The sequence below is a fragment of the Podarcis melisellensis genome (genome assembly GCF_964234715.1).
Source record: "Podarcis melisellensis genome assembly, chromosome: 7".
Lineage (NCBI taxonomy): Eukaryota > Metazoa > Chordata > Lepidosauria > Squamata > Lacertidae > Podarcis > Podarcis melisellensis.
This window is the reverse complement of record NC_138539.1, coordinates 77,690,935-77,835,113: the sequence shown is the minus strand read 5'-3', so window position 1 is coordinate 77,835,113 and position 144,179 is coordinate 77,690,935. Positions and strand designations below refer to the sequence as shown.

Sequence of the window (144,179 nt, the reverse complement as noted above, 5' to 3'; positions counted from 1 at the left end):
TGAAAGAAAATCTGTGTGTAAGGGAAGCGTATTGCATTCTGCTGAAAGTCTCCCTGTGTGCACTAACAAATCTTTTTCAGGCAAATCCCAAATCTCTTCAAGACGACAAAACCGGGACTTGAGAACAGTTGGAGGATATAAGATCTGAGTGCTACATGGTGCTAATTTCATTAAGGGGCCTGACCATTAAAAAACAAGATACCGTACATTTACTGTCTGGAGCACAGAGTGGCCCCCGTGAATCTGGAAACTGACCATAGTGAGGCTATATGATGTGTATATAGGCTTAACGCATTGTAGATTCACATAGCAGTTCAAATGACATTAGTAGACTTTATTCTAAGTTTGACATTCAAGTAACTTGTTTTATTCTCCCACAGGTTCACAGAATTGTAACACAGTAAATTAAGTATTAATTTATTAATTCATGACACCTGTTCATAAAAATGTGGAAGGCTATTTAAATTCCACTCATCTAGCACCATAAATGGACCAGAAAAGCAAATAGGATAATGTGTCTAATGGACACAAGTGTGTATGTAAGAGTTATTTCAATGCTTTTATGATTTGGCAGGAGGAAGTCAAATGATTTCTTTTAAAATTCTCACCCATTCTGTCTTATCAGAATTCAGTTTATTGCCCCTCAACCAGCCCAGCACTGCTTCCAGTCCAACACCTTCACGGAGCTATGTGTCACCAGCATACTGATGACACAATGCTTCAAATCGCCAGAATTGAAAAGTCATAGGCTGAAACAACACTCTCCAGGTGCTTTTTTTCTGTCAACAATCCTGCAGGTAGGAGTGGAACAGCTGCAATACAGTGCCTCCAACTCCCTGAGTTGTTTAGAAGGACACACAGGAAAATGACTTTAGAAACCATTGAGCAATCAGTAAAAATGGACAGGGCCACAGTTCTGCCTCCCTTCTGACAAAGGACATCAGAGTGACCAAGGCTGTTTTGCTGCAAAAACAGGCCTGAAACCAGACTGAAAAGGGTCTAGAAAATCCAGACCTTCCAAGCGTCCCTATTTTCCAAGGACATCCCAGATTTACAGACATCTTAGTTTTGGATTTGATCCCAGGATGTCTTGCTTTTCCTTTGGATGTCCCTATTTTCATCGGAGAAATGTGGGAGGCTTTGGAGTTATGTGATGCCAAGCCAAGGATATCATCCTGTACAACTTTTAGACGACATCCAAAGGCAGCCCTGTATAATTTTATAATGTTTTTGTATGTGATGGAAGCCACCGAGAGTGGCTGGGGCAACCCAGGCAGAGGGGCAAGGTAATAATAATAATAATAATAATAATAATAATAATAATAATAATAATAATAATAATAATAGAATAGGATGTTTCTATTTTCATCAGAGAAATTTTGGAGGGTATGCAGCTGGCTGACCTCTGCCAGAATATGATTCACTATATATTTGCCCCCACCACCCCCAAGATACCATTCAGAACTCAGAATTTCAACTGGTCCATGAATGCACAACCAGGGAGGTAAATCTTGAATTTCAGAGTTGTATTTGGTACACTAGTATACTGGAGAAAGAATATGAAGACAATGGACTGTGTGTGGTGTTCTCTCTTCAAGGCAACAGCAGCTGATGAATTCTACCAATGCGGTGAGTACTGGGATGGGCCATAACTGATCGAGCCTATAGAAAACTCACTGTAGGTTAAACCACAGAGCCTAGGACTTGCTGATCAGAAGGTTGGCGGTTCGAATCCCCGCGACGGGGTGAGCTCCCATTGCTCAGTCCCTGCTCCTGCCACCTAGCAGTTTGAAAGCATGTCAAAGTGCAAGTAGCTAAATAGGTACTGCTCCGGCGGGAAGGTAAACGGCATTTCCGTGTGCTGCTCTGGTTCGCCAGAAGCGGCTTAGTCATGCTGGCCACATGACCCAGAAGCTGTACGCTGGCTCCCTTGGCCAGTAAAGCGAGATGAGCGCCGCAACCCCAGAGTCGGCCACGACTGGACCTAATGGTCAGGGGTCCCTTTACCTTTACCTATAGAAAACTCTAAATAAAGACATCGCAGAAATGGTTCACAGTGACCTTGACTTTCTTCCCTTATTTCTTCATGGTGATCTACTAAAATTCTTCCTAAGCCTCTGTCTAGAATCTCCCTGTTTCAGGTGTGGTAGAACTGGCCAATATTTTGGCTGACGTGTTTTTCTGTAGATGCCTCCTGTTGGTATTTTGAAACCAATTTAACTCTATTAGTGCCACTAGCTGATTCAATCAGTCCACTGACATTTGAAATAACACTGTACTGTGCCCAATTAAAGGAACCCTGTTGGTTTCACAGCATTTAAAAGTTTATAGCCTGCCAAAGGTAAGAGAAATAATGAAGGCATTTTCTCCATTTATTCTACTGAGTGGCACACGCTTGTTCACCTATTCTCCATCTGTTTGCGGTACACATTAAATGATAGGGTAAATCCCCTGTATAGGCAGGGACATAATCTTGTGCAATGCAGTTGATGTTGTTGTTATTGTTGATGATTCTAGAACAGTGTGTCCCTAATTTGGGTCTCCAGCAATTTTTGGACTACAATTCCCTTCATTCCTGACCACTGGTTCTGCTACCCAAGGATGATGGGAGTTGTAGTCCTAAAAACTGCTGGAGACCCAAGTCGGGGACATACTGTTCTAGAAGATGGCTATGAGAGTTAAGCAGCAGAAACAGCAGCCCCATGTGATGTACTTACTGGTTGATGGGTTGCAGGGGATAAAATGTGTGAATATACCCCCCTTCACATGTTGAACTCGCTTGTCTGAGACAAGGGAAGCCTAGATCTAAACATCGCCCTGATATATTAATGTTCTTTGTTAAGGAAAGATTGTTCAAACAGAGCTGAGTTCAAATAGCTCCCATATCATTTGCAGGATCTCCCTTTTGCATAGCTGTCAACCTTCCCTTATTTGGCCGGAAACTCCCTTATTCCCGTGCTGTTTACCGCTGCTATCCCGGATTGTTGATATCCCGTAAATTTCCCGGATTTCAAAGGAAGCAGCTCCTCTCCCTGCCAGCCAGGGAGGCTCCTCAACTGCGTTGCTTGGCTGCCCATTAAGGAGTCTGAGAACGACTGGGGGGTGGAGCTTGCATGCCTTGTGCTGATCAAATCGGCCACGTTGCCTGGGGACTTGCCTTTGCTCAGCGCTTCTCAGCGGAGAGGTGACGGTGGTTTTCCTTGCTGCTGTATCCCTTTGCTGGGTTGCTGCGCTGTGGGAACCACCACTTGAGGCTTCGTTTGGCTGCTGGCTGGGCTTTCTGCCTTTGGGCCTTTGGCTCGGAGGGGCTCTACTCTCTCTCTCTCTGTGTGTGTGTGTGTGTGTGTGTGTGTGAGAGAGAGAGAGAGAGAGCGAGAGCGAGAGAGAGAATGTGTCACTTAAGCTGATAGTAAGAATGCTGTAGCTTCACACACTTACCTTCACGCAACGTGTAATTAACTTGGGGAATTTTTTTACCGCAGGATGTGGTGAGGTCTATACTTTAGATTTACAAGGGGATCTGAGAGATGAATGGGAGATACGGTTTGCCAGTATTAATGGACAGCTAAATAGAAACTTAACCCCAAAGGTTAGGACCAAGATTCAAATCCTGACTGGGTAACTTTGCTCACTAGTAACATTGAACCATGAGGACGAGATGGTTGGACAGTGTTCTTGAAGCTACCAGCATGAGTTTGCCTGTACATGTAACTATATACCTTACCCAAAAGAAACTATGGAAATCTTGAAGATTTATTCCAGTTTCTGGGAACGTGAACTGTTGGTCTGTTTTACTGAGGCAAATATGGTTGTTGTAGTTGTTATTTATTATTTACCATGTTACTCATGTACTACCATAAAACTGGAATTGTAATTAACCCCCACCTCAGTTTTTTTTTTTAAAAAACCAGTTTTAACTTTAGAGTTGCTGGAAAATAACCAAGTCAATAAAGAAACAGGTATCTTTTTATATTTTATTGATTTTGCTCTGCATGGTAGTAAATGGTGTCAGCAGTCGGAAAGCAGATCAATAGGTCAGAATGTGCTGATGATTTAAAAATTCCGGTAGTCTTAAGATAAGCGCATCAAGTCTCTCAGTGATATCTATCTATCTATCTATCTATCTATCTATCTATCTATCTATCTATCTATCTATATCTATCTATCTATCTATCTATATCTATCTATCTATCTATCTATCTATCTATCTATCTATCTATCTATCTATCTATCTATCTATCTATCTATCTATCTATCTATCTATCTCTATCTATCTATCTATCTATCTATCTATCTATCTATCATCTATCTATCTATCTATCTATCTATCTATCTATCTATCTATCTATCTATCTATCTATTTATCATCTATCTATCATCTATCTATCTATCTATCATCTATCTATATATCTATCTATCTATCTATCTATCTATCTATCTATCTATCTATCTATCTATCATCTATCTATATCTATCTATCTATCTATCTATCTATCTATCTATCTATCTATCTCAGTGTTTCCCAACCTTGTGCCTCCAGATGTTTTTGGCCTACAACTCCCATCATCCCTAGCTAGCAAGACCAGTGGTCAGGGATGATGGGAATTGTAGTTCAAAAACAGCTGGAGGCCCAAGGTTGGGAAACACTGATCTATCTATCTATCTATCTATCTATCTATCTATCTATCATCTATATATCTATCTATCATCTATCTATCTATCATCTATCTATCTATCTATCTATCTATCTATCTATCTATCTATCTATCTATCTATCATCTATCTATCTATCATCTATCTATCTATCATCTATCTATCATCTATCTATCTATCTATCTATCTATCTATCTATCTATCTATCTATCTATCATCATCATCATCATCTAAACTAACTAATGAACACAGCCCATTTTCTTTTTATGGGTTGTCCTAATACACTAAAAAAATCATTTAGCTATTTTGGAGCCCTATCAGTTAAGACACTTTTATTGTCTTCCGCTTTTTATAGTGGCATGGATTTATATTTGGGGGTAGACTGTTTGGAGGTATATAAAACCAACTGAATATCTACAATCATACAACCAAATCCTTTGTCAACAAAGTCAGTAGGAGTGTTCACACGTTGCATTAAATGAGTGAACACTCTGGCAACCTGTGTACACAAGGGGTTGAATTGTACAAGGGCATGCTCTTTCATGTAAACACTTGTACATGTGTTGGGGGCCTGTGTAATCTCAACTGGAATGGAGTTCTGTTGAATGGAACTCACCACACTGAATGTGCAGCCATTCATTTGGGCCATGGGGGACCACCAACAGAGACTCCTGTGAAGATCTCAGCATGGACCCTCATTGTTAAGAGCCCTCTAAATGAATGCAAGAACCTTAAATCTGGCCTGGTAGCATATGGACAGCCAGTGCAAGCTTTTAAGCATGGATGTTATTCGCTGGTGGCAATCTGCCTCCACCAACAGTCTAGCTATAGCATTGTTCACCAGCTGGCACTTCTGGACCAAGCCCAAGAGTAGCCCCTCAGAGAGCACGTCGCAATGTTGTTGCTAATGTGTTGATTTATCTGCTCTGCTTTTATTTGTTTCACAATTTACTGTGGAATTTAGAATGACGTTACTTTTAAAAAAAAATGTTGTTAGGTGGCTTGGTAATCTTTGAGTGAGCGGTGGGGTATGAACATTTTAATCAGTGAATTTAAAATAAACACAACTTCATTTCTGCATCATTCCTGTATTATTATCTCCACTTGCTATATAAAGAATGATACTGTTATGGGGGTGGTTTTTTTTGGGGGGGGAGTAGGCTGTATGCCAAGACCCTTCTAATGTCTGCCTGCCTCTCATTCTTGGATTAGCCAAGCTAGCTTCCTCCTGAGGTGATGGGCCATTAATGGAACAAAACAAAATGGCTTTTTTCAGCCGGAACTCTCCGGAACTCAGTTCCAGCGCCTCTCAGGTGGGCACCACTGTCATTATAAGAGAACAAGGGAGCTGATCGTGGTGAGTTCTGGCACCTATTTTTCTAGAAAAATAGCACTAGAACAAATGAAAGAGCTTTGCATGGGAAGTCAAATGGCTGAGGCTTCTTCGCTCAACTTGGAATAGTTAGAAGAACAAAGGCAGAGAGTTGAGAGCAGAGAGCTGGAGAGATGTGAGCCAGAAGCCAGGAGCAAGCTAGAAGCGAGAGAGTGGGAGCAATGTTTGAATCCAAGGCTGTGAATATGGGGGAAGCAAGGCCTTCTTGGGGTGTTAATGCTGTGAACCCATCCATCATAGGCTCAGGTTGATTATATGTGTAAATAAGCCATATATCATAAAGACACCACAGTCTCTGCTGTGCCTCATTCCAAAAGGAAGCATGAACCCCGAGTAAGTGCCTGGAGCCTTGCATTGCTTGAAGACTGGGGTGGTGTGCAACAGTACTTTTAAACCTCCTCCTCCTCTCTCTCTCTCTCTGCTTTAAGGGCAAGCCTTGTGCTTTAAGAGAATGGGCTGCATACCCACTTGCTAATACAGTGCTTTTAAGTCTACTGGTCTATGGAGCCAGTGTAGTCTTAGAATGTTGGAAGGGCCTAATCACAATGGATGATGGGTGATTTCAGTGAAGTCACAGATGGGGAAGGGAAAAGGACCTTCTTCCTCCCTAGTTGCGGGATAAGTTGAACTCTTCAAGTATAGATAAAAGATTATTGTTCTTGATTAAATGTCTGTATAAAAACACTGTGCTGAAAGTGTGTTGCTCTACAAATGGGCAGCTCAAAAGGGAGTTGAGCAAGGTTGTATCCTAGCTCCCGCATTGCTTAATTTATATATAAATGATATTGTACAGAGTTTAACATCTCCAGAGTATCATGCCCCTAAACTTGCCACAAAAGCCCTCTCTATATTATTTTACGCAGATGATGTGGTACTTCTGTCTCAAACAAGAGTAGGCCTAAAAAGACTGATGAGGGCATTCTCAGGATACTGCCAAAGACAACTGTGAATTACAAGAAAACCGAAGTCATGCTTGTGACCACCCACATTGAAGATGGTTCCCACTGTCCCAGCCAGACTTGAGAAAAGCCTTTTGGTTGCAATAAAAAAACTCTAATTGAGATGGTGGAGGGGTGTGTTTGAGGGTTGCAACTGGGGCTGTAAGGGTTAACCCTTCTACTCCTCAGCTGAGACCATTTGGCAACTGCCTCTTCCTCACTCAAATTAGGTTGGTGTGTGTGTGTGTGTGTGTGGTGGTGGTGGTACCCTTCTATTCATTCCAAAAGAATTGTTACATAGTGTTTGTGGTGATCTTCCTGAAGATGGCAGCTGATTAACTTCAAGCCCTTTCCAATTAGTCTAGAAAAAAGCAAAACAAAATATTTTATTTGAACCTCATTAAGGAGTGTGAGGAGCATGAGTATGCATGTATGTGGGGTGTGTAGTATGAGCATGTATGCAAATGGCTGCCATATGTGTGCAGCATGTGTTTGTACAGGGAACCAAGCAGAGGGCCTTCTCGGTAGTAGCACCCGCCCTGTGGAACACTGTCCCATCAGATGTCAAAGAGATAAACAACTACCTGACATTCAGAAGGCATCTGAAGGCAGCCCTGTTTAGGGAAGTTTTTAATGTGTGACATTTTAATGTATTTTTAATCTTTGTTGGAAGCCGCCCAGAGTGGCTGGGGAAACCCAACCAGATGGGCAGGGTACAAATAAATTGTTGTTGTTTTTGTTGTTGTTGTTGTTGTTGTTGTTGTTGTACTGTGCTGCCCAGGACTGTTTTTCAGGCTTGGGAATATACATATGAGCCCCACAAGACTGCTGAACCCCCTGCTTTAGAAACATACAACATTACCATATTTGCTTTAGCATATTTTTCTGAATGCTAGAAGGATTTGTTTGCTTTCTTTCCAGTTCTTACTACCATACACTTCATGTGACTGTTCCAGAGTAAACAGTTTCAGGGCTTTGGCAATAAAATTGACAGAGCAGTCCTCAGCACATTTACTTGAACGTAAACCCCATTGGCTGTGATAGCATTTACTTCCTCGGATGGAGGAACGAACTGTTCATGCTGCATTGTATACGGAGGCGATAATTGTAAAGTGCAAAAATACGGGAAAACAGACACTGTCTAATTACAGACAACATGTCACGCGAGAGACAGTAGGTTCCATGGAAAAGTTCACCCTTTTAAAGAAAGTAATATAATTCTATGGCTTGCAAGGGCTGAATTGCTTCCATGGAGATGAACAGACATTTTGCTATAATCTTCAAGGAGGTTTTCCAAGAAATCTCAACAACTATTTTCTTTCAAAAAGGTCAACTGGAAGGTTGCATTCAATAGTAATTAAGTGTCAGTCATCCATCTGGAAATAGTAATGGCCTACAACATTTTTACAGGTAGCTGGGAAAGCAGAATGTTCAAACACGTAGAAGAATTTAGTCAGAAGTGGAAACTTTCTCAAGGTGAATTTTAGTATGAGATTGAGTGCCCTTTTCTTCACACCACTCTTTTCATTTCGCATATCCTGTTCATTTCATCCTCTAGTTTCTTCTTGGAATCCATTCATTTTCAGGGGGAGACTTAGAGCATGTTCATTACAGTGGAAGCAAAGTTGGGTCCTTGGTTTTTATGATTTTGGGAGATAGAAGATCATTTCTGTAGCCTTAAAATAAATGCGTGGCTGGTCTGGGATTAAAATCAGGGTTTCCATGGTGGGATAATTCCCAGACTAAATCAGATTATCAAACAGTTGAAGTCAAACAAGTAGGGTTGGATGCAGACATGTCTAAGAAGAATTCTGCTCACTCAGTGAGTGGTATAAACCACTTAGCTTCTTGGGCTTGCCGATCCGAAGGTTGGCGGTTCGAATCCCCACAACAGGGTGAGCTCCTGTTGCTCTGTCCCAGCTCCTGCCAAACTAGCAGTTCGAAAGCACACCAGTGCAAGTAGATAAATAGGTACCACTGCTTCTGTGAGCTCTGGCTTCCGTCACGGTTTCCCGTTGCACCAGAAGCTGTTTAGTCATGCTGGCCACATGACCAGGAAAGCTGTCTGTGGACAAACTGAAAGCGAGATGAGCACCACACCCCATAGTTGCCTTTGACTGGACTTAACCGTCCAGGGGCCCTTTACCTTTACCTTACCTTTTATTTTCTGCCCAGTTCTTCCCACTGCAGATCCTGAGAAATCCTGAAAGGCATGCTTAATAGTTGGGGGACTTTCTTGAATGACTTTGGAGGGGGCATCAGTGGAAGGGGAAAATTAGTGGAAATGGGAGGGTACTTTGCATTTTCAATCCCACTTCTTTAAACAGCCTTATAAGGAAAGGCTATTACTTTTATGCCCAGATTATGATTTATCAGAGACAAATAGTTGGCTGCTGTTGGGATTGAATCCCTTTGGTCTGATTCACACGGGCAGTTCTTCAGATACAGTGGTACCTTGGTTCTCAAACACCTTGGTTCTCAAATGCCGGAAACCTGGAAGTAACTGTTCCAGTTTTTTAACATTTTTCAGAAGCCGAATGTCCAATGCAGCTGTCGGCTATTGTTTCCAGGACACCTGCACCAATCAGAAGCTGTGCCTTGGTTTTCGAACATTTCGGAAGTAAAACAGACTTCCAGAATGGATTAAGTTTGGCAATTTTGTTTTTGCTATTTATTTTGAGGCTTTTTTGGTTAATTTGTTTTTGTGACTATGTGGAACCCAGTTCAGCTACAATACTGTCTTTTATAGTACAGTGCATTAATTATTGCCTTCATTTTATGGGTCAATGATCTCGCTAGATAGTAAAATTCACGTTAAATTGCTGTTTTAGGGGTTGTTTTTAAAAGTCTGGAATGGATTAATCCATTTTACATTACTGTCTATAGGAAAGCATGCCTTGGTTTTGGAACGCTTTGGTTTTGGAACGGACTTGTGGAACGCATTAAGTTTGAGAACCAAGGTACCACTGTACTTTTTAAGGAATTGAGAGTCCCGCAAGCCCGACTTAATTGAATTGGTGTTTGCAATGCAGCTGTACTTGTTTTCCCCTCTTTCAGCATAACTGGCCAATAGTTCAACCCCAAATGTTGAGCAGATTGTCTTCCTTTTTTCTTTCTTTCAGAACTTGGCAATATAGAAAGGGACATTTTCCCCATTATCTCAGCTATGGCGGATGAGTAGAAAATAAGCATGGTGTGATAATCCTGATTGAAAGTCAGGGTCAACTCGGTTATTGCCTTGCCTTTTTTTTTTTAATCAAGAGAAATAATAGAGTTTGGTATCCGTCATTCTGAGATTACATCATGAAGTCATAAAAAAAAAAATTCAAGGAGGAAGCAAAAATAATTAAAAAGGATCAAAATAGGTCATCTCGCAGGACAAATTAAAGAAATTAATACTGTATGTGCAGGTTTCAGAAAGTGGACTGGCAAAGCTCCTTCAATTTCCCACAGTCGTCTGAAATACGGAGATGTAAAAGATTTATTTACGGTGGTTGAAATTAGAATGGGAATATCAGACCAAAATTTCTTGGAGGAGGAAAAAAAAGAGAGGGACAGAAATAGCTTCTGTATTGAGGAACAGGGTAAACATGGGTGGCCTCCTTCTGTGTGTGCACACTGAGCAGGCCAGCAAATATCCTCTTGGTCTGCATTTTGGATTGGAAATTTCTGTTCGCTGTGAAAAACATTTCACGGAAGAAATGAGGGAGCATAATTGCATGGCTAGAGGGTAGGATGAATATAACTTCTTTACTGTAACGATGGAGAGTGGAAGCGTATACTTTGAAATGGAAATTAAATCCTTTGACTGACAAGTTCTCATGCATACTGTTTGTGCTATGTGACTCCCAGTCACGTGATTCCACCTCCTCTCACATGTGGCTGATGTGAAAAAAATGTGTGCTGTGTGTCAGATTTCTGGTCGATCTTCCTGGTCTTCTGGAAGGGGCCTTGGTGATCATGCTACAATTGACAAATGCTGCCTTAAATGTAAAGGTAAAAGGACCCCTGACCATTAGGTCCAGTCGTGACCGACTCTGGGGTTGCGGCGCTCATCTCGCTTTATTGGCTGAGGGAGCCGGTGTACAGCTTCTGGGTCATGTAGCCAGCATGACTAACCCGCTTCTGGCGAACCAGAGCAGCGCACGGAAACGCTGTTTACCTTCCCGCCGGAGTGGTACCTATTTATCTACTTGCATTTTGATGTGCTTTCGAACTGCTAGGTTGGCAGGAGCAGGGACCAAGCAATGGGAGCTCACCCCGTCGCCGACCTTCTGATCGGCAAGCCCTAGGTTCTGTGGTTTAACCCACAGCGCCACCTGCGTCCACCTTATGCCATCCCAAAAGAGAGCCTTCTCAGTATCTGCACACCACTCTCTGGAATGTCCTCCCAAGTGCTGTTTATGAGGAAGAAACTGTCATTGAAATTCTACTCAGTAGTGATCCAGAGCAGAACTCCAATGTATAGTTAGCAGAGTAAAAACTTAAACACGTTGCAGGATTCCCAAGAAACAGACCAGAGGCAATTAATATTTCAACTAGCAGAGCTTTAATGCTGGTGAAGGCAGATGAGCAATACATTCAGGATTGGCACTGTCCATAAGAAATCCAGTTGCAGCAGACTTAACTTAAACTTACAATAACTTATAATAAGTCTAAAACCTTAACACTAAGCATACTATGTACAGAACACCACGCCAGAAGGAAAAGAGACAGAAACAGTGAAATCCAGGTTCCTTCTGGCCTTACTTTTATAGTCAGTATGACCTTGACAGAAAGATATAAGAGAACCCTCAGCTTCTCGGAAGGAATAACCCAAACATCATGAACCTGCTTCCTTGCTTCTTTCACACAGAGAAGCTTCCAGAACCCACTTGAATTAAGTAGAATAGGAAATATCTCTACACAGCAGATGAATACTTTCTGCACCAAGAAATGCAAACTGACAGAAAACTGCAAACTTTTCACCCCTTCCTATTTATTTTATTAATTTATTTATTGTTGAACACTGACACACAGACATAACCCCCCCCCCTTTCAGCAATGCTTCCAGAGTGGTTGACAAGAGGAAGAGAACATACAAAAAGTCAGAATAAAATATTTATTTCAAAACCTTTTATAATTTTTAAAACCCTGGTAAACAGAAACGTTTTTGTGTGGCACCAAAAGGATAACTAAGTTCATACCAGGAAGGCCTCCTTGGGGAAGGAAGTTGTAGACCTACGGCAGCAACACCAATTGATGTTTCTACAATTATACATTTTAAAAATAAATGTATATCTGAAGGAGTATCTTCACCTCCATCATCCAGACACTGAGATCCAGCTCCAAGGGCCTTCTGGTGGTTCCCTCGCTCCCTTCAGTGCAGATCCTTCAGAACTGGTGTTGTATGACTCTGACCCAAAGCAACTGCCATCACTCCTACCTCTGCATTCTGTGCTAGTTGAAATATCTGAACTGTTTTCAAGGGCAGCACCACATTGAGCGCATTATAAAACTTCTGCTGGTGGTTTTAGATCTATCAAGGCTCACTCACATGGATGTTATTTAGATGTTGCAGCGAGGAACTAAGTGATCTGCGTACATGTATGTGTGAATTAGCTTTCTGAGCAGAAGCAGAAGTTGCCTTGAAAGATTTTAGGCAATGTATAAATATGTCAAATAACTATATAGAAGGGCCAGCACGGCTGAAGCAACAGGAAAATTGTGTCTCCTGGAAGTGAGAACTTAATTCGTCAAAAAGCTACTGAAATTTCAGCTCAAAGTAATCTTAAAGATCCCAAGTTCCAATCCTATAAATCAGCTCTTGACAACTTTAGTTGCTTTGGCACAAGTAGTTACTCAGCAATTAGAACTGGCCGTCCTTGCCAAAAAGAATCTTGGTCTGCAAAACACAATAGGCATAAAAGTTGTCCTGTTGTAAATCTAACATCCAGCTCTGCCAAGTATCCCACAGATATTCTCTAAGCTTTCCTTTGACTTTCCTTTCAGTCTTTTTACCTTCCTCTGTTAAACCCAGGCATGTACAAAATCACTTCCCACTATTTAATCCTCATTCACCAGAACACCTTCAATTCATAGTGTTTTCTGCCTTCTCTCCATGCATCTGATACTCCATTGCCAGACTCTCTTCTTCACATACCCAGTGGGGCAGGTCTTCCTTCCACTTCTGGCACAGGAGCTTGCGAGTCCATCAACTTCTCTGTAAGCTCAGTCCAATTTATTCTGCAATGGACAATGCACAATAACTCACTGGCACCAGGAAACTTTAAGTCAAAGTGCACTGTAGGGAGTTACAGTTCAAGAGCTGTGATACCACATCTTCAAAACATAAATCATAGTTGTCCCCATGGAGACTGGAACCTCGGCATTGTGATGTAAGATGCAGGGAGCAGGAAGAGACATTACCTGGGAGCAGGTAGGCAAGTGATATGCTGCTCCTTGCATGCTGAGGGGGTCGGTTGCTGGATTTACAGCTTTAGTTTTCAGTTTGTTTTCCAAAACACAAATTCGTGGAACAATGAGTCATCGTCCTAGAGCTCTTACAATAGCGCTGCCACTTCACTCGGTTGGCGTCTTGCTCTGCCACTGGTGCTCTTCCTATGTTGAATTACAACAGGCAAATGAACCAAGACATCAATGAGCCAATGCTGGTTTTATCTCAAATGTAAGTAAGTAGCCTCATTTATGCTGACTTTTGGAAAGGGTTCATTTCTTCCTTCAGTAACCTCAGGTTGAAATAAACAGAATAATATGTCTTCTGTAATTGTTTCTAATAATAAGCAGAGAAAGAAAACAAACCCTTTGATTGGTTTAGCATGCTCTTTGTGGAACCTTGTAATATCCCAGACTAACAAGAGTCTGCATTTACCTGTGCATTAATGGATGCGAGAACAACAAATTCACTCACAGTGATGAGTTCCCATTGCCTTTAATGATGCCTCTGCTTCTTACAAGTGCAGCTAGGAAAAGTGCAGAGCAGTGTCATTTGTTGCTTCCAAATACTTTTTATTTTTTATCTTTATGCAAAGAAAATAAGAGGCTGGGCTGACAGAAAAGCACAGCAAAGAGTCAGTCCAATGGTCAATTTCACAAGTGTCACAGTTGCCACCTCATTGCAAAGCAATACAATTGAAATGCAATGGATTATCATAATCTTAACGGGAGTTGCAGTACCATCAACAGAAACTTAGCAAAATGGTTGCCTTTCACGATGCTTTCTGGCAGTCAGAACAGTCCTCTGAGAAATGGAGCCATCTTCTTCTTCTTCTTTGGCGATCACTCATAGCCAAGGATGATTGTCTTCCGTAAACACGGTTTTAACAATGAGTCCGTAAGTGACTGTGGAGGCCAATTCTGGATCCACACGTCCTTCCACAGTGGGGACATTTGTTTCTGGACGGGAGTTGATCACGGTGTGGATTTGCCAAATGTGCCTTCCTCTTAGCACGTTTTTCCCTTGCGTTCTGAGTTCAAATGTCTTCAAAGTCCATGGCAGCTTTGGTAAAGGCTGTTCTCCAACTGGAGCTCTCAAAGGCCAGTGTTTCCCAGTTGTCAGTGTTTATACTACATTTTTAAAGATTTACCTTGAGACAGTCTTTAAAGCTCTTTTTTTTTTACCATCAAAATTAAATTTTCCATTTTTAAGTTGGGAATAGAGTAGTTGCTTTGGAAGACGATAATCAGGCATCCACACATGACCAGTCCAACGAAGTTGATGTTGAAGAATCATTGCTTCAACATTGGTGATCTTTCCTTCATCCAGTACACTGATATTAGTTCTCCTATCTTCCCAAGTGATGTGTAAGATTTTTTGGAGACAGTGTTGATGGAATCTTTTGAGAAGTTGGAGATGGCATTTGTAAGTGGCCCATGTTTCACAAGCATACAGTAAGGTTGGAAGTACAATATCTTTGTGGTGCTGCAGAGGGGTTATTTTGTACTTGTTGGTGCAGCACTTTGCTTTTTGGATGTTGTGCGACAGGCCAAGCTTTTCATAAGTTTCTGTGAAGATATTTAGGATGGTTTGGAGGTCATCCTCTGAGCGTGCACACACTACGTTGTCATCAGCATACTGAAGCTCTATGATGGAAGTTACGATAACCTTACTCTTTGCTTTCAGCCTGCTCAGATTGAAGAGCTTTCCATCTGTTTGATATATGATTTCTGTCACCAGGTTGGCCACATGAGGAAGTTAGCCGGTGTTATTCCCAGCCCTTGCTAAATTCAAGAATGTATGAATTTACTCAGATTCTTGCTGCCCACCGAAACCTATAACAAGATCTATAGACATACCCCTTTCCCTATAGTAGTTACCAATGATCCTACTGCCATAGCTCTAAATGTTTCTCGGCTTTGTGGGATTGAAAAGAAGAAGTGTGGACATTCAGTAGAGGACTGCTGGAGGGGAAACAGTTGAGAGAGACTGTACACATGTTCTGTCTCTTATATGCATGACATTATTCCAAAGCATCACCAACATTTGTGTTTGCTTATGAGGTCACTATGGTCAATTTAAATAAAACCGTTTGGAATCCTATACTTACAGTGAGCTCAGTGGAAGTCTTTCTTCTTCTTCTTTGGTGATCACTCGAAGCTGAGTAAGATTGTCTTCTGTAAACACAGTTTGAACCGTGAGTCCATAAGTGACTGTGGGGGCCAATTCTGGATCCACACGTCCTTCCACAGTGGGGACGTAGGTTTCCGGGTGGGAGTTGATCACAGTGAAGGTTTGCCAAATGGGCCTTCCTCTTAGCACGTTTCTCCCTTTCATCCTGAGTTTGAGCATCTTCAAAGCCCATGGCATCTTTGGTAAAGGCTGTTCTCCAGTTGGAGCGCTTGCAGGCCAGTGTTTCCCAGTTGTTGGTGTTTATACTATGTTTTTAAAGATTTGCCTTGAGAGAGTCTTTAAACCTCTTTTGTTGACCACTGGAATTACATTTTCCATTTTTAAGTTCGGAATAGAGTAGTTGCTTTGGAAGATGATAATTAAGCATCTCCACAACATGACCAGTTCAAGAAAGTTGATGTTGAAGAATCATCGCTTCAACACTGTCAATCTTTGCTTTTTCCAGTACACTGGCATTAGCTCGCCTGTCTTCCCAAGTGATGTGTAAATTTTTTCAGAGACACTGTTGATGGAATCTTTAGAGGAGTTGGAGATGGTGTTTATAAGTGGTCCATGTTTCACAAGCATACAGTAAGTTTGGTAGTACAATAGCTTTGTAAACAAGCATTTTGGTGTCCTGGTCCTCAAACACTCTGCACTTCAATTGGGAGAAAGCTGCACTCGCAGAGCTCAGGCAATGCTGGATTTTGGCATCAATGTCGGCCCTTGTCGATAGACAACTGACTAGGTAGGAGAAGTGATTGACATTTTCCAGCATTACACCATGGAGTTGGTGTTTGCAGACTTCTACAGAATAGTAATGTTATTCTCAGCATTAAGCCTGATCCCCTCATTCTTCTTTATCAAGAGAATCATAGACCTACAGGAACAGAAATGTTCCAGCCTCAGTAAGGGTCTGCCTATTTACCTACTTACCTACCTAAAAACCTAATGCAAATAAACCTAATTGCTAGGTGTAGAGCTACGTGCAGTTGTGGATGTTGCATGTGAAGGTTGTGCGTATGTAGCAACTGGAACTTTGTGTACATAGCCCTGGTTAGAGCAACTGTGATATTGTGGGGAGGAAGAGCAGTGGGCTCCCCCCTCTCTGAATGCCAATGATCTGATAAGAGCTCTGGGCACAAGTGCAGTTGAGTCAAGGCACAGGGTTTTTTTGTTTTTCTTTCTTAAGTTGCAAGCTTGATCATTTCCATTATGTCCTGTGAAAAAATATTGGTGAAGAATGGCAAAATATCATGGATCCCCACTCTACAGTCCTATGATATGAAACATGCGACAAACACATGTGTTTGGAAGTAGTATACAGTGGTACCTTGGTTCTCAAACGCCGAAAACCCAAAAGTGAGTGTTCCCGTTTTTGAACATTTTTCGGAAGCCAAACGTCCGATGTGGCTGTCAGCTATTGTTTCCGGGGCACCTGCACCAATCAGAAGCTGCACCTAGGTTTTCAAACATTCCGGAAGTCAAACGGATTTCCAGAATGGATTAAGTTTGGTGCTTTTGTTTTTGCTATTTATTTTGCGTTTTTGTTTTTTAGGCTTTTCCAGTTAATTTGTTTTTGTGACTGTGTGGAGCCCGGTTCAGCTACTGATTGATTGGTTGGTTGGTTGATTGATTGATTATGTGACTGCAGAAATGTATAAAAGCCCCTTATCCAAACAATGACTATCATCAGTGCAGGTAAGAAAATAATAATAATTTTTATCATCTACAATACTATCTTATTTATTTTATAGTATAGTACATTGATTATTGCTTTCATTTTATGGATCAATGGTCTCGTTAGATAGTAAAATTTATGTTAAATTGCTATTTTAGGTTTTGGGTTTTTTTAAAGTCTGGAACGGATTCATCCGCTTTGCATTACTTTCTATGGGAAAGCGCACCTTGGTTTTGGAACACTTTGGTTTTGGAACGGACTTCCAGAATGGATGAAGTTTAAGAACCAAGGCAAAATAAAAATAGACCACTGCATAGATTAATTTGCAGCATTTAAAATGCCCCCGCCTTCACATCAATGGGTATCATCTGCTGAATATCCTTAGCTGGATATATATTTTGCAGCACAAATGTTATTTGCATACACTAAAGTGAAAAACAGCATATACAAAATACAAACTGAATATTTTACAGTGTGGTCCTCCACTCTTGGGGAATATATTGCCAACTAATTAACGGTTTGGGTATTGTCCATATGCCTCTGATTGCTCATTCTTTGCCAGTCTTTATCTGCCTGGCAATAAGCACAAATCTTCACGCTGCTGCCCCCCCCCGCCCCGATTCAGATAGGAGCCACTTGTTAATTTAGTTTAGGAATCTGGCAAATAGAGTTAGACTCATATCAATTCTCATTATGGCGGGGCAATGCATTGGAAAAGAGCTCATTTTGAGTTGGTCCAGTACCCATTGACAGGAGCTCAGATCCTGCGCCCACCAATACCCAGACCTTCCTGCCAGACCCTTTCCCCAAGTCCTATGGTTCCTCAAGGGAAATAACACTTCACATTGAAGACCAGAATATTGGACTTGAAATGAACTGACCTCGGTTGAATGCTCTGCTTCACCATGTAATTCACTGGGTAAGTTTAGGGAGGTCCCTATCTCCCAACCTCTCAGGATGATTACAAGGTTAAAGTTACATATAGCTCCATGTATGACACCTGGAAGGAATAGTGGGATAGCAGTGAGCAACCCACCCATCGAGAATCCTTGCCAGTCTAATCCACATTCAATTTAACTTGCTTTGACATTCCTACTGAAAGTGTGTATATGTGTATATTAACTTGTCATATGCCGTCAGATCGTGTAGCTCAGCGCTGTCTACGGTGATTGGCAGAAGGTTCCCAAGGACTCTAGTAAAGGTCCTTCCTAGCCATGCTACCTGAGCGTTTCAAGCTAGTCTTTGAACTTGACAAGGTCTACATGCAAATCATGTATTCTTGCTCCGAGTTTTGACCCCTCCCAGTGTTCCCACGGAGCAGGATCCTTCAATTTCACCTTAGAACTCATTTTAGACAAAACTTGCTGGCAACTTCAATTAATCTTGGCTTGCTATACTGGTGAAACGTAACAGAAAATATACTATTGATATGGTGTTTTATTCCTGGCCGGGCAACAACAATTTCGCATGCAGAATATGTTTTAAACTAGAAGTATCATGTTTATGTGTTCTTGCTAATGGTTTGCTGGAATAATTTTTGACTTCATCTCTTGAAGATTTTCAGGCTCATCCTGTTAACTCTGACACCTCCCTTGCCATGCCTCATTGTGATGAGAAGGATGGATGCAGTGCATCCCCTTAACAATCCGATCCTTAATGATTTGCGTAATGAAGAAAGTGATTAATTTTGACGGATGGCCCAGATCCATCATATGCATGACTAGGCGGTGCAATAGCCTATGGAGTACGTAGTAATATAAGTTGGAGCAAGGTCCAGAATGACCTTGACAAATTAGCAGCAGTGCATTTCATGCAGTACTTCTGCAGACCTGCCTGTATGTAGAGAAAAGGCATAGTTAGGGTAGATTGAGCCGGAATACGGACAAAGAAAACAACAACAACAAGGTCCTTGTGAAATGGGATGTGTAAGGATATCAGGGGGTTACTCGAGAGCAATCAGGCAAATGCCTCCCTGGTCGGCTGTAAAGCCTCGTCATTGGTGCCAAAAACCCTTCACCATGCAGAGTGCCACTATTCCATGGCTCGCTCATTCACTGGCAGAATCTATGAGTGGGCGGTCCTTAAGCCTTCCCCAGCAGAGTAGTTTCCTGACGCCCAATCTGCACCTCCCCTCTCGGCGTGGAACCCTACTGCGCAGGGAGGGTGTGGGCATCAGAGGACCTCTCTCCTCCCTGCTTTGCCCAGGCAAGGTGTCCTGGCACCGCCTCGCCTCCTCCAAGCCCTGAAGCTCCTCTCCACTGGAGGTGTGGTTACTCTCCTCCACTGAGGAGGTGCTGCTTCCCACGATCTTTGGGGGCTCTCTGTAATCCATCCGGCTTTTCCCCTCTCGCCCCTGAGATGATGGCAGTTCCCTGACAGGATGTGTCAAAGGTGTTAGTAAGAACTAAACAGCACTTCTGTTGTGGGATCCACTTGTATATGCATTATATGATTGTTGTTAGCCGCCCTGAGCCCAGCTTCGGCTGGGGAGGGCGGGATATAAATAAAAGTAGTTATTATTATTATTATTATTATTATTATTATTATTATTATTATTATATGGGTGCCCAAGATACCGGAAAAGCTTAAAACAAGATGATCCTTGAGTGAACACATTTGGAAGTTAAATAGTCTAAAGAGCAATAAGGAAGGCTTCAAAATCAGCTTTTAATGTAGCTTTTAATGACTTGTCACTCTCCAGATGTTTAAGAGGACAGCTGCCATCAGCTCTGGCTGGCATGAACATGGTCAAAGATGAAGAGAGTTGTAATCCAAAATACCCAGAGAGCAACAGGTCCTGGGGAAGGCTGTTTTACAGCATAATTCTATAGGTGTCTACTCAGAAGTAAGTCCACTGCAGCTTCCTCCTGGGTCATAGGATTGCAGCCTTAATGTATGTTGCAGACAAACATGTAACTGATCTTGAGGAGGGGGACTTTCAGAATTAGGTATAAATAAAGGAATGCCCCAGAATGATTTGTATATGTGTATGTGTGCACATTCAGTTTGTATTCTGTATTAAGCACAGATGCACACACCTGACTGCTACTGAAAATACCCGCAACCAATTTAAGTGCATTGAACCAAGGGCAGTGAGCAGCAGAGTTCTACAAGGGTCTCTCTGTATTGGGACTGCTGCTACTTAATGTCTGAAAATTATCTGGGGTCAGAGGTGAACAGTGAGGTAATCAGCTTCGCAGATTATGCCAAATTATTCAGGACGGTGAACTCCTAAATTGTCTGTGAAGGATTCAAGGTGGATCTCTGTAGACAGGGTGAACAAGTAACAAAACGACAAACCAGTCAATGCAAATATTTGCAAATTTGCACACTTCATAAATGGCTTCTGTTTTAAAGCTTTCTGTACATAAATTACAGTATGAATCTGAACTCAAGGACCATAATCAAAGGAATTTTTAGGCTTGATGCATAAAGACGCACGATGGGCAGGGAAACTGAAATTAACTGTATCAAACCACCCTTTTATATTGTGTTAGGCCGTATGTAATGACAAATGATGATTTTTGTGATATCTACATTTTTGTGATATGTTAAGCCTCCAGTTTATCTGAAGTTGCACATTTTACTCCTTTCATGCTAAAGCATCTCCTATAATCTAGTTTTAAACAGAATTTTTCAAGAGAGTTTTAAACAGGATTTGAAGAAGACAAAACACATGCTGCACTGCGATCACAATCATGGAAATATCCAGTGTGGCATCCAGGTAAAGTATTAGAGGAATGCAAACAGAACTAGCTGCAATTTTAATCCGTGAGAGGTTTTTCTACAGGAAAAATGTAGGCTTCCTTCCCTCAGTGGGGAGCCTTGGCTGGATCCCAATTCTCCACAATCAGAAGGAGTCTTTCTACCAGAAGGAGCGTCTCCACCCCCATCGTTCTGCCCGGACGCTGAGGTCCAGCACTGAGGGCCTTCTGCCGGTTCCCTTATTGCGAGAAGCAAAGCTACAGGGAACCAGGCAGAGGGCCTTCTTGGTGGTGGCACCCGCCCATCAGATGTCAAAGCGATAAACAACTATTTGACATTCAGAAGACATCTTAAGGCAGCCCTGTTCAGGGAAGTTTTAATGTGTGACGTTTTAGTGTATTTTTGGTCTCTGTGGAAGCCGCCCAGAGTGGTTGGGGAAACCCAGCCAGATGGGCGGGGTACAAATAATAAATTATTATTATTATTCATGGAGGGAAAGTCTAGCTTCAACTTATTTGCTTATCTGCAGTCTTACACTCGGGTAAAACACAGCACACAAGGAAAAGAAATCAGAAGGACAAGGGCTAATGTACTAAATGTGAATTGGGTGTTTGTGACCTTCGAAGAAAAATCAGAAAGGGAAAGCAATACTGAATAGATCCAATAACGTCTTAAATAAAATGATGGGAAAAGCCAGTCTTGTTGGTGGTGGACCAGCAGATTATGCCGCAAGATACGAAGAACAAATCCAAGGAATGATGTATGAGAGATGAGGTTTGAAACAAAACTGAATCACAGAGAGACGGAGAAGGTGTGTGAAGAGAAAGCAGAGTTGTGGGGCACAGAGACACAGATCACGAAGACACTGAAAAACAAATAAAAGAAGCTTAAACTTAATCTAGTGAAGAAGAAGCAATATAAAGCAAAAGGAACAGGTGATCAAAATGAGAGGAAAGAAAACTGAAGTGAGCAGCAGAAGGACCAGCCTGTTATTCATGGTTGTGGTGGGGAAATGAAGGCCTCAGACCATGTAAAATAACATTACATCAATTCTCAAGACAATATGAGAATGAATAAGTATTTTAATAGAAATGGATGGTTAAAAACTAAAAGTGAAAAGGAAAACCTGTCAAGTTTTAGCAGGAGCAGGGATCTCAAAGATGAGAGATGGAGAAACCTGTCAGAAAGAACTCAAAGACGGCACGCTTGCTGTGCAGAATGAATTACAGAATCACCCAGAGACAGCGAGAGACAAGATGGAGAAGATTTGGGAGGAAAAACAATTAATTTGGTTTCTTGCTTTATTGATTTTCAATTTATGGTTAGAGATCTATGAGGAACTAGCCAGCAGGCATATGTTAATAACAAACATTGTTTCACACAATTAACTTCTGATATTGTTTATGGGTACCATTTAAGCAGGCCAATTGTATCAGGTGAAATGTATTTATGCTAAAAGAGACTGCCAAGAGGTGAGTTCCTCCAAACTCTGATTGCTAGAAACTGTGTGTGAATGATAGGAATCATGTCACAGGTTTTTCTGGGTTTGTGTGTGTGCTGTTCTTATTCACACCGGTTAAAAGTAACGGCACCAGAAATAAGCCAAAATGCAGGATCGTGCCCTTCATAAGCATTTCCCTGAAAATACCCAGTGTGGCAACATATTTGTAGCACTCTGTAACACCCATTTAGAGTGTTGTCCATATACAGAGTCAACTGATACCATCATGTAGTCTATTCTGATTTAGGCTTTGTGAAGTCACTGCACACCCTAACCTAAACGTGCTGTTGAGCTGGAGTTTTACTGGCTATGTGATCCCTCATTGAATGGACTGTATCTCTAGCAAGCTGATGGCAATGATAAAAGCAATGATGGAGCTTATAAGGGGACATGGGGAGGTGACAGCAGCAATCTGGAAGGGCTGTGAATATCATCAAGCAGGCACAATAAAAGAAAGACTGGAGGGGCTTGAGGGGAATATTTCAGTCCCTCCTTTCATGCTGGAATGCTTCAATTTTTAACATTTAGTGTAACTGACTCAGCAAGGCCACACATATGTTCAGCATCTCCTCTAGAATTTAGTTCAGGCAAGGAGTTATTTGCACCTCAATTGTAGGAGCCTATCAATTACCAGGAAATGGACGAGACACTTGAGCCATTCCTTCCCAAACACTGCATTAGCAGAGCTCACTTTTTCAGCATCAAGGAAGCTATCGTTATTAGCTGTGAGAATATTGTTCTCAGATGCATCAAATCAGTTTTCTTCTTTTTTTAAAAAAGGCAGCTTGTAAATGCAGAGTGATCAATACGAAGAGAAGCACTCCGTCCAAGAAAAATATAAACCTCTGAGACGAAACAAGTATTGTACTAAGTTTACTTTGTGCTTGTATTACATTAGCATAGACTGGGCCGGAGCTGGAGTGTGCAAGAAAGGGGATTATTTTAACACCCTTTATGAAATCTTTTGGATTTTGTTCGCCTTATTAAAAAATGTGTTTGTTCAATATAAAAATATTTTGTGACTTAGAAGGGGAGGGAGGATTGGAATGTGATGCTTCAGCCCCTCTTAGAACTCTCCCCAAGCCACACCTGCTCTCCTAGGGGTTGGCCCCCATCAAGCATTCAGGCCCAGGGAAGCACAAAAATTGTGGCTCTCCACTCTGGCCTGTGCACCGATCCGCGTGCTCCCCGGGCAGCTCCTCCTGTGCTCTTGGTGGCCAATATCTCCTTGCCAAAAGCTCAACGGAGCCTAGGTATGCCTTTGTTGCCAACCCTGGTCTCCGTCTTCCTTCAGTGTATTTCTTGGCTGGAATGGTCCCTTGTACTGCAATGAGGCCTTTTTCTTGTCTAGACCCACAGCTCCATGTTTGTGTGTGTCCCAGCGCTGCCAGGCAAGGAATGTCCAGAGGGAGGAATTGACCATTGTATAAAGTTAGGAAAGGCATGTCCCTCAGTCCTACATCTCTCTCGGCTACTCCTAGGTGTGCACCTGATGAGGCAGTTGCCGGAACAGAGGGATCCTGCCCCCAGCCTCATGTATCTCCCTCCCCCTGAGCTGTGCTCAAGCAGGCAAAGAACCCCTCTTCAATTCTCTTTTGGTCCTGGAAGATAGTGGAAGAGGACGTGTGGGAGCTATTGATTCTACACTAGCCTGATCTATCATTCCTGCCCCTCTTCTTCACTCTCCAATCCTGCAGTGTCTCTTGACTCTCACTATCATCTCCTGGCTGTTACAGGCTCCCCCAGGTGACTGCTCCCTTCTTCCAAGTCAGTCTCCAACCAGTGGCGGAGGAAGGAGGCGGGGGGGGGCAGTTGCCCTGGGTGCCAGCTGGGGAGTGACATTGCCATGGGCGGGTGCCTCCTCCATGGGATGCTTGCTCGGGCAGGTGCCTTCCCCCCTGGGATGCTCACACAGGCGGGTGCCTACGCAACAGGGATGACGCTCGCATGGGCGGGCACCTTCCCCTTGGGACACTCATGCGTGCGATGTGCCATGCTCCCACGCTATGTGCCATGCCGCCACATGCGGTGTGCCATGCCCCCGCCGCCCCGGGTACCAAAGCCTCTTCCTCCGTGACTGTCTCCAACCCCACTTCTCCTGGTGCACACTGAGCCAGGATACGAACGGGATCCGTTCTGGAGCCCCATTCGCATCCTGAGTAGAATGCAACCAACGACTGCGCATCTGCGGGTCACGATCTGCCACTTCTGAGCATGCGTGTGAAGTAATTTTCAGCATCTGCGCACGCGCAAGTGGCGAAACCCGGAAGTAACGCGTTCCATTACTTCCATGTCGCCGCAGAGCGTAAGCTGAAAATGCTCAACCTAAAGCATATTTAACCTGAGGTATGACTGTATAAGATTCTGTACAAAAGTAAGAGCCACATTGCTCCAACCACTTTTTGTCTCTGGTGCCACACACTTTTCTATCTCTGCTCCTGCCTGCCACTGGCATGCAGCCCCTGGTTTGGAGAAGCAGCCAGTTCCCCCTCTGATCTGTGTATCTCAGTATGATTTCTATGAGCAGAAGAGTGGCATCTGTACAGTAAAAGCTTAAAAAGGTAAAGGACCCCTGAACAGTTAAATCCAGTCAAAGGCGACTGTGGGGTTGCAGCGCTCATCTTGCTTTCAGGCCGAGGGAGCCAGTGTTTGTCCACAGACAGCTTTCCGGGTCATGTGGCCAGCATGACTAAACCGTTTCTGGAGCAACGCAACGCTGTTATGGAAACCAGAGCGCATGGAAACGCCATTTACCTTCCTGCTGCAGGCGTACCTATTTATCTACTTGCACTGGCGTGCTTTCAAACTGCTAAGTTGGCAGGAGCTGGGACAGAGCTCGCCCCGTCACATGGATTCGAACCACCGACCTTCTGATCAGCAGGTCCAAGAGGCTCAGTGGTTTATACCACAGTGCCACCCGCTCCCTACGCTATCTGTACACGTCACACTCATTCTACAATCCAACCTACTGAATCCATTCTACAATCCAACCTACTGACCTACTGAATCAAATGGGCTGATACCTAGAGGATATGAAATAGTTGAATTCTACCTCATGACTTTTCTGAAGGGCAGATCTCAATACTGTTTTCATGCTCTTGCCAGATGAAACACCCCCTCCTTCCCACACAAACTGGTTTTTTTTTTTGGGGGGGTTCTCCTGTCCCTTCCAGATAATTTAAGGGGGTTAAGGGGGGGAACCCCTATTGTACAGGTGGAAGTCCTAGTTCAGAGCTTTAGCTGATGGGGTTGGCTTGGTGAGTTCTGCCACTATTCATAAATAAGTTGGAGCAGAGCAGGAGCGCAAAATGTATTTTCAATACAAAAAAAATAAAAAATAAAAATTGGAAATGAGTTGCTTTCTTAGTAATGAAGACATTATGCCATTTAATTATCAAGGGTGTTTTTTATATATAGGAAAAAAGATCATCGCTTTCCCCCATCTGCTTGTTTGGCTTTAAGGTGGATAGATTTAAATGCAGAAAACAGCTCAGGCCAATATTAGAAGGAAAATCCACAGTCACATAATTAATGCAATTAACTGTTTTAATCTCATTTGTTGAAGTAATAAGAAAATTTTGTTTCAGACTCTTTCATGATTCAGATATATCAATCCTTTTGAAATGGGAGACATTGTTGTACTTAATGGATCCTTTTGAATCGCTCTGTCGTTTAATGTTTTATTAGTTGTACATCAAATGTGGGGGAGTTTCCCCTCATATCTTGATAATACATAAAGAAAATGTGTCATTGGGAGATAATGCACTCTTGTCCTAGGGTATACATTCTCTATCTCCTTTAAGTAGCGGGCGGCAATATATTTTGAATACTAATTATTTGAATTATTAAAATAAGAGTATTGAGACTCTGGTTCCTGGTGGGTAATTTTAGCTACATCTTATTTAAAAGCAAATTAAACTATCACTCTTGAAAATACTAATCTGAAAGATGGGGAATTAATCTTTCCATCACAATACTATTTTAAGAAGAACTGGAATGTTATTGCCATTTCTGAACCATCTGAGAGGCTTTGCAGTCATGTGCTCTGTGAACACCACAACTTTTTCTGTGGCTGAATTTTTCCTGGCATAGCACCCTCATGTGAGCTGCTCAAATCCACTCACTGTTGATCCAGCAAGGGCAATTTGTTTATAGAAAGAGACCTATGTGAATGAATTGCGCTGTTGGATGATCCTATAGTCGTGGAAAAGTGAGGTGTGTGCCACTCTGGAATGCAGACCTCTGAATTAGGCCCAGCAAAAATAAATAAAAAGCCCAGCAAAAGCAATTTGCAAACTGAAATCAATGGCACTTAGATCACTCAGTCCTATGCACCATTCCTTTGTCTTTTCCAATGGGACTAACATGTGCCTAGATAAGTCATGGTAGAATTTCAACCTAAGAGTTGTATCCAAAGAAAACATCCCATTTGCTAAAGGACTTTCGCTTGCTCATTGGAACTTCCTGTCCTTCACCTTCCCCCATGTAGTCCGCAAAATCTGTTCTATGTATTCCCTCAATCAGGGTTGAATTTAGATGGAGCGAGACCCTAGGCTACTCCCCCATCCCCCACCCTCACCACTAGAAGAAAATGGAAGAGTGTGATCAACAAAACTGAGTGAAGCCAAGGATGATGATGGGTATTTAAAATTCTACAATTCACAATTTTCCCTCTAAAGGACATAAGATATTGTTAAATACCATGGTGATTTAAAAAAAAATGCATAAAATTAACACTGAAAAACTTTTGAGATGGTTGGATAGTATTCTTGAAGCTACCAGCATGAGTTTGACCAAACTGCGGGAGGCAGTGGAAGACAGGAGTGCCTGGTGTGCTCTGGTCCATGGGGTCACGAAGAGTCGGACACGACTAAACGACTAAACAACAACAACAAACAGTAATCCTCCTAGCTGGTTAATTGCTTCGGCAACTTTCATGCACATGACGTTTGATGCTAATTATTTCCCCCAAGAGTTAAATGCTAACTAATCAGAGGCAGCTACAGGAGAGCTATGAGATTCAGGTGAGGGTCAGATGCCTTGTCAATCCCAGCAGGTATATAAGAGGACGACCCAGGCCTCCACCCTGCGCACCATTCTACTAAAGAGAAGAAGCCTAGCATGGAAGACTTGTGTATAGTACACAGATCTGAAAGGGCCACAAAGGGTAAACCACCCAAAAGGTAAGCTGAAGAGAATGCTAAAACTGTCATAGCAGATACAGCTGTAACTCAGATACAGCAGTAACTCAGCAGTGGATTAAAGGGTTATATAATGCCTCAAAAATATGGTTTCTCATTTGAAATTACTGTTGAAATGTTGAGAAATTTGGAGAAATCTAAACCTAAGTATATTTATATTAGAATTTAAACAACCTTTAGATTCATCACTGCAAATGATATTTTTCGGTCATAAGAAGAAGCAGACTACAGTATGAGCCAGCTGACAAATTCTTAGTAGACGAGTATTTCAATTCCATTAAATTGTTGTTATACAAAACTAAAATGAACTGTTGTAAGCGTGTATGTATTTATGAATTATAATTTCCAGCTGAGATTGGCCTTCTAAGTGGCTTGCAATTAAAATGCACACAGAGATACATTTATGACAGAGGTATATGGAGGCAATATATAGCAGAGTCTTCTGGCCCCTGACAGTTGAGGTCAAAGTACAGATTCCAGGCTCTTCCCTATGGATTTTCAGATGGACTTGTGGGGCTTGTTGATGGTCAAGATGCTGACCTACAGAAGCAACTCTCCAATTATTTAGTAAAGACAATCTATTTTACATTCAACAAAGCTATTCACTTTTTTGCTGTTTGTATTCATAAATGTTCAGTAATTAATAAAAAATACCAGGATGCAACAGTGATTCCCATCCTTGAGTCTTTATCTTATTCTTGGGGGAGATATAGATGCATGGAGTGTGTGTCTCTGCCTTCATGCATAGAGCAGCGAGACACCCACAATATCCTCCATGTTTCCCCTACAGTTCACTTGCCCCTTTGGCCAATGTAAAAAGGGGAAACTGGCATAGCTGGTGGGTGCCTGAGCTATGGGATGTAGCTGTGGTGGGCCTAAGAACCGTCTCCCTTGGATCTGCTCATGAACAATATAGAAACAGAAAGATGGGTTCCTCACATGGGACAAAAGGATGGGAGACAATGGGAGACAAATGAGTGGTCAAGAATCAAGCAAACACCACCAGGACAAAAAAAAAAAAGGACTTGAGGCATGTACTTGAGCCATGTTTTGAGTTGACATATCTTTTGGAAGTTTTTACCCTTGTTAACAAAAAAAGACTTGTTCACAAAGGTAAACTTCAAGTACATGCCTCAAGTCCTTTTTGCAGATAAAATCGCTCAGATTCAGAAGGAGGTAGACTCCACCGTAGGAGCAGGGCCAGGGCGGGAGAGTGCTAGAGTTCTGTCTGGTCCTGTTATATGGGATCAATTCCAATCTGTTACCTCCGAGGATGTGGACAGGCTGCTTGGACGAGTGAAACCGACCACCTGTCTCCTTGATCCTTGCCCATCCTGGCTGATAAAAGCGAGCCGGGAAGCACTGGGCGATGGGCTCTGCGGGGTGGTGAATGCTTCCCTCTGTGAGGGAGCCTTCCCAGACCCGCTGAAAGAGGCGGTCATTAAACCGCTTCTTAAAAAAACATCTTTAGACCCGGCCAATTTGGCCAACTATCGCCCAGTCTCAAATCTGCCATTCTTGGGCAAGGTGATCGAGCGGGTGGTTGCTGAACAACTCCAAGCACGCCTGGAGGAAACGGACCATTTGGATCCCTTCCAATCGGGATTCAGGCCTCACCATGGGACTGAAACTGCCTTGGTCACGCTGGTTGATGATCTCCGGCGGGCTAGGGACAAAGGTGAGAGCTGTTTCCTAGTTCTGCTGGATCTCTCAGCGGCCTTTGACACCATCGACCATAACATCCTTCTGGACCGTCTAGAGGGGCTGGGAGCTGGGGGCACTGTCATACAGTGGTTCCGCTCCTTCCTCCTGGGCCGTGTCCAGAAAGTGGTGGTGGGGGGTGAGTGTTCAGACCCCTGGGCTCTCACTTGTGGGGTGCCTCAGGGTTCTGTCCTCTCCCCCATGCTTTTTAATATCTATATGAAGCCGCTGGGAGAGATCATCAGGGGGTTTGGACTGGGTGTTCATCAATATGCAGATGACACCCAGCTCTACCTCTCCTTTAAATCAGAACCAGTGAAGGCGGTGAAGGTCCTATGTGAGTGCCTGGAGGCGGTTGGAGGTTGGATGGCGGCTAACAGATTGAGGTTGAATCCTGACAAGACAGAAGTACTGTTTTTGGGGGACAGGAGGCGGGCAGGTGTGGAGGATTCCCTGGTCCTGAATGGGGTAACTGTGCCCCTGAAGGACCAGGTGCGCAGCCTGGGAGTCATTTTGGACTCACAGCTGTCCATGGAGGCGCAGGTTAACTCTGTGTCCAGGGCAGCTGTCTACCAGCTCCACCTGGTACGCAGGCTAAGACCCTACCTCCCCGCGGACTGTCTCGCCAGAGTGGTGCATGCTCTAGTTATCTCACGCTTGGACTACTGCAACGCGCTCTACGTGGGGCTACCTTTGAAGGTGACCCGGAAACTGCAATTAATCCAGAATGCGGCAGCTAGACTGGGAGTGGCCGCCGGGACCACATAACACTGGTTCTGAGAGATCTGCACTGGCTCCCAGTACGTTTCCGAGCACGATTCAAAGTGTTGGTGCTGACCTTTAAAGCCCTAAACGGCCTCGGTCCTGTATACCTGAAGGAGCGTCTCCACCCCCATCGTTCAGCCCGGACACTGAGATCCAGTGCCGAGGGCCTTCTGGCGGTTCCGTCATTGCGAGAAGTGAGGCTACAGGGAACCAGACAGAGGGCCTTCTCGGTAGTGGCGCCCGCCCTGTGGAACGCCCTCCCATCAGATGTCAAAGAGATAAAGAATTACCTGACATTCAGAAAACATCTTAAGGCAGCCCTGTTCAGGGAAGTTTTTAATATGTAATGCTGTACTGTTTTTAACACTGATTGGGAGCCGCCCAGAGTGGCTGGGGAAACTCAGCCAGATGGGCGGGGTATAAATAATAAATTATTATTATTATTATTATTATTATTATTATTATTATTTATTTAATGTAAAAGTGTTGTCTAAAATGTATAAAATATTGTTGGAATAGGAAACAAAGGATGAGCAAATAAAATCTTCAATGATACATTGGGCAATAGATATTGGTCATAATATAGACATAGAAGCATGGGAACGATTGTGAAATATGGATCCAAAACTTAGCTCAAGTAGGTACATGAAACAATCTAACATTACATGGTTCGAAAGCCGTGAGGGGGAGGATAAAGCAAGCCAAAACCCTACATGTGTAACCCTATTGTCCAGTTACGAAGATAATTCAATTCTAGAAATGCATCTGTTGATTCTATTGGTCTGCAGTTGCAACTTGTATTGGTCTCTCTCATTTCCATGTCTATATACAGTGGTATCTCAGGTTAAGAACTTAATTCATTCCGGAGGTCCATTCTTAACCTAAAACTGTTCTTAACCTGAGGTACCACTTTAGCTAATGGGGCCTCCTGCTGCTGCCATGCCGCCACCACACAATTTCTGTTCTCATCCTGAAGCAAAGTTCTTAACCTGAGGTATTATTTCTGGGTTGCGCCCTGAGGCCTCCAAGCCTTCCCCAGTAAATAAATTCAAATGCATAATTTTAGTTTAAGTTTTTGGGCAAAATTTTGGCCACAACTTTATTGATTACAAAACAAATTGAGCGGTATTGGCCTAGGCATTGGTCAGAGACTATAACTGATTCCAGCCTCTCTGGCTGGCAGTCTGAAAGGGTAAACACCAAATGAGGGAGGAACATCAGTGAAGACTGATGGAAGCTCAACCCGGGGTTCCTGTGGTCCTGGCATGGCTATAGCCCCTCTAGCAGACTTTGGATGAAATCCAGGACTCCCAGATTCCTTTACTGGAATAGCCTAATTCTGGAGGGGCAGGTGATGGCCACACCTCCCCTCCCGCACATTTCTATAAACCAATGCCTAAGCACCAAACCTTACAAAGTTGTGGCGATGGCTAAGGAGGTAGGTGAAAATCAAGTGGCCAAAGCCAATCTGCCAAATGGAAAAATTCCTACCAAGCCCCGGCTCCAAAGCTGGTAACCCAATCCAAATCAAGGCTAAAGCAGCAGCACCAAATTGGGGGAGGGCGGGCAGGTGTTCGGCAGTGCAAAGCAAGTGCCCCACCCACGTCACACTGCCGCATTTACAGGACCCCGGGATCACGCCACCTGCCCCAATTGGCGCAAACAGGCAAGCACGCTCACGGGGCCCAACACACAAGGCTTGGGCCACGCCTAGCAACAACACACCCCATGGGGGGGGGGGCTTAAGGGGCCAGAGTGCAACCAGGACCTTCAATTTAGGAGGATCCCATTTAGCGGAGTCTGTAACCTGAAGCTCAACATCAAAAAACGAAGATCATGGCCACTGGTTCCATCACCTCCTGGCAAATAGAAGGGAAAGAAATGGAGGCAGTGAGAGATTTTACTTTCTTGGGTTCTATGATCACTGCAGATTGTGACAGCAGCCACGGAATTAAAAGACGCCTGCTTCTTGGGAGAAAAGCAATGACAAACCTAGACAGCATCTTAAAAAGCAGAGACATCACCTTGCCAACAAAGGTCCGTATAGTGAAAGCCATGGTTTTCCCAGTAGTGATGTATGGAAGTGAGAGCTGGACCATAAAGAAGGCTGATCGCCGAAGAATTGATGCTTTTGAATTATGGTGCTGGAGGAGACTCTTGAGAGTCCCATGGACTGCAAGAAGATCAAACCTATCCATTCTGAAAGAAATCAGCCCTGGGTGCTCACTGGAAGGACAGATCCTGAAGCTGAGGCTCCAATACTTTGGCCACCTCATGAGAAGAGAAGACTCCGTGGAAAAGACCCTGATGTTGGGAAAGATGGAGGGCACAAGGAGAAGGGGACGACAGAGGACGAGATGGTTGGACAGTGTTCTTGAAGCTACCAGCATGAGTTTGACCAAACTGCGGGAGGCAGTGGAAGACAGGAGTGCCTGGCGTGCTCTGGTCCATGGGGTCACGAAGAGTCAGACACGACTAAACAACAACAACAATGTAACCTTAAGCATCTGTAACCTGAAGTGTCTGTAACCTAAGGTACCACTGTATGGAGCCCACAGCAAGATACTGTGGGGGGGAAAGAGGAAGCTGATCTAAGAGGGAGAAGCTACCCCTGCTGTTTTGAAGAATGAGCAAACAATATACTGTAGAAAAATTGCTAATAACTGCAGCATCCTCAGGAAATGCAAATATTAATGATCAGTCAGAGCTAACAGAGTCAATAAAAGTAATGCAGTCCTAAGAACATTTATTAGGGTGCAAGTATCATTGGTACTTACTACCAGGTAAACAAACTTGGGTCTTGGCTGCCCTGATGTAAAAGATTTTACCTTTAAAATGAAAAAAAATATTTCCTTCCCACGCTGCCTGGTGTTTTTTGGCAGGTGTCTCTCTCAATGCAACTAGTGTAATAATAGTGGATTTATACAGAAATGCACATACATCATTTGGCTTCTGAAATGTGCCCAATCCTATTGCATCATGGACATTTGGAGAGGCACCCTTGCCCTATATATCACAACAAAAGTGGGACAAAAAAGAGGAACATTTGTGGTATGAAAAGTGAAAGGACTTTTGCAAGAAATGATAGGGCCGGCACCTGTCGCAAATGAAGTCGTTAGGCTGCCTCAAAACCTATACAGGCACAAATGGTACTGAAAGTGTGATTGCATAGATCTTCCTTAATACCATCAAGAGCCCAAATCATGATGAATGCTCAATGAAGTGGATGTCTGGCGGGTCGGTACTTTGATCCACACTTGCCAACTGTGGATTGTAGATGGGGCTTAACAGAACTGTGTGGAAAATGCTTACATGCATTTTCATTAGTACATTAAAAAGGTAAAGGGACCTGTGACCATTAGGTCCAGTCGTGACCGACTCTGGGGTTGCGGCGCTCATCTCGCTTTATTGGCCGAAGGAGCCGGCGTGTAGCTTCCGGGTCATGTGGTCAGCATGACTAAGCCACTTCTAGCAAACCAGAGCAGCGCAAGGAAACGCCGTTTACATTCCCGCCGGAGCGGTACCTATTTATCTACTTGCAGTTTGATGTGCTTTCGAACTGCTAGGTTGGCAGGAGCAGGGACTGAGCAATGGGAGCTCACCCCGTTGCGGGGATTCGAACTGCCGACCTTCTGATTGGCAAGTCCTAGGCTCTGTGGTTTAATCCACAGTGCCACCCGCATCCCGTTAGTACATTAGTTCAGTCCTAAAAAGCTTCCCTTTTTACTGGTTGGTGCAGTTTACATAATAATAGCAGATAAAGGTGCTTTAATACTCTACCTTCTCTTCCTTAAGTCCAAAGGAATTTCAAAGTAAGGGAAGGTGGGAAAGAGGCCAAGAGCCCAAGGAAAGGAGTTTCTCTTCTGGTGAAGAATCTATGGTGTAGAAAGGCCATTTCAAGGTTACTCTTTGACAGAAGAGAAGCAGGAATAGAAACAGAGGCTGTGTATGTAAGAGAGAAAGGATATTTAGAAACCAAGAAGGATCACAAGAAAATGATGAGAGGCACAGCTGTAGCTTAGTAGCAGTTTTAGCTGGCAAAATTTTGCTTAACATAACAATAAAGTGCTTTACACACACACACACAAACACACACACACACACACACAGAGAGAGAGAGAGAGAGAGAGAGAGAGAGAGAGAGAGAGAGAGAGAGAGCGCGCGCCCTGGCAAAATGGTATTTTCTGGAAATGAATACTTTGTTATGATACAAATAGAGCAGAAAAATGATATTTCTTCTTTTTGCTTTTATGACATTTAAAAGGTTTATTTTTAAACCATGTGCTTACAATATTTATTTTACATTGTTTTGTGACTCCCCTCAGAAAGCAGAAATAGATGTATACTGTACACATATGTACACTCTAAAACAGACGGTTTGCATTTTCTGAAGAAGAATCACTCTGTCAACTGGCAAGGGGTCATTTCCCCCCATGTGTGCAGAAGCTGCAAAGAAGAAGAGTCAGAAGAGGAAACAGCAGCCATTTCTAGGATTGCGTTGTCGTCATCATGAGGATGGATTTGTCCTTATATACCTCTTTTTAAGGCTTCGCCTTCTGTGCCTATGAACACAAGGCAGGAGGCGAGATCTGAATCACTAACACTGCTGTAAGCCTTTCCTCAAAGACATTTTAGAGAATCTAAAGTTCACTTTCTTTTAAAATACAGTGGTACCTCGGGTTACATACGCTTCAGGTTACATACACTTCAGGTTACAGACTCCGCTAACCCAGAAATAGTACCTCGGGTTAAGGGTTAAGAACTTTGCTTCAGGATGAGAACAGAAATTGTGCTCCGGTGGCACGGCGGCAGCAGGAGGCCCCATTAGCTAAAGTGGTGCTTCAGGTTAAGAACAGTTTCAGCTTAATTCGTTCCGGAGGTCCGTTCTTAAGTACTTAATCTGAGGTACCACTGTACTTAAATAATAATAATGAGGCACAGTCTCTGATACTTTAGTCACATCCTAGGCACTATGTACCAGTTCCCTATTCTGAATCTTGCAGTTCCTCTTTCAAGTCAATATTCTTCAGACTTCCTAATGATTTTATGTTGTATGAAGACGGATAGAGCTGCCTCAGTTCATCTGGTCCCACTTACACCAACATATTCTGGGGTCCACTCACTGGCCATCACTCTTCTTTCAAATCTCCCAGTAAACTCTCATGCACCTCTCAAATCGGCTTACTTGCTGGCCTTCCCTTCCTCATTGACTTGCTTCTCTATAATATCTGGTCCTCTGATTTTTCATCACCTTTGCTGTTCCTGAGCAGCAGCAGAAGAGGAGCCAATATAGGATCAAACTAAGAAAGGGGGGGGGGGGAATCAAACCCCTTTTGCTAGTGCAGTACATATACTGCACACTGTACAAGTTTTATTGCATAGGACCTGAGATTTGGGGAGCTCTCCTTTGTACTGAATTAAACCCGTTTCCTTTTACAGTAGGATTTGCATGAATATCAAGAAAATCAACTACTTGAGCAGGGAAATTCCTATACAGTGGTACCTCATGTTGCGTAACCTCTAGGTTACAGAATCTTTGGGTTATGGCCGCAGCAAATCCGGAAGTGTATACTTCCAGGTTTCGCCGCTTGCGCATGCGCAGAAGTGTTCTATCGCACGTGTGTGTGCAGAAGCGGCGCCTCTGGTTGCGGATTTTTCGGGATGTGCACGGTGCCCCAAAACGAATTAAATCCGTAACCAGAGGTACCACTGTATCCTATGCCAATTCTAATGTAAAGCTTATGTATCTCCATCTCTAAGAGTAGTTACTCATTCAAGGAGTGAGAGGCAAATAACCCCGTCTCTCTCAAACGCCTCTCACTCTTTGAAAGAGTAACTAAGATAGGTTGCCCAATGACCTCCTTCTTCCTCCAAAAAAAACTCTGTGTATGGAACACTCTGCTGAAGAAAGAAAGGAAATACACAGTTGACCATACCACCAGGCCCTGCAGACATCAATCCACACTAGGTCACATATACAGCTCAACATAAATATGTCAATCCCCCAGCTGAGAAATAGAACAAAACTATTGGGGGGCAGGCATTCCACCCCATCTCTCATCTGGGGCATTCACAGTACCTTCCCTGCCCCACCTCATACCCAAGGTTGAGAAATTCTCTGGCACACCACAGTCTCTAACACTGGACACCCTAGAAACATTAAACAAATATGTCCCAAACTTGGGTCTCCAGCTGCTTTTGGACTACAGTTCCCATCATCCCTGACCACTGGTCTTGCTAGCTTGGGATGATGGGAGTTGTAGTCCAAGAGCAGCTGAAGACCCAAGTTTGGGAAACACTGCATTAAACCTATGTCTGCCATACCTGCATACACACATGCAAATACATGCTACATACAATAAACACACTCATGTAATGCCCACAGGTAGGGGGAGGAAACCATGGTAGAATGGTATTCTTTCCCCAACCCTGAAGTGACAATCCCAAAAGGATGATACCTTTCAGGGCTGTTCTCACCAAATGGTAGTCTGCCACATTGCACCTGCTTCTGCTTTTATGGTTCTTGAGCCAGGAGATGTAAATTGGCTGCAGGTGAAGACATCTCTAGGGCTGCTTCTCTCAACTGCTGGGCTGGCTTGATTGATGGTGAGAAGCTTGCCTGTTGGTATGGGCAACTAGAAGCCTAGCAGGAGGGAGGCGTTAGATGTAGATGCTTAGAGATGTTGAGGGCTCTCCACCTTACTTCCCCCCTCTCTCCTGTTCACCTCTCTGCCCTAAGCCGTAGAATGACTGGAATCAATTTATTGGCTATCAGGAGAGTTCTTTTACTTACATTGCAGTCCTTGAGAATGAGCAATATTTGATTTTTTTTTAATATTACAGTATAAGTAATGATTTCCTGCTGGGATCATTGCTTTTTGGGATTTCAATACTGTTATCTTTTTTATTAAGACAATACAGAAAGAAGTCTCTGTCATTTTAAGGAGCTTCAACTGCCCATTTCCCCCTTAATAACCCAAGTATTAAGAATCAGCAGTTTTGCTTAGTGCAATGAACAGGAAGAGATTAGGAATGTCTCTACAGAGAACATAGCAACAGACCAGTTATTGAAGCCTGAAATAGAAAGGGCATGTTAACTATGCTGAATCCAAAAGCAGTTTCATGTTTTGTTTTTATTTATAAAAATATTTGTTTCCCCAAAGTGGAAGCTGTTAGTATTTGCAGGGTTGTGCAGAAATAACGCAGGCTCTCCATAGGTTGAGTGTGTGTGTGTGTGTTTGTGTGTGTGTGTACACCAGGACTGATTTTACAAAACAAATACTGATTGAATGGTGACAACATAGATAGATAGATAGATAGATAGATAGATAGATAGATAGATAGATAGATAGATAGAGATACCTTTATTGTCATTGTCCCATACAGAACAATGAAATTGAAAAACTACATAAAACATTCAAAAACCTCTAAAAACTCTGAAACCCCATTTTAAAATACACTGTACTATACTATAAAATACACTATACTATAAAATACACTATACTATAGAGACCCCTTATGCTGAGTGTAATGGTTCTAGGGGTTGCTCGTGTGTAAATCGACGCCACACCTGGCTGGGTTACCTGGGTGAACCCTTTCTGTCCGGACAGCCACTCACCCGTGGCTGTCTCAATCGCTGGCAGAATCCGTCAGTGGGCGTTTCTTGAACGTCTTCCAGCAAAGAAGCTCTTTGACGCCTAGTCGCCGCCTACTCTCCCTGCGCGGAAGCCTTCTGCGCAGGGAGGGTGTGGGCAGCAAAGGACCTGTGCTCTCCCAGCTGGTCTCTGGCGAGGAGTCATGGAGCCACCTCGCCGATTCCCCCATCTGCCCCCCTTCTCCACTGGTGCTACGGTGAATTCCTTCCCCAGAAGATGGGCTGCTTCTCTCCCTCCCGGGACGCTCTCTGGAACCCTTCTGGAGCCCTCCCTCTCCCTCTGGCTCCGATGCCAGTTCCCTGACACTGCGTTTAGAAGCAGAATTGCATTTGCGTAGAAACTGTTTCTCACGCAGCTAGTCCTGGCCTTTATGTCCTATACCTTCTTCCAGAAGGCAGAAGCTGAAAGAGATCATTTCCGGGGTGCGTACTATCCTGCGCTATCTCTGCCGCTTTCTTATGGCACCTGGCAGCATAGATTTGATCTAAGGTGGGAAGTGTGCACCCAATTATTCTCTCTGCAGTCTTTACAACCCTGGACAGCATTGTTTTTTCCCTGGCCGTGCAGCTCCCAAACCATACACACACCTAGGTATATTCTACTCCCCACTCACTCTTTGCCTCAAGTTCAGTTCTCCATTCATTTACCAACTTCTCAGGTCTACTGGCTTTACACAACTAAATTGATCCTATAGCCTATGGCATAATTATGCTACAGGAGAAAGCTTCTAGGTAACTATAATCCAAATGCTGAATGAAAGAAAAGTGACTGCCTCACTCATGGCTTATATTAGAGTTCATGACTGCCTAGGAGAACGAAGAGAGATGGTTGCTGGAAGACATCAGAAGTTGGCTTGATGGACCACTGTTAAGAACTACGGAAGCTTGTTGCTATGTTCTTGATTTCAAAGGCAATGTTTGTAATTCCAGGGAGCGAACAGCAGAGAACTATCCTTGCAGGAAAGAGATAAACTATAAAATGTTTATAATAAATACAGAAAGGTGATCAAATTCTCAGATGGGGTGGCCGTGATAAGTTAAAGATAATATTTAATTAATGAATGAAAAATATTTTTATTGTGGTCTTGCTGAAGCTTGAGACATTTAGACATCCATACACTGTAGCATTCCTCAGCTGCACAAAGTCTGCTTTGCAGAGCTGCATGTGTGCAAATTTCTTACCTTTGCTTCTCCCTTGCAGACAAGTTTCTTCATGTGCAAGAGGGATTTTTGTCTGGATCGCAATAGGGGAGGGGTTTAATTCCGTCTTCACACCTGCTGCACGTGCAATTGAACAGCCCATTTAAATTCATGTGTAGTTTGGCCCAAAGTACATACTTTGCTGGAACTGAATTATCTGGTCCTTCAACCATCCTTGAATATTTCAGATATATAAATTTCTAACTGAAGATACTTCACTTTTTGAAAGCAATCAGGCTAACTAAATGCATGAATAGAAAAGAAAACCAGATAATTCTAGTACACAAAAAATAAAGGAGGCGGATAAAAAGCCCAGACTTCTAAGCTATCTTGTGAACGCTACTAATAATGCATTTTTAATACACAGAGAAATGAGTAGAGAAGTCAAAATAGCCCCTCGGGCTATTAAAAACAAATCTCAGTGCCTTTTTATCATACATACTGTAGGATTATTGAATGCTTGTAATTAAAGCTGTCTTCATGTTTTCAGTTTTATCACCTAAAAGCCAAACAAACAAAAGGAGTCTGCATTACCATCAACTTAACCGAAGAGCAAATGTTAAATCCCATTTGAGCCTTTCTGATAATAGATATTTTTGTAACCCATATTTAAGCAGGCATGCAGTTGAGCTTTTATGGATGATGTTTAAAGTTTAATGCACAAAACACACAGCTTCTCGTTGCTACAATAATTTAGACATTAGCAAGATCTACACTTGTCAGATTGCTTGGGTAATTTTATGCTGGTGGAATTGTTTCGGAAATGTCAGTGGAGAAAATGGGAGCGTGGCATTGTGTCCAAAATGTATTTTGGGATGTGAAGAATTAGGTGATAAAAGCTGTTGGACTTATAATGCCCTGTTCTGTATACCACAGGAACAATTGGGCATGTGATGTGTGTGAAGTCATCATTATAAAGTATCACATTTTTTGGGGGGCGGGAACAAACTTTTATAATTGTTTGGCATTCTGCAGAAATGCATTATTCTCAGTAATAATGTTGAAAAGACTAAACACATAATTGAACTGCAATGAATTGGCAACTCTCATGGCAACTCAACTGGTTTTCCCAGTAGTGATGTATGAAAGTGAGAGCTGGACCATAAAGAAGGCTGATCACCGAAGAATTGATGCTTTTGAATGATGGTGCTGGAGGAGACTCTTGAGAGTCCCTCTCCATTCTTAAGGAAATCAGCCCTGAGTGCTCACTGGAAGGACATATCCAGAAGCTGAGGCTCCAATACTTTGGCCACCTCATGAGAAGAGAAGACTCCCTGGAAAAGACCCTGATGTTGGGAAATATTGAGGGCACAAGGAGAAGAGGACTAGATGGTTGGACAGTGTTCTCGAAGCTACCAGCATGAGTTTGATCAAACTGCGGGAGGCAGTGGAAGACAGGAGTGCCTGGCGTGCTCTGGTCCATGGGGTCGGACACGACTAAACGACTAAACGACTAAACAACATGTGGGTTACACGAGGGACAATCCTATAGCAAGTTCCACTGCAATGAGCAGCTTTGAATGCAGTGGATGTTTGGCTCAGCTGGTATTAAGCCCCCAGCCAAATATATGCTTATTGGTGGCAAGGAGAAATGTAGGTACAAAAAGAAGAACTCCTGGATGCCAAAATAGAAGTTTGGGGCAAGTACTCTTTGGTGGGAGAACCACAACTGAGATATAAAATCACAAAATATTCAGCAAAGCAAACCATGGAAATAGAGGCTGTTAAACCTTTAAAATATGTCCTTGTGAGTTCTAAAACGTCCCTCTTCAGTTAGCATAGGAAAAAAATACATCACATATTTGGTAAGTTAAAAAATGGTTTACTTATAAACTCTCCAAAGGTCAGTTTCAGGTGCTTTCCTATAAAGCATTCAGAAAATGTTGCACAGGCAGTAAAACTTGGCTTAGTTCCAAACTTCCTAAATAAGACTGGCTTATTAGAGTCATGCAGTCTGAACTTGGAGCAACCAGCTCAGACCTCTTGACTCGCTGAGCTTCTCTGATAGACTGAGATACAACAATAGGCTTGATTACCTTCCTCCTAAGGTGAGGGGGAGTGACCTAGCTAAGCCTAGCAGGACGGCTTACTCTATGGCATTAACCCCTTCCTGAATTAATTAGACTTAAGCATGTTGGTTATGTGAGGCTAATTATCCCCCAACACTAACATAACTTGTTCACTCTGGTTCAGCCAGGGCTCAGTTGCCGAACTAAAGCTGGTTTAAGTCAAAATGGAAGTTATACTCAGAACAGAGCACGTTCGGCTTCCAAAAAAGTCCCAAAACCAGAACACTCATTTCCGGGTTTGAAGTGCTCAGGTTCCAAGTAGTTCGAGAACTAAGCTGTTCGAAAACTGAGGTACCACTGTATTTATTTTTCCCAGTTTGAACTGTATTTATTTCCCCCCCCCCGGTGGTGATTTTCTTGAGTTAAAATGAGAGTACCCCAAACATTTTTTTAGAAAAAAAGCACTGAGTTATACCATAAAATTATATATCAGTTGAAACATAATGAAGAATGTAATGAAGGATTATTTATTATGACAGCAGTCATAAAGAAGAAATGTGAAACACACAGAAAAAATGTGATATATAGGTTAAATTGCCGTGTTGGCACTTTGTGATAAATAAGTGGGTTTTGGGTTGCAGTTTGGGCACCTGGTCTCTAAAAGGTTTGCCATCACTGCCCTAAATCCACCTCTGGAGCATTCTCCAGTGAATATTGTAGAATTAAATTTTGTGTCGATATGCAAAGAATCACACTGGTATTTATTGTTTTAAACTGCTCTTGGCTCCCTTTTTTATGCCATGTGATACAACCTCCTTTGAAGTGCGAGAGACTGCATATTTGTAAGTTTGCCTCGTGTCAAAAATCTCCATGCCCATGTTTTCAGTATCTAGAATATGAGGCCGAGGGGACACCCACACACTTTTCAATAATGTGGCCCTGCATTTATAATCTAAAATTGCACAATCACAATATCTAAGTGTCATGCAGGGGTGGGCAAACACGCCAAGTTCAACTTCTCTCTGTTCCTCCATCTTAAATCTAGTTCTTCACATTTTTCACATTTAAAAAGACCTCATGATAAACATATTTTGGGGTGCAACTTCCTCTAATGTACACATTGCTGCAAGGCATTTGCCTCTAGTATAAGACATTGCTTTTATTTTCACAAATGTATTCATTTACATGCACACTTTACCATAGTATATGCGTTTTTTTACTTGGCTGGAAAACTGCACTGCAAACAATTGGAGAACTGTGGATTTTTGAAGGGTGGATGTGTTTGGCCTTGCATATTGTGAACTGAATCAAACTGCTCCACCCCTAGGACTTATATCTGCATTTTAAATTTGCTCTCAGAATGGGTCTTTACCATGAATATCTTTGTTCTTAGGGTTTCGGTTTTGTTTCGAACGTATTTGATCCCTTTGTGCTCTGTTTTAAATAATCCTATGTGTAATTTGCCTTGATATGGTTGTTTGGAAGGCAATTAATAAACCAATAATCATAATAATACATCTGGGATGAGGCTGGCTTGAAGTCCAGTTTGTCTTTGTTTATAAATCAAGCACTGGGTTCAAGTGTACATATTTGAGCTTAACTGTTTTTCCTTTTATATTCCAGACATGAAAACAGTTTCTGGAATCTGAAATGGATTTTCCTGTGTGCTACAATTAGTTCCGGCACATGTATTATGACTTCAGGAGATGGATTTTTCTTGCTGCCTTTTGATGAACAGCACATTATTGAGAAACTAAACAAAGTAATAAATTACATTTAGCTGGTACAGTTTTTTCTCCAGCAAAAATACATTATTTATCTCCATTTAAGAATGTTTTAAAATACAAATGAGTTTCTAAATCTTGTTTAATTACTTCTGTTTTGCAAAGGGGCCCTTCTAAAGAGAACAGCTTATTGCAAAATAGAAGTTTAAAAAACACACTTTTAAGTTCATTGATTTTTTCAATACTTGCTGCATTTAGTGTTATCTGTACATGCTAAATTAATAAATGCCTGTCCATTCATGTTCCCTAAAGAAAAATGGTTATGATGGTCAGCAGGTGACATTTATATGAACATAATAAATGCATTATTAAGTTCAATATTAAATGCAATATTATTAATTAATATTATTTAATATTTTTATTAATATTAAATATTAATATTAAATGCAATATTATTAATATTATTAATTATTATCATTATTATTATTATTACTTGCACTCTTCATTGCAAGTAGATAAATAGGTACCGCTTTATAGCGGAAAGGTAAACTGCGTTTCCGTGCACTGTTCTGGTGCTGGCTCGCCAGAGCAGCTTCGTCACGCTGGCCACGAGACCTGGAAGTGTCTCCGGACAGCGCTGGCCCCCGGCCTCTTAAGTGAGATGGGCGCGCAACCCTAGAGTCGGACACGACTGGCCTGTACGGGCAGGGGTACCTTTACCTTTAAGAAATGCATTAATTTTGTAATCATGGAGGCCTTGCATATTGTTAAAAGGTTTTGCTTTCCAGAATATGCTGTCCCTAACCATACATTGAAAAGATTCATACCTATTCCCTGGCTACGCTTTGAACACAGTCTGTGGAAGTATTAGTACCACTCTGCTCTGCCTTGGTCAGACCACACCTGGAATACTGTGTCCAGTTCCGGGCACCACAAGTTAAGAAGGACATTGACAAGTTGGAATGTGTGTAGAGGAGTGCAACCAAGATGATCAAGGGCCTGGAAACCAAGCCTTATGAGGAATGGTTGAAGGAGTTGGGCAAATTTAGCCTGGGGAAAAAGAGACTGAGAAGAGATATAATAGTCTTTTATATATTTGAAGAAGACTATCTCATGGATGGGGACGCAGGTCGTGTTGGGGGTTAAACCACAGAGCCTAGGACTTGTCGATCAGAAGGTTGGCTCCCGTTGCTCGGTCCCAGCTCCTGCCAACCTAGCAGTTCAAAAGCACGTCAAAGTGCAAGTAGATAAATAGGTACCGCTCCGGTGGGAAGGTAAACGGCGTTTCCGTGTGCTGCTCTGGTTTGCCAGAAGCAGCTTAGTCATGCTGGCCACATGACCCGGAAGCTGTACGCTGGCTCCCTCGGCCAATAAAGTGAGATGAGCGCTGCAACCCCAGAGTCGGTCACGACTGGACCTAATGGTCAGGAGTCCCTTTACCTTTATCTCATGGATGATGGAGCAAGCTTGCTTTCTCCTGCTCTGGAGGGTAGGACTCGGACCCATGGCTTCAAGCTACAAGAAAGGAGATTCCGATACTTACCTGGGGGGGGGGGGTGTCACCTTGATCATGAAGGAGGTTTCCCCAGAGTGAAGCTCATCCATTGCACTGCGGGTGTGGTAACCCCTGCAATTTCCCCAAATGCGGGAACTGCATTTGCGATTTTCCTCTGATAACTGGTATGCAAAAATAAAAACAGAAATAAAAGTACTAGAAAAAATATAGCTTGTTATGTTTTTTGCGATTATAAAATAAAATAAAGGAGATTGCGACTAAATGTCAGGAAGAACTTTCTGACAGTAAGAGCTGTTTTAAGTGGAGCAGTCTCCCTTGGGAGGTTGTGGTCTCTCCTTCCTTGGAGGTTTTCAAGCAGAGGTTGCATGGCCATCGGTCATGGATGCTTCAGCTGAGATCCCATCATTGCAGAGGACTGATCCTCGAAGTCCCTTCCAGCTCTACTGTTATGTACTGAAGTTATCACCCTGGGCCAGCAGGGGGATACTGTAGATAGTTATGCAAATAAGGGATCGAAAGTGACGTTCAGTGATTGGATAGTTTTAGAAAATTGTTACAGTTACGTTGTACTGGACCTCTATATAAGCAGGCTGACTGAACCCTTCAGTTCATTTCTATTCTGGCCTGTGAATAAACAAGAGCTGTTTGAAGAATCGCTGTGTCGTCTGATATGTTCACCCACATTTACAATTCTATGATTCTAGAAGCAGGCCCTTGCGAGCAAACTGGCCTGCATTATCCCTGCAATGTATATAGCAATCTTGGTAAAGAGCAGGAATGGGGAACTTCATACCCAGGGCCAAATGCACCCCCACAATCCTCTCTGGCTGGCCCCTAGGACTCTCCGCAAGCCTCTCTTACCGGCCCTTCTTTGCTCTCCCCTTGAGTGTTCTTTGCTCTCCCCTTGGGTCAGCTTGCAACGTATCCATGAACCGCGACAATACTTCTTGGCTTCCTGGATGGAGAGTTATTGGTGAGTGTGCGGTGAAACTAGCCTACTGTACAAAAGCCAAGTTTTACTTTATCTGTTCCCTTTTGCCTCTGGCCCTGACACCTCTGGCCTGTGGCTTCTGGAAAGCTGCCCAGAAAAAATAAATGTGGACTTCCGGTTGGAAGAACTTCCCCGCTATTGGTGCAGAAGGACCAGTAATGAAGGCAAGTGACATTGCGTTTCTTTTTTGCTTGCTCGCTTCTCCTCCCGGTGAATTGTAACAATTAATAATTAAGGGTTTCCTGGGGCAGAAGTCTGGCATGAGCTGTTGTGTTTATATATGCCGTGATGCCTTGTGCTTGCTGTGGTGCTAGGAAGGCTGGCAGAATCAGCCTGTACAGTGGTACCTCAGGTTAAGTACTTAATTCGTTCCGGAGGTCCATACTTAACCTGAAACTGTTCTTAACCTGAAGCACCACTTTAGCTAATGGGGCCTCCTGCTGCCACCGCGCCGCCAGAGCCCAATTTCTGTTCTCATCCTGAAGCAAAGTTCTTAACCTGAAGCACTATTTCTGGGTTAGCGGAGTCTGTAACCTGAAGCGTATGTAACCTGAAGCGTATGTAACCTGAGGTACCACTGTATTGCAGATTCTGTATGATTTTTCACATCACATCACATAAATTCCAAATTACAAAACCGAATTTTAAATTTTGTTGAGGGGACCCATATTTCATAATCCGAAGGGGGATTCTGATCATCTTCTTGCCACTGCGTTAATGTCCAATCAGTCCAAACAAAGTTCATAATTCTATCCAGTCTTATCTTGCTGTTTTCACATCACATCTTGTTCATATATTTTCTCTTTATGATCTCTTCTGATAGTCTCCTTAAGCCGATAAACCAATAATAATCTTGTGTGAATTTTTCCGTTCTTCCAATCCTCAAATCGAGATGGTTTCCATGTATCATCACCTTCATAGATAACAGCGCTCTTTCCATCATTAATTACAGAACTGTCGTTCTTAAGTCCCACTGAGGAGTTTCACCCACAATATAAAAACATCTCTATTTCTCTATTTCTCCTCTCAGAATTAAGTCCTCCGACAGAACTTCCCAATATGGCGATGGAATTTTTAACTGCGTCATTCCAAAGCCCTTATACATTCCACGCTCTTCTTAAAACATGCTTTGGTTCGAAAGTTTATCTCCACACAGCCTTAAATCCACAGCTTAAGGCCTTAAAATGACATTTCTGACTTGTGAGGGGGGGGGGTCTTGTTTAATCACATAAGGGAAAGAAAGGAAAGTTTTTCCCCCTCCCCCATCAGTCCCTTTGCCATACCGAGTCTTGGCGTATCTTCTCATGATTTATATTTGTTCCTCCAACTCGTCTTGTTTTATCAGGAGATTCTGTATGAGTGAGGTGCACATATGAGAGTGGAGATGTAGCAACTTCAAATAAGGTCATTTGAGCCGGGGGGGGGGGTTTGCAACACCTTGAAATCATACCCTCCAACATGCCTCAGATGAAAATAGGGACATGCCTCATGCCCCCTGCCAACTGACCCTCCTTGCCCCCCCATTTTTTGTCCCGTCCCCCCACAGAGTATTTCCACCGTTACAGCACCAATGGGACAGAGCACCCACTCCCTCCGCAATTCTGAGAAAATCCCTGGTGGCGATCACACAGGGTCCCTGGACGTTTCACCGTCTATTGATCCCTGTGCCACCACTTTATTTCTCACTGCCACCACCCAGGCCCTACCTGGTACAATACTGAGTCCAGTCAGGGTTAAATTGGAACATAAACTTCTGTTTATTTATTGCAGTTTAACAAGCGTGTGGTTTCATAAACAGTATTGGTCAATTACATTCATGGAGTGCCTATCCAGACTATAACTTCCGCTACCTGCTCTCACTCACTAAACCATCTCCCAGATATTTACTTGTCTTCCTAGCTCCTAGCTGTTCCTGACTCAGCTTATTTCGCTACACTGACTCAACCTCCCCACAGAGTTTATCCCAAATTCACTCCCACTCCAACCAACCACCCAACTCCCAAAGAACACCTCCATGAACTGCTTTCTTTGCCCCTCCCAGAGCTGGTTTTATAGTCACTCTGACTCCACCCCCTGGGTCCTGATTGGGTAACCTGTTTAACTATTTAACCTCCAGCACTCTCATATGTTAATGTCACACCCCTTATTCTTGATCTTATTTTATTCTTTGGTAGATCTACAAATTTAGAAACCTACCTACAAATAAATTTTAGAAAGGGGCAAGATTAGACACAGATGCACAAACCATTTTTTAAAAAAAATCAAGACTCCTTGAGCTCTTCTCCTTCTTTCTTCCCACCCAGGGTGGCCCTGCCCTCTGCCTGCACCTCAGAGCTGCCGCATCATGTGGGGCTGGGCATCTGGCCACAGCCTCTCTCCAGCAGCAGCTACAAGCTGCCCAAGGGAGTAGGCCAGTGGCAGTGGGCATGGAGAGGCAATGGAGAAGCAACGGGATGCCTCAGCTCAGGACATGCAGTGGCTCCTCATCCTCCCTGAGTTTGGCAAAGCTGGCAGGGGAAATAGGGACATTCCAAGATCAAATCAGAAGCCAGGATGGCCTTGGTCCTGTATACCTGAAGGAGCGTCTCCACCCCCATCGTTCAGCCCGGACACTGAAGTCCAGCTCTGAGGGCCTTCTGGCAGTTTCCTCACTGTGAGAAGTGAGGTTACAGGGAACCAGGCAGAGGGCCTTCTAGGTGGTGGCGCCTGCCCTGTGGAACGCCCTCCCAGCAGATATCAAGGCAATCCTTTTAAAAGACAACTGAAGGCGGCCTTGTTTAGGGAAGTTTTTAATGTCTGACGCTGTATTGTTTTTAATATTTTGTTGGAAGCTGCCCAGAGCGGCTGGGGAAACCCAGCCAGATGGGTGGGGTGTAAATAATAAATTATTATTATTATTATTATTATTATTATTATTATTATTATTATTATTCATTCTAGGACTGTCCTGGGAAAATAGAGGGTATTTAATTGGAGGGTTTGTGTTATGTGCAGAAACCCAAGGCAGTTTCAGTGAAAGCAAGGGGCTAACACTGAATAACTTTTCATCACATATCTAGAAAGCAGCCTGGCCAGTCGTCATGCTTCCTGGATATCTGCAGATACTTGTTTTACATTCTGAGCAAGAAAACTACTTCCCGGCGACACTGTGCTCAGTTTGTTTTATAGACGGGCATTACCAGCTGAACAAATTCAAATTCCAAACTCGACGGCTACAAACTTTGACAATGTCTCTATCCTGAAATCACTGCTGCTGAAATGTGCACATTCATGCTTAATTGGTTTCATCATTGCTTTTCTTTTTCTGTTGGATCTTAGCAGAGGAGGCCGAAGCCAACCGCAGTCTGCTTTGCTGAAGATCAGATACGAGCCACTTCTCCAGTGGATGGGGAATTGCAGATGGGTTTTTCACAAACATCTCAGGAAAAGGAAAGCAAACATGTCACATTATATTTATGAAACTCTGATATCCCAAAGTGAAAGCTGCCGTTTCTTGCTATTGTCACACAGCAAGCGCTGCCTCTTATGAGGCCTGTTTGAGATTTCAAAGATGCTTTGTATCATTAATAAGCTATGCATCGTTCCCAGATGGAAAAGCTACTGCTTTGATGGCCAGACTCACAGGTGAATACATTGTCAATAACCAAATATGCTGAGGAACTCAAACTCTTCCAAGGAGTCAGCCATAGTTTACATAGTGAGAGCTGAGTGCAGTGCGAGGACCAAAGGTTGCCAAACTACCCCAGAAGGAGCACAATGTATCTCCCACCAGACGTACTACCCTTCTCCTAATACCCCAGACACTCTCAGCTCTCACCTGTGGCTCCTAGAAGCTTTCAGCGTGTGACGGCAGCAACACCTTGGGAATGGCTTCAACTGGCCGGCTAAACCAGGTGAGGGTAGCTGATGGGTCTCAGTGAGTTAGGGCCTTCTCCTGCAAGAGAAGACAGGCTCTGGAAAATTGATCGGATGAGACCAATACTGTGGTACCTGGGCTTAAGAACTTAATTCGTTCCAGACGTCCATTCTTAACCTGAAACTTCTCTTTACCTGAGAACCACTTTAGCTAATGGGGCCTCCCACTGCTGCTGTGCCACCGCTGCACAATTTCTGTTCTCATCCTGAAGCAAAGTTCTTAACCCAAGGTACTATTTCTGGGTTAGCGGAGTCTGTAACCTGAAGGGTCTGTAACCTGAGGTACCACTGTAGTGGGTCTAATGGACAAGAACGTGGTTTCTGCACATGCTGTAGAGGGGGCAGATGGGGCTCATCCACCTGGGAAGGCAACCCATCTAGGAGAAGGATCCTAAACGTCCACTGCCTTGTAAGATACCTTTGGGAGAAGAAAAGGTTAAGGAGTAAACCCTCAAGAAATCTGGAGTGGAGTCCCAAAGATGGCTGGATGGCACCTTGCATGGCTCCTTCTGGCAAGTCTTGCAGCCAAGCACATGCCAGATGTATTGCTCTGCTTTCCTTTGGACCACATCAGTGAGGCTGAGAGGGGGGTCTTTCTGCAGGGCAGCCCAGGACCTCCATACACAATGTCCAGGCTTGGACCCTGGGGAGGTCATGGGTGCTGCTAACACAGCAGTTTAACTTCACCCCCGGAGGTGCAATCCATTGTCTGAGACAGTGCTGGATTTACATATAAGCTAAACAAGCTATAGTTTAGGGCCACAATCTCTTGGGGACCCCCCAAAATTTAAAGGAAACCCCCCCGGATGTAGATTTCCAAAATATAAGATAATAAATAAATAAAATAAAACCTACATACAGCAACAGTGTTTTGTGTTGTGTAGGCTCCTATGATGAGAGTAACGGGCCCCACTTGCTAACCTGCTCCCTAAAATATCACTGGTTTGCTCATTTCTGTATATAGGGTGCCTACATTCTGCATGTGCAAATGGCTTTAGATACCTATTAGATCCATAAATTACCATATAGCATATATTCAACACCAAAACCAGCGACAATTTGTTGTTGACAAAGGACAGCTGGACATATAAAGGACCCCATTACCTTCAGTAGCTTAGGGCCTCATCAAACCTAAATCCGACCCTGATTGTCTCTCAAGGTTGACGGATGCCTACAAGTTTACATAGTCTACTCTACAAGAGAGTATGGGTGGTATCCAACTGATGTATCTCAACAGTGCAAGGATTTCCACTTGTGACACATGACTTTCCTCCCTCCTTCACCAATGCACATCCCATACCCTCCCCAAATCTGCTCCAGAGGATTGGAGGAATGCCTAAATCTGTTCTAGGGGATGCATGATGGGGAAGAAGTGGGGAGAAGTCCCATTGTGGATGCAGAAATCCTTGCATTGATGGAAGGCATTACAGTGGTACCTCGGGTTAAGTACTTAATTCGTTCTGGAGGTCTGTTCTGAACCTGAAACTGTTCTTAACCTGAGACACCACTTTAGCTAATGGGACCTCCCACTGCCGCTGTGCCCCAACGCACGATTTCTGTTCTCATCCTGAAGCAAAGTTCTTAACCTGAGGTACTATTTCTGGGTTAGCGGAGTCTGTAACCTGAAGTGTCTGTAAACTGAGGTACCACTGTACTTAGTAGTACTTTGCACTGTTTTAGATACTAGAGCAAGGCCTCATGGTGGAAGAAGACATACATTGCATACCAAAGGCTCAACATTTAGTCCCTGATCCTTCCAGTTAAATAAACCTTAGGTAGCAGGGTGATATAGATCAGTTTATATGATACAATTATTCAGTGCATTTGTTTATTTTGTGGTATATATTGGAGAGAAGGACAAATACTTGCTGAAGGCTTAGTCCTGCATGAGAACAGATCACTGAAGAAAGAGTCAGTTACAAAGGAGGTTGACACATTCATAGACACTCAATTCTTGCAATATGGCACTTTGCATAGCAATGCCTTCACCTTCATTTCAAGGAAGCTCATGCAGGAAAACTTCCCCGTGAATCCTTTGTCATAATATCCATTGCAAAATACGTAATAATTCACTGGTCAACAACAAATTTGTTGTCTGCGTTTTTTCAGTTGATTTAGGACGAATCTGATGCACTGAATCCAAAAATCACATTGGTTTTGTTCAATCAGGTCAAATTTTTGAGCTATGGCCACATGTCGTTTTTTTACGTTTTTTTTCACATGTACGCTTGTGTGGAGCATTTTAGAAAAAGTTAGTGGTGATAAAATGCCGTGTCGAATAATTGTTTTGATTGGGAATGATTATTTTAATGACAAGAAGTATTCAGGTCCGATAGCTCTGGGTGATTATGTCGAAAAGGAATCAGTTTGAAGTCATAAAACCTCGAAATCTTCCATAAATTGGTGCGGCAAAGCATAAAGTTGCTTACCATGCTTATTTTGGTATTAAACGTGGTGACCAGGATAAAGCTTGGGCGCCACACATGGTGTGCAAGGCATGCACCGAGGCTCTACGTGGGTGGACCAATGGCAATGTGCTGGTAGTTGAAGCGCTAAAGGTTTGGTTCCCCACCCCCCGCAAAAAAGTTCAAACTTCTCTTTTCTTCCTGCATCCAGATAAAGACTAATTACTTCAGCTCCACTGAATTAAGGTGAGACAGCTGAATTATTGAATCACATTGTTATTGACTTAGCAGGTCAAAGAATTAAAAAAAAAAACTTTGCACCTTATTCTGTTTATGCGTTAGCTAACCTTGCTAGCTTTCTCATTTTTCAAATGTGGAATGAACATTGCCAAGTGCAATTAATTTGAAACAGAGCTGGAAACATCCTCCAACACTCATCCACTTGTATCGTCTGGGGTATTTCAAAGACATTGCTGTTATTCAGTTGAGAAATGGGTTGGTTAGATGGATTTTTAAAACAGCAAGCTGCTATTAAGTAGGCAACGTGTGAAACTTGCAAGAGCCTTTTTTGAATGTCTTCTACTTAGGTTTCGTGAAACGAATGTTTAGATAATTAACTTGATGCTGATAATCAACTTACTGTTTTCTGGAGAGGGAAAAAAACACCCCAAACCCAACTCTATTTTGTAAACTGGGCAAAAATTAAAGAATGTGAAACACAATTAATTTTTTGGCCACTTATTGGTTATGTGCTCACAGGGTGCTTTAGAAAGTTTATGAAGATCATCTTTATGGAACAAAGAAATCCTTCACTCAGTTAAATGTCTGATCTGAAGTAGTTTGCCACCAAATGGAGGAGAGGACTTTCTCTCCTGCTTATCCTAATTTGACTGACGATTTGGATCTTAGTTTTGCTAATACATTTGGATAGGAACAATGTGTTGAGATTCCTGCATTGCAGAGGTTTTGATCTTCGGGTTCCCTTCCAATCAACAATTCTGATTCTATGAAAGAGTCAGCTACTCACCAGGGCACTCTGGGCAACCCAGGGAGAGCAGGTAGACGCCTGATATCTGAACTGTGAAAAGGGTCTACATTTTTTAAAAATTTAATTATAACCTTACAGTTTTGACTTATTAGATCAGTGGTTGCAGAGAGTTTGGCAAGTCGCCCTTTTGGAAAAGCTGACACAGAATATGTGGGCAAAAGAAAAAAGACTCTTTTGAAACCAAATGGCTTATATTATGTTCGCTAATAGTATAGAATGTGGATGTTCTTTACTATCCTCATATGATCTACTGTGGTCTTGCAAACCTGGAACACCTCTAAAAGCCCAGGAACATCAGCTTCTCTGCAGACATGTGGCATCTAGAAAAAGGAATGAACACTATCAAACTTTACTTTTGTAGTCTATACCCCATACCTGCATCTCCAGCTGTTTTATGCAATAGACCAGGCACCCCGACCTTTGGCCCTCCAGATATTTTGGACTACAATTCCCATCATCCCTGGCCACTGGTCCTTTAGTGAGGGATCATGGGAGTTGTAGGCCAAAACATCTGGAGGGCCAAAGGTTGGGGGTGCCTGCAATAGACAATTTTATCTAACCATTTCCTTTAGGTCTCCTTTCCAAACGAGAGAATGGGTGGCTGGGGTTATTAGGACGGGCTTCAGATTTTTGATTTTGAAGTTATCATATTGGGGTTTGTGTACTAAAACACAGTATAGAATAATAAAACAAAACAAAAAAGAACTAGGAAAATGGCATAGCTCAATGGTAGAAGAATTCATTTTCCACCAGACAGTCCCAGAGTCAGTTGTTGGCCTCTCCAGTTGAGCTTTGGTAGCAGGTGGTGTGAAAGACCTCTGCCTAGGAACCTGGCAGTCAGAAAAGGCAATGCTAAGTCAAATAGACAAAGAGTTACCAGAGAGTAACTTGGTATAAAGCAGCTTACTGTAAACTTATGAACACAATCTGTCTTCTAGTGTTGAGAACCTGGCAGATTTGAGATAAGGTCAGATTTAATACCAAACCATGGTTTAGTGAAATGTGAATGAGCCCGGTGCTGCTGCTTCCCTCAGATTTCCTTTTGCACATCCAGTTGAGCAACAGACCATAGCTCTCCATTACATCTGAACCGGGAAACAAAGGTTTGCACAAATCCCAAAGCTCAATTGCAAACCCAGTTGAAACTGGCTTGAGCAAACCATGGTTTGTGTGGTTTGGATGAAACAGTAAACTATGGTTTTCTGCAACACTGGAAGAGACAGGGGAAATGAAAGGACATGAGCATAGGTCTGATCTCTCATTAAAAGGACAGTCTGAGTCCTCTGTAAGGCAAGCCCACAATGAAGAGAGTGATCCCTGTTTATATTTTTGAAATATCCAGTGGTTGGTGGGACAGAGCAGAATATATAGTGGATCATCTTTTTAAAAAGTAGCAAATATGCATTTTGCTATGGTGGCTGTTCCTGGCTTTAGCTGAGTTTCTTTCTTTCATTATCAATACACATGCCCACTGCCACACTCTGAACCAAGATCAAATGCTAGTTTAATAACATTCATTGCAATCAGCTCTGGTGTGTTTCTCTCTCTTTTAATAGCAAGTGGCAATTTTATTTATAAAGACTTGGAGCACAGGAAATTAAAACTAACAAAAGATAGCAAAAAAAGGGGGAGCTTGTTACTTTGGCAGGATGGCCTACTTTAATACAGAGGTTTCCTTTATTTGTGAATAATTCAGATGTAGAGTCATTCTGCTAGAATAGCTTCCAGTAAATTGCTACCATTCCTCTCTTTTTCTTATATGTATTGGGCCTCATACTTCAGTACATTGCTTTGACTTTGTAGCACTGCAGAATAACTACAGAATGATGCCAAATCTTGCAGGATTTTTGGGCTATTAATCAATGTTAACTAGCAAGAGAGCTATAATAGTCCCTTTTACATCAGAAGTCAGAAGTGGAGGCAGGAGGGCTGTAAAACAAATGCCTTCCTTATATGGGGAAATGTTGGGGGGGAAAGGTGGTGTATAATAATAATAATAATAATAATAATAATAATAATAATAATGGCTAACAACACACTCCAGCCAGGCTCAGGAAGCATGGAGGAAGCTCTCTCTGAGTTTCTTGTTATGTATTTTAACTTCTTTTTTTGTGTGACTCCCATGAAGCTGGTCTGTGAGGCACTGGCTACTTCTTGAACCAGTCAGAGAGTTTCCTACCGCTGGTCTTTGGACAGCCACTCTCACATACCCTCCAACATTTCTCCGATGAAAATAGGGACGCGCTGTGGGTTAAATCACAGAGCCTAGGGCTTGCCGATCAGAAGGTGGGCGGTTCAAATCCCCGTGACTTGGTGAGCTCCCATTGCTCGGTCCCTGCTCCTGCCAACCTAGCAGTTCAAAAGTACATCAAAGTGCAAGTAGATAAATAGGTACCCCTCTGGTGGGAAGGTAAATGGCATTTCCATGTGCTGCTCTGGTTCACTAGACTCCAGTTCACTAGAAATGGCTTAGTCATGCTGGCCACATGACCCGGAAGCTGTACGCTGGCTCCCTCGGCCAATAAAGCGAGATGAGCGCCGCAACCCCAGCGTCGTCGGCCACTGGACCTAATGGTCAGGGGGCCCTTTACCTTTACCTAGGGATGCCAGGGATGCAAACTGGGGCCCTCTGGATGCAAGACATGTGCCCTGCCATAGAGCTATGTGCCTTTCTCAAAGGAAAATCCCACCCTATCATCGCACCAACACCAGAAAGCAGCTGCACTGTGATTCCTTTTCCTTCTTTGCAAGTGCCACTTAAAAGGGCACAGCAGTTGGCTCATTTTCTTTCCTCTCAACTCAGTTACAAGTGCACTGTGCATCATTAGCAAGGAAAAGGCAGCGGTGCCGTTTGCGATGCATTTCATTTTTCATTTAAACCAGAATGCAGATTAGTGCTCAGTGAGAAATTTTCTCCTTTACATTTAGCAGGTAACTTGTATGCTTAGAGCTTGTAAGTGACCCCCAATTCTCCTTTCCCTTGATGTGGAAGCAGTTCCAGGTTATCCTAAGCCTCTTGTTAGCCAATTAAATCCACTTGTTTTATTTATTAAAGTGTTTAAAAAGAAGGGCTGAAGCAAAGATAAGGCAACTGGGTCAAAATGTCTTCTTTTAATTGCACCAAACTTGCCCCAGAGGGATAGTGGTAGCTTTATGCTGGAGCTGGTATTTGCAGAGGTTATTTGGAGAACACCAGGGGTTATATTTTATTTCTTTCAAAATTAGTTCACTGGGGAAATCTCATTACATCAGGAAATGGCAGCTGCATTCCCAGCAGGTTTGTTTTGCATGGTGTTGTTGCAGTCAGTGGAAGTAAACCAGGCTTTTGCCAGGTGAACATCTGGCTTCTGGTTTTCCTTGCAGATCCCTGGAGGATGGTTGTGAATGCAGGTTTTTTCCTTGAATTCCACAGCTAAAGCTGAAAGCACACATTGCTTTTGCCTGACACTCATTTTGGGGTTGGGCTTGAGACAATGATTTAGTAAGAGTGACCCTGGTCTTGTTGTTCCATTGTCATACACACACGACTAAAACAATGTGTAAGACATATCATGAATTTTTAGCAAGAGATGAAAGCAAAGTTGCACTTCACTGAAATGGGGGCACATTTACAGCATTCAAATGAAGAACATGATCACCATCTCTGATACTGAATGGTAGAGTTTATATGAAGCCTGCAAGGAAGGAACTCTCCTCTCTTCTGGGGCCTCAGACTCTATGTATTGCTTAAGAAGCCTAGTTCAAAAATGTATGTTTATGGTTAGTGTCAGGCAGAAGGTAAGACTGTGGCCCCCGATGCTCAGTTTCTTGTGAACCATGTAATGCTGTTTAGTGCTGTGTTTTTGCAAAGAGACACAGGTGGAATCTACACACATATAAAAAACGTGCACATGCTTTTTTAAAAAAAAAACGTTTTGAAAAATATATTGAATTTGCCATTGCTCACCATCGCCATCTAGCATCACATTTGTATAATGCACTTTAAAGGTAAAGGTAAAGGTACCCCTGCCCGTACGGGCCAGTCTTGACAGACTCTGGGTTTGTGCGCCCATCTCACTTAAGAGGCCAGGGGCCAGCGCTGTCCAGAGACACTTCCGGGTCACATGGCCAGTGTGACATCGCTGCTCTGGCGAGCCAGAGCTGCACACGGAAACGCCGTTTACCTTCCCGCTGGTAAGCGGTCCCTATTTATCTACTTGCACCCGGGGGTGCTTTCAAACTGCTAGGTTGGCAGGCGCTGGGACCGAGCAGCGGGAGCGCACCCCGCAGCAGGGATTCGAACCGCCGACCTTTCGATCAGCAAGTCCTAGGCGCTGAGGCTTTAACCCACAGCGCCACCTGTGTCCCATATAATGCACTTTACAACACACTTAAAACATTTCCTTTGCAGCTGTATGGCTGAGTTTACAGTCCTCTGTCTTGTACCTGTGCATGGTAATTCCCAACCATTCGTCGCAAAAAGGCAAGTAACCCACATTTTCTTAAGTGGGAGGAAGTTTCAAGAGTCTGTTTTCTTTTGCAGGTGTTATTTTAATTTTTATTTTTTAATTTAGTTCCATTTATGAACCACTTTCTATGAAGCACCCCAACGTGACTAACAATATCAATGTCAAAAATAAAAACATACAAAACCGTTTTGTCTATAAAAACAATTTCATGTAAAACATAAAGGAAAATACTGGATATTTGCAGTGCTTTTGTAATATCTCTCTATAAATGCACAAACAGAGTATGTTGGAAGTAATCAGACTCCAAAAGGAGGTAACATAACTTGTAATCCTGTTTCAGATTCCCATGAGACAACAGCACCCCTGCTACAGACCTCCTAGACTCATTTCAGTACAACTAAAGTTACAGCTCTACCCATTTTCAAAATTATAAATCAAAACTGTTTTCAACCGCTCCCACCGCCAGGTGAAGGGTGCAATGCAGAGAAAGGTTGGAGACAGATTGAAAGCCATTAAGGAACAGTAAAGGTAAAAAAGGTCAAGGACCCCTGGATGGTCAAGTCCAGTCAAAGGCCACTATGGGGTTGCACCACTCATCTCGCTCTCAGGATGAGGGAGCCAGTGTGTGTCCATAGACAGCTTTCCGAGTCATGTGGCCAGCACAACTAAACCGCTTCTGGTGCAACGGAGCACTGTGATGGAAACGCCGTTTACCTTCCCGCTGCAGTGGTGCCTATTTATCTGCTTGTGCTCGTGTGCTTTCAAACTGCTTAGGTTGGCAGAAGCTGGGACAGAGCAATGGGAGCTCACCCCATCGCAGGGATTCAAACCGCCAACCTTCCAATCAGCATGCCCAAGAGGCTCAGTGGTTTAGACCACAGCGCCACCCACAACCCTTGTTAACCCATTTTGTTAAGTCCGCTTGTTAACTCCTTGTCATCCGTCACATGACAGGCAAGTCAAAACCATAGTGATATGTCCATTTACAATACTGAACAGTCTTCTAAACATTATATTTCACCCCCTGTGTGTCTATTTGCATTTATTTGCCTGTGCACAGTCTGCTTCCTTGCTCCATTGTCCTTATTTGAAGGATCCGTTCCTATGCCTTAGTGAGGAACTCCATCAGTCCCCCTGTGCACATAAAGACACAGTCTGAATGGATGGGTCAGGAAAGTTGACAATAATAAGCATATATTTAAATTAACAATATACCGTAAATGTGTGATAAGGGATGCAAAGCACATCAAGTGAGAGAACAGCTGCCCACCTTAAGATAACAGCTTTGGGAGAGAGGAAAAACCCAGGTACTGGATGACAGACCACTCAGGATACTGTATATAGTTGTGGCTGCAGTCCTATACCTACTTACTTGGCTGAAAGCAAAATGGGACTTGCACCTGAGTAGACATTAGAGAATTGCACTGTTCTCGTCACAAAATCTTTAAAAAGCACTACAAACCTCCAAGACCCAAGCCTAGGCCAACTAGTAATAATATGATGCTCCTGTTTATTTATTCAAGTAGAGAAAAGCTTCTTCAGCTACATTCTTTAATCGTAATTGTTTCCTCTGCCCTTATATGCAATAGAAAAGTGATCTGCATCAGCAAAGGGCTATTTGAACAATATGCGATCTGCTATGACCAGTCCACACATTAATTAATAGGGATAGAAATCTGCCTTTTCATTAATTTATGCTGCTCTTTAGCAAAATCAGAAGCAGCTACTAATGTGCAGTGCAGATGGAGCCTAATGGAAAAAGAGGGAACTCAGATCTAATCCCTGGGGCAGGGGCTGCGTATAAACTACACAGCTTTACCTCTCAAATAACTTCTAATAGCAATCAGGATTAAAACTTAATTACAATCCTATGAAGCTGCATGAACTGGAATAATATCAGATTGTAGAAGTGTGTAGGTACATTTATTTATGTAAATTCATGCACATATCCACTCTGGGGGCCAGGCTGGGACTGTCCTCCTGGGAAACCACATTTGGGTCATGGCAGCAGTACAAATAAGCAATTTGTGAGTAATAAAGTAAAATAAAATAAAGGGGGGAAAGCCATTATTTTTCCTTCTAGGTTGTATGAAAGCCTGACATGGGAAGTAGTCGTTTTATATGAAGGCTTCCGATAATGGAATCACACCAGAAAAAACCAGGAAAGAAGTGTGGTCCAACAATGAGGTATAGAGATTACAGAAGAATGTTATCCAGGAGGACAACCCAGGTTTAAAGGCTTACTATTCAGTAGCCACAGCAGTGAGAAAGTGACAGAATTCTGCATTTAGAGGGGAGGGATAATAATGATGATGATGATGATGATAATAATAATAATAATAATAATAATAATAATAATAATAATAATAATAATTTATTAATTATACCCTGCCCATCTGGCTGGGTTTCCCCAGCCACTCTGGGCGGCTTCCAAAAAAAATATTAAAATACTGCAATACATCAAACATTAAAAGCTTCCCTAAAGAGGGCTGCCTTCAGATGTCTTCAAAAAGTCTGGTAAGTGTTGTTCTCTTTGACATCTGGTGGGAGGGCGTTCCACAGGGAGGGCGCCACTACCGAGAAGGCCCTCTGCCTGGTTCCCTGTAACTTGGCTTCTCGCAGTGAGGGAACCGCCAGAAGGCCCTCGGTGCTGGACCTCAGTGTCCGGGTAGAACAATGGGGGTGGAGACGCTTCTTCAGATATACTGGATCGAGGCCGTTTAGGGCTTTAAAGGTCAACACTTTGAATTGTGCTCGGAAACGTTCTGGGAGCCAGTGTAGGTCTTTCAAGACCGGTGTTATATGGTCTCGGCAGCCGCTCCCAGTCACCAGTCTGGCTGCCGCATTCTGGATTAGTTGTAGTTTTCGGGTCACCTTCAAAGGTATTGATTGCAGATTGAATGCAGATATGTTAAATGGTGGTTAAGAAAGCCCAACAGAGACTCCATCTCCTCAGAGTATTGCAAAAGAACGATGTCAATCAACATTTGATGATCTCCTTCTACTGGTCCACAATAGAAAGTGTCCTTTCATCACGATGTGGTACACTGGTTTGACTTCAACTGATAGGAAGCGCCTACAGAGGGTGGTGAATACAGCACAAGATATTATGGGCTGTCCTGTGAATCCGCTGGATGAAATAGTGGAAGAACGTTGCCTCAGGAGAGTGAGGAAAATTCTCAGGGATGATTCACATCCTGGCCAGCACTTTCTTGATCTCCTGCCTTCAGGCAGAAGATACAGAGCCATGATTAGTTGCACCCACAAGGTAAAGAACAGCTTCTATCCATGGGCTGTTAGGCTGCTGAATGAAAAGATAACAACAGGGCAACTGACTTTTGGGTTTGGTGGGTGTGCGTTGGTAACGAGGGGAATTAAGACTAAGAGAACTGAATGGGGGGGGTGCTCGTGTAATCTCACTGTATACAAGTTGTACAAGTGACAATAAAGTATTTCAGTTTCAATTCCTGCTGCTAATAGCCCACGTGAAAAAGATTGCGGGATTGGAATCAGTCATAAACTGTCACGAACGGAGAGGAGGAAGAGGATCCCAGTGTGGGGTGTAGCAAGGACTGAGACACACCGGGGCAAGATGGAGATGGGGAAGGAGAAGTTGGTGTAGGAAGTACTCACAGGATTATGGAGCATGGGGGTCAGTGTGCAGAAACCAGAGCAGCAGGATTGTGATGGCCTGGGATTTGGACTTGGATGCTGAACCTGAGGCATCCCAGCCTACACAGGATTCCTCGTCCCCAGAACCAGCTGAGCCGGGGCTGGGGCATGCGTCTGAACGGTCCTCACCTGTGCTGGATCCTCAGGTGCAGGCACCAGCTGAGTCTGCTCTGGCTCCTGAGGTGATGGAGGACCCATTGCCTGCAGATGCTCCACTCCCAGCCCCGTCAGGGGAAGCTGAGGTTGCCTCTGGGTCTGGTAACCCTCCAGCCTCTCCTGACCTGCAGAGGCTCAGGGCAGAGAGGCAGAGGGAACTAAGTTCCCTCAGGAGGAGTGCTTGCCTCGAGGCCAGGAGAGGCAAGTCACCTGTGGACTGGGGCCGCCCTATGCCTCGGGGCAGATAAAAGCCAGCCAGCCCCAGTCCCAGGTTGCATTGTTGGTTGCTAGTTCCTGCCTGAACCCTGTCCTGCTTTCCTGTCAGAGCTCCTGACCCACCCTGGCTCCTTGCTTGCAAGCCTGTTCCTGACTTCACCCGACTCCCTGCCCTGCACCCAGCTTCAGCTACTACGGACTGCTTCCATGTTGCACCTTTGACCACGGACCAGACTTGGACCTTGTCTCTCAGGTAACCCACAGGACCAGCAGAAGGATCCATAACCAGAGCCAGAGGGGCTCCATGAACATGGCAGGCTCTAAGGTGTAGGGAGCATCATCATCACATGCATCTGGGATTTCAGAAGCATGACTTCCAAGTAGATGGGATACTTCATGTTAGAAATCAAACGCTGGGAATGATAGCCCTCACTACAGCTTCTTCTCTCTAATCTCTACCCATGTGCAAGGCTAGTTGGGACCAGTCGGTCCATTTCCTTTCACTTTTAATAACAACAGAGCCTCCCTTATCCTTGTACTTCATATCCTTCTGCTTCATTTCAGTGCATAGCATTTGTCACCATTTCTTTTTGGATTAGTGCAAAAAGTAATAAAACTGCCAACTGGCTGTTTTCCGCACAGACTTCCTGAGGATAGCAAGAAGCCTGGTTTGTTTATTGCTTGTGGTGCCAAAGTTTGCTATGTAGCTGGGCCCCAAAATATATATTGTATTGCTGATTAAATGCTTGGAAAGTTGTTTGGGACATTGTCTCCCCAAATCCCATTGAAATGAATGGTGCCTGTTTCAATCACAATGAATATAACTGGCTCATTCAAGAAGTTTGTATAAAAAGTGCCACTGTTGCCCAACCATGTAGGGGGAAGACACACACACACACACACACACACACACACACCCCAAATGCTCATTTTTATAAGCATTGTTTGGTTGGAGAACAGCATCACAAAATTCAGATATGTGCGAATTTGAATGGGTGACTGTTTTGGTTCTCATGTTGATTTGGAAAGTGCAGATTTTATAGATCTGGCTTTAAATCAGGGGTCAGCAAACTTTTTCAGCAGGCCCACTGTCCCTCAGACCTTGTGGGGGGCCGGACTATATTTTGAAAAAATACTAATGAACGAATTCCTATGCCCCACAAATAACCCAGAGATGCATTTTAAATAAAAGGACACATTTTACTCATGCAAAAACATGCTGATTCCCGGACTATCTGCGGGCCGGATTTAGAAGGCAATTGGACCGGATCTGGCCCCCGGGCCTTAATTTGCTTACCCATGCTTTAAATGCAAACTGAATCAAATTTCTCCCATTCCCTTACTTGGAAGTGAACAGATAACCAGTTTAGATCTCTGAAAGTGGCAAGATACATATCCCATGAGTTATCCCAGTCAAAATCCCGGCTGCTGAATTTTGAACTAACTGCCGTTTTCAAAATGTCTTCAAGGGCAGCCCCAAATACCGTACGTTATGGTCTAAGTGAGATGTCAACAGAGTGTGGAATTCAGACATTCCATCTACTACACAGAGAAGTGATTGAGGCTGTCAAAGTTGATCAGTCATCTGTCAGTAATACAATAACCCCGCAAGGCTCTCTGCCTCAGAGGCATGCCATGCCAACGTGTGCTCCTTGTCTCTAATACGTATTCATTCCTGTCGTCGTTCAGCCAGGCACGTGTGAAATTACACTGAATTTTTTTAAAAAGTCTCTTACAATGAAGGAGGCTTACAGAATTTCCTAGGGATTAGTCCTTCTCAGAGAATACTATATGAATAAGTTCTTTTGCTCTCATCCACCCAAAGATAAACTTTAAATAATTGACTTTTTTTTTATAAAAAAAAATATAGCCCAATGGTTTAATGTTTCTAAGTTTTGGACTTCCGGAGGCGGCGCGAACGGCAATGGCTGCCAGCTCCTGAACGGGAGAGGGTAGCTCCGTCGAAACGGGTCGCCCGCTACGGCGAAGCGGGGACCCATCCAGAAAAACCACAGGCAGCAGAAGCCTGTGGTCCTGAGACCCGGCGGGCGCCAAAAGCAGCCCCTAAAACGACGAAGGGACCCCGTAAGGGGCTCCGGACCGCGGAGGGGGTAGCGGCGCTGTGGGTCGTTGCGCGATCAACGGAGCGAAGCCGCGTCGCTGTTGCCGGTGAGCGCTGACCTTTCTTCTTGAAACTGCTAACTTTGGAAAGTAACAACCCGTGAGTAATTTGGACAATATACTTTTAAAGCCTCTAAAAATTGTGAATTTGGCTGAAAGCGGAGCGACGAAAAACAGGAAGTCCGTCTTCCGCTGACACTGAACTTGAAAGTAAAGAGCAGGAGGAGTGGAGACAAAGAGTAACGTTTTGCATTGACTGATCTGGCACCTATTTAAACTGTTGTTTCTGGCTGATTTAAAGACTTTAAGTGGCTGATTTTTGGACCTTCATTGAGACAAGGATACCTGTCTTCTGTTGATCTATTGGATTACAAATAAAAGTAAGAAACCCAGGTACTGGAGCTGCCTGAGTAACTGAGCAGTCAGTCTGCAGGCTTTGGATACTTTGAATCTGAACTTTGGAACATACTGAGTTTGAATTTGTTACTTTGAAACACTTGTTGTCTAAGCACTTTTGGAAACAATGTTTGGCTTTAAGTTTTAACTCTGCTAAAATTTATCTTTGTGAAGATCTTTGGAGATCAATTCAGACTTACTAATTTTAATTGGATTGGACTTCCTCCCCAAAGACATTCTAAGCTCCACCTAGAGGATTTTTGGATTTACAGCAGTGACTTTGTTTTACTTTCTCTTTCCCGGCCTCCTGTTTGAGTGTTACCATCTGGGCTCTTACTTTCTCATGGGAACAATTCAGTTTGACCTTGGTTTTTAGATAACTTTGGAATGAGTGGAACAAGAAAAAGGGGAAGAACCAGACAAACAACGTTAACTTTACCGACAGTCTCACAGCGTAGATCATCTGTGCCTGTTTTGCCTACTACTTTGCCTCCTGAGGCAGAAGCGGCTTCCCTGCTACAATCAGGGGAGGGAGAAACTGAGGAATTACAACTGGAAGATATGGCCTCAGGAGCAAGTGGCACTGTTTTGGAGAAAATTTTTGAAAAATTGGAGGCTCTGGACAGAAAGGTTGACCAGCAATCAGCTAAAATTGACTTAAACACAGAAAGTTTAAATAGACTAACTGGACAAGTTGCACAGAATGTTCAATCTATTGGAGAATTGAAGGAGGCTGTAGGTGAAAATCGGAAACTGGCGGAAGACACTAGCCAAAGATTGGGACAGCTTGAAAAAGAAGTAAGACCACTCAGCAAACAAGTAGGAGAACACCAGATCTACTTTTCCATGACAGAACTTCGGAACAGGGAGGCCAATTTAAGGATACGCTCAATTCCAGAAGTGGAAGAAGGTAACTTAACTGAGTTCCTCACCAAAGAATTTTCCAAGTTTTGGAACTTAGAAGAAAAAGACTTTAAAATACTATCTGCTTTTAGGCACTTATAAAGAAGGAGAAGCCCAGAGACTGTTTGATAATATTGAGATCAAAGGAGGAAAGGGACAAGATTCTAGGCCTGCACTACGGAAAGTCACTGGATATTTTGGACAAAAGAATTGAAATTTATAAGGATATTCCTAAACAGCTGTTGGATCTTCGAGCAGACTACTCGGAATTAGTAAAATTGCTAAGGAGCAACTCAATCATCTTCAGGTGGGAGTTTCCCCAAGGTTTATCGTTTACTTTCAGAGGGAGGAAGACCAAAATTAGAACGCCGGAGGATAGAGACAAGTTTTTGGTGGCACACGGAGAAGATCTTCATAAGGGACTTGGATTACCCCCAGGGACTGAACCTCCGGGGGTTCCTGCACCCCCGGACCCCCGAAAATCTGAGAACAAGGTACCCCCACAGCAAGAATAACCAGATATATTCAGGATGTCTCTGCAACTTTTGAGCTGGAACATAAATGGCTGTAACATTCCAGGAAAAAGGAGAAAAATCTTTCACATTTTAAAAAAGGAACATTTGGACATTATTTGCTTACAGGAAACACATGTGACCAGGCTCCACAGAAAAGTGTTAATAAATAAAAGACTTGGTAAGGAATTTATATCTTCGGATACAGTTAAAAAGAGAGGTGTGGTAATTTATGCAAAAGAGAGCCTTTCACCTAAATTTCTGTTTAAAGATGAGCATGGAAGAATTTTGGCGATAGAAATACAACATCAAGGGGAAAAAATACTGATATTAGGAATTTATGCTCCAAATGAAGGAAAATCGGAATTTTACAAGAAGTTGCATGAGACTATGCTGGACTATCTGGACTACAACAACATCATTATGATGGGAGATATGAATGGAGTTGTATCAACCAACATGGATAAGTCACAGAGCCAAAAAATTTCTAAAGATGGGAGACTACCAAAGACCTTCTTTGAAATGACAGACAATATGGACTGGATTGACATTTGGAGAGTGAGAAACCCCTTGGGAAGGGAAGGAACATTTTTCTCTGAAGCCCAACTGACTTGGACAAGAATCGACCAGATATGGATAACTAGAGGTCTGGCACCTAAGATCAGAAAGGTGGAAATCTGCCCAAAGACATGCTCCGACCATAACGCACTGAGAATGGACATGACATTGATTCCAACCGGTTCCTTCAGATGGAAGATGAATGATGGCCTGTTTAGAGATCAGGAGATTACTAAGAAGGCCCAAAAAGCTCTAAAGGATTATTTTGAGATCAATATGAACACCACAGTGGAAAAAAGAACTATCTGGGACGCAAGTAAGGCCGTGATGAGGGGGTTCCTGATACAACAGAACACGGTAAAGAAAAGGAAACAAAACGAAAGGAAAGATAAAATTTTGGAAAAAATCAAGGAGTTGGAGAAGAAGTTAAGACTTAATCCGAAGTCTCAGCCGATTCTGAGAGAAATCAAACTTTACCAAGCACAATACTGCAAACTGATAAATCAGGAAATAGAATGGAAAATCAAACTAATGAAACAAAAAACTTTTGAGTCGGCTAATAAATGTGGAAAACTGCTAGCTTGGCAGTTGAAGAGGAGACAAAAGTTAAATACAGTGACAAATTTAGAGATTGAAGGAAGATGTATCCAGAACCCCGGAGAGATTAGAAAGTGTTTCCAGAGATATTTCAAAAAATTATACACTCAAGGGCCACAAGATGAAGCAGCGATTAAACAATTTTTAAAGACAAATGGACTGGCAAAGTTGTCAGAAGAAAATAGATCAATTCTGAATGGCAAAATAACACGACAAGAGATTGAGCAGGCCATCCAAAACATGAAACAGGGCAAATCACCAGGACCAGACGGGCTGACCTCCAAGTACTATAAGACATTGAAAGACTATTTGATACAACCACTGATGGAGGTCAGCAATGAAATTTTAGAGGGGAAGAAGGCGCCAGAATCGTGGAAAGAAGCTTTCATCACATTGATACCAAAATCGGAAACTGAAAAGACACAGCTTAAGAACTACCGTCCCATCTCCCTTTTAAATGTGGATTACAAAATATTTGCAGACGTTTTGGCAAGTAGATTCAAGAGGGTTTTAAACAAAGTAATCCATAAAGACCAGGCAGGCTTTCTCCCAGGTAGACATATGTCTGCTAATACAAGGAACATTATAGATATATTGGAGCTTTTACAAACAGACATAAATACTAAAGCTGTTTTAATTTTTATAGATGCGGAGAAGGCCTTTGACAATATATCCTGGAAGTTTATGAAAGGGAATTTAAAAGAAATGGGAGTGGGCCGGGGGTTTGAGAATGGGATTGATGCAATATATTCAGAACAAAAGGCTAAACTGATAGTTAACAATGTGGTTACAGAAGAGTTTAAAATTGAAAAAGGAACACGACAAGGCTGTCCGATTTCCCCGTTATTATTTATTTCGGTCCTGGAGGTGCTCTTGAACACGATTAGAGGGGACAGGTTGGTGGAAGGGATACAGGTCGGAGCGAAACAATACAAACTTAAAGCGTTTGCAGATGACTTAGTTCTGACATTACAGGAGCCAGAATCTAGTACGAAAAGAGTACTACAACTAATCCAAGATTTTGGTCGGGTGGCGGGATTTAAACTAAATAAGCAAAAAACCAAGGTGTTGGGAAAAAACTTGACAGATATTGAGTCGGAACGGTTTCAGAGAGAGACAGAGTTAACTGTGGTTAAGAAAGTTAAATACCTAGGGGTAAACATAACAGCAAAGAATTTGAGTCTGTTTAAAGATAATTATGAAAAATGTTGGTCTGAAATTAAGAGAGACTTGGATAGCTGGTCAAAATTGAAACTTTCATTGTTAGGTCGAATAGCTGCTATTAAGATGAATGTATTGCCAAAAATGTTGTTTTTGTTTCAGACATTGCAGATTGTAGATAAAACGGAGTGCTTCCGGAAGTGGCAGAAAGATATCTCCAAATTTGTCTGGCAGGGCAAAAAGCCCAGAATTAAGTTTAAGATATTAACGGACGCAAAAGAAAGAGGGGGCTTTGCCCTGCCAGACTTAAAGTTGTACTATGAAGCCGCAGCTTTCTGCTGGCTAAAAGACTGGCTACTTCTGGAGGACACGGATGTGCTGGATTTGGAAGGTTTTAACAATGCATTTGGATGGCATGCATATTTATGGTACGACAAGGTTAAGATTAACAAGGTCTTTAAGAACCATATTGTCAGAAAAGCAATATTTAATGTCTGGACAAGATACAAAGACTTATTAGAAAACAAAACACCGAGGTGGCTGTCACCTTTGGAGGCTAAGGCCCGAAAAAGACCCAATATGGAGGCCAATTGGCCAAAATATTGGGAAATACTAGAAAGGGATGGAGACAATTGGAAACTGCAGAGTTTAGAGAAAATGAAAGATAAGGTGCGAGACTGGTTACACTATGCTCAGATTAAGGAAGTGTTTAAGATTGATAAAAAGTTAGGATTCCAGGTGGAGAAATCGAAACTGGAAACAGAACTGTTAGAACCTAAGACCAAGGTACTTTCAAAAATGTATAACTTGCTGCTGAAATGGAACACACAAGACGAATTGGTTAAATCGGCTATGATAAAGTGGGCCCAGGATATTGGGCACAACATTATGTTTGAGGACTGGGAAAGGTTATGGACCACCGGGCTGAACTTCACAGCATGTAATGCTCTGAAGGAAAATGTAATGAAAATGATATATAGATGGTACATGACCCCAGTGAAATTGGCTAAAATATACCATTCGTCTGATAACAAATGTTGGAAATGTAAGGAAAATGAAGGAACATTCTTTCACCTCTGGTGGACCTGCCCTAAAGTGAAGGCCTTTTGGGAAATGATATACAATGAGTTAAAAAAGGTATTTAAGTATACCTTCACCAAGAAACCAGAGGCCTTCCTTCTGGGCATGGTCGGCCAGAACGTGTTAAAGAAGGACAGAACATTTTTTATGTATGCTACAACGGCGGCAAGGATACTTATTGCTAAGAGCTGGAAAACCCAAGATCTACCCACACTGGAAGAATGGCAGATGCAGCTGATGGACTATATGCAACTAGCTGAGATGACTGGCAGAATCCGCGACCTGGGAGAGGAGAGGGTTGAAGAAGACTGGAAGAAATTTAAGATCTATTTACAAAAGTACTGTAATTTGGTTGAATCCTAACAAGGAAGCCAGAGCAGAAATAACTGTCTACCATTAAATTATAATTTTTTATTTGAGTTTAACCTAAATACTGCACTTAAGAGCATAAACAAGATGATAATCTGCTTGGAAAAATTCGTTTTTAATGATGAAAGTGGAAGCGGGAGACGTGAGGGAGTCCACAATAGAATGAAAGGATGTTATGAAACCTATTCTGTTTGTTAAATATGTATCTGTAAAAAATCTTAATAAAAATTTTTATAAAAAAAAAAATAATGTTTCTAAGTTTTGCATTTAAGGGCAAATTTGCAATCCCAGGCAAAGATTTACGACACTGAATAGAGCCTAATTTCAGTGGCCTTTCTAAAACTTGAAGTTGTAGGAGTGTTATGGAAATGTTAATTAAACAATAAAAATTAGAACGTATGAAAACGCTACACCTTCCATATTACCTTAAAAAAACAACAACTTGACTCTTGACTCTTTGGGATTTAGCCAAACGTGTAAAATATTGAAAAATATATGTTATAGTCCTTTGGTACCTCATTACTGAAGATTTTCTCTTTCCGTTTCCATTACTGTCTAGTTATTTTATTCTCAAATCGTGTTATTTTGAATTACTGTGATTTCAGGGGGTATCATTTTAAAATTTACATGATAACGTATGCATTTTACTCAGCCAGTCATTAAATTTGTATCCCACATTTCTTTCAAGGAGCCTAACGCAGCATATGTATGCAGTGTGATTCCCTTTCCCCTCAGTTTATCCTCACAATATCCCCGTGAGGTAGGTCAGACTGAGTGTGGCTGGGCCAAGGTCAAGCAGTGAGCTTCACGGCCAAGTGGGAATTTGAACTCCAGTCTCCCTGCCAACAAAGGTCCGTATAGTTAAAGCTATGGTTTTCCCAGTAGTGATGTATGGAAGTGAGAGCTGGACCATAAAGAAGGCTGATCGCCGAAGAATGGATGCTTTTGAATTATGGTGCTGGAGGAGACTCTTGAGAGTCCCATGGACTGCAAGAAGATCAAACCTATCCATTCTGAAGGAAATCAGCCCTGAGTGCTCACTGGAAGGACAGATCCTGAAGCTCAGGCTCCAATACTTTGGCCACCTCATGAGAAGACTCCCTGGAAAAGACCCTGATGTTGGTAAAGATGGAGGGCACAAGGAGAAGGGGATGACAGAGGACGAGATGGTTAGACATTGTTCTCAAAGCTACCAGCATGAGTTTGACCAAACTGCGGGAGGCAGTGGAAGACAGGAGTGCCTGGTGTGCTCTGGTCCATGGGGTCACGAAGGGTCGGACACGAATAAACGACTAAACAACTAAACAACAACAACTCCCTAGTCTTCATTTACCACCACACTAAGAGTTTACACCTTTATATTGGTTCTTTGCTGCAGGAGTAATTTTGACTAAATTTGGTTACATAGGGTTCAAATAACTAATTTCGAAGTTGAGACAATCTCTTGACAGAGGGGCATATACAGTTTTGCATGTAGAGATTATCAGGTATTTCCAGTTAGAAGGGTCTCAAGCAGCATAACTGGATTAAAGAAATGCTGCTGGTCTCGCTTCTTACAAGAAAGCTGCACATTTTTGCATTCTCCTAACACATATCTTCATTCTTTCACAGAAGCATTACAGCACTTACTTCTCTGAGCTGAAAGAAACTGCTAGAGCTTTTAATTTGTATTGCTTTATGACTGGAGAGTTTTAACTGGATTATTTTCTTTGCTGCTGAGTGGTTTTTAATTTTGTTGCTATTTTTATCTTGCTGCTCTTACTAATTGTGCCTTGTTTAGTAGTAGTATTTTTTAAAAATCTGTAAATTGCTTTAAAAATACCTTTTGAAATGGTGGGATGTGGAAACTTGGGGCACCATTCTTCAATCATGTCTGGCGGGTTTAAGAAGGGGGTTACTGGGGGGTGTGAGCACTCACTGAAAGGACAGATCCTGAAGCTGAGACTCCAATACTTTGGCCACCTCATGAGAAGAGAAGACTCCCTGGAAAAGAACCTGATGTTGGGAAAGATGGAGGGCACAAGGAGGAGGGGACGACAGAGGATGAGATGGTTGGACAGTGTTCTCGAAGCTACCAGCATGAGTTTGACCAAACTGTGGGAGGCAGTGGAAGACAGGAGTGCCTGGTGTGCTCTGGTCCATGGGGTCACGAAGAGTCGGACACGACTAAATGACTAAACAACAACAACAACAACAACAACAACTGGGGTGTGTGGGTGCTATGCCCTGTAGCATATGGGTTAAGCTTTGTTCCCTCTTCTGCCCAACATCCTGCATGAAACTACTGGGAAAGGTTAGCCAGAGATCTAGAATGAAATGTCACCAACATTCTAATGAAACACATCTCTATCTCTCATTTCCATCTATTTCATGTGTGGCATTGATGTCCTGAATAGGCATATGGCATTTGTAATGGGCTGGGTGAGGGCCAATGAAATAAAGTTCCTATTCCCTCTGAAGGATATGGCCCTAGCTTGGGTGTCTCGTCAGATCCAGCTTCATAGATGGGTGTCCATGGGCATCTCTCAGCCCTAACCTGGCTCACATGGTTGTGAAGATAAGATGGAGTGGGAGGAACCTTGTATGTTGCCTTGAGCTCCATGGAGGAAATATGGAATAAATAAATGCAATAAAGAGGTGAACTCCATGTGCATAAGAGAAATGAGGGTGTTGGCTTTTCACATAAACTACAAATGTAACAAGTATGTTTCTGAGCACAATTCAAAGTGTTGGTGCTGACCTTTAAAGCCCAAAATGGCCTCGGCCCAGCACACCTGAAGGAGTGTCTCCACCCCCATCGTTCTACCCCGACACTGAGGTCCGGCACCGAGGGCCTTCTGGCGGTTCCCTCACTGCGAGAAGCAAGGTTACTGAGTTTGACCCAGGCAGAGGGCCTTCATGTTAGTGGCACCTGCCCTGTGGGACGCCCTCCCTTCAGGTGTCAAGGAAATAAACAACTATATGACATTTAGAAGACATCTGAAGGCAGCCCTGTTTAGGGAGGTTTTTAATGTTTGATGTTTTATCGTGTTCTTAATATTCTTTTGGGAGCCTCCCAGATTGGCTGGGGAAACTCAGCCAGATGGGTGGGGAATAAATAATAAATTATTATAATAATTTATTATTATTATTATTAGTTAGGCAGACGTCAGTCCAGATTGACCCACTTCTCATAACTGGAGATGTGGTTCTCGTAACAGGAGATGTTTAGAACTTGTGGTCAGGATGTGGTCTTTTTCCCTGACTTAGTGAATAACTGCATAGGAATGTAGCCCAAATAAGGAAAATAATAAATAAGGATAAAGGGGAGCTGAACTAAGGTTAGTGGGAGATGTAAACAGAGGCAAGGCTGTTAGTAGGGAAATTAGGCGGTCGTGATAGGTTGTAAACCTTGTAGTACCCAGCCAATAGGGAGACAAGGGAGGGAACCTGCGCCTCGAGTACAGTGGTACCTCAGGTTACATACGCTTCAGGTTACAGACTCCGCTAACTCAGAAATAGTGCTTCAGGTTAAAAACTTTGTTTCAGGATGAGAACAGAAATTGGGTTCCGGCGGCGCGGCGGCAGCTGGAGGCCCCATTAGCTAAAGTGGTGCTTCAGGTTAAGAACAGTTTCAGGTTAAGTACGGACCTCCGGAACGAATTAAGTACTTAACCTGAGGTACCACTGTATAAGCTCGTGCTTTGCCAAAGCTTGGGTGTGGCGATCACACAGGGTCCCCGGACATTTAACGGTCTATTGATCCCTGTGCCACCACTGTGCTCACTTCCCTGTTGCCACCAATCAGTTACTCTCTGGTAAAACATTGAGTCCAGTCAGTTAAAAGTGAACCAAAAAAACCAAGTTTATTTTACAAACATTAACAAGTTTATGGTTTCTCAGATAATATTCCTGTCAGTATCTTAACTTTAGTTTCTTTGCCGGCCTATACCTTCCTAATACCTTCTGACTGATTATCTCAACTGTTTGACTGACTCCTCTTAACAAATTCTCTCACTCTCTCACACCAGACTAGCCCAACTCACAGACTTATCTTTTCTGTCTCTTCTAACTTCAGACTGTCTTCTCAACAACTCTAACTCTAACTCCCTAAAAAACCTCTGTGCTTAAACCTTCTACAGAGTTAACTCTGTCCCCCGGGTTCCCATGGGTTAGTCATTTTACAATTAGTTAACCCTTTCCCTATGAACCCAGTATGATGTCACACACATAGGAGGGCAAACGTCACAATGGGTTTTGCCTACTTTGGACACCTGCTCTTGCAAGAATGTATTGTACCAAATAAACACTTTGCTGCTTCATCAATTTTGTTCAGATTGTATGTTAAGGAGCAGGATTAAGGGTTTTAGGACCCACTATTTTTTTATAATTTTTATTAATTTTTCTTTTTTATATTCATTTAAGAAACCTTAAAACATCAATGACTTCCCTTCTTCTCTTTACATGCTTCATTTTATATAGCATAAATCACTGCATATTTTATATAAACTAAACTATTCAGTATTCCATTACTGCATCCATCAAAACGTATTGACACTTTTGTTTATCTCAATGCAGCCAATGTTTTTAAGTGTACACAACCCCCCCCCCATGTATTCAATAAACATTTTCCAACCTTCTTTAAATGAATGTTCTTCTTGTTCTCTTATTCTCTACGTTAGATCCACAAGCTGCACATATTCCATCAGTTTAAGTTGCCATTCTTCTTTGGTTGGGTTTTCCATTTTGGGGCTAACAAAACACGGGCTGCCATAGTGGCATACATAAATAACCTTTTTTGACACCTGAGAATTTCCATCTGAATTATCCCGAACGAAAAGGACTCTGTTTTTTGTTTTGTTTTTTGGAAAGGTGCTTTTAAACATTTTCTTCATTGAAAAATATGCTTAAAAGGACCCACTTCTTACAGTGGACAAAGCTGATCTTCTTGAACATTACCCCCCTCTTCTTTTGGTCCCCCTCTCATATTCTACGGCTCCTGTGCCCATCAGCTGCTACCTGGGCTCCATAATCTCTGTCTCTTTGGGTAGTAAGTATCCAAAACCATGTGATAGCTGGGGTTTCTTACCTCTCTGTTCATCTTATCTTCGGACCCTGCTTCTCTGCTCACACACGGCTGGCCATTTCAGTCAGAGGTACACTGACAGCCGCTGTGCCCACATACTGCAGCTACCCACCTCAAGAAGAGATGGTGCCCATCTGCTCCTGCCCCCCCCTCAGTAAAAGAGAAAGAGGCACCGTGCCAGTAGTACTTCTACTGTCTAGGACAGTGTGAGAGAGACTGGCCACTGTGATGCTCCCCTGCCTGTAGGAAAAAGGCTAGCCATTGTGACCTCATTCTGATGCTCCCCTCCCCGTATGAGGCTAGCCATTGTGACCTCATTCTGATGCTCCCCTCCCCGTATGAGGCTAGCCATTGTGACCTCATTCTGATGCTCCCCTGCCCATAGGAAAGAGGCTAGCCATTGTGACCTCATTCTGACGTTCCCCGGCCTGTAGGAGAGAGGCTAGCCATTGTGACCTCATTCTGATGCTCTCCTCCCTGTAGAGGAGAAACTGGCCATTGTGATTCAATTTTGATGCCGCCTGCTGCTAGAGGAGAAACCGGCCATTGTGACTTCCAAGGTCACTGTGACCTTCTGTTGAGGCTGCTTTCCAGAAGAGGAGAGCCTGGCTTTTGCGATCTTGTGCTGGCGCATTTTGTCTGAAGGAAAGAAACTGGTGATTGTAACTTACTGATGATTTTCTAACCTAAAAAGCAGAGGCTGGGTGTTGTGACCTTTCGCTGATGCGCCCTGCCTGGAAGGGAGAGACCTTGACATTATGTCTTCACACGAATGTACCTTACAGACTCGCATGGCTTTGTACGGATTCTGCCCACCTGAAAAAGAGAGAAACTGAGCAACATGCCTTCCCACAATGGCTGTTGGTCCACATTCTCAATTGGGTATGCAGCAGGTCTCTGACAGAGGGCCCAGCTCAGTCAAATTGGTCTCTGCTTTGACATAATTATTATCAAAGTGCTTGCTGAATAAGGCTTCTTAAGACTTAGAATCTCCTCTCCTGCCTGTAAAACAGCATTTTTTGTTGGCTGATGTGTAAATGGAAAGTGTCACTTCACAATTGCAAATATGCTCTTTATGTTTCCATGACTTTCTCAATGACAAAAATGATCTTCCCAATAATAATAATGTTGTCCACAATGTCAGTAAAAGCTGAATTTGCAATCCTCTTACGCCTAACTTTGGGTATGATGAGATCAGACAGCCATTTGCCAACCGTTGTCACCTTAAAGCTCTTTTAAAATAAACTTCAAAGAGGAGGTGTTGGTTCTGAGAAAGCAAATCACAGAGGTGGATGATGCATAGCTAATTTTCCCCCTGCTGCTGTTTCAAGTACAACTGAGTAATAGACCAGGTAATTCTGAAACTGTCTCCTTTTGATAACTCAGGTGTCATAATTTCTGGACATACATTAAAACCAGCTCAAAAGTCGACACGGTGTGTCTAGGTACGTCTGCTTTTGACAAGCTAAGCTGCACCTCGACCTGTCAAAGTAGCCACAAAGTCATTCTCTCTCTCTCTAAAACAAACTTTATTAGATTTCTGTCCAAAGAAAGACTGGTGAGGATGAAACAATTTTTGAAAAGAAAAATAAGGCTACCTTCCCCTTTTATAAACAGCTAGATATGAAGAATAAACTTTGCGTGCATGATGGATGTTGGGTACTGAAGAATCCAGGACATAGAAAGAAATCCATGGAGCCAACCTGGTGTTCCTACGAGTTGTGCATCCATACAGCCCCAAACTCGCTGCTACCCTGCCCCACCCCCATCCAGGTAAGCTGTAGTGACACCAGTGTCAGGAAGACAGCTCCACCCCACCCCACCCTTAACTTCTGCTTGGTCAGTTGGTCCAGTAGAAAGAGAGAAAGCAGAGACAGAGCTTCTCAAAAAGTCTCCTAATTAGAGGGGTAGGAAAAGAAGCATCTAAGGACAGAATAAGAGAGATTTTGGATGTAAGTTGGAGAGAGGGTGGATGGACGGAAGGGGAAGAGAGGGAGATCTAGTGTATCAAAGGCAGCAGAGAGGTCAAGGAGAATGAGGGCCAAGCAACTGATTTAATGGAGGAAGACCCACTGCTGTGCTCCATAGGTGTCAGGGACCATGCTGAGGAGAGCTGCACTGAGGAGGAATGGTGGGAGACTTCCCCTGCCCCTGCTCCTGAGCAGGATCCTGAATCTTCCCAGGAGCAGTGGGACTGTATAGATTTGGAACAGTGGTTTGCAGAGGGACATAGTTCAGAAGACAGAAGTTGGGAAGAACTGGGTGGTGAACAGCTAGAAGAAGAAGAACTGGGGGAGAGAAAGTTAGCAGACTCACGTTCGCTGGAAAGCGTCCATCTGCTCAGCCCAAGGTCGAAGAGAGCAGATAAGGTGGCAGCACAGAAAGCACAGTGGTTGCATGATCAAGTTGAAAGATGCAGAAGTGACGTGGGTGACAAGGGAGGAAGTGGGTGAAATCCTTAATTGGGAGCACCTTCATTCCTAGGAATGGTTTCTTTGTTCTCTTGCTGTGATCATTAAAATTTCTAACTGATAAGAGACTCCTTTCGCTTTGTTCTGTTTATCTACTGCCAAAGGGAGGGGGTGGGAAGGAAGCTGAGTTCCTGAAGCCTGATATTAGGCCCAAAACTCTGCCAAATCTGTGATTGAGTTTTTGCTGATAAAGAGTTAACTCCAACTGTGGACTGTGTGATTACTGATTGGCACGCTCTGTGACACCAATTAGCAGTGTCTCTCCAGGGTTTTGGACGATGGACATTTTCAGCCCTGCCGGGAGATGCTAGGGACCTTCTGCAAGCAAAGCACTCAGCCCTTGCCCAGTTTTGAGAAGACTCTCTGTCATCCAGACTTCTGGAAGGGAGGCACTGATGATCTGCCCCTGCAAAAGCGAGCTTTTAAAATGCTCTCTGTGTTTGGTTATTGTATTTGCAAAGAGCTATGCAGCCTCGTGAAATGGCCTCAATAGTTCACCTTAGCTGCAACGTGCATTTCCGAAACCAAAGCATATAACTAATTCAATAGGAAGCAAATGGGACTGAAGAAGTTTTAAGAAGCAAGTTATATACTGTTACAAAAGATATATTCAGCCACTTGGCCACAGAAGTCAATAAAGCTATGATGAATTACAGCAGCTGAAGGTCTAACCTGTATAGCTTTATGTACTTTAGCTGTGGTATTTGAAATATGCCCTTTACATACTTGGGGTTTATTGAAAAATACACAATAATTTTCATAACCGTGGCTTGTAATTCTTAGGATTTTCATGGGACTTCTTGTTCCAGGATTTTGTTTGAAATGTATTTATTTTTCATCCCTGAGGGTAATGCTGGGAAAGTTAAAAGAAAAACAAGGCACCATTTGGCAGATATTATTCTTCGGTGCTGCAAAGCTTTTTGGTGGGTAAAAAGCAATTAGAAAGTTGCACCTGAATTCAGTTTTTGCTACACACATTTGCTATACACATAATGAGCAACATGTAAAGAATAGGAATGTTTCTTCAACAATTAATTCTTAATTGCTGGTTCACACATGCATGGTCATCATATATTGATTCTAATATCAAAAAATGTCGTAAGTATGGCTGGTCTGTCACAGTTGGAACAGTCACAGCACCTGAAATCACCCCAAACTTTTCAACTGAGTCAATTCACACCTCCAACTGCAAGGCTGAAATTACACATGACCCAAACTATAGAATCATGGAGGAGACTTTGGAAGCCACCCAGCCCAGTGTAGGATCTGCAATGTAAGCCTTCCTCAACCTCATGCCCTACAGATGGCTTAGACTACAATTCCAGTCATCCCTACCCATAGGGATGCAATGATTCTTCAACATGTGGTGTGGGTGCCTGATTATCGTCTTCCAAAGCAACTATTCAATTCCAAACTTGAAACTGGAAAGTGTATTGCTGATGGTCAACAAAAGAAGTTTAAAGACTCTCAGGGCAAATCTAAAGAAATGTAGCATAAACACCAACAACTGGGAAACACTGGCCTGCGAGCGCTCCAATTGGAGAACAGCCTTTACCAAAGGTGCCATGGACTTTGAAGACACTCGAACTCAGGATGCAAGGGAGAAACGTGCTAAGAGGAAGGCATGCTTGGCAAATCCACACCGTGATCAACCCCCGCCCGGAAACCTTTGTCCCCACTGTGGAAGGATGTGTGGATCCAGAATTGGCCTCCACAGTCACTTACGGACTCACTGTTAAAACTGTGTTCATGGAAGATAACCTCACTCGGCTATGAGTGATCGCCAAAGAAGAGGAACCCATAGGCCATGCTGGCTAGGGCTGATGGGAGTTGTAGTCCAAAACATATGAAAGATACCAGGTCAAAGAGTGTTGAGCTATAGCATACCTGACTAACAACCACCTAGCTTCTTGCTTAAACACCTTCAATGGAGGAGAGCCTGCCACCTCCCAAGAGAGTCTGACTGTCCCTCCTTCTTCTCAAAAAGTTCTCCTGGGCTATGATTCATAGACACCAACTGAATGGGCCTATGTCCCAATAAAATATTTGGATGACCACCCCCCAATATTGAGAACAATCAGGGGGGCAGACGAGGCTGTGTGGGGAGCTGCATGTGGTGTGGCTTCAGTAGCTGTTGGCTCCTCTTTATCCTGAGGGAAAGGAAGGGGGAAGCAGCCCCAGGCCGGTGGCAGTGATAGGAAGAAGAGGAGAAGGCTAAGCGCCAGAAAGGAGGAGCCAGCAGCCATTGTAGCCATGCTGCTGCCGCCTTTGGCTCCACCCCTTGGCTCCTCCCAGAACCCCATCATGCATGTGTCATTGCCCCCCCCCATCTTCTGCTCAAGTTGCCACCTCTGCTATGAATGCCTTGCTGCACATTACGGTGCCTGAATCAGGGCCATGGTGTGTGCTGCTGCTGTTAAAGTGACCAGACTAGGCATTTTCAGCTTACCACCATCACAACAACTTTTCGCTAAGAAAGAAGAATAAATCAGTTCTCAGGCTGGAGGGGAAGTGACCCTCTCACTATAGTCGTGGCCCATCACATTTTAGGACATGAGAACTGCAAAAGACAGATTTGCAAAATACATTTCCTAGGGTTGCCATGTTTCAAAAAGTAAAAGTCAGGACACTCCAGAAGTTTTTTAAGGAAGACCTCAATCCCCCCCCCCCGGAAAACCCAAAGAAATCGAAACATGATTTTCTTGATTGACTTGCCTAAGATCCAGGACAAAGCACCACATTTTGGAAATTCCCCCCAGACATCAATTACACCTTTGAAATCCCGGTAATGTCTGGGAAAATCCGGATGTATGGCAGCCCTATGTTTCCTACAGTGTTTCAGGCTGAGGGAACCAGCGTTTGTCTACAGACAGCTTTTTGGGTCATGTGGTTAGCATGACTTAATCACTTCTGGTGCAACGGAACAACGTGACTAAAGCCAGAGCACATGGAAACACCGTTTACCTTCCCGCTGGAGCGGTACCTATTTATCTACTTGCACTGGTGTGCTTTTGAACTGCTAAGTTGGCAGGAACTGGGACAGAGCAAAGAGATCTCACCCTGTCGTGGGGATTCAAACCACCAACCTTCCAATCAGCAGCCCCAGAGGCTTAGTGGCTAATATTTAAAGGCAAAGGCAAATTTTTAGGAATTTAAAGAGATGGAAGAGAAATTCATACCTCCAGAAATCTGACCATGCAGACTTAAACACAGCTATATCTCTTAATACTATGTCTCTAATTAAGTAATGTGTTCTAAAATGCATATATTATGGGACAACAACATAGAAAATGCACTATATTAAAGGAAAATATTTGCATATTATGCAGAATTACCTGTACAAATAAAATGTGTGTATTAGAAATGAACACTAAAATGCTGGCAGATTTTCAGGAAGAAATTTGTTATATATATAAATCACAAACTGTTATGGAATACAGCAAACTAAAGTTGAGAATGGAAAAATGAGAAACTGAGGGAAACCAGCTTTGACAGATTCATGCATCCCTATAGATTACAAAATAATAATAACATGAAGCCATGTACATTTTGAGCTGTATTCAGCTCTTCTCTTCTGGGATAATATGAAAAGTAAGCAATAACAAAAGAAGAATAAAAAGGGAAACGATACATTACAAAAGTTTTCCCTCTCAAATTGTTCATATTAGAGATTTTCCAGCAGGCAATGAAAGCCCCCCCAAACATCCAACCAGAGCAACATTATATATACACAATTGTGTGGCGAGTTCCCGCCTCCCCATCGGAAATAAAGACACAAGACACCAATATTTTAGGTTAATGGGCGAAAATAGGCCACAACTTTATTGATTACAGGAATTGAACGGTATTGGCTTAGGCATTGGTCCTATTGACTAACCGGCTTCAGCCTGACTGCTTGAAGACCGGCAAGGGTTAACCGCCAGTACGGCTAGTCCTGCTGAAGCACATCAACTAGGAGCTCTCCTGGGGTCACCGCTCAGGGGTGTGCCTTAGGCCCACACCTCCATAGGCTTCGGACAGGGCAACGCCCCCCGGAATCCTTTACCGGACTACCCTTCAATATGGGGGAAGGTGATGGCGCTTCCTCTCCCCCCTGCATAACAATACCCTCACCAATGACTAACCGCCAATGCAGAGGAAGCTGTGATGATTTGCTATGAGGTAGGCGAAAAACCAAATGGCTGGTGCCAATCTACCAAGTGGAAAAAATTCCTACCAGGCCCCTTGACAGTGACCAACTGAAGTCCATAGCAATGTCAGAGGGCCAAACCTATAGGGTGGGAGGGTGGGAAACCGGGGCAGCTGGAGCGAAGAAAGAGGGAAATCCTCGACCGCGCCAGCACTAAATAGCGCGGGCGACGCCTCCCAGGTCAGCTGATTGGCTGGCAAAGGAGATGACACGTTTGAGGATTCCCCCAGTCTCGCAGAGGCTGTAAGCCAGCTCCTGCGCACATGGGGAGAGCGTGAAGCCCGCAACCCCACCCCCTCTCCAACTCGGAAGTGGCTTCAACACGAACACCCGCCTTAAGATAAACAGAATGTGTTGGGTGAAATTTCCCAACTTTAAGTAGGAATGTTAAAATGCAGAACCGACAGCCAAAGTGGCTTTAAATAATTAACAGTGCAATGCTAAACATATTTACACAGAAGCAAGACCTAGTGCATTCAATCTGACTTCTTTCTGAGTAGACATGCAGAGAATTGTGTTGTAAATCACTTTTCTTTCTCAAACAAAAGAGAGAACTTTGCCTGGAAAATGGGTATTCATTCCCAATCGAGCTAATGATGTAGTTGAGAAAGGGTGTTCCATTAACAGCTTCCCGGCAGACCAATCTTTCTCTGTCTCTCTCACTTTCAATAACACAATTTTTTGTTGAATAATTCTTAGGACTGCTTAGAAGTAATTGTGGTGGATGAATGAACACACTAAATGGAAACTGCATCACTTGTACGCAATGATTCAAGCTATCCTAGAATGGGTGCATCTTAAGAAGAGCTGCAGGGAAATGCTTGCGTGATAAGAGTGAATAGCAAAGGTAATAACATGATGAAATGCTGTACCTTGGAGGGGAATTATTCAATTTAAGCCTTTACATAGAATATTCCGGGTGCCCGTCTGAATGACATAAGCTGTGCTGCCTTGTGTTATCAGGAGATAATGCGGTTGTGACAATTTGCTCAGTGGCAAGAATCCATTGCCTGGTTCCCACAGGCAAAATGGCGTGCCGAGATGATCTCCCAGTGTTTAGGAAAGCAACGTGTACAGAATTAACTTTGGCTCTTGGGTTTCTGCAGATGGAAGAGTAAACTGCAAGTGCTTGACGGAGCACTGTCTAGACCTGAGTTTTTACCGGCAGTGTTATTAGCTGACATTCAGGCATATTCCTGAAAATAATTGTTCTGCCATAAAAGCCAGCTTCCTTTTTTTTTAATCCCTCCATGGCTGCTTAAAATACCTAGAATTAAAAATGTAATAGCTGACCAGATTCTCCTTCTTCGGGTTGTCAGACTAATAACACTGCCAATAATAGCTCAGGTTTATATTTCAGAAATTGAAACCCTAACTTTACTACTCCAGGCGCTTGCTCCCAAAGTCGTCCCTAACAATCCCATCCAAAATGAAGAAGAAGAAGAGTTTGGATTTGATATCCCACTTTATCACTACCCGAAGGAGTCTCAAAGCAGCTAACATTCTCCTTTCCCTTCCTCCTCCACAACAACACTCTGTGAGGTGAGTTGGGCTGAGAGACTTAAGAGAAGTGTGACTAGCCCAAGGTCACCCACCAGCTGCATGTGGAGGAGCAGGGAATCGAACCCAGTTCAGCAGATTACAAATTCACTGCTCTTAACCACTACACCACACTGGCTCCAGTGATGATCAGTGAGTTTGTATTCTCCATATACTGAAGCCCAAAGACAAGATACAGTGGTACCTTGGGTTACAGATGCTGCAGGTTAAAGACGCTTCAGGTTACAGACTCTGCTAACCCAGAAGTAGTACCTTGGATTAAGAACTTTGCTTCAGGATGAGAACAGAAATTGCGCGGCGGCGGCAGCAGCAGGAGACCCCATTAGCTAAAGTGGTACCTCAGGTTAAGAACAGTTTCAGGTTAAGAACAGACCTCTGGAACGAATTAAGTTCTTAACCCAAGGTACCACTGTATACCCATTCTCACCCAGTTAAGTACAGTACATGTGCACCATTGGTCAAATAATCAGTGATAGTGATGCTCAGCAATTTCGAGGAGGAAGGCGTAGGTCCATTGTCAAACAGTTACATAATGCTATGACATATCATATAAATTAATTTGTGCAGCCCAGCCCTTAATGACTCAACATGTTATAAATATTTTTCAATGTCGGATATAACATTGCTACATGGGCAGCCCAGCTACCTAGACAACCACTTTAAATGCATCACAAGGGAATGCTGTTCTATTGAGATATCATTCTCAGATGCTTTTCAAGCTGTGGCTCATCCAGCACTTGTCCTATCTTGGGATATGCTGAAGCCTAATGGATTAATTTAAGACTGGGATAAAGTAGGATGACAAATGGAGCCAGTGAACCACAATCTTTCACTCATGGAGGCATGATCTTTGCTTGCCCTGAGTTTGGGAAGAGATGTGTGGAGCAACCGTTTTTCCAACCCCTCCAACAAACACATCTCTCTAACATGCTTAGCATTTAACCTAGTAGAGCATTGTGGAATTTTTAAAGGGCTTCTAGAAAGACTGGGGGCTCATTCATTCATTCGTTTTTAGCGTAGCTGAAACTATTCTTTAGCAAACACTTTTGGCAATTCTGAAGACTGGCTTTTTGTTTCAATGGGTTTGCCTGTTTCTTTGGATCCTCCTTTACTGTCACTTGGCCAAATCGATGTCATCTGATAGGCTGAACAGATTATGACCCTTGATTGGGTGAGAGCCCCTGTGTGACTAATTTAGGGAGGAGAAGCAGAGGGCAATATACAAGCCATATTGGCTGTGGCTTTTGCACACACACACACACACACACACACACGATTTGGAACTGCTTAGTTAAATGTTTCCACTTCCGCCTTTCTTTATCACACAGTTGGGATTTTAAATGAATGTTGTGAGCATATCTGACAGTTTTAAGAACATTCTAGATGGAATAATTCTAAGGAGTGTGCAATTCACTTGTTTTTCATATATCGTGAATAAAGTATCATATACTTTCTATCTATATCTATCTATCTATCTATCTATCTATCTATCTATCTATCTATCATCTATCTATCATCCTCTAGGGCTACTTGTGTGAAGTGGCTTTTGTACACTTCTGCCTTATCTGAGAGCTGGTTCTCCATGAAACTGGAGAACTGCAAGCACAGTTGTTCTTAGCAGGATAATGATGATTTATTCGATTTGTGCATCGCCTACACAGAAGCCTCTAGGCGACATACAAATAAGAAATATGATTTAAAATACACAAATACAATTACATCTCGTATAAAAACATCAATGACCCACCCATCCATTACACAAAACAATAGATGGGGGGGGAATTCTTCCCAGTACTAGAAACAACAATAGCAACCACAATAAAACTGTCATTGAGAGGGAGATATTAGCTGTAAACCCTAAAATCCTTTCCCCTGTGAAAACTGAAAATTACTAACACACACACACACACACACACACACACACACACAGACACACACACACATATTCTTGTATGGGGGGTGGGGACTGTCTCTGCATAACACTGAAGGGATTGTACAGAAGATATCAAGTAAATTTCCCTGGGGGAGAGTGTTGCATAGGCAGGGAGTCACCCCTTTTTCTTGTTGCCACATTTCACATTTCTGACAGAGGAGGCACTGTGAGAAGGGCTCTGTAGATGATCTTGGGAAGCCTGGGTAGTCAAGTAATATTTACAATGAATTATGTATTTTATGGATTGTTTAATATATTTAAAGAGTAACCTGCCATGGGGTCATAAAATACAAATGGTGGAATTTAAGCATAATAATAATAATAATAATAATAATAATAATAATAATAATAATAATTAAAACAACAACAACAATTGATTTTCATTCAGGTAAGGTAAAGGGACCCCTAACCATTAGGTCCAGCTATGACCCACTCTGGGGTTGCGGTGCTCATCTCGCTTTATTGGCCGAGGGAGCTGGCATACAGCTTCCAGGTCATGTGGCCAGCATGACTAAGCTGCTTCTGGTGAACCAGAGCAGCACACGGAAACGCCCTTTACCTTCCCGCCGGAGAGGTAGCTATTTATCTACTTGCACTTTGATGTGCTTTCAAACTGCTAGGTTGGCAGGAGGAGGGACCGAGCCACGGGAGCTCACCCCGTCGCGGGTATTTGAACCGCCAACCTTCTGATCGGCAAGTCCTAGGCTCTGTGGTTTAACCCACAGTGCCACCCGCGTACTGGGGTCCAAATCATATAATGTTTTATAGGTTAAAGACAACACTTTGCATTGGGCCTGCAAACACACTGGCAGCCAGCGAAAACACCTGCCATAATATGTTCAAAATGCAGGACCCCATGAGTAAACATGCTGCCATTTGGAGCGGCCTGGTGGACTTAATTCAGGTCATATGTTGGAGGTTGCCCATCCTTGCACTGTAGAATGCATTGACTCTCCATAGTGACTTTAGATATCTAAATGGGAATCAATGCTGGAATCCAAAACCCGCAGCCTCCCATGCCAAGATACGCTGGCAAATTAAAATAGCTGAACGGAAATGGATGGACCTAAGAGTTATTGGTCTGTTTAATATGCTCATCTCTCTAATGACCTCAACAAATATAATGGATCTAGGATCTGATATGTTTTCGCTGCTTGTCTCTTTAGATTTAATAGTCAGTTGATCAGGAGAAGAATAGGGAGAATGCATGATGAAAGTCAATCAAAGCTAATCAAACAGCCTTTAAAAAATCTATTCAATTTCTTCTTTTGAAACTTCCTAGCTGCTGCTGCTGCTGCCAAGGAAGCAGAACATAGCCAAGACATCATAAACACGACATTATTCACATCCATCTCATGAAGACCTAGCCAACTCCTGTTGCAACCAGGAGCTGAATGGGTGTTCTCCTTGAGCGGTAGGACTGCCAGCTCAGAATCATCACACACGGGGGGCTACTAGGGGGCGCATTGGAATATGGCCAACAATACCATCTCTCCGACCCACATGGGGTAATTAAGAGGCTGTTATGGGAGTAGGCAGCCTCCCTTGTTGCCCCAAGGAAATGGGGAACACTCCCCTTGCCTGCTGTGCCCATAAATCACCCCCTAATTCGAAAGAAGGGGGTGAGGGCCCTAGGCAGAATGCCCCCGTGTGGGCCTCGGCTCTCCTGGACACTGTCTCTGATCGCGCACTAGTTGCAGCAGTTTGGAATAATTAATTACAAAGAAGCAAATGCACATATTTCAAGTGAAGAAGGGGAGTGAAGTCTGCTAATTTAAGAAGATGACGGGCTGGAGAAACAGGAATATTTTACGATGAAGATACACCAAAGGCGGGGTATGTTGACAACGGGGCTGAATGGGGGGGGGACCTTTTTTACTTTCCTTCTTTGTGATTTACAAGAACCCCTCCTCATTAGAACCGTCGGTTGAACTGACCCAAGCAGGATGATTAAGGTCTGTGTGGAGATAAACTTTAACCAAAAGTATGCTTTATGGAGACCGAGAAGCAATAAGAGCTTTTGGGAATGGCGCAGCAATTAATTCGGAGTCGCCATCTTGCCAAAGGATTTATAGCCGGGAAGAAGAACGGATTTGTTTTCAGACTGCATTCCTAGTGAATCTCCTCAGAGGTTTTGAGAAAGGAGGCAGATTGGTGAACATTAATGACGCTAAGACTGTTTTGATGTATGGAAGTGATGTTATATGGAAAACGTCTGGATATGGCTACTGGATAAAAAAAAAAAATCCACGCAGGATTACAAACTGTTCTAACCAGCTTGCGGAGACTATCAGAGGTCACAAAGAGAAAGGAAAAATATATGAAAATAACGACAAGAGATGTGGAAAAATAATAAGAAAGGACTGGATAGTACTGTGAACATCATAAGGTTAGATTTGTGGACATTAAAACAGCAGTAAGAAGCAAGAAGTTGATTGGATCCCTTCAGAACTTGAAATATGGGTACCCCCAACAAAAATTTAAAATTCGGCTGTGTAATTTGGAATTTATGTAATTTTGTTTGATTTGATGTGATTGGTCGGTTAATAAAAAAGACCCACACTTTGTGGGTCTGCTTAACATGTTATGAATTTTCTTTGTGGAAAGTGCTGCTGTGTAGCACCTGTCGAATGTATGAAGAAGTGCTTATCAGATACCAGGATAACACTGGCTACTATAATGGAAAAGGCTCTACACCATGCTCCCTGTGATCTAATCACAATAAACAGCATAATGTAGAACAAGGCTCCTCCAAATCATTTTATCATGGAGACTCAACTCCAGGCCCTATGAGATAGTACTCCTTATCCAAACCATTTCAATATAGTCTGTGGTACAGAGCGGTCACTGAAATTTCCTTGGGTGGTAGGCAGCCTGCACTGGGGGAAGTGAGACTCACATTCATGTCAGCGGTTTGGTCCTATCTTCCAGTGGTTATTATGTTCCTATAGGGTAGCGCTGTGGTCTAAACCACTGAGTCTCTTGGACTTGTTGATCAGAAAGTTGGCGGTTCAAATCCCTGCGATGGGGTGAGCTCCCATTGCTCTGTCCCAGCTTCTGCCAACCTAGCAGTTTGAAAGCATACCAACCGCAAGTAGATAAATAGGTACCACTGTGGCGGAAAGGAAAACGGTGTTTCCATGCACTCTGGCACTCATCACAGTGTCCCGTTGCACCGGAAGTGGTTTTGTCATGCTGGCCACATGACCCATAAAAGCTGTCTGCAGACAAACGCTGGATCCCTTGGACTGAAAGCAGAGATGAGCACCACACCCCATAGTCAAATTTGACTGGACTTAACTGTCCAGGGATCCTTTAGCTCTACCTATAATGTTCCTATCTGCTCAACAGATTGGTTCCAGAACAGCGTGGTACCCATGGCAATTGTGTTCTGAGATGAAGCTGAGCTGAAGAGGTTTAGATAATGACCAGCAGTCTGAGGCATGTTGGGTAGACCTTACTCCACTAACCAACCCCTATTGTTGACCAGCTGAGGAAGGGGATGCTTGGTGCGATGATCTTGGAGCCTGTCAGGACAAACACCTAGGGCTTCCTTTATGAGAAAATGGTTTTGCCTCCCTTCACAATAGCTTGGATGAAGGAGGCACAAGATTTTGTTTGGCTTGGCACATGTTGTCTTTGTTATATTTTCATAAATATGTCATTTTACCATAGCCATGTACAGAGTCTTTATCCTGGGTATGGGGCAAATCGAAGCTACCGAGCCGCAATTTTGATGGTTAAAAATGAATAAAGAAAAAGGGTGTATTATGTTCTGTTTCAAAGGGGCCAAGTACTGGTGCCGGGAGGAACTTTGTGATAGCTGCCTGGAAAGACAGACCATATAGAAAAGTAAAAGAAATTGATCCAAGAAACTCATGTGTGACTTAGGGGTGGCATCAACTAGGCAGGTTGTGCCATCTTTTTTAAATGGTGGTTTAACCAAGCAGCTATCCTGAACTATTATATGTAATTGGAGTCTCACCATTTGGGATTAGGATTGCAGCAAGCACAGTAATTTCTCAAATGAATATATCTCTCTATATATTTTTCAAAAAATCGATGGCATAAATAATGGGGGCACGTATTGGCTTCACATAAGCATATGTTACTGAGCACAAAAGCTTTAATCAGGAAATGATGGATAACCATATTTAAGCAGAGTATTAGCCTAATGACGTATGAAAGTGTAGTGTAGTTAAGTTATATTCAAATTTATTCTTTTAAAAGTCCTTGCTTTTTCAAGTCACGATCACTTCATCCTTGTCCCCATGGATTAGTTCTCACTGTTAAACTAGCATTTGGCTTGCTCCATTTGAGTCTGCAGGTGGGAGATGACATATTTGAATCTGAGTCACCAAGTGCAGGTTGAAGTGGTTCAGTCATATAACCATAAAACTAGGCATATAGGAGTTAGTAATCTGGTTTGGATGTCTTCCATTAGATGCATAGATTCTGAATCATTAGTCTTATCCGCAAGCACTGATATTTTCCGTTATATATGAAATAACCTTAGTTCTGAACTTTGAGTTAGCATTTTATCAAGATTCGCATGAGCTATTTAAAGGTATTAATAACACCCAGTTTACTATACTGTAGTACCTCGGGTTAAGAACTTAATTCGTTCTGGAGGTCTGTTCTTAACCTGAAACTGTTCTTAACCTGAGGTTCTGCTTTAGCTAATGGGGCCTCCCGCTGCTGCATGATTTCTATTCTCATCCTGAAGCAAAGTTCTTAACCCGAGGTACTATTTCTGGGTTAGCGGAGTCTGTAACCTAAAGCGTCTGTAACATGAAGCATCTGTAACCCAAGGTACCACTGTAATGGTAAACCCTTATACTTGTTCCCAAACTGAAGATAATGCCAATTATAGAAATCAGAGTGTATTTTGTCTTGATCCAAGTGAAGTATGACCCATTTAAGAGTAGAAGTATCTACATAATTTGCATATGAAAACTGTGCTAAGTATTCTTCAGTTTAAACGCTGGGCAGAAACTAGCAATTTCAATGGGGTGGCACACTGTCCAGTATAACTAAGATTGTGTGAATTTTGCACAATTTCTTTTTCTCTCTCTTTCAGGTCAGCTTGTTTCTTCTCTCTTCCTGGATTAGTCATATGGGTCAAAGATCATCCAGTGGACATGATGACATCACAGCACCATTGGGTAGTGAGAGGTTGGCTGCAGAACATTTTGCTTCAGATGACTCAAGGAAATGGTTCATAAAAGCTGTTCATAAAATACAATTCCATAAAAGCTGTTCTTAAAATATGACCCCAAAGGTTTTCCTAACTGCTGATTTTTGAAAATATTAAATAGAACAGACACAACATTTTCTTCCAGTAGGGTCTGTAAGACTGGAGTGTGACCCTCTAATGATGATGAACTACCATAATCCCTGACCATTAGCTGGTATTTATGGTAAGGTAAAGGTAAAGGGACCCCTTACCATTAGGTCCAGTCGTGACTGACTCTGGGGTTGCAGTGCTCATCTCGCTTTATTGGCCGAGGGAGCCGGCATACAGCTTCCGGGTCATGTGGCCAGCATGACTAAGCCACTTCTGGCAAACCAGAGCAGCGCACGGAAATGCTGTTTACCTTCCCGGCGGAGCGGTGCTAATTTATCTACTTACACTTTGATGTGCTTTTGAACTGCTAGGTTGGCAGGAGCAGGGACTGAACAATGGGAGCTCACTTAGTCGCGGGGATTCGAACCGCCGACCTTTTGATTGGCAAGTCCTAGGCTCTGTGGTTTAACCCACAGCACCACCCACGTCCTGGTGTTTATGGTAGGAGGGGTCTAATAACTTCTGAAGAGCCACATGTTCTCTACCCTGCTCTAAGCGAATTGTGTGTCAAGGCCCCAAGCCAGCCCTCCATAAGAAATAAATTCACACTGACACAGAATTTTGGTTTAGGGTTAATGGGCAAAATTTAGGCCACAACTTTATTGTGAGTGGTATTGGCTTAGGCATTGGCAACAGACTATATCTGACTCCTGCCTACCTTGCAGGGAGTCATGAAAGGGTAAACCACTAAAAGAGGTAGCCACATGGGGGGAACCCACCTGCAGCTCTCCTCGGTGTTCCCAGAGGCCAGGCATGGCCCTAGCCCCTCAAGACTTCAGACAGGATTCAGGCCCCAGATTCCTTTAACAGAATACCCTTGGACATGGAAGGGCAGGCAATGACCTCCCCTCCCCCACAATGTCTAAGTGCCAAACCTTACAAAGTTGTGACAATTGCTAAGAGGTAGGCGAAAACCCAGTGGCCAATGCTTGTGATGGCCTGGGAATCGGATTCAGAGGCTGAACCTGAGGAATCCCAGCCTGCACAGGATTCCCCGCCTCCAGAACCAGCTGAGCCGGGGCTGGGTCTTGAGCCTGAAGGGTCCTCACCTGTGCTGGATCCTCAGGTGCAGGCACCAGCTGAGTCTGCTCTGGCTCCTGAGGGGATGGAGGACTCATTGCCTGCAGGTGCTCCACTCTCAGCCCCGTCAGGGGAAGGTGAGGTTGCCTCTGGGTCTGGCAACCCTCCAGCCTCTCCTGAGCTGCAGAGGCTCAGGGCAGAGAGGCAGAGGGAACTAAGTCCCCACAGGAGGAGTGCTCACCTCCAGGCCAGGAGAGGCGAGTCACCTGTGGACCGGGGCCGCCCTATGCCTCGGGGCAGATAAAAGCCTGCCAGCCCCAAGTCCCAAGCCTGCACCCTGTCCTGCTTTTCTGCCGGAGCTCCTGACCTCACCCGACTCCTTGCCTTGGACCCAGCTTCTAATTTGATGGACTGCCTCCATACTGCACCCTCGACCTCAGACTGGACTCAGACCTCACCTGTCGGTTAGCCCCCGGTACTAGCACATGCCAATCTGCCAAATGGAAAAATTCCTACCTGTCCCCCGTCCCAAGACAGGTGACCAACCAAAGTCCAAAGCAAGGCCAGAGGACACCTAAAATAAAAGGGCAGGTGGGCGGGTGTTCGGCAGTGCGAAGCAGATGCACAGCACACAACGCGCTGCCGCTTATATAACCCCCCATGATCACCCCACTCAAAGTGGTTGGCCAAGGAGGCCTGGGGTGATCATGGTGACATGACAGCATGGAAAGCCTCATTCTACCCACGCTGGGGTGGAGCTGTGTTGAGGGCCTGCCTGCAACCTGGACCATCTTTTAAGACCAAAAACAATGTTTTCCACAGCCCTATTCATTGCCGGAAGTGCTCTGTGCCCTGTTCAGATTTTGTCCACCTGCAGCAGAGATATCAAATGGCACAAAGACTCAGGTTTTAGGGGCTGCATCTCAGTGGGTTATAACTTGCCTTTGAACCCTAAAATGGCAGCTTTATTTAACAGAATACAGCAGTCTTTCTTTCTTAAACCTGTTATAATAAATTTATTACTGGTTTTAAATACAGTTTGGACCTGTGACTAAAAACCCCTAATTCCTCCTGTCACAAGAAAGCAGCAAATGGCATCAATGGAAACAGAAAATAATAAGTGATTTAATTGATCCAAGATATGAATCTGTTTGATCTACTAAATTGATGCTATTTATTAGCTACTGGAACACACAATGCCATCATATAAGAATAGAAATGAATTTATTTTTGTAATGACCCTGTTTTCGCATTGACTTATGATACCAAATAGATGATTAATAATAGATTATTTTGCATAAATATGCAGTGGACTAACTAGCATAACTTGGATTGTATCAAGTTATGTCACATGAACCCTCAGATACCTAAACTTCAAGCGAATGAAATTGGCTTAAATCCATATCCCCCTTCTTAAACAAAGTATCTGTGGATCAGGGTGCTCATTACCATTTTTAAGTGGAGGGATTTTAATTGAATTTAATGTTTCTTTCTATGAAAAGATTAATAGAGTGCTCGGCTAATTGACTAGCTGGCTCAGTTTACTGTTTATAACAAGTAGTGTGATTATCATGAAGTGCACACTGGAAAGGAAAACAAAGAACTTTGATTTGCCTGGAACTAGGATGCTATTTTTAGTACCATTGTAATTGAAAGACTAAGGCTCCCCCCTCCCCCCGGTATTTGTAACAGTTAGATTTTCATTGGTTCACTAGGACTCAGGTAATGAAAGGACGACAGAAGAAGGCATATTACTAAGGCAGTAATGAGACTGCTCCGAAATTGCCGGTGTGGGGGGCATAAGGGGTTTTTTAGCTCCAGAATTCCCAAACTGTATGCACTGCAGCAAGGAATAAATAAATGAAATAATGAAAGGTTCCTGTGAGCCTAGAGTTGCCATATGTCCTCTTTTTCCAGGGCATGTCCTCTTTTTCATGGGTAGAGTTGTCATAGTGACCCATAGTTAAAAGTAGAAGCTGGCAAATGTGTCCTCTTTCTTGCTCTTCAAAATATGGCAACCCTAGTTGGCTGCCCTTCCCTGTAGCCTCTTACAGTGTGTAAATGATCTTGCCATGAAATTGGCTTAAATGTATAATTGGGTATGATTGGATCATTCAATCACTTTTGATGCAGAGATGCAGCTGTAATAACCACTCTCAAAGGAGTCAATCATATTGATTGATTATGAAACTGCAAGATATATATCAACAGTTACGACCTCAGTACAATGATCTGTTAAGTGACTGGTTCATCATATCATTCAGCTTATTTTATGATGTCACATATTCTGTTCCCTTTCCTTAATTTCTAATTACCCTTTAATATATTGTACAGTATTGCTAATTTTCAACTTCTCAGATTTACTCTATAATAGTTCCTGTACCTTAGTGCTGTCACCTATTTCTCCTGCTCCATATTTTCTTCTTTATTAACTATATCAACTTTTTTTTTTAGCTTGGGCAGCTCTTCCTAAATGTACCAAATATTAACTTGGGTCCAAGTAAGTCCTATTCAGAATAGGCCAATTTAAATCAATGGACCTTAATTAGTCATGCCCATAAGTCTATTCTGAGTATGCCCAACGTTGAATACAACCCATCACTGTTGATTATGTCAGAATATATGAAACCTGTCTCTTTTTGTGTCCATATAATTGTTGTTATTTAACTGCCAATTTGTTTTGATTAATTTATTGCATAAAATTAATACACTGCTTGATTGTTAAAAACACACACACCCTCAAAGCAGTTTACAAATGTCAAAATGGAATTTTTAAACAAATTCTTAACAAAATTTAGTAAACCTATCAAAGGGTTTCATATTCAGCTGAAACATTTCATTTTTAAATCCAACAGTGAATTGATCCAGATTTAAAGCAGGCCAATTGAAATCAATAGGCCATCTCTAATTAAGTCTGGGTTCCACCCAGTCACCTTTGTAGGTGCCAAGTCAGGTTAGCAGTACACAATATGATTGCTTGTCTTTATGCTGGTGCTTTTTAAAACAAGCATTAAGTGTGACAGTAAAACACATGCGATTACACACATGGACAAAATCCTCCTAATCCCATTCAGTATGGGTCTTGTTAAAAATGAATTAGTTTCAAGAACATGCAAAAGATATACAAGTCCCTTTAAACTTACATCTGAGCAGGCATGTATAGCAGTACACTGTTTTCTGATATGTAGGGTTGCCATATTTCAAAAAGTAAAAACCAGGACATCCCGAAAATTGTTGAGCTTTTTTTAAAAAGGAAACCACTGAAAGTTGTTGGTTCATTTCCCCGTTGTTTTAATAGTGGATGCTCCTCTGAGGGCTTCAGCTGGAGGAGGGGCTATTGGATGCTTGAAATATATATATACGGTAAGCTAGCCCTAAGACAACGTGGTAAGTGGCCACCTACATATTAACATAGGGACACAGGTGGCGCTGTGGGTTAAACCACAGAGCCTAGGGCTTGCCAATCAGAAGGTCGGCAGTTTGAATCCCCGCAATGGGGTGAGCTCCCATTGCTCGGTCCCTGCTCCTGCCAACCTAGCAGTTTGAAAGCACGTCAAAGTACAAGTAGATAAATAGGTACCGCTCCGGTGGGAAGATAAACGGCATTTCCGTGTGCTGCTCTGGTTCACCAGAAGTGGCTTAGTTATGCTGGCCACATGACCCGGAAGCTGTATGCTGGGTCCCTCGGCCAATAAAGCGAGATGAGCGCCGCAACCCCAGAGTCGGCCACAACTGGACCTAATGGTCAGGAGTCCCTTTACCTTTACATATTAACATGCTATCAGAATATTTTATGAAATCAGGCTCACAAGATGGCACCTGCCAGCCAGTTTGTCTTTGCCCCACATTAGAATGGAGTGCTGATTACATGCACTAACAAACAATTCAACCTAGTGTTTAATGAATGACCAGGTCTTCTGGGATTGTAGCAGCATCAGGGCTAGCACATTGTAAACCACAGCCCATGATCCCAATATTTTTATTGATTTTCATGTAAATACAAGAACAACATATAACTACAGTAGCTTGTCCAGTGGTACATTCTTATTAAGTTTCATATGCAGTACACAGTATACAAGCAATATGTTTAAGTATGTTTAAGTATTGTCAATTTCAAGTAGAGATTCTTGTGTTGTGGGTGGAATAAAAGTATATTCTGTCTCATTTATAAAGGAAAAGATGAGAAGCCAAGTCTTGCTAAAAGTGTCTATCTTTGAAGTGCCTTTAATTAATTATCCTTCTATAGCTAGTAAGGGGACGTGGGTGGTGTTGTGGTCTAAACCGCTGAGCCTCTTGGGCTTGCTGATCAGAAGGTTGGCGGTTCAAATCCCCGTGATGGGGTGAGCTCCCGTTGCTCCGTCCCAGCTCCTGTCAACCTAGTAGTTCGAAAGCACGTGAAAAAGTGCAAGTAGATAAATAGGTACTGCTCTGGCGGGAAGGTAAATGGCGTTTCCTTGTGCTGCTCTGGTTTTGGTGTTTCGTTGCACCAGAAGTGGCTTAATCATGCTGGCCACATGACCCGTAAAAACTGTCTGTAGATGAACGGCGGCTCTCTCAGCCTGTAAAGCAAGATGAGTGCCGCAACCCCAGAGTCATCTGTGACTGGACTTAACTGTGAGGGGTCCTTTACCTTTACCTTTTAAGGTGATCTGATAGAGCCACATTCCAAATATTATTTACCCGGGTTTCAATGGCCCATGATCCCAATATTGTTGTACCTGTGGCACCATTATTTCTGCATATAGTGAACGAGCTATTGAATTTCACACCTGGAGTGCGTAATATAATCCTCAGTGATTTCCCCCCCAAATAAAAAGTATGCCTAAATCCTTATCATTTGCATATATAAATTTACAAAATGCTTTCAAGATACAAGGCTCTGTATAAATGTAAGGTATTATTAACGGCTTGTAACAGCAAAATAATAATCCCAGTAATAGAAAACAGGATGCTTGCAGAGCATTAAGAGAGCTCCCAGATCAGGAGCTGAGCACATCACATGAATGACTCGGGCATATTTATGAAACCGGATGAGGGCAAAGTCTGGGGAATGATAAACAAAACTTTTTAAAGCCCTAAGCACTTTTCATGATATTAAAGTATTTTAAGAATTAGAATTCTGAGAGAAGAAACCAGCTTAAAGCAACAGCCTGCTATCAGCAAACATTCAAAGGATCTGGAAGTAATTCCTTCATATTTGCCCATCTCCCGCAAACATCATATGTATTTATTCTAAGAGGGTTGATTCTTATGTAGCTAAAATAGCACCATCCATGCTCAATAAGAAGGTTGGGGCAGGCTTTCCAACTGGGCTCTCTGCTCACAGTGTACTGTATGTGAGCTGAGTCCTCTTCTGCACTCACAACAGGGGGAAGAAAGTTTGCATAAAATTTACATAAACTTTATGTCGTATGCAATTTTTTTTTCCTGTGTTGCAGGTGGAGGGGGTGGAGTGCTCCCAAATAACTCAGGGGTCAAACTCAAATCATAAGATACAGTGGTACCTTGGGTTACATATGCTTCAGGTTACATACGCTTCAGGTTACAGACTCCACTAACCCAGAAATAGTGCTTCAGGTTAAGAACTTTGCTTCAGGATGAGAACAGACATTGTGCTCTGGCGGTGCAGCAGCAGCAGGAGGCCCCATTAGCTAAAGTGGTGCTTCAGGTTAAGAACAGTTTCAGATTAAGTTTGGACCTCCAGAACAAATTAAGTACTTAACCTGAGGTACCACTGTACCTGACATATAAAATGCCAACAGGGGAAGCATTTCTCATATGAGAAAAGCCTTGCCTTGCTTCATTTCTGTCCATCACACAGCTGTGAAAGGCACATGAGCCCTGCTCTTCCACAGTGCCAACCCTAACCCATGAAAAGAATTTGAGTTCCATGGGTTGTGAAGCAGGTATGTTACAGAAGATCTTTCCCCTGCTTAGGCTGGCAATACTATATTCAGTGCAAGACGTAGGTGTCATATGGGGGCGTCAAAAGTGATTTAACAGTTCTGTTCAGATGCTCATACTTGGCTGAATTCAAGATTCAAATAGTTAAAAAGCAAATGTTTATTCATTGTCTTCTTGGGGCAGGTAGGTGGTGAAGCAGAAGGCCCTTTTGTGAATCAATATAGCCGTGTCTTCAATCCAAATGTTACTGTGGAAAACTCCATTTTTCTTAAACACACTTCCTCTCCTTCCATCACTGCATTCTTTTCCATATCCAAAGTTATGCCCATTCTTTTGGTTCTCAACTGGATTGTTTCAGGGGAAAGCAAGTGAGAGGGGACTGCCCTGGAGGCTGAAAGGCAAAATGCTGGAGTGGAACTGGAAACTTCCCAACCCAGTGTTTTTTCTTCAGTCTCCAAGGCAGCCCCCATCCCAACCTCCTGAGATGATCTATCTAGTCTCCATTCCAGTTCAAATGAAAATAAACAATAAATACCTCCTCCAATCCAGAATGTCCACTCTCCACTTCTGTCTGTCAGCACTCCAGTCTCCCTTGGTCAATTTGTATCGTCACCTTCTCAAGCTCATGAAGAAGAAGAAGAAGAGGAAGAGGAGGAGGAGGAGGAGTTTGGACTTGATATCCCGCCTTTCCCTCCCCTTAAGGAGTCTCAAAGCGGCTAACATTCTCCTTTCCCTGCCTCCCCCACAACAAACACTCTGTGAGGTGAGTGGGGCTGAGAGACTTCAAAGAAGTGTGACTGGCCCAAGGTCACCCAGCAGCTGCATGTGGAGGAGCAGGGAAGTGAACCCGGTTCACCAGATTACGAGTCCACTGCTCTTAACCACTACACCATGCTGGCTCAAGAACAAAATGCCATCTAGGAGTTGCTGTATGTAGGCAGCAGAGCTCCTCTCCTGTTGCTCTCCTTCACGTGCTCCATTCACAACCACATGCAACACATTGATGCAAAGTCAAGAGTTGGGGCTAAAAGCTCATCCCTGCTCCATAGTCAAAACACAATTGGCCTACAGAGAAGTAACACACAAGAAGAGCTAAAGAAACAGCATCCAAGGCCCTCACTCTTTTCACTTATGGAACTCTGTGAAATGATCTGAACCCTGCCTGAAGGAAAACAGCAGCAGGGTCATATGTATTACTGGATAATTGAAGTGGGGAGGGAAGTTGCATTGGCAACTTGAACAAATCATTAATTTGACCCTAGCTAAGAATCATTTATTGATGTTGCTCCATAATCATTATCTCTAGAATCTGATTTATCCATAGCACAGCTAATGTTCAAGGCTTAGGTATATTACTATATTTCCTTATCTTATTAGCACAGCACTGTTAGAGACGATATTGTTAGGCCAGTTGCACGGAAGGAAAATGGAAGATGAGTAGTAGTCACTTGTTCCATCTCCCTTTTCTATGCTGATACTGCAGACCTACATAAGTTTATGCAGTTATATCTGCCCATTGCATTGTATCATCCAAATGGAGTTTCCCAGTCAGGGAATTAATTCCCTATCAAATAGTCCATTTACCATGAGTTGAGTGGGCACAATTCATGCTAATGTCTTCTGTAATGTGTCATTCAAAAACGAATTCTTGCTATTGATTTATGTTGTTATGTCTTTTCTTCACCAAGTATTTCATTAATTCTGTAGGAACCTAGGGTTGCCATATTTCAGAAAGTGAAAATCCGGACAAAAAAGTCCCCCCCTCAATTTTTTTTGGGGGGGCTCTCTTTTTTTGCTCTTTTTGGGCTACTTTTAAGAAAACCGGCAAAAGAAGAGTGGAAGTTAGATAGTTGTCTTGTGGAAAACAAGGAGGTTCCGAAATAAGGGATATTTTTGTATCTATAATTTACGCTCCAGCAAGTGTGGGACGCCTTGATGTGTTTGCGAGCTTATGTTCGGGTTTACCCGGACATTCAGAACAGACATAACTAATTCCACCCAGATGCCATTTTAGGGATTGAAATCCCAGTGATGTCCAGGATTTTCCGGACGTATGGCAGCCCTACAGGAACCATCACTGATTTAGGTGCTCCACCAGTATTATACCTGACAACTATATTTCAATTACTAGAGAGCATGACAACAGCTCTGCCTTGAATAAACTGCTCATCTCTTCTTTAGAGAGAGGAGGACGTGATACTTGGGGTATGTGTGCCTGTACCTAAAAGTGTCAGTTCTCAAAGTGGTTTAACCACCATCTGTCTTCACAGGGAACTCTGGAAATTGTAGCTCTCTGGGGGAATATAGGGATATCCTAACAACTCTAAAAACCTTTATGTTACCACGGTTCCTAAGATTCTTCTGGGGAAGCCATGACTGTTTAAATTGATATGATATTGCTTTAAATGTGTGATACACCTAGGACCTGAATTAGAAAGTGGAACTAGATGTGACACCATTGATGCAATTAAAATTGCATGGATGGCTTGCAGAATGAGAATCTGTAGACACAGAGAACTGGATCTGGGTGACTTCTTTGCCCCCATCTGCTGTCCTGGTCAGGATCGTATCCTCTGCACCTTCTATTTATACCAGAGGGAAATCTTTATTTGGAGTGTATGGGAGAATTCCTCAATGTAAATAGCTGGTAAACCTGATCTGAATGAGGATCACACTGGGGAGCAGGGGCAAAGAGGTCAAGGCCCCCTGCCACTCCCATTCTAATTGCTAATTGTATGAATGATGTGAAATCCAGTTCAACCTTTAGCCAAAACAGCTGCAGGGATTTTAATGGAAGTCAAAAGAAATCCAATGAAATTAGCCAACCACCTCTGGGCATTCTGTGCATCTTTGTGTGATGCTGACTTTCAGCTGCAGTCAGCTTCAGAGTGAATTTGGAAGGTCCTCCTCAGGTTAAACACCCAGATGAATTCTGAGGAAAGTTAAAAGAGACTTGATAGGATTAGCAAAATTTCTTAAGGGATTTCCACACATATTTAATAAAGCCTCTCATTCACTCTTACCTTCTACAAGTCAAATGTTTAGGGACACCCCTGGTGAGAGCATCCATCGCCTGAATATATGAGATGCGAGCCATTGATATTCCTCCGTTGCCTTCCTGCATATTGCCTTAAAGGTTTCACTTTAGATACATTTCCACTGAAATCCTCTCATTCTCGCTGTCTCAGCTGCCACTCTGACATTTGACACTTAGTTCATTTGTCGGATACTATAGGTGAATTGATATTTGGAGCCAGGTCTCATTTCCCCTTCACAGATTAGCTGTCCAGGATGCTGAAAGAATTGTGAAATGCCATTTGTATCTAGCTTGGAGGGAAACCATTGCTGATACATGAAATCCGAACTTTCTTAAAGTTCACTCAGTAAGAGGCACTTGTCACAAGGAATAAATGATGACATTAAAAAGGCCTTTAATTTCAATTGGCATTTCTGAGTTTTGCACTGCAGGTGGCTGTTTGGCTGAAAAGCAATGTTCCCCACGACTTTGTGAACTCAGTGCAAGGGACTTGGAGCCTGAGAGCCCACACAATTATACGTTGCTTTAAAAGAAGGTCTGTTTCTACAGCATTAAATATTCAAAACTGCATGTTGAGGGAGCACAAGAAGCTGGTGCAAAACAAGCTGGCGTAAAGGTAAGCTGCACAGAGTTACACCACTTCATTTCACATTTCATTTCACTTTTAATTTTAATATTTTAATATTGTTATACAGAAGGCAGTTTACAGCAACAAAATATACAACAAAGAGCACATATCTTAGAATAAACCAATCCAATACAAAAAATCATACGAAAACATAGCTTTAAAATGGAATGACTTATATAAAATAAAGTAGTATTCAATAATCTATTAGAATATAGTGGTACACAATAAAACTAACACTCAAAACACCAGCAAATAATAAACAGAAATTCACTCTTTAAAACTACAACAAATAATTACTAAAATATGATCAATAAAAATAACAGCCAGTCACAATCTTCTTCTTCGTCTTCCTCTTCTTCTTCTTCCTCCTCTTTGGAAAACACTTGTAGTCAAGTAAGATTGTCTTCCATGAACACGGTCTTAACAGTGAGTCTGTAAGTGACTGTGGAGGTTGATTCTGGATCCACATGTCCTTCCACAGTGGGGACATAGGTTTCCAGGCAGGAGTTGATCAAGGTGAGGGTTTGCCAAATGTGCTTTCCTCTTAGCCCGTTTCTCCCTTTCATCCTGAGTTTGAATGTCTTCAAAGCCCACGACCCCTTTGGTAAAGACTATTCTCCAATTGAAGCGCTCGCAGGCCAGTGTTTCCCAGTTGTCGGTGTTTATCCTACATTTTTTTTTTTTTTTTAGATTTGCCTTGAGAGAGTCTTTAAACCTCTTTTGTTGACCACGAGCATTACACTTTCCATTTTTAAGCTTGGAATAGAGTAGTTGCTTTGGAAGACGATAATCAGGTGTCCGCACAACATGACCAGTCCAATGAAGTTGATGTTGAAGAATCATTGCTTTGACACTGGTGATTTTTGCTTCTTCTAGTACACTGGCCTTAGTTCACCTGTCTTTCCAAATAATATGTAAATTTTTTTTTGAACACACCGTTGATTGAATCTTGAGAAAGTCGCCGTGTAGAATATAACACAATAAATACAAAACCATGTAAATGGATCATATTGAGAAACAAAGACACACAATTTATAAAACAACTTCTTCTTCTTCTTCTTCTTCTTCTTCTTCTTCTTCTTCTTCTTCTTCTTCTTCTTCTCCTCCTCCTCCTCCTCCTCCTCCTCCTCCTCCTCCTCCTTCTCCTCCTTCTTCTTCTGTGATGGGGCTGCTGCTGGTCTGCCTAAGCCTGGCAGATGGAAATCAAGCCTTTATAATAGTGTTTTTTACACTGGGTCACATGACTGAGTTGAATGGGCTTAGGATCCAGCCTAAGTCTCACTTCTCTGTTTCCACCCCTGCCATGTCCCTGGAATGCTCATTTTTTGGGGGGGATTTACAATGCCTCAACACCCCAAGGCCATGCTTTGCAGGCAACTGGCTTCAGGCACCAGGCCCGCTGGCAGACCAAATCCGTGTTGCAAAGATGTCTGCAAATATGACTTGAAGTCTGGCAACACCAACAGGCAGTAAGGTTGTGTTTCTACAGCAGTGACCAGAGGAGGAAGGACTGCTGGGAGGAGATCAGATGGAAGAAACACCATGGTACACTTGAACTGGCACAAGCAGAAGCCTTCATTTGCCCCCGCTGCAATAAAACAGGTCAAAGGGGATGTTATGTACTGAGTTGAATAGGATCCAAAATGCAGCAGTCTGATTGGTCCTAGAACAATGCAGCAGTATGATTGGTCCGCAGGAGCCACCCAATCCAGCTCCGGGTGGAAGTGAATCCACAACCTGATTGGCCTACAGGAGAATCCCGGACTTAGCCCATTGTGTAAATAATGTATATAAAGCACATATTGTGGGGGAACTTCCATTCCTCCTCACCACTATGAGCTGAATAAACCCTACTGGTTGGCAGGGTGAAGTGCAGTAGGGAGCCGTTGTTCACCTGGCTTTCCAACATGGAGGCTACTGCCAGTAACTGAGAGGGGCAAGGCAGCAGGGAGGTTGGCGTTGTCGCACCACACTGATCACTCCTCCACCTTACATTTACCATTCTCCCCCTTGGTTACGACAGCACCTTGGGAAGCCAGGTAGACAATAGCACTCCACCCAACTGGCCACAACTGTTGAAACCTCTCCAGCCTTCTCTGTGTGCAGAGTCAGCTTGAGGAGGGAGTGCTCTGTGTTTTATTTTTTATGTATAAATTTTTATTAGTTTCTTAACATATCATTTTCAACAGTAATTAAACATACTTTTACATCTTATTCAATTTTTTAGACTTCCATCAGTACTGCCTGAAAATTTTCCAATCTAATCTTTTAGTATGCATTTCTTATTTTCCCTATTATATTTCAAACTCATAACCAATATCTCTATCTTTTTCTACTTTGTAACACTTTGTATATTTCTCCTTACAAAACTTCTTGTAGTCCTACTAGCGTAATTTGTTGATTACAGTTGCTCTTCAAATAATTCCTATACTTCTTCCAATTTTCTGTAAATCTCTGGTCCCGCAGGTTTCAAGTCCTTCCTGTCATTTTGTCCAATTCTGCATAGTCCATTAATTTCATCTGCCATTCTTCTTTCATTGGAATTTCTTCTTGCTTCTATTTCTGGGCTAACAATACTCTTGCCGCTGTTGCATATAAGAACAGTTTGACATCTTGTCTATTAATAACATCTTGTCTATTTGACATCTTGTCTATTAATGTCTTTGCCTATAATACCAAGTAAAAATGCTTCTTTTTTTTATCTCATTATATATAATTTCCCAGAAGTTCTTTACTTTCTTACATTCCCACCAGATGTGATGAAATGTCCCTTCCTTTTCTTTACATTTCCAACATTTATCATTTGTCTTATACATTTTAGCTAATTTCACTGGTGTAATATACTATCTATACATCATTTTCATCATATTCTCTTTCAAAGCATTACAGGCTGTAAATTTTATCCTTTGAGTGCTCTGTGTTTTAAACAAACTTTACACAAGAAGAATATAGCATGTATCTCAGTTTCCGTGTTTGGTTTGAGATGTGCATTTTCCCTCCCCAATTAAATCTCACCATTCTTTTGAACATTCTTTTAAACCCCCTTGAATCCCCCCAGAGATGGTTCCTTGTGCTGAAGCTTTGAATTTTCCTTTAGGCAAAACTTTTAGGCCTACTGTGGTGCTGTTATTTCTGTTGCACTCCAGCTTTTGCTCAAGAGTTGGTTGTTGGCATGCTGTTTCCATAGAATCTCATGTTTGCACCAGGGAGAGCATCCCGTGGAAAAGTTTGTTTGGCGACGGGCATCAGGAAGCGGTTTTATCGTGAGCTGTCTCAAAATATCGTGCTGAAAGTCACTGAGAGTAACAAATGCAAACTCCAGATGGCAGATTCAGATCAGTGGCTAAGTGGAGCAATTGCTGAAGGAAGTCTTTGAAACGAAGAGTTGCTATGTGTTGAGAAAGACACAGATGTTCCAAGAAAACAGTCATTACCTTGATCTTATATTAGTTCCACTTGATTTGCTACCCTCTACCTCCACAACCAGACCAGAAAAAGGTACCAAAAGGCTCAGAGAGTAGTATAGACTGTTGCCATGTGACCAGGCAAAGCAGAGGTTGTCTGGCACCTCTATGACATAGCAGATTTCTGCATTGGCATGGAATTGTACTAAGTGACTTTTGAGGACCTTTCCAGCTCTGTGATTCTAGCTCAGGGGTCAGCAAACTTTTCCTGCAGGGTGCTGGTCTACTGTCCCTCAGACTGTGTGGGGGACCGGACTATATATTTTTTTTTGGGGGGGGGAATCCCCCTGACTCTCCCATCCCTTCTCCATAGCACCGGATGAGCTCCGGGGGCTGCTTACCTGTGCCTTGCGAGTGGCAGGGTCTGGCGGTGGCAGCGGCCAAGGGACGATGAGTGCTGCATGTGATTGGCTAATTCTGGGATTCTCCTGTAGGCCAATCAGGTTGTGGGAGCTGGGGGCACTGTTATACAGTGGTTTCGCTCCTTCCTCCTGGGCCGTGTTCAGAAAGTGGTGGTGGGGGATGAGTGTTCAGACCCTTGGGCCCTCACTTGTGGGGTACCTCAGGGTTCCGTCCTCTCCCCCATGCTTTTTAACATCTATATGAAGCCGCTGGGAGAGATCATCAGGGGGTTTGGACTGGGTGTCCATCAATATGCAGATGATACCCAGCTCTACCTCTCTTTCAAATCAGAACCAGTGAAGGCGGTGAAGGTCCTGTGTGAGTGCCTGGAGGCGGTTGGAGGATGGATGGCGGCTGAATCCTGACAAGACAGAAGTACTGTTTTTGGGGGACAGGGGGCGGGCTGGTGTGGAGGACTCCCTGGTCCTGAATAGGGTAACTGTGCCCCTGAAGGACCAGGTGCGTAGCCTGTGAGTCATTTTGGACTCACAGCTGTCCATGGAGGCGCAGGTCAATTCTGTATCCAGGGCAGCTGTCTACCAACTCCACCTGGTACACAGGCTGAGACCCTACCTGCCCACGGACTGTCTCGCCAGAGTGGTGCAGGCTCTAGTTATCTCCCGCTTGGACTACTGCAATGCGCTCTACGTGGGGCTACCTTTGAAGGTGACTCGGAAACTACAGCTAATCCAGAATGCGGCAGCTAGACTGGTGACTGGGGGCGGCCGCCGAGACCACATAACACCGGTCTTGAAAGACCTACATTGGCTCCCAGTACGTTTCCGAGCACAATTCAAAGTGTTGGTGTTGACCTTTAAAGCCCTAAACGGCCTCGGCCCAGTATACCTGAAGGAGCGTCTCCACCCCCATCGTTCTGCCCGGACGCTGAGGTCCAGTGCCGAGGGCCTTCTGGCGGTTCCCTCATTGCAAGAAGCAAAGCTACAGGGAACCAGGCAGAGGGCCTTTTCGGTAGTGGCGTCCGCCCTGTGGAACGCCCTCCCATCAGATGTCAAAACGATAAACAACTACTTGACATTCAGAAGACATCTTAAGGCAGCCCTGTTCAGGGAAGTTTTTAATGTATGATATTTTAGTGTTTTCTGGTTTCTATGGAAGCCGCCCAGAGTGGCTGGGGAAACCCAGCCAGATGGGCGGGGTACAAATAATAAATTATTATTATTATTATTATTATTATTATTATTATTATTCCACCTGGAGCTGGATTGGGTGGCTCCTGCGGACCAATCATACTGCTGCATTGTTCTAGAACCAATCAGACTGCTGCATTTTGGCTCCTATTCAACTCCGCACATAACAAAACTGAAACGGACACTGGGACAAATAGAAGAAGATGTCTTCACCCTGATATGGTTCCCGTTTATCACATACACAGCCCAACAAGACAGCAACAAAAATCCGCCGACAGCATTCAAATCAATCTGGCTAACCTGACCAGTATATCTTTTTTAAACAACAACATATTTTTGGTGCTTCTTTTTATTTTATTTATTAGATTTATAAACCACCCTTCATCATAAGATCTAAGGCGGTTCACAGAATAAAATAAAAAAGATAAAAAGGTAAATAAAACAAAACGGCAAAACAATTACCCACTTGCAAATTATGCAAGTTTATGGTGTAGCTGCATTTGGAGTTTTGTGGCACATTCTGGTTGCCCTATCTCAAGAAGAGAACCTTCCTTTTGAGGAAAAGCAGCCATAAATGAGACTTCCTTTTAGCTTGGAAAAAAGGTAACTGAAAGGGAGGCAAGATAAGAGTTTTGCAAAATTATGCAAGGTGTGGGGAAAGTGGATAGAGAGGTGTTTTCCCTCTCTCTCATAATGCCAGAACTCAGGTTCATCCACTGTAACTGATTGACAGTAGATTAAGGAGAGACAAAGTGAAATACTTCTATGTGCAATGCGTAATGAATTTATGGAACTTGCTGCTGCTGCGACACGTGGGGCTGGCTGCTAACCAATTCGTGGAACTTATGGCTGCTAGTCTTGATTTATTTATTTTATTTAAAAAAATGTATGCACTGCTTAATATAAAAATAGGGTTGCCATATTTCAAAAAGTAAAAACCAGGAAACCACTGAAATTGATGAGCTTTTTTTTTTTTACCAAAAATGCAAATAGTAATAATAATCATGATTTTGTGATTGACTTCTAAGACCAGGACAAAGCACCACCTTTCTGAAATCCAACCCACGCCCCGGACATTATTTCTTCTTTGAAATCCCAGTAACATCAAGGAAAGACCAGACTTATGGCAGCCCTGAATTATAATATAAAAAGTAATTGTAGCCCAGTAATATTAGCTGATTATCATCATCCCTGACAATTGAGGGCATCTGAAGGCACTATACAGACTACCTTTTCTTTAAGCAGCTTACATTCCCCCCACCATTTTAATATAAATTCATATAAGCATACAATGGCATTCAGCTAAAACTTCTTTAAGAGACATATATAAACCCGTGAGATATGTGTGTGTGTGTGTGTGTGTGTGTGTGTGCGTGTGTGTGTGTGTTCTTGGGGGACAGGGGGTGGGTTGGTGTGGAGGACTCCCTGATCCTGAATGGGGTAACTGTGCCCCTGAAGGACCAGGTGTGCAGCCTGGGAGTCATTTTGGACTCACAGCTGTCCATGGAGGCACAGGTTAATTCTGTGTCCAGGGCAGCTGTTTACCAGCTTCTTCTGGTATGCAGGCTGAGACCCTACCTGCCTGCAGACTGTCTCGCCAGAGTAGTGCATGCTCTAGTTATCTCCCGCTTGGACTACTGCAATGCGCTCTATGTGGGGCTACCTTTGAAGGTGACTCGGAAACTGCAATTAATCCAGAATGTGGCGGCTAGACTGGTGACTGGGAGTGGCCACCGAGACCACATAACATTGGTCCTGAAATATCTTCATTGGCTCCCAGTACGTTTCTGAGCACAATTCAAAGTGTTGGTGCTGAACTTTAAAGCCCTAAATGGCCTCAGTCCTGTATACCTGAAGGAACATCTTCAGCCCCATCGTTCAGCCCGGACACTGAGGTCCAGCGCTGAGGGCCTTTTGGTGGTTCCCTCACTGTGAGAAGTGAAGTTACAGGGAATCAGGCAGAGGGCCTTCTTGGTAGTGGCTCTTGCCCTGTGGAATGGCCTCCCAGCAGATGTCAAGGCAATAAACAACTATTTTACTTTTAAAAGACAACTGAAGGTGGCCCTGTTTAGGGACGTCTTTAATGCCTGACGCTGTGTTGTTTTTAATATTCAGTTGGAAGCTGCCCAGAGTGGCTGAAGAAACCCAGCCAGATGGGCAGGGTAAATTATTATTATTATTATTATTATTATTATTATTATTATTATTATTATTATTATTGATTACCAAAGTCTGCCCCTGCATAAACCGGGTGTTCAGCTAGAGCCTACTGTAGCCCATGGGGCTGACACTTTTCTGGTGAGGCCAAAGGTGACAAAGTAGACAGAGTGATGAATATTAAGTTCTCCCTTTGTACAGTAAATTACTTCCTACAGATGTCTCCTTCAGGAAAGCAAGAACCGTTGTAAGATGCATTCAAGGACACATTCTGGTCAGGCAGAAATACTTAAAGAAGGTTGCAAAGTAGGGCCGGTGAGGTGGGCAGTTTCGGGAGATGGGGTGTGGCTGGGGAGGCAGTATGGTGTCCAGAGGACCAGCCAGAGGAGCTTGGCCCCCAGACCTGAGGGTTCTCACCTCTGCTGCAGGCAGGTTGGTGTGAAATGCCTGAAACATCTCAAACAACCACAAAAGTCCACAATGCTTGCCGACAGGAAGATTCAAAGGATGCCAGAATGTTAGGAAATATTAGGGCCACAATATTCAACTCCAATCCCAGTTTTATTGAATTCCATGAGCAACTGTACACATGTTATTAGTTGAATGGTGGCTGGCATGATCAACAGCTGCAAGCACAAGTTTCAGCCTGTGAAGGTGTTTTCTTCGGTGCTCACCTCATAGTGGTATAGTGAGAATGAAGACCATCTGGTCATGTGGCAGAGATCTTACAAATACCATTGACAAATACATCTTTCATAATGAATTCTTTCTTGAGGTAATTCAAGTTTTGTTTCGCATTCGCCCACTTCTTAGGGCCACCAAGGGCCTGCAGTCGATGGAGAAGCCTGAAACCAACATTTATATTTTATAGGACAGACAGTGGGAATTTAATCTTGCTTTTACAGGGACTTTGAAACACAGCAAATTCCTTCTTCTGCATCTGTTGTTGGCCACATCTAAGACGTATCCAGAGTCCACAGTGACTATCTCAGTTCTTTTCATCTGGAAGATAAACCTAGAGGAAGAGACAATGGAGGATTTCTGAGTCAGAGTTTCTTGCGCCCTTGTCATATATTTTGCATAAGATATTTCAGGTTGCCATATATTCCAGGGATTTGTGGTTATGTAGTGTGCAGTGAGACAGAATTGTTATTGTTATGCAACAGGCTTACAAAGAAATGCAAACGTAAGAGTCCAGAGAGAAGCAACTGGAAGGTTATTTTAGTGACATTTATTTTATTCATCACAATGTGACAAACGATGTCACCAAATGGAGGTTTTCAGGTCACTAAGCTTATGGGCTTTTATTCTAAATGCACTTGCTGTGGCAATCATTGCCGCAACACACTCAATTTGTGCTGTTTATTATTTACTAGCTAAAGGCATCTTGTGTGCCTTTTGGCTGGGCAGGAGAAGGGATGGGGGCCTTGGGCGATCACACCTTGTATATCACTGAAGTTCAAGGAAAGTTTAAGCTTGAACTGTTTTATTGGTTTTGTACTTTTTATGATTTTGGTATGTGTTGTGGTGATACATATTTATTTATGTGAATAGCTAACTGTAGATGTCCCTTGACAGGAGGCTCTTGTAGAATGAAACAATTATCTCATGAAATTCATTTCTCTGGAGAGGACAATTGAATTGAAATGACATTAAAGTAGGCTGAGAATTCTGAATTAGTACACAGTGTTCATTCTTTGCAGACATCTTTCCTTTTATTACACATCCATTCAGGCTCTTCTATTTTTCTGTGCACAAAAAAAGGATGGGCGCTTTCGACTTTCGACTTTTATTTTCCCAAGCAGATTTAAAGTGATGGCCCTCCATATGTGAAATTCAAATGTGGTTGAAGCATGACAGTTTAGGAAGCATGGAATCAGTTTTATGTTGCCAATTCAAAGTCTGTTCCAAAGCATTATGCCTCCTCTCAGGAAAGTACAGTGCAACAAACATATTGCAAATTGCTTTCTTTTGCAAATGAGGACCTACTGAATTCAGGGAGTTTCTCAATGGATCATTGTTAACAGTTGAAATAAGGAGGCTCAAGAAGGCAATGTCGAATAGTCCAAAATATAAATGTAAGTATGCCCATTATGGTAAATGTTATATTATCCACTCAGAGGCTCACACATCACCACTTCCTCTGACTCCATTGTGCTCTCACCACGGGCATTGAAGCAGTGTACAAATGCTGATAGCCACAGTCTATATCTATCTTGTAATTTCTTGAGGAAAACCTCCCATTGGATGTGTTTTCCCTTAAATCAGCATTCATCCAAAGTATAAGCCACGTTCACTTCACAGTTAAAGTTAGGTGTGTATGTTTGAGACAGCTTCATGGATAGGAGTTCGGGGAGCTTGCAAGCACTGTTCTGCCTCCTCTCTCTTGTGTACAGTAATCTGCAAATGTGATTTGAAAAAGCCTCTCCTCCTCCAGGAGGGGAGGGGTTGTGAGCAGGAGACGATTACTGCGTCATGCAGGGGGCATTTGCCCCCTGCTTCAACTCCAGGGCTGGCACACCACGCCCCTCCCCGGTTGGGCATCCAGTAGGGATGCTTGGCGGGAGCGTGGCTTGCCGCTCAAATGCGGCCGCGCCAGCGATCCCCATCATTGCACACACATTTTCTTCGAGTCACCCACCCTCCACTCCCTTTTAGAGTTAGCTTCCTGAGACTTTGCTATGGACCTCTGGTTGGTCGCCCTGTTTAACCAGGGGGCCTGGTAGGAGTTTTTTACAATTGGCTAAATTGGCCTGGCCTCTTAGTTTTTTTCGCCTACCTCGTAGCAACCGTCACAACTTTCATGGTATTTGGCGGTTAGGCATTGAAATGTGTTGTTGGTGTTTCGGGGGGTTAGGTGTGGCCATCGCCTACCCTGACAATTTTGGGTATTCCGCTAAAGAAATCCGGCGGTCGTGGATCCTGTCTGATGCCCGTGTGGTGGGGGGCCATGGCACGACCCTCGGTGACATCAGGAAGAGGGCCTATACTTGTATTAGCATCAACAGGCTCCCCCTGCTGGTGGTTAACCCCTCCTCAGACTCACCCCTCTACGAGTTGGTGGAGTCTAAAGTTCTGTGGTCCAATGCCTAAGCCAATACCTTCTCACATGCTGTCATCAATAAAGTTGTGGCCTTTTCCTTACCCATTAACCTTACATACTGTGTCCTCGTGTCTTTATTCCCCAAGCAGGGATCGGGTCCTCGAATCACAAGCAGAGGAAAAGGGGACAAATACATACTTGGAGCCCATTTCTTAGGGATGGGTGGTATAGTTTGAGAAGTTTACAAAATCTTATTGGGAAATTAGGGGTCTCAACCCTGTGTTAGATGGTAGCCTTCCTGGATTCCTACTGTCTATGTTGCTTCAGTAGCATCTGAATATCATTCAAATAATTGTCTCTGATTTAATTATATTGAAGCCAAAGAGACCATTTGGAATATGTGGTCTGAAGATTCAGTTTTAAGAGATCAACACTTTTATTGAGATAACATTTGATGATTACCAATATTCCCTGGACTAAAATATTCAAAGCGTTTAGACTGCTGAGGGGTTTCAGCAATATAATTGTGCCAAGGACTACAGTCAAGGTAATAATTATTGTTGCGTGAAAATAATCTAGACTAGAAAAGTTTAAAAATATGAGAAATCTGTAAAGCTGTGGGCTCAAGAAACACAGTATTCAGTTCCAGTAGACAGTTGTTTTTGTCTATTATTTTATTAGACATATTGTGGAGAAAAAGAGAAAAGTCTGGAAACAGCTATTGAAAGCAGAAGCATAAAACACACAGAGATTCCCCCCGCCCTTGAAATATACCAAACCATAGAAATGGAACTGAGGGTTGTATCCAGTCCTAATGACCAATAGATATTATTGAACTCAAGGCAATCATTTTCTTTAACTGCGGTGAGTCTTCTAGTACTAGGATCCAACCCTGAATTTTAAATCACCTTGTTAAATTTGAAGTGAGATAGTGTTTGAATTTGAGTGAAAGGTGTGCCTTACAGAATATCACTTGGAATTTTGTATCAAAGCGGCCTACAACTCTAAAAGCTGCCAGAGGGAACTGAAGATGAGTTGGCGAAGGCCAAGAAGCAGCAGCATTTTGGTTAAAAAGACTGTTCTATGTGGCCTTAAATCACATCATGGTTAGTGATTAGGAAGATGTAAATGAAGCTCGGTGACATCAACAGGAGAGGCACATTGTTCCTCTGCAATATTAAGAGCAGGGTTAGGGAACTTTTCTCCTTCACTTCTCATAGGCCAAATTTAACAGGTGGGTGGGCTCTGTGTAAGGAGCAAAGAAATTGCAAAGAGCCCTGCAAATGAAGCTAGTCTTGGTGGAGCTTTGCATCAGAACAGCTCCTTCCAGCTCTTGAGAGTACCGTGGACTGCAAGAAGATCAAACCTCTCCATTCTGAAGGAAATCAGCCCTGAGTGCTCACTTGAAGGACAGATCCTGAAGCTGAGGCTCCAATACTTTGGCCACCTCATGAGAAGAGAAGACTCCCTGGAAAAGACCCTGATGTTGGGAAAGATGGAGGGCACAAGGAGAAGGGGATGACAGAGGACCAGATGGTTGGACAGTGTTCTTGAAGCTACGAACATGAGTTTGACCAAGCTGCGGGAGGCAGTGGAAGACAGGAATGCCTGGCATGCTCTGGTCCATGGGGCCATGAAGAGTCAGACACGACTAAACAACAACAACAACAACAACAACAACTGCATATTCAAGTTCTCCCTGTAAGTCAACTGCACCCAGCAATCGCACAATATCAGTTGTATCCAGTGATCTGCATTATGCCAGTGCATGCACAAGTGGAATCTAGTTGCAAAATGAGTGGGGAATGGCTTTTCCCTCTCAGAGCATCCTCCTTTTTGGAGCTGTGAATTAATTTCCTTTCACATTAGATTGCCACGTCTATTGGAGGACGTCCACGTTCCCCTAAGGAATAGGCCATGCCTGCATTCTCTTTCACCATCTGGCTTTTCCTTCCTCTAGAGGTATATCTGACAAGTGTGCCTGTGTTTTGTGAAATACCAAAATATATGTTCTGTAAATCCCAACAGGGGCCTGGAATTTGGGGTGATTTAAATGTTATAGACCTGACATGAAGCTTCACAAAAGCCCCTTGCTGTAATGGGGCTCCATGCTTCAGACATAATATTATAATGCTTTTTTTACTTTACAGTCAAGTACAGGCTCTGAAGGTACCTCTTTTGAACTCATTAAAGGCAGAAGAAACTCTTCAGCCAAATACTAACTTCAGGGCCAGCCTACAACTAGGATTAGTTTAGAATTATAGTTTGTTCCTATGTTACATTTAACAGCCAGCATTTAGCTGGTGTTCAATTTAAAATGATACAAGGACTCCAGATTGCACTGTCTGCTGATCAAAGAAGCTCGCCTATCCACAGGTATGCCAGAAATTTATGTGCTACAAATTAATAGCATACATTTATAGGGGTGATTGTTCCATTTACATCTTGAAATGCGGAAGCAGAACTATTTGGGGGAAAGTTCTGCTGCAGCTGCACATTTGCCGTTTGGAGAAGTTTTTATATTATTAGATCTGACATACTGTAGACATTGCAAATCTTCCTGTCTGAGGTATTACTATGTATTTATTACATTTTCAATCCAGTCCTGATTCCATAGACGCTGCAACCTTTGAATCCCGTGCTGCCAGGAGACACACGAGTTCATAGTCTGAATTCCTAATACAGAACATAAGAGCCCTTCCAGATCAGACCAATGAGAGGTCCATAGGCAGGACAGAAGCACAATAGTTCTCTATCACTCACACATGATCTCCTGAAGCTGGTATATTCAGGGACATGCAGTCTTTGATAATGGAGGTAATACATACTAGTCCTCATGACTGCTAACCACTGATAGCCTTATCCTCTGTGATAAGCCACCCATGTCGGTGTCCATCACTACATACTGGGGCAGTGAGTTCCATTGTTTAACTATCTGCTGAGTGAAGAACTTCTTATTTGTCTGCCCTGAATCTCCCAAATCAGTATTCAACTCCCAGTGGGGAGGAGCTATACCAATGGCCTGCCAGCCGTGGTGGGTGTGTCCAACCTAGAAGTTCGAAAGCATGCCAGTGCATGTAGATAAATAGGTACCACTGTGGTGGGAAGGTAAACGGTGTTTCCGTGTGCTCTGTTTTCCATCACGGTGTTCCGTTGTGCCAGAAGCGATTTCGTCATGCTGGCCACATAACCCGGAAAGCTGTATGTGGACAAACGCCAGCTCCCTCAGCCTGAAAGTGAGATGAGCGCCGCAACCCCATTGTCACCTTTGACTGGACTTAACTGTCCAGGGGTCCTTTATCTTTTACCTTACACTTGGAATACTGCATACAGTTCGAATCTCTGCATCTCAAAAAGAATACTGTAAAAACAATCTTTTCCAAAGTGGGAAATACCGCCCCCTTGGGGGGGGGTGGAACAATCTTGGGGTGGGGCCTCAGGTGCAATGGGGGCCATTGAATAAAAATAAGGGGGCGATGGGAGCATAAAGAGAAGGAAATTTTGAAAAACTGGGTAGCTCCCGGTACAGATGTGTCCTTAATCAAGCAAAGTACCAAGCAGTTAAGTCCCTAATATGTATACTCAATTATTCATTTTAGTATATGCAGTGTATTAAATCAGGCCTATTTTTCATCACGCTGGTCCCCTGACAATATTTAGCAGACAGTAATGGAAACATCGTCAGAAACTAGCACATAATTGTTCCCTGACTGGGACTACTGTTCCAAAATCAGATAACTTGATTTTTATTTGGCCTGCCATTCGATGCACACTTTACTTAGAAGCAGTGATTTTTTCTGGGGGGACACAGAGGTACGCATACCCCTAAACATTTTGTGAATCTAAGTGTGGCCTTATTGAGGGAGTAGGAAAATGAAAGTACCCCTAAACATCTTTTTCTTTTCTTTTAAAAAAAGCACTGCTTAGAAGGAAGTTACATTGAAGTCCTTATGGCGTCCTTTGAGTAAACATGCACAGAGTTGCAGTATGTTTTTTGTTAGTTCTTTTTAAGAAAGACAAACCTAAAACAAAAATGTTGTTGTTGTCGTCATTAATTAGTTGCTACTGTATTAGTGTGCCGTCCAGCTTGTTCCTTGCTAGAGCAGCTTCAGAGCTCTTTTTGTTCCCAAGAGCACAGCCTGAATCTTTTTTTGCTTTGCCTTGTCTTACCCCTTGGTTGGGCCTTGCCTTGCTGCACTACAGAGTAGAACTGTTGACACAGATGCTGCACTTTTTGCAAATCCCTGATAAGTAACACCTGGCAGGGAGAGGCTTCTGTTTGAAACCTGAGGGAACAGCGAGTGGCGCTGTGGTCTAAACCACTGAACCTCTTGGGCTTGCCAATCAGAAGGTCAGTGGTTCGAATCCCCGCTCCTGCCAACCTAGCAGTTTGAAAGCATGCCAGTGCAAGTAGATAAACAGGTACCACTGCAGCGGGAAGGTAAATGACATTTCCATGCGCTCTGGTTTCCGTCATGGTCTTCCGTTGCACCAGAAGCGGTGTAGTCATGCTGGCCACATGACCTGGAAAGCTGTCTGTGGACAAACACCGGCTCCCTTGGTCTGAAAGCGAGATGAGCACCGCAACCCCATAGTCACCTTTGACTGGAGTTAACCGTCCAGGGGTCCTTTACCTTTTACCTTATTCAATATAGAAAATACTGAGGTAGATAAATCAATGAACTGAGTGGGCACGATAGCTTCATGAGATAGGGAACTCCTAATTCAAAAGCATATTTTTCAAGAAACAGTTTGTCCCTCTCTTCTTGCTTTTGGTAAAAAACACAAATAAGTGCAACAAACAGTAAAGGGTTGTGTGTTAAGGGAGAATAACACCACACTATTCATTAATAGCTTAGTTCCAGAGGAGTAGCAGTATTGGCATGTGTAGCAAAGCCAGTGAGAAAACATACACAGTCCAGCAGTAGTCCTACTCCAAGTGTTAAATTAGTATAATAAAAAAGATAATATCACATAAGAGTCCTGCATACTGCTCAACCATCCTGATTTAAGTGGGACATACTGAAATTACAGAAGCCATCTCAGCTTCTGATTAGATCCCAGAATGTCCCGTTTTTTGGTTCGGCACTCTGGTGTGAGTCTGCTGGCTCTGGTGGGAGCTTGGGATCAAAAACTGATTTGGATTACCCAGATATTGGAGGGTATAGTCCTGCTGGATCAAGCCAGCGAATGGCCCAATTCATCCAGCATCCTTTTCTTGCAGTGGCCGACAAGGTCTCTCTGCAAGTAGGGCCTGAGTGCAAAATCTCCCTCTCCTCCACTTTTGCTGTATTAAAACACTGGATCTTGCATTCATTTGTGTTGTGCAGAGAAATGCAACATGTTTACCGTTACCTATTGTGCTGTCTTACTTTTGGTTGGCCCCAATATGTAAAAACCATCCCACCTAACCACCAAAGTTTTATAGCCATCTCTCCTGGAAGAGATTGACATGGATGCCAGTCCATTGAGTTATTCCTGTGGTAGACTCAACAGAAACAAGTGTTGGGGGAGAGTACTTAACAGTAAAACATTTCCATCCCATTGATTTTGTCCTATTGCTGTTTAACTCTCCTGTTGAATCTCTGTGGGATTTAAAAGGGCTTCAATTTGGCTACATCATGCTCTTCACCATTAATTAGTGTACGACTTTAATTTTCTTTAAAATTCTCAGTTTTAATGCGAACAAAGAGCAGCAGGTTTTTTTTTCCCCCACTGTTAAAAAACTGCATTCCTTTATTTTGGCGAGGGCTGAAGAGTGTAGATACATTTAATTCAACTGAATTAGTATGATGGATTTTGTATTTCTTTGCCAATATTTCTTGTCTTTATCAGTGGTGGCTCACATCCCTTGCTAATCCATCATTTCGGTCTCTTGTGAATTATTTTCTCTGCATTATCTGAGCCCTAACCATATGAAGCAAACCAATGAAATTATTATTAGGCATGAAAATATCTAAAGAGAGAAACCAGAGGGCTTTGCCAGCCTTTGTGCAATTCAGTATAAGATGTTATTTTATTAGAAGTCTCCCTGAAACCAAAGAACCAGACATTTGCCTGCAATAAATTTACTCAGGGTCAGTTTATACTATCAGCAGAATCAAGTAATAAAGAAAGCACTCTGCAGACAGAGCAGTTTGTGAAGATAACACACTGTCCACTACGGAAGAAGAAGAAGAAGAAGAAGAGTTTGGATTTGATATCCCGCCTTTCACTCCCCTTCAGGAGTCTCAAAGCGGCTAACATTCTCCTTTCCCTGCCTCCCCCACAACAAACACTCTGTGAGGCGAGTGGGGCTGAGAGACTTCAGAGAAGTGTGACTGGCCCAAGGTCACCCAGCAGCTGCATGTGGAGGAGCGGGGAATCGAACCCGGTTCCCCAGATTACGAGACTACCGCTCTTAACCACTACACCACACTGGCTCTCAATAGGATGGAGTGTCCAGAGGCTAGGGATGCAGGGAAGAGGGAAGATCAGCTTGCTGTTTCCTTGCTACATTGAGAGGCTACAGTAGTGGTTGGGGTGCAAGTCCCAACCAGGGGCATACGAAGGTGGGGCAGAGGGGGCGGTCTGCCCCGGGCACCACTTGATGGGGTGACAAGATGGCCCGCTGCCCCCCAGCTGTAGAGCAGCCAAGGCCACATGCCGTCCATATGGGTGTCCGTACGGCTGCCTCTCACACTGCTTCTTGTACAGTGACTGTACGGGCTACCATGCATGCGCAGTTCATATGGTCTGCTGTGTGTGCGCAGTCTGTACAGGCTTCCGCTTGCATGCGCCATCCATATGGGTGTCCGTACAGGCTGCCCCTCGCACGGAGACTGTATGGGCCACCGCGCATGCACAGTCCATACGGATGTTGTGTGCGCGCCGCTAGGTTGTTCGCCCTGCCCCTTGGCGTCCTGCCCTGGGTGCCGGAGAGGGTTCCTCCGCCACTGCTCCCAACGCCATGCAAGCGCAGAATTGCAGGATTAGGCCTTTTTGCAGTGCAGCTTGTTGATGTCACCAAGACAATACCCATTCAGAGCAGACCCTCCTAGTATCGCTATTTTCCAGGGACAGCCCCAAATTCACAGAAGCCGTCTGTCAGGAGTCCAGGTTCCCAGCTTGATAACACAGTAAGCGTAGGTAATTAAAAAGGAGGATTTATTGGAAAAACGAACAGATAGCTCTGGATGGCTCTAACAAAGCCTCTGGCATCATTACTCAGGATGACCCTTCTGAAGACTTCTTCAAGATATTCTTCTACAGAATATATTGAACTGCCACCACTTGCGTCTCTTGTTTTGCTTCCTATCTAGCAGCCTTCCCATTCTCCTACTCTTCAGACTTATTGGATTAGCTCCAGCCCCTTCCTATTCTGACATACTTCTGTGTGTTTTTTTCGCTCCTGTTTGAGCACCCTGTGAGCTTTGGCTGTGTTCTAGCCTGCTCTCAGCTACTGCCTTATCATCCTGCCCATCAAGGTCAGAAAGAGCTGAAGTCTGCAGCTGCCAGCTCCCCCCTGCCTAACGTCTAAGCCTCTCTGTTCCTGGCTGCTTCCTGCAGTTGGCTGCAAACCTTCACTGGGAGCTGGCTCATTCCTAACACCTGGTTTCTGATGTGATCCTGGAATGTTTCACTTTTCCTTAGGATGCCCCTATTTTCATCAGAGATATGATGGAGGGTATGGTAGGATTTCCCTATTTTATGCAGAGAAATTTTGGAGGGTGTCAGAGACAAGACGCAGCTGACAGAGGCTGAGAAACGCTGAGAGGCAAGGAGAAGAGATTAGGCTGGAATGCGGAATGGGGGAGGAGCAGCCAAGCTGCAGTAGAAAGCTGATCTCTGAGAACAAAGAGCAGGAAGGGGGGAGTCCAAGGGGCAAAACACAAACTGTCATTTCAAGCTCAGGCTCCGACTCAGGGACACCGGAAATAGCCTCTCCGAAAATGCATAGGCTCGAAAAAGTTTGCGAGAGGCGGGAAAGCGAAAGTGGGAGCTTTATTGCTGGATGAGGAAGAGGCGGAGCTCAGACTTGGCAACAGCAGACTTGGGGGAAGATGCTGAGTGAGTGAGCGCCAAAATGATTTGCGTGTTTGAGCAATAAATCTCACATAATTACTGCTGGTGTTGTCTCGCGTCTATGGGAGAGACCCAAGCCATTACAGAGGGTATGGTAGGGCATCCCTATTTTCATCAGAGAAACGATGCAGGGGACACCTTTATTTTCATCAGAGAAACATTGGAGAGTATGGTAGGACATCCCTATTTTCATCGGAGAAATGTTGGAGGGTATGGTAAAAGGTAAAGGGTAAAAGGACCCCTGACCGTTAGGTCCAGTCGCGGCAGACTCTGGGGTTGCAGTGCTCATCTCGCTTTACTGGCCAAGGGAGCTGGCGTACAGGTAGGACGTCCCTATTTTCATTGGAGAAATGCTGGAGGGGACATCTCTATTTTCATCGGAGAAATGTTGGTGGTTATGCTGGGATGTCCATATGGAGGTATGCAGCTAAACACCTGCATTTCCACCCAAAACACAGCAGCCTTTCTCTGCTTCTATGCAGTGTTGTCTTATATTTTCCTTAGTGAATCACCTCAGTGGCTGGCACTGCCTGACCTGTACCTCTTCAGAATCTGAATGCTCCCCCAAGTAAAGGGCTACCTGCACATAGCATGTGAGGGAGAAGACTAGGCTGACCCTTCTCCCTCACATTCCAGTTCCATATGAGCAAGGTAGTGTTTGGGAAGAGCATTGAGACATGTGATCCCTTGCTTTCAGTCTATTGTGGTATGTGATCCAGGAGAAATTTCATCACTTCATTCTGTTGAATGTATAAACTGGTCCTCAGTTTCACAGGGAGAAGGAAGATTGAGCTCTAAATAATCAATAACTGCATCCCTGTGAAGGCATGAAGAATAATTTAATTATACAGTTTGGGGGGGGGGAGTGTGACCTGCCATTTATGCAACAGCTGAGCTCTGTTTTCCAAGTTATGCAAACAGTTTCTGGTAAAATCTTGGGGGACTTATTATTTGGTGAGTAAATTGAGGGAACAGCTGGCTATAATTGCTAAGACGTATGGTCCAAACACAATTAAAGGTATGTTATTTTGCAGTTCCACACAACAAACACACAGCTTCTTTGGATAGTCCATTTCCTGGATGAAAGGGGATTATCCTTTATTTGCAGAGGGACACATAGTAGTTTTGCCCTGGGAAATTCTTTTCAAACTAACATTTGTGTTCCTGGTTTGCATTAGTGGCAATGGAGGTAGTGAGATAATGGAAGGGATATATGAAATAATAGCAATTATTGGTAAAACTTAAGGGATTCCTCTCAAAGGACTATGCGTCTGCCACCTAGTTATGACATATCACTGTGGAGCCAGTCTTTGATGTCACAATGCTGTAATTCCAATAGATAATACCAAGGAATGGTTCCTTAGCAGAACCAGAAGAATTGCTGCCCACATTATGGGAGTTATAGGAGACATTGGACTGGCTCTGTATTAAAGAATCTCATTTTATGGCAAGTTGGTAAAGAGTTCCTTAAATGGAGTGTCAGCATTTTGCAGCCTAGTGCCCTTCAGCTGTTTGGGGCCACAATTCTCATTAACCCCTGACAAGGGGACATGGTGTCTGGGGTTTCTGGGCATTGTAAGTAGAAAGCATCTGGAGACCACCAGGTTGGGAAAAATTGCCTTATGCCCTCTGTGTCAGGAAAGAGCCTTAGCTCGTTTATGAGCACAATTCAAAGTGTTGGTGCTGACCTTTAAAGCCCTAAACGGCCTCAGTCCAGTATATCCGAAGGAGTGTCTCCACCCCCATCATTCTACCCGGACACTGAGGTCCAGCGCCAAAGGCCTTCTGGGGGTTCCCTCACTGCGATAAGCCAAGTTACAGGGAACCAGGCAGAGGGCCTTCTCAGTAGTGGCGCCCTCCCTGTGGAACGCCCTTCCCACCAGATGTCAAAGAGAACAACAACTACCAGACTTTTGGAAGACATCTGAAGGCAGCCTTGTTTAGGGAAGCTTTTAATGTTTGATGCATTACTGTATTTTAATATTTTGTTGGAAGGTGCTCAGAGTGACTGGGAAAGCCCAGCCAGATGGGTGGGGTATAAACAAACAAACAAACAAACAAACAATATTAATAATAATTACTGTAGCTTAATAACAGAGCACATGCCTTTGTATGTGAGAGGACCCAAGTCCATTTCATGGCTCTTCTGTAGTTTCCCAGCCTTTCACTAAGCCAGAGATGTGCTGTGTGATGAGCTTAGGGTCCAGTTATGATGAAAGAAGGACACAATTTCGTATGACATGATCTATCACATGGGTAGGCAAACTAAGGCCTGTGGGCTGGATCCGGCCCACTTACCTTCTCAATCCGGCCCACGGACAGTCCAGGAATAAGTGTGTTTTTATATGAGTAGAATGTATCCTTTTATTTAAAATGCATTTCTGGGTTATTTGTGGGGTATAGGAATTCATTCATTCCACCGCCCACAAAAAAATATATAGTCCAGTCCCCCACAAGGTCTGAGGGACAGTGGACTGACCCTCTGCTGAAAAAATTTGCTGATCCATGATCTATCAGCTCAATCACATACAGTGCCTTTGCTTTTTTTTTTTTAAAAAAAGGAGGGGAGTACTCAATATGAGCCCAAATCATTTTGGTAACATTTCTGGGCCCTAAAGCACATCTTGGAGAACTTGCATAGTGCTGGTATCTATTTTTTTATAATTACTATTTCACGTCTTCCCTGCCTTTACAGTGGTACCTCAGGTGAAGTACTTAATTCGTTCCGGAGGTCCGTTCTTAACCTGAAGCGCCACTTTAGCTAATGGGGCCTCCCGCTGCTGCTGCGCCGCCACTGCGCGATTTCTGTTCTCATCCTGAAGCAAAGTTCTTAACCCGAGATACTATTTCTGGGTTAGCGGAGTCTGTAACCTGAAGCGTATGTAACCTGAAGCGTCTGTAACCCGAGGTACCACTGTATTTCAGTATTTTCAGCATTTGCCTTTCTTATAGAGTACATAGATGCATAACAATCAAATAAGTAAAGGAATGACAAACCTTGTTTAGATTCAGAGTAAGCTTTTCAATTATTGTTCTTACCTTTGAAGGAGAGCCAACAGACATACGCTACTTGTGTCCTCATTTCAAGATCATGTTGAAGACTGAAAGATTGCATAGCTTTAAAAGACTCTGTTTTTCTCAATAGAGCACACAGGGAAAGGCTATGGAAAGAGAAAAATGATCCTGAAAATGTAAAAGCGACAACATAGAGCAGTTACAAAACAGAGTAACAGGGCAAGGAGCTCTAATGTAAAAGGAAGAGGATTTTAAAGCAGCTATTTCAGGGATGAATGGAATTTCATAGCAAGTACGCTGGTTGGAACCAAGCCACAAAATGTGCTGGGGATAACTGCTAGCATCAACAGCTTTTACAAAGATTAGGGCCAAAACTAGATGTGGTAATGGAGGTGTATAAAACAGATGACTATTTGAAAGAAAATCTAATTGCAATGGAGTGCCCTGGGCTCCTTTCACAGGAAGAGTGGGATGTAAACTGAAAAAAAAATATGAAGTCTTGTGTCACTACTAAATAGCAATAAATTTTATTATTATTATTATTATTATTATTATTATTATTATTATTATTATTATTATGAAACATCTATGGTGCATAGCTCTATCAGTGGTTATAATAAGCCACAATACTGTAGCTAAAGGGAGTGTCTATGTTTATAGGCATCAAATACCAGATGCTGGAATCAAGCCTTCATGCATTGATTGTAAGCTTCCCAGAGGATCTGGCTGGCATCTGGTAGAAGCAGAATGCTGGAGAAGATGGGTCTTTTATCTAATCTAACAGCCAACTTATTTATTTATGTTTATTGTTAGATTTGTACCCCACCAGGAGCAGCCCATCTCATTTTGCCACTGGAGACAAAACAGGGATGTTCCCCGCTTCTTCTGCTACCTCCAAAATCCCCCCATGCACCAGAATGCCCCCTTCTTGCTGGCATTGCAGCAGCTGAACAAAATAACACAACACGGTGGCCAATAACAATGGCACGAAACACTATTTATAGACTAATACAAATGATCAGAAATTGCAAGCAAATTCTCTAAATCTTCTTCACTGGCTGCGGTAGAATAATTCAAAAGTTTGATATATACATAATCTGTCACCAAATATCACCGGAATAACCGCTTCCCACATTAAATGGGAGGGAACCCTTTGCATGGTCGCACGCAGCCCCCGGGACCCAATGTGGCACCATTAGCACAGGCTTGGCTTTGCCTTCCCCAGGTGGGATACCTGGAGGTCTCCGCCTACCTCAGCCAGTTGCCCAATCCCACCTGGGGAGGTGTTGCCAAGGTGATCAGGCCAGGTAGTGGGAGGGACCACCCTGCCCACACAATAGGGGAAGGGTCTCACCTGGGAATGGTCAGTTGGCTCCAGAGCTTCTCCCACCCTACCCACCCTCAGTTAATACTTCTTTTGCAGGCTAACCTTTTCTCTACAGGTACGCAGGTGCTGCTATGTCAGGGTTGCTGTTGAAGGGCCGGAAAGGAATTCTCCTGCATTGACAGGTTTGCTTTTCCTGTAGCAAAACGTCACAACTTTGGCGGTATCAGACCTTGTGCAGAATCCTTTAGTCTATCTTCTCTAAATGGGGTTCGGCATGTAGAGGTGACCCACGCCCCCCTTCTCTTTGCGGCGGTGATAGGTTCCTCATTAAAGGGGTTGTTTTGAGGGAAGGCTTTGGCAGTACTAGAGGTTGTCATTGCTCTCCCCTGCGATGGCGGTGTAACGGCAGCGGGCTCTATCTGCTTGAACATATGTTCTCCAGAGACAGCCCATCCCTCCCCACACTCTGGATAACCCTGATGTTCCCCAGATCCCCAGCGGGGGACTGGGAGGGATAAACGCCCAATGCCTGAGTCAAGGTCTACCCACATCTGAAACATAATAAAGTTGTGGGCAATTTTAATCCCATAACACGTTGTCTTGAGTCGTTATTCCACACGGGGGCCACCCAGGGTTTGGGGGACTCCGCCTGTCCACGCAACAGAGTTTCTGGATAACCAATCTCTTTAATTCAATGCTTCATCAGCCAATCTTGATCAATTCTTCAGCAGCAGCAGCAATGGGGCATGTGGAACCTCTTGTGCTTCCATTGCCTGAGGCAGGTCCTTCACCACACCTCATCAATGGGCCAGCTCAGCACCCTACCATTCTTCCAACGAGCTCAAAATGGCATACATGGTTCTTTCCCCCACATTTTATGCTATAAGGTAGGTAGGTTAAGCTGGGAGTCAGTGACTGGTCCGACTTCACCCTGTGAGCATGGTGGGGGGACTTGAACTCTGGTCTCCCAGGTCCTAGCCCAACACTCTAACCCAGCCTTTCTCAACCTGTGGGTCCCCAGAAGTTGTTGAACTACAACTCCCATCACCAGTAGCTAGCAAGGCCAGAGCTCAGGGATGATGGGAGTTGTAGTCCAACAAGATCTGGGGACCCACAGGCTGAGAACCGCTGCAACCGCTACACTGCATTGGCTCTTCAATTCTTATGGGAGAATTAGATCAATTAAAAAGTCAAGAGAGTGGACCTGCAAGAAATTCTTGTGACGAAAAGGGCTACACTGGGGCAACAACTCACAATTCGCAGAGGGAGGCTGAGCTACATTTGCAGGTTGTGTCCTATTTGATTGCGTCATGAATCAACAAAGTCTGGGATACGTGGAGCTACAGTCAGAGTACCCACAAACAGTGCCGGATTTATATATAAGCTAAACAAACTATAGCTTAGGGCCTTACTCTTTTGGGGGACCCCAAAAATGTAAAGGGAAAAAAAACAAGTGATGTACATTTCATACACACACACACACACACACATGTATATATGGGACGCGGGTGGCACTGTGGGTTAAACCACAGAGTCTAGGACTTGCTGATCAGAAGGTCGGTGGTTTGAATCCCCATGACAGGGTGAGCTCCCGTTGTTCGGTCCCTGCTCCTGCCAACCTAGCAGTTTGAAAGCACGTCAAAGTGCAAGTAGATAAATAGGTACCACTCCGGTGGAAAGGTAAACGGCGTTTCCGTGCGCTGCTCTGGTTCACCAGAAGCGGCTTAGTCATGCTGGCCACATGACCCAGAAGCTGTACGCCGGCTCCCTCGGCCAATAAAGCGAGATGAACAGCGCAACCCCAGAGTCGGTCACGACTGGACCTAATGGTCAGGGGTCCCTTTACCTTTACCTTTATATATATAAAACAAACCTACATACCTATTAGGTCCATAAATTACCATATAGCATATATTCAACACAAAAAACAGTGACAATTTGTTGTTGACAAAGGACAGCTGGACGTATAAAGGGCCCCATTAGCTTCAGTAGTTTAGGGCCTCGTCAAACCTAAACCCAGCCCTGCCCACAAAGAGCCATGGCCATTCCAAGTAGGATTGTTGACTTTTGCCCTTCATTTGGCAGACCACCATACTGTTCCACAAACTGCATTTGAAATCTCTCATTATCAAATGTCTCAGTATTACAGTATTGCAGGATTAGGACTAGCTCCTCTCTGAAATACACAAATTCAGTGTCCCACTGGGCATGCTGGATTTTTTATTTTTTATTTATGGTTTTCAATTTTATACATTTCAATAATTTTACAAGGATTTTAACATTTCAAAACTCCACTTCCTTCCCCCTCGTTCTGCAGTTCTATAAAATTATTTTTTATATTTGTATATTCCAAATTAACTTAAATTACACATTTATTCATCTACTTTAAATATATACTCTTATAAAACTGTGGGTTATTACAATAATCCTGCCAATGTTCTTATCTGTTTACAGTTTGTTTGTAAATATTCAATAAACCATTTCCATTCTTTTTTAAAAAAGTTACCTTGATTTTTTACTCTTCTGGCGAGTTTCGCCATTTCTGCATATTCCATAAGCTTTTGTATCCATTCTTCCTTTGCTGGACTTCTGCTTCTTTCCATTTTGGGGCCGGTAACATTCTTGCTGCTGTAATCACATACATAAATAAGTTTCTATACATTTTAGGTAGTTCTGTCCCTATAATTCCAAAAAGAAAAGTTTCTGTTCTTTGTTTTTTAACAAAGGTTATTTTAAACATCCTTTTCTTTTCATTATATATCATTTCCCAGTAAGCTTTAACCTTACTACAAGACCACCACATATGACGATTGGGCATGCTGGATTAAGCACATGGTTCTTTGGATACCTTGCCTGGATACCAGCCCTCTCAACCAATGCCAAGAGAGAGACTAGAAGTCTCAGCAAAGAGTTTTGTGACATAGTAAAGACTCATACATTATGTCATAAGCTTTTGTGAGCTGTCATACCTGTGTGCAGGTGAATAAAGCAGTCTCAAGGCTATTCATTTGTATTTATTTATAAAATCATTTGTACATAATTTAGCATGTATTTATGCATACACATACACAAGAGGGGAAACTAGACGTGTTAGTTAGATTAAAAATTTGCTTTAGCATAGAAATATCCTATGTTGTTCAGAAAGTCACACATGGAAAATTTCGTAGCAATGAGAACACATCCTTTATTCACTTATTTTGTATTCTAAAGAACTAAAGCTTGGGAATCAACTGTACTGAGAGAAGCTAGTTGTTTCGAGACATTTTTTACCTTCTTTCGCACTCTAGGTTGTGTTTCCATTTTCTCAGCTAAACAGCATATAAATTTCAGTATAATTGAGTAGATTAAAAACCAACAGCCTGATTCTAGCTGGCTTTATTTGTCACAGTTGAGATAGTAGCTTGGGATGTACTGACTGAAGTGGGAAAATAATGTCCCCTCTTGCCAAATGACTTATTAACTAAAGGAGAACAGAAGGGCTTAGCAAAGGGATGCAGCTAGCCTGTCCCTGTTTCCCAAGTCTTATGGGTGACCAAGCAGTTCACCTGAAGTTCCTGATTATTCCTTGGTAGTCCCATTCATACTAGTCTCACACTTGGTGTTACTTGTGCTGTCAGATACAGGTGGGTGTGCATGGTTTGTGTGGAACAGCCTTGTGGGTGAAATGGGGACCGGCGTTGGACCTACTGAACTCCTTGGTTTGAAATGGCTTCCACATTCATTTTACCAATTGGGGCACTATTCTTGGCTCACACAGATTAGCTGTATCGCCTACATGAAATATATGTATTAAACAATACAGGAACTTAGGAAGCAATTCTACACTGAGTAATACACCCACCATATGCGTGAGAAAAGTGGTGCTGAAAAGAACAAATGACATGCAAATTCACTTTGAAATATGTGTTGGAGGAATCAGCTTGTGACAGTTTAAAGAACCAAGTGTTAAACTGTATAAACCATGTTCAAATAATCCATATTATTTTGGCAAGGTACTTTTGTTTTCTGACTTCTATTTTTAGTCAGCGATGTTAACATTGCCTATAGCACCCAGTTCCTTCATGCCTCAAAGAGTCTCATGCATGATCCATATAGCAGTGTCTTCTTGCAGAAAGATGCTGTTCGTATTATGCATTCGTGCTGAAAGAGATAAAGAATAATCATTAGCAAAACAAGTGGTTTGGAGGGGAAATATGCATTATTTTCTTTCCAGTGGATGAAGCAAGCTGTAATCGGTTTTGGGGGAAGTCTATGATGGAGGAACTTCATTTGTGCCTAGAATGCCCTGATCTATTTATCAAAAAATCACAATTAAATTGAGCAATGTGGACTGAAGAGGTGTAATATTTACACTACAAACTATGCCACCTACAGATTGGCTGATCTCCCTTTTCAACAGCCCAACATTTCTCTCACATTACACGCCTACATCACTAACTGATCTAATCTGAGGGGAAATTACTTCCTACTCCAAAGTATGGCCTGGTTTCAACAGAACACAATAATGTTATGAAGCCTGGCTTGAAAATTATTTTCAGAAAGATGGAATCCTTCAAATCAACTATTTGGCAAGAAAGGATTCATATGGTGGTGATCAAGATTACCCACTACCCTTCCTGAACAGCTGATTAGCCAGATGCTAGATTTTGTAACTCTTTGTTTACAAGGTTGCAGACTGGCTGTCATTGCTATTGGATCAGGCTAGGGATTGAGATGTATTAATTTGCATGCATGGTAAAGGTAAAGGACCCCTGGATGGTTAAGTCCAGTCAAATTTGACTATGGGGTGCGGCACTCATCTCACTTTGGGCCGAGGGAGCTGACATTTGTCCACAGACAGCTTTCCAGGTCATGTGGCCAGCATGACTAAACTGCTTCTGGCACAACAGGACACCGTGACGAGTGCCAGAGTGCACGGAAATGTCGTTTAACTTCCTGCTGCAGTGGTACTATTTATCTACTCGCACTGGTGTGCTTTCGAACTGCTAGGTTGGCAGGAGCTGGGACAGAGCAACAAGAGCTCACCCGTCATGCAGATTCAAACTGCCAACCTTCTGATCGTCAAGCCCAAGAGGCTCAGTGGTTTAGACCACAGTGCCACCTGCTCCTGCATGCATGATTCCCTATGCACCATGAATAATAATAATAATAATAATAATAATAATAATAATAATAATAATATATTATTTATACCCCTCCCATCTGGCTGGGCTTCCCCAGCCACTCTTGGCGGCTTCCAACAAAATATTAAAATACAGTAATGCATCAAAATTAAATGCTTCCCTAAACAGGGCTGCCTTCAGATGTCTTCTAAAAGTCTGGTAGTTGTTGTTCTCTTTGACATCTGGATATGTGGGCAGAAACCTGCTTCCATGCATGTACAGCTGGACTGGGGCATGTGTGGTTCACATACCAATTTCAAAGCTAATTCACATGATTATCTGCTTATATGAAACTGCTGAGTATCGCAGCGTCAAGAGTCTGTGGCCATGATGCATGCTAAACTTTACCTTGCCGGGCTTTTTAAGAATGCTGAACGTGGCATCTTTTATTATGAAGATGGTGCAGGCAGGTTTTCATTACTTGTGTTAGCCCTGAAGAGTTGTAGCTAAAATATAATTCTGGTCATGTTGTACAGATAGGCTTGTTCACTGAGGGATGATTGCCACATTAGAATGTAAAGGCACCGGATGACTCCCAGGAGTTGCTCCCATCTCTGAGAAAACCTGAAAACATCTTGTTTGGAATGAGTAATCCACGTTTCTGGCTCTCAGCCAAACTTATAAACGGTCAAATCACTGCCATATATTTTAGTTTGTGGGGCTGGCTGGGAGCCAGACACACACACAAATACACACTTTCAAACTAGATAGTTACAGGTTGCATGTCTTTTCAAATTTAGCCATTGGATGTCCTCAGGACATTCAGAGAGTAGGGAAAGGGGCAGGAGAGACAGGGAGGAGGATTCCCTGTTCCTTCATCTCTCCCTTATAATTCCTCCCTTTGGCAAGTAGAAGAAGCCCATTTTGCCCCCCTAAACTCTGAAGATGTGGTGCAAAGCCTCCTCAGGAGTCCCCCACATCCAGTGTTTGAATTTCATGGTGGCCAGAGGGGACCTTATCTCCTGACACTTTGTGATGATACTCTTATTTGTTGCAGTTTTGTGGCCATGCATGGTGATGCACTTTGACTGAAATGGGAAAATTAGGGGGTGCGAATTATGAATTTAATTAATGTTGTCTTCCCTGTAATTTGGGCATTGGCCATGACAGATTTCAGGACAAATTCTGTAGACCTATGACTTTGAGGCTTGTTGGGAGTTTGTCTTGAGTTCAAAGCATGAAGAAAGAAAGCAATGTTCATTTCTGGAAGCCAAGACAATTCAGTCCTGCAACTGGGCTGAAGAATCAGAAATGAGCAAATCAGGAAGTTGACCCCCATCTCATCTCATGGTATTTCATTGGCTCCTTACCTAGGAAAAGCAAACAGCTGGCCCCTTCCTTCACTTCTGGCTGGCTGAGTGCTGTGCTCGCTAGAGATTCTTCCTGACAGAGGAGGTCAGTACAACCTGCATAGATTTCTGAAGCTTTGCAGAGAGTTGGGGGGTAATTCTGACCCACTGACTTCTATGGGCAAATGCCCCGAATTTCCTCTCTCACACATCTGCATCTTCCTTTCTAGGGCTGAGTCATAACCCACCCTCCACTTCACTAACTTGTTAGCAGCTGATGAATTACAGAGGGGGAGAATTCCATCCATTTTTTCATGGTGACATTTACGAGAGTTGGTTAGCATGGTAGTGAGTGATGATGGTTTTTCCCTCAAACTTTAAAGCTAAAGTTTAAATTTAGTTCTTGCTTGTTGTGGTGATGGCAGTAACCAAATTCGTAATAGCAGCTACTAATCAACAGCCATCATTTCCCAATCTGACTCTACAATGACCTCGGACTTATACTAAATAATGACGTAGCATCGTTTTGAAAAGACTCTGTAAGAGGAAATAGCAGTTATCAGTTCATGGGTGCTAAGAAGAACTCCATTATTGTTGCCACCACCGGGGTCAGGGTAGGGTTTAAATCACAAGCACAGAAGAGAAGAAAAAGACTTATTCTTTCTGGTTGCCACAACAGCTTGCTCTCCAAAACTGTGGGAAAATGTTGGTGGTTTCCCTAGCCTGCAAAAATCCCAGTGAAAAGTTTGAAAAACTAAACTTTTGGTTCAACCTTTGAAAAGGAACCATGCCATGGTAAGCCATTTGGGATCTAGTCCTGGTAAATAGCAAACCTGCCAAAGTACTCATGAGCAGTGCCATTTCAGCAGCCGAACAACAGGAGGAATCCAACATTGTGGGACGTGATACTAAATTTCCTTGTTCAGAAGTGAGTCCCAAGGAATCCAGTGGGAATGACTGGCTGGTCAGCATGTATAGGACTGATGCCATACAGCTTGTTCCTGTGCATTTTTCTTTGGAAGTAAGTCCCACTCTGTTCAGTGCTTCTCAAATGTACACATTTCCGGAAAATATGGTAAAAAATATGCAAACTCCAGTCAAAATAATATGTATACAGATGTGACTTTTAAACAAAACAAAACAAAACAAATTCCACTATTGGATGCAGATACAGGAGAAAACGGGGCACTGAATTTTTAAAAAGGTAACTGAATGGACTTGGAAAATGAATCTATCCCTGTTGCTTCCTTGAGTGCCATTAGATCTGACAGTGGCAGCAGCTTTCAGTAGTCCCCATTGATAACATAATTCCCCATTGGGAACCACATGAATAATGTGCCATTCCCAGAGGCATTATAAGTGTGTGTGTGTGTGTGTGTGTGTATATATGGCCCATCCCCTAGTGAAAGCCCTAGTGCATACTGACTAGCAATTGTGTTCCTGTTACACACACTCAAATTAACATCCAGATCCTATGCACTGAGAGCCAGTGTGGTGTAGTGGTTAAGAGCGTTGGACTTGTAATCTGGGGATCTGGGTTTGCATCCCTGCTCCTCCACATGCAACTACCGTGTGACCTTGGGCTAGTCACACTTCTTTGAAGTCTCTCAGCCTCAATCACCTCACAGAGTGTTTGTTGTGGGGGAGAAACGGAAAGGAGAATATTGGCTGCTTTCAGACTCCTTCGGGTGGTAATAAATCGGGATATCAAAGCCAATCTCTCTTTCTCTCTCTTCAGAAAGAGAGAGAGAGAGAGCGCGCGTGCTTTGGAATCGATCCTCTTCAGCCTGCCTCACCCATTCAGAGAGTGGGAGCACTCTTCACTTTGCCTAGAGTAGCCACTGAACTTTGACCTAAAGCAGGTCAAAATTGAAGGTCTTGTAAGGGAGGCCAAAATAAGTTTGAAAAGATGGTGATGGTGGTTGTGCAGGCATTCTACCCCTCTATCAGTCGCCTCAATGAAAAATGAAAAAGGAGTTTTTGACATTGCCCACTGCCTTGCAAAAGCTTAATAAATAGAACTTTAAAAAAAAAGACATTGCCCACTGCCACTCGCAGAGAGATGCTATTTATTCTTCTCTTCTGTGCAGAACAGAAGGGATGGTGGGTGTCCAGTCCTGGAATTGATGAAATGTAGGCACGGAAGAGAGCCTGAGGCACTGTAAACAGGAACTGAGCAGGAAGAGCTGGCAGTTGTGGAAATGTTTACTGAGAGATTTTAACGATGCCATAGGTGGTATCTATCAGCACTTTGGTGCATGTGGTTGCCTCACTGGTGGCTGCTAAAGGAAGTGGAATGCATGTAAGCAGGAGCATTGCGCAGTCCAAGGAACAATGGGCAAACATATAAGAACTGCCTCTTACATATAAAAAGGTAAAGGGACCCCTGAATATTAAGTCCAGTAGCGGACGACTCTGGGGTTGCAGCACTCATCTCGCTTTACTGGCCGAGGGAGCCGGCGTTTGTCTGCAGACAGCTTCGAGGAGGATCCAACATGGCGGCGAAGGTAGTTTCCGAGTAATTTCGCTTACCCTTATCAGAGTTTTTAAGTGGTTTTAAGCGGGTTTTATCCTCCCTTGTTTTTATCCGTGAGTTTTAATGACCTGCTGGCTGTGCTGGCTGTCTTTTAGTATCTTTTAGTATCCCGCTGCTTGTGTTATCTTTGTTTTCTTTTTATCTGGGATACTCTGACGCCCGGACTTGCCGCCATGGCTGCCGCCGCCTCCCTAACTGGGAGAGATAAGTGAAAGGTTCTCCTGGGCATAAATCCTCTGCCCTGTCGACCAGCTCTTTCCTTTAGCTTTCAGTTTATTGCATACTACGAAGTGAATTTTGCCCGACTGCTGGAACCGAGCTGTCTCGAAAATCCTAGGAACAAGGAAGAGGGGAAGGAAGAGGCTTGAACTAACTGCCTTACTGTGAGTAATTTTTTATGGCACCACTCTCCTGGAAGTGGTAGTATTCTTGTGAGGAAGACTAAAGGATTTAAGGAGCTCCCCAGCACAGTGCCCACGCCATTTCTCCTGCAAAATTGACTTATGGGTCATGGAAAACGTCCAAGAGACTCTGACGAGGCATTATCCTCTCCGAGGCCTAAGCAATTAAGAAAGGGTTCACCTAAAGGAGGGAGAGGCCCCGAGGAATGCACCTACTCAATAGCAACTCAAAATCGTTTCGATCCTCTAACTGCCCTTGAAACAACATCAGAAGATGAGGCCCCTGAGACGTTACAAATTGGAAACGCTAATGGTAACACAAATGGGGATGGTCCCTATCCGAAGGAGGAGTTGGTAGCTGAATCGGACTGCACAGGATGCGAGCAACTCCATCTAATAATTAGAACTCTAAACTGTATATTTAAGAGAATTGACGGCCTATCCTCTCAGCTGCATAGCCTTCAGCAAAAACTGGATGACCAGCCGGCACAGACAGCCCAAGATGGGGCAGGAGATGTTCCATTGCGCCAGCAGAAAGCTCCACCGAACACTGATTGTATGAGGAACTGCAAATACAATCTCAACCCCGCACTGAATCGCCAATCCCTGATTCTACATCCAAGGAAGATTTCCCTAACCATCCGGGAAAGGGACCTAAGTTGGACAACGCTACATGGGTCTAAAGAGCACCTCAGATGGCTTCTAAAACTCGAGACATCACAAATAGATCTTTGTGCTGTGCTTCCCTTAGTCCGCCAGAACAGATATCAGAGAATAATGCTGGCTTTCCACTCTGCAAAAATCCCCTCTCTTCTTATTCAGCAAAAAGTGTTTTTGAATAGTCTTGGCATTTTTCCAACGAGAGTTTTCATGGACTCCATAATTAGACCCCTCCTATCGGAGAGATTAATCAAGGAGACGGTACAACCTTCCCATCCTGAACCACAAAAGAGGGCTGAGCTGTACACCTCATGTCGGGGCCAGTCCCATAGCACCCCCACTCCTACAACTAAACACTATGATTGTGCCAGTAACTCTTTGACACCCCAGGAGGAAAGAGAGCTTATCGCCTCCTTTGGAGAGTTACCAGCGATGGAACAACAAGAAATTATAAATAGGCTGGACTCACTTAAACTTCAGCTCCTAAGTATCGCCTGCAACGGAGTTACTATGAATAATACCCACTCTAACTTAGCGGTGCCATGCCCCATGGAGGTGGAAACAACAATCCCCCAATATCCAGCATATAAGGTGCCATCAGCATTGGATGGGAAGGTCCCACTGCTGGAGGCAGACTCTTCCCCTCCCCTTCACACTGGTAACTCATCCCTGCTTTTAATAGACTTATCTGTTCCCTCTGAGATTAACCGATCAAAGAATGAATCTCAGGATAACACTCCCCTGGATAAATCGTCGCCCCTGCACCCCTCCATGCCGGACTTGGAATCAACATACATCGAAGACCATCCACGACCTGAGACGGTAGTGGCCACTCCAAGTCAGGCTTCTCCACCAAAAATCCAAAAATTACGCGAGGAAGACACTATAGTGTCGAGAGTCAACACAGAGTGGACTGAAGACCCAGCAGGACATATAAATCAAATGATCACAAGTGTTTCGGTTAGATCCCCAAAGAGGACGGCTCCAGCGGACTTGGCAGGAGCCTCTTCAGAGCCTAGTTGGGCCCGACAGCTAAAATCGCCAAATATTATCTCTACTCACCAGGATGCTAACTCTTTTCTGCCCCCCCAAAATTCAGGCCCTTGCGACTTGATCGTGCCACAACCGGCTCGCACTAGAGCAAAAGACCCACCACACCAGGACGTCAACCTTCAGCAAAGGAAAATAACGGACTTCTTTAAGGGAGCGTCCTTGCTGCATAAGAGCTTCCCACAAGAATTTAAATGACGGTTAGCCGGACAACCCAAAAAACCACCAATATCGATCCTCTGTTGGAACATCGCTGACTGGCGTAGGAAAAATGTGACCCAGAATTCCAGTCGTATATCAATTCGTTTCATATCATTCTATTGCAAGAAACTTGGGAGGAGGGTGAAATTGTTATAAACGGATTCGACCTTCTATCTCTTCCAGCTTGCCCCTCCCAGAAAGGAGGACGGCCGAAAGGTGGTCTAGTAATTGGTATCTCACTGAAGCTGCATTTCAAATTTTCATTAGTTTTGACTGCTCCCCCCTATGCTTTATCCGGGTTGATGTCAGGGGGGGAAGTATCACTGCTAATCTCCAATGTCTACCTCCCGCCAGGGGGTTCGTCCCTTGAACTGCATGATAGATGGGAAATATTAGAAGATCATTTAGTATCATGCCGAGTTAAATATTCCAATAGCCAATCCTTAATTGGGGGTGACTTTAACGCACGCATAGCAGCAAATTGGGTCGATTTAACTAAAGCTAAATGGTGGTCTGCTCCATGCCTCGACAATTATGATTTGAGACATGCCGTGAGGAGAACCTCAAAAGACTCTAAAGTAAACGAGGCGGGAGTACTTCTTTACCAAATGGCTATTCGCTTAAATCTAGTACCCCTGAATGGTTGCTGCCCTCCCGATATACCGGGGGAGTATACCCACCTAGGCATAAAATCAAACAGTGTACTAGATTACCTTTTAGCCTCGAGTGATCTGATGCCGAAAGCTCTCTCTTTTAAGATTGACAATATTCAGTTCAGTGACCACCTTCCACTTGCTGCTATGTTTGACCTAGACTGGCACGGGGACGAGTACAGTCATCCAACTCAATTAGACACTAACACAGAAAACCCGGTAGAGGGCATTAATACAGCATTACGAGTGAAGGGTATAAAGTGGTCTGTAACGCAGGCTCAAAAATATTCTCAATTTTTTCAGCAGGAGATCATACAAACCTATTCAGCCCTTGACATAACCTCACATGAACACGATCAAACTATTAATCTATTTGCCAATCTGTTGAATGACCTTACGTCATTCTTTACTGTCCCAACCCACCAGGTAAATCGGGCCCACTCCAAAACAGGTGCACTGTGATTTAACCGTAATTGCAAACAAGCCAAACAACATCTTTGTGCTATTTATAATGATTACAAATCCTCAGGGGCGACTATGCTTCCCAAGGAGTACTATCAGGCAAAATCAGCTTACAAATATGTGCAAAAAAAGGCCAAACAGGAATGGCAACTGAACCGCTGGCATGCACTTATAGCTGCCTCAAATACCGGTAATTCCCGAAAATTCTGGCTGTTGGTTAACAGAAAATCTAAAAGTTACCCACTAACCGTTATCCCTGCCCCAGTTTGGGAATCATTTCTAAGGAACTATTTTGCCTTACCAGACCTTAATATTAATACAATCGATGGATCCTATGAGCAGCTCCCGCTTTGGCCACCCACTGACCCGGAAGAAATCCACGGACTCATTTCCAATCTCAAAGTTGGAAAAGCCCCCGGTCCCGACCTAGTCCCGGCGGAAGCTATAAAACTTCATGCACACTGGTGGGCGAAAATCCTGGCCGTTACTTTTGATGCCGTAAACAACAGTGGGAAGGTTCCAAGAATATGGAAGGATGCGATTATTATTCCAATCCATAAAAAGGGCTCAACAGATGACCCGGGAAATTACAGGAATATCAGCTTATTGTCAATAATTGGGAAAATATATGCACGGTTCTTGTTAACTAAGCTTACTAAGTGGGCCGAAGAGAACAACCTGATTGGGCCTGAACAGGCTGGTTTTAGACCGAATCAGTCAGCGGTTGAGCATGTCTTAGTTTTATACCACCTTGCCCGGAAATATTCCGCCCCAAATAGAGGCCAACTTTGTGCAGCCTTTATTGATTTAAAGGCCGCTTTTGACAGCATCCCCAGGGGATTACTTTGGGGGAAATTAGCACGATGGGGAATAGACAAAAGACTTTTGTGGCTAATAACTAAATTGCATGACGGATCAGCCGCAAGGGTGAGAATCACTCCGGCCGGTGACCTCTCAAATTCAGTAACCATCAATAGAGGTATCCGTCAAGGATGTATCCTTGCTCCGACCCTTTTTAATCTATTTATAAGTGATATGAGGGCGCCTCTGATAGATTCTCAAGAAACGATCCATGCCCCTCGCCTTGCCCAATATCGTTGCCCCCTTCTACTCTACGCAGACGACGCAGTGATCCTATCTTTCTCAAGAGTAGGCCTTAGGAGGGCACTGAAAATTTTTGATGCTTACTGCAAATCAAATTTTCTTACAATTAATCATGCCAAGTCCAAAGTTTTAATTTTCACCAAGAGTCGAAAAACCTATAATTGGAGAATAGATGGAAAAGCCATCGACCAAGTCTTTAAATTTCAATACTTGGGAGTCCTTCTCCAACACAACATGGGCTGGAAGGTCCATCTGGCATATGTATTAAATAGAGCTAAAGCCCTTTCCTTTGCGCTACTGCGTTTTTTCTTTTCAGATGGGGCTTTCCATATTCCATCAGTGTTAAAAGTTTTCAAGGCAAAGGTGATTGCAACAATAGCATATGCAATCCCAATATGGGGGTCCTTTGTTAATCTAACCCAATTGGAGGTAATCCAAAACCAGCTGCTAAGAAGGTTGCTAAAATTACCCAGGTGTGTAGGCAATACTGCTATACGTCTCGAACTAAATATTGCATCTCTAGAAACCTCATTATGGAAATGCATCCTCTGTTACTGGTTGGCATTATGGCATAAACTTCCAAATCTCCACTTGATACAGTGTCTCTGGAGAGACGACTTCCCTAGCCCTTGGGCAAAAATAATACATGGGAAACTTGTGTCCTTAGGGCTATCTCCATCTGAACTACTAAAATTGGATTTAATTTCTGCCAAGAGAATTATAACTCACAAATTAGAGGAGATGGATTTACAATTTAATATTGCGACAGGTGGTGGCACCTGTTCGCCGATAAACCTTGGCTTAACACCACCAACGAAGCTTCCATCTTATTTAACTACCTTATCTGTGGTGATGCACAGGTACGCCTTTATAAAGGCTAGATTCAATGTTTTCCCATCAAATGTGTTGGGTAACCGACTCTCCAACGGACAGATCTCACTCCTCTGTGACTGTAAAAGTGGATCTACAGAATTGTTATATCATATAATCTTCTGTTGTCCTATACATTCGGCTTCACGGTCCAAGTTTCTGGCCCCATATTTATCGAGAATAGCTGACAGACCTCAGGAAGCCCAAATAATATACTTATTAAACGACGAAGACTCAAGTAGATCCCTTGCAGTCGCTAGATACCTGATTAATGTCTTATTTCATAAGAGGAGAAATGGCTCACTGTATGACTCTGACAGCTTAGCCAAACTTAAGAACCATCAATAAGTGCCAGAACTAAGACGCATATCCCCCAAAATCTGAGGGATTTGAATTGCGGTCGACATAGAGGGAGCTTATTACTTCAAACCAATTGAAGTAAAATTGGTTTTATAGGGGTGTTTTAACTTGGAACTGTTTAAATTGTATTGTTTATGGATAAATTTTGATGTATTGTTTTTAGATATGGGCCAATGGCCGTAATAAACCAATCAATCAATCAATCAGACAGCTTCCGGGTCATGTGGCCAGCATGACTAAGCCGCTTCTGGCGAACCAGAAACGCCATTTACCTTCCCTCCGGAGTGGTACCTATTTATCTACTTGCACTTTGACGTGCTTTCGAACTGCTAGGTTGGCAGGAGCTGGGATCGAACGCGGGGATTCGAACCACCAACCTTCTGATCAGCAAGCCCTAGGCTCTGGTTTAGACCACAGCGCCACCCGCATCCGTGTGCCTCTTGCATACAGTTAAAAATAAAACACTCTGGAAATGTCTTCCTTATGCAGCACTTGAGAACGGTGTCACTTTGTGACTTGGTGGTGTTAGACGCGTGAAAAAAGAGGGCTTCCAGCTCCGTTGAACCAGGAACGCAAGACATTTTTATAGTTAGTAGGTGTGATGCTTGTTCATCACAATGTGCAGTGCCATAATTAGCCTGAGCTAATTGTTTCCCCCAGATCTGCATCAGAGCAGTCCACAAATCTGCTTCCTAAATGTCTCTTTTCCAAAGGTGACGCTTACCTGAAGCATGTTACAGCTGCACGGGCTGCGAGTCGGGGATCAAAAGCAGCAATTAAATTAGGAATAATTGGTATTTATCTAATCCACAGTGTTAGTTTAAAGTATATAATAGCACTGGCACTTGGTGTTTTCCTAAGGAGACAAAGAAGGATAGTTTCTGGCAGGGAGTCATTGAAGCTTGCTGGCACAGTAACTATTCAGAAGAGAGGATATCAATCAATTCCTGCACTTTTCATTGATCTTCCACGCAGGCATGCAAACTATCTGAATTTAAACCACAGGTCCAGAAGCAAATAGTGGCCAGTCTTGGCAACATCCTATTTTACCCTTTGCGTCTCTTTATCAATCTTATGCTGGGGTCCAGAACTGGATTAAGAAGAACCAAAACAAACACACACAATTAATTTCCCATTAAAGCTTGACTTGAAAATAAATGATTCAGCTGTGCTGACAACATGGACTTATGTGGAATAATTGATTCCATACATTTTATATATATATATATATATATATATATATATATATATATATATATATATATATATGCTTTCGTAGATTTTCACGGGTACAGGAATGCAGGTTTTGGTGTCCTCGGGTGTCTTCCCGTGTAAAAGTTGGGGTGTCTAGGCGACGTTTCGACGAGGTCTCACTCGTCATCTTCAGGCTGGTGCTTTCGGCTTCTTGTTACTGGAACAGAGCAGGATCTCAGTGTTTGAGTTCCTATAAATACTGTTGAGGGGGTGTGGTGTATAGCCTCCAATGTTCTGGGCAGAGAGGAAGTTCCCAGGCTAGTGTGCCTTTTCTTCTTTTGTTCCTTAATTACTTGAGGGATATCTTGAGTGATTTCTTGAGTGATATCCTGAGTACCACTTAGGTGGGTCATTAGGTGTGGATTAGTTGCTAAAGTCTTTGTGTCTTGACCTCTTGAACTTTGTGAAGAGTTTTTCTGAGAAGATGGCTGTACTGCACTTAGTTGTGCTCTGGCTTGGCTTCGTGTATAGGGGCGAGCTGTGGTTTTGTGGCCTGTGTCAGCCAGATCTGAGGATATTGGCTATTTTTTGGTTGCCATCACCAATCAACCACACCAGACCCAAACCCAGACCCTCTCCACAGATAAATTACAGACACCATCCAGTAGCCAAACCATGGTGGCACCTCCGGATGCTGCACCCCCCTGCAATCCCTACACAGATCTGGCTGACACAGGCCACAAAACCACAGCTCGCCCCTATACACGAAGCCAAGCCAGAGCACAACTAAGTGCAGTACAGCCATCTTCTCAGAAAAACTCTTCACAAAGTTCAAGAGGTCAAGACACAAAGACTTTAGCAACTAATCCACACCTAATGACCCACCTAAGTGGTACTCAGGATATCACTCAAGAAATCACTCAAGATATCCCTCAAGTAATTAAGGAACAAAAGAAGAAAAGGCACACTAGCCTGGGAACTTCCTCTCTGCCCAGAACATTGGAGGCTATACACCACACCCCCTCAACAGTATTTATAGGAACTCAAACACTGAGATCCTGCTCTGTTCCAGTAACAAGAAGCCGAAAGCACCAGCCTGAAGATGACGAGTGAGACCTCGTCGAAACGTCGCCTAGACACCCCAACTTTTACACGGGAAGACACCCGAGGACACCAAAACCTGCATATATATATATATATATATATATATATATATATATATATATATATATATATTATATTCAGTATGCAGTACATTTTTAATTTTTGTTACTCATTTCTGCCAAGATCATCCATATTCCCCAAACAATGCAGACCTAGAAAACGCCAAATGGAGAAATATGTTTCAATCATTGCTTTTGATGGATGACAAACTGCAAGGAAATCAATTGAAAACTCATATTCTCTCTTAAATAAAAGCACTTTCACTCGAACGGGCATTACTCCTGACACCATGGGGTTGTCACAGCGCTTACCGTGATCAGCATGTATATACCTGAAATCCTCACAGGTACACAGTCTGGAGGTCACATCAGGCTAGGACCAACGCCATCCAGATTAATTTATGGAATTTGCCACCACCGGATATCATGTGAACAGATTGCTTTAAGAAAGATGATTAGAGGAAGTTGCAAAAATGGGTCTGTGCACACCTAACTAGCTATGAGGCACTATGGTCCTGGACATAAGATGCTGGGGACCAAAAGCAGAAGATGGGCATTATCTCCTTACTCTTCTTGTGAATCTCTAGAAGGACTTGCCAGGCTGCTGTTGCAAGCAGAATGATGGATTAGATGGATCTGTTTGATCCAGTGGGAGACTTCTTAACCACGAGTTCAGGAAACTTGAAATATATGAAGTTGTTGTTGTTGTTTTTTTACACAATTGCTCTAACTAGCAACTAGTACTTGCAGACTGGGTATATAGGCACATGCGTTTTGATGTATACATTTGATGAAACTCCCAAGGTTTTCCCCCACCTTAGTGCAGGGGTTGGAGATGAAGATTGCACAGAGGATGTTGTGGATAAGCTCTTAGACGGGCATGGAGAACCTGTGGCCCATCAAATATTGTTGGAGTTCAACTCTCAGTCACCCCAGCTAGCATGGCCAATGGTCAGGAAAGATGTAGTCCAACAACATCTGGAAAGCCAGAGGTGAATACTGCACTTGTTCCCTTGAATCCAGCAATTTCCTCCAGGAATGGGAGCTCTCATGTTTGTGTGTGTGGAGCTCATTCATCTGGAATTGATTCCATGTTCATTTCAGTATTAGAGCCTTCCTATGCAGATATCCTTGATGCACACAGATCAGCTGTATCCCTTATCTGAAATGTGTGTACAGCCAAACCTTGGTCGTCGAACATAATCTGTTCCGGAAGCCCGTTCAGCTTCTGAAACATTCGACAACCAAGGCGCAACTTCCAATTGGTTGCAGGAACTTCCTGCACTCAAGCGGAAGCCACATCAAACGTTTGATTTCTAAAAAAACAACATTCGAAAACTGGAGCAGTTACTTCCGGGTTTTCAGCGTTCAGGAGCTGAAATATTCCAAAACTCAGCCGTTTGGGAACTGAGGTTTGACTGTACAGTGGTACCTCGGGTTACATATGCTTCAGGTTACATACACTTCAGGTTACAGACTCTGCTAACCCAGAAATAGTACCTTGGGTTAAGAACTTTGCTTCAGGATGAGAACAGAAATCGTGCTCCGGCGGCGCAGCAGCAGCAGGAGGCCCCATTAGCTAAAGTGGTACCTCAGGTTAAGAACAGTTGAAGTGTATGTAACCCGAGTTACCACTGTACACATATATTTTATTTATTGCATTTATTTGCTTGGATTTTGGATTTGATATACCGCTTTATCACTACCCGAAGGAGTCTCAAAGCGGCTAACATTCTCCTTTCCCTTCCTCCCCCACAACAAACACTCTGTGAGGTGAGTGGGGCTGAGAGACTTCAAAGAAGTGTGACTGGCCCAAGGTCACCCAGCAGCTGCATGTGGAGGAGCGGAGACGCGAACCCGGTTCCCCAGATTACTAGTCTATCGCTCTTAACCACTACACCACACTGGCTCTCTGCTGCCTTTCTTCCTCCAATGAGCTCAAGGTGGCACAAACATTTCTCCCTCCCTCTCCTCATTTATTTCCCACAACAACCATGTGAGGTCGGTTAGGCTGAGAGGTGTCCAAGCGTCACTCAGTGAACTTCATGGCGGAGTGGGGATTGAAATCCATTCTCCCAGTTCCTAGTCCGACACTAACCACTATACTACACTGGCCCTATATGCATCTGTTGACTTCATACTGACTTTTCCGCCATTTTTAAAAGGGGGAAATGAGGCCTTTGGAGCAGGTGAATTTATCATCACGTGGGCATTTAAGGTGGCTGATTTTTCCCTCAGAAAGGCACATCCTCTGTTTGTCTCTTGCTGCTTATGGGCTTGAGAAGAGTTGTAAATGCAGTTTCAAATCACAAGTTAACACTCCCTGCCACTGCCTTCTTTGAACACCTTTAAAATAATGCCTTCTAAAGGTATTTATACTGTGACACAAACAAGAAAGGTTTCCAGGGCCTCTCTGGGGAGTGTTTTCTTCTTCTAGCAATAGAGACGATTGTCTGGATGCGTTAACAAGAAACTGTAGTGTAAATTAAGGAATACAGGATTCGACCTGAACTGACTGTAAAGAAAAAGAAATCACCATTCTAGCGGTCCACACCTGAAATAATTCTTGTGGCTCATGCCATATGCGGCTGGTCATTACCATAGCAACAGACAATGTTGTGTTACATCATGAGAGGCATGCAGGGAAACATATGTTCGGAGTGAAGCACTTCTGAGGTGCAAACAAACATTGGCCGGCACTGAAATGAGGAAAGAGTAATAAAAATGTAAATAAATGTGATTATAAGCATTTGCCATTCTCTTGCATGTAGCTGTTAAAGTAGCGGAAGTAAAAGGTCGATGGCATGCAGTCGGGAATCACAAGGAGCTGTACGCTTGGATTTGTTTTCTTGAATTTTAAGCTTTTCACTGACCTCAATCTTTCTTAGGCTGTGTACGCGCCATACATTTAAAGCACATTTAAAATCCTCCTTGGAGAACTGTGGGAACTGCAGTTTACTCCCTGGAAGTGCTACAGTTCCCAGCATCCTTATACTAAAGTTCTTGGGATTCTTTTGGTGGGTGGATGTGTTTTAAATACATGGTGTGTACACAGCCTTAAGCCTTAAAGAGAATACAGTGGTACCTCAGGTTAAGTACTTAATTTGTTCCGGAGGTCCGTACTTAACCTGAAACTGTTCTTAACCTGAAGCACCACTTTAGCTAATGGGGCCTCCTGCTGCCGCCGCGCCGCCAGAGCACGATTTCTGTTCTCATCCTGAAGCAAAGTTCTTAAGCTGAAGCACTATTTCTGGGTTAGCAGAGTTGGTAACCTGAAGCTTATGTAACCTGAGGATCACTGTAATAAAAGGAAGTAGGCCACAAGAACTATTCTTCTTCTCTCATCTCCTATGAGGGAAAAGGGAAGTCTGCCATTTTTTTGTGGTGGCCTCATATGTATTTATTTTGGAGATTTCTTACTCGCTCTTCACCACAAGATCCCAGAGTGGAAAAGAGCACCACAACAATGCAATTGTCATAATGGACAACTCCATTCCACGTGTATTCTAGAATCTGCCAGTGTGAAAGCATGTCCCATATAATGGATTGTTCTAAATGTTTTAAAATTATGTATTGGTTATTGGTTTGTTCTTGTTATTATTATTTATTTTGGGTGGTGTAGTGGTTAAGAGTGGTGGACTAGTAATCTGGGGAACCGGGTTCGCTTCCCTGCTCCTCCACATGCAGCTGCTGGGTCACCTTGGGCAGTCACACTTTGAAGTCTCTCAGCCCCACTCACCTCACAGAGTGTTTGTTGTGGGGGAGGAAGGGAAAGGAGAATGTTAGCCGCTTTGAGACTCCTTTGGGTAGTGATAAAGCGGGATATCAAACTCCTCCTCCTCCTCTTCTCTTGTATTTTTATGTTGTGAGCCACCCTGAGATCTACGGATGAATGGCAATATACAAAATGAAAGAATGAAGTCAAGCTGTAAGACTATAGTGAAATCCATTCTTCTATCAACATCCTGTGTATTTTCCCAACTCCACCAGTAACAGCCAATGCTGTGAGATGGATCTGGAGAAACACGGGGTGGGGGGAGGTGACAGGGTGGGATAATCTGATGTCACCAGGCTGCGGTATACAGAACATTTCAGGGGGGGGGGAATTCATCACTGCTTTTGGCCCATTGCTGAAAGGCAAATTTGCGTGCAAAAGGTCCCAATTTCAGTCCTTGGTATTTCTAGTTAAAGGCAGCAAATGATGTGAAAGGCCTCTTGTCTGAGACCCCGGAGACCCCTGGAGAGTCAGTGGAGTGCATTGGTTATAGTGTCAGACTATGACCTGGGCAACCAGGGTTGAAATCCCTACTCAGCCATGAAGTTTGGCCAACGTCTCTCAGCCTCAGGCAGTTCCTGGGGTTGTTGGGAGGATAGAATGGGGTAGAGGAAGAACAAGATATGTCACATTGAGCTCCTTGAAGGATATAAATGTAATAATATATAAGGCCCTGCTGCTTTAGGGATAAAGGCCAGGGTGTGACCTCCAGGTTATCTGCCACTGCT

The 144,179-nt window shown here is 43.2% G+C and overlaps 4 long non-coding RNA genes across 4 annotated transcripts; 1 reads left to right on the top strand and 3 right to left on the bottom strand.

Annotated features, from left to right (window-relative positions):
* Positions 1–39,328: 39,328 nt before the first annotated feature.
* LOC309374313 lies at positions 39,329–43,842 on the bottom strand. Its single transcript, XR_014170515.1, has 2 exons — positions 43,561–43,842; positions 39,329–39,499 (listed from the first exon to the last, which is right to left on the bottom strand). It is a non-coding gene; the product is annotated as an uncharacterized lncRNA (long non-coding RNA).
* A 4,547-nt stretch (positions 43,843–48,389) lies between these two features.
* On the bottom strand, positions 48,390–74,104 carry LOC309374320. Its single transcript, XR_014170522.1, has 2 exons — positions 73,866–74,104; positions 48,390–48,658 (listed from the first exon to the last, which is right to left on the bottom strand). It is a non-coding gene; the product is annotated as an uncharacterized lncRNA (long non-coding RNA).
* Positions 74,105–74,323: 219 nt separating this feature from the next.
* LOC309374310 lies at positions 74,324–89,260 on the top strand. The gene is made up of 4 exons (XR_014170512.1): positions 74,324–74,518; positions 75,480–75,635; positions 81,222–81,369; positions 89,096–89,260. It is a non-coding gene; the product is annotated as an uncharacterized lncRNA (long non-coding RNA).
* An 18,404-nt stretch (positions 89,261–107,664) lies between these two features.
* LOC309374317 lies at positions 107,665–125,373 on the bottom strand. Its single transcript, XR_014170519.1, has 3 exons — positions 125,078–125,373; positions 121,269–121,390; positions 107,665–108,137 (listed from the first exon to the last, which is right to left on the bottom strand). It is a non-coding gene; the product is annotated as an uncharacterized lncRNA (long non-coding RNA).
* Positions 125,374–144,179: the final 18,806 nt, after the last annotated feature.